Below are 144,179 nucleotides of genomic sequence, written 5' to 3' on the forward strand. Positions count from 1 at the left end.
TCTTCAAAAGAAATAAAAATAAATTAATCACAATAGTTTGTGTCCCAGTAGCACAATTTACAAGATCCTTGTGGATAGAAAATGAAATAAAGAAGGCACATCGTGCACCAAATCACATTATTGGGCTACTAATAGACAATATTTTAGAGTATTCAATTAGGACTAGTGTAGTCCCAAAACAAAAAATTTTAAAAAACTTTTGGCCGGGCGCGGTGGCTCAAGCCTGTAATCCCAGCACTTTGGGAGGCCGAGGCGGGTGGATCACGAAGTCAAGAGATCGAGACCATCCTGGTCAACATGGTGAAACCCCGTCTCTACTAAAAATACAAAAAATTAGCTGGGCATGGTGGTGCATGCCTGTAATCCTAGCTACTCAGGAGGCTGAGGCAGGAGAATTGCCTGAACCCAGGAGGCGGAGGTTGCGGTGAGCTGAGATCGCGCCATTGCACTCCAGCCTGGGTAACAAGAGCGAAACTCCGTCTCAAAAAAAAAAAAAAAAAAATTAGTAATAGACTAATATCAAGCATACGGAGACTATAGGCTTATATATAAAATACATATATACACACATATGTATATATAAAGCATACATTTACATGTATACATTAATACATATGCACATATCATCACCTTACCCCAATTTAAAATTGTGTACAATGCAAAATCTAATTACCCATAGCATATCAACATCAGGCAGTGAACACACATTTGTTTCCTGTTAAGTAAGACTACTCTCCCCAGTGCAAAGTGAGCATGAAAGCCTTTGATGTTCATTCCAGACTCAGATACTCTGTAACATCTACTCAGATAGCACTTCTAGAACTTTTCTGACTTGCCAGATTTTCAGGTGTCTAGACTGAATTTTGCTTTTCAATGTTCAAGTGCTTGAAGAGTATTTAAATCCCTATATGGTATATAAACACATCAAGCCAAGAAAAATATGAAAGAATATACAAGTCTTGTAAAGTCATTATTTTCACTTATTTAATCTATGCAGACTAAAAGGAATGCATATGCTCGTGTCTAGGCATTGCTGATTCATTTCTTCCTGAAGGTTCATGTGTTTATATTTCCATCTGTTTTTAACTCCTTTTAGCCTGAAAAACTTCATTAGCCTTTTTTCATATTTTATGTGTGCTGACAATGAAATCTCAGTTTTTTCTTAGTTCATTTCTCTACTTTTCTTTTTTTTCTGGACAGAGTCTTGCTCTGTTGTTCAGGCTAGATTGCAGTGGTACAATCTCGGCTCACTGCAACCTCCACCTCCCGGGTTCAAGCAATTGTCCCTGCCTCAGACTCCGGAGTGGTTGAGATTAAAGGTTCCCACCACCACTCCTGGCTGCTTTTTGTATTTTTAGTAGAGATGGGCTTTCACCATGTTGGCCAGGCTGGTCTCGAACTCCTGACCTCAAGGAATCCACCTGCCTCCTGAAGTGCTGGGATTATAGGTGTGAACCACCATGCCTGGCTTCTATTGTTCTTAAAATATATTTTCACTGAGTATAGACATCTGGGTTGACATGTTTTTTTTTCTATCAGCACATGAAAGTTATTTCACTTCTGATACCCATCATTTTTAGTGAGACGTTAGAAATAGTTGAGATAGATTCTTGAACAACATGTATTTGAACTTTGTCCACTTATATGTGGATTTTCTTCTGCCTCTGCCATCCCTGAAACTGCGAGACCAACCCTTCCTCTTCTCTTTCTCTTCGGCTTACTCAACATGAAGATGACAAGGATGCATAACTTTATGATAGTCCACTTCCACTTAATAGTAAATACACTTTATCTTCCTTGTGATTATCTCAATAACATTCTTTATTCCAGCCTACTTTATTGTGAGAATACATTTTACAATACAAATCATACACAAGATATTTGTTAATTGACCATTTGTTATCAGTCAACTATAGGCTATGAGTAGTTAATTTTTTGAGAAATCAAAAGTTACATATGCATTTAACTGCAGGGGCTGGGAGGAGTCAGTACTAGCCTCATGGGTTGTGCAAGGGTCAAATGTAATTGTTCTTCTGTAAGATGTATTTCTTTTGGCTGCTTTTAAGATTTTATCTTTGCTTTTTAGTAGTTTGGTTATAATGTGCTTAGGAATTTCTCATATTTTGTTTTCCTTTTTTTCCTGCTTGGAATTCAATGGCCTTTATTATATGTAAATTTATAACTTTCATCAACATAAAATATTTTCTGTAATTTGTTCTATTCTTCTGAGATTCTAATTACACAAAATTTAGACTTTTTAATGGCCCACAAGTTTCTGAGGGGCATTCATTTTATTATTCAATAGTTTTTTCTAGTTTTTATTATTTATTTATTGAGATGGAGTCTCACTCTGTTGCCCAGGATGGAGTGCAGTGGCACGATCTCAGCTCACTACAATCTCTGCCTCCGAGGTTCAAGTGATTCTCCTGCCTCAGCCTTCTGAGTAGCCGGGTTTATAGACATCTACCACCACACCTGGCTAATTTTTGTATTTTTAGTGGAGACAGGTTTCACCATGCTGGTCAGGCTGGTGGTCTCAACTTCTTGGCCTCAGGTGATCCGCCCGCCTCAACCTCCCAAAGTGCTGGGATTAAAGGGATGAGCCACCGTGCCTGGCCTCTAGTCTTTAAATGGCATACTTTTTATTTATCTGCACATTCATTGACTTTTCCTCTAGTATTTTTGCTATGCTAATAAGCATACCCCATAATATTTGTTGAGACTTTTTATAACAGTTTTTTACTTCTCTGAAAGTATTAAAAATTTTATTATAAACATATTACCCTTCTACATTTTGAGTGTAGTTATGATTTCTGTATCTGGATTATATCAGTGTTGGTCTCAGTGATTGTCTTTTGCTTGAGAATTGGGAACATTTTCCTAGTACTTTCCATGTCACATACTTTTGGACCATATCTTAGATATGCTGATTGCATTTTGTGAAGATTTTTCATTCAGATATATTTCTCTGGAAAATGTCAATTTTCATTTGCTTGGTTGGTTTTGGCAGGCAATTAACTTGCTTGGACATAAACTACAAAGTGTTTTAAGGTGAGCAAATCAAATATTGGTCAGCTAATTTGTTCATAGGTAGACTGATCTGAGAATCCTCTAAGCCAGTCCCATGCATGCATTTGTCTAGGGGTCAGCTATAAGTTTTTGATGAGTTTACAGACAAAATGTGATTATCTTCTCTCTGATGCTCCATCCCAGGGTTCCCTTTTACTTATGGTGGTTGCCACAAAACACTTTTATTGATCCTTGAATCCAGAAAGTCTGTGTGTATTCTTTTGGCATTTCTGCCTTGCATAAAGTTGAATGTGACCTGCATCAGACTTAAAGTTGTAAAAATGGTAACCCACCTATGATCATTTTTCATACTGCCAACTCTTCTCTAGAATTTTTCTTTTCATTTTGCAAGCCTTTTGTTTCATTGATATTTTTGTATTACTCCCAACTTTGTTGCCGATATCTGTGGGGGAGATCTAAAAGGAGGTTGTTGGTCCATTCTAGAATGAGAAATTCTATCAAATACCGCTAGTTATATTTTTTCTTTTATTTTCAGGTGATGTGAAATACTTGTACATATTTGTCATACAGAGTGAATTTATTTCTGAGTTCTTTATTTTGTCCAATTATCTATTTTTGTGGGTCTTTTTTTCTTTTTTAATATATATTTTATTGAGTTTTAGGTTTTGGGGTACATGTGAAGAACATGCAAGATTGTTGCATAGGTACATACATGGCAATGTGGTTTGCTGCCTTCCTCCCCATCACCTATATCTGGCATTTCTCCCCATGTTATCCCTCCTCAACTCCCCACCCCCCCACTGTCCCTCCCCTAGTTCCCCCCAACAGACCTCAGTGTGTGATGCTCCCTTCTGTGTCCATGTGTTCTCGTTGTTCAACACCCACCTATGAGTTGAGAACATGCGGTGTTTGATTTTCTGTTCTTTTGTCAGTTTGCTGAGAATGATGGTTTCCAGGTTCATCCATGTCCCTACAAAGCACACAAACTCACTGTTTTTTATGGCTGCATAGTATTCCATGGTGTATATGTGCCACATTTTCCCTGTCCAGTTTATAATCGATGGGTATTTGGGTTGGTTCCAAGTCTTTGCTATTGTAAACAGTACTGCAATGATCATTCGTGGGCATGTGTCCTTATAATAGAACGATTTACAATCCTTTGGATATATACCCAGTAAAGGGATTGCTGGGTCAAATGGAATTTCTATTTCTAGGCCCTTGAGGAATCACCACACTGTCTTCCACAATGGTTGAACTAATTTACACTCCCACCAACAGTGTAAAAGTGTTCCTATTTCTCTACATCCTCTCTAGCATCCATTGTCTCCAGATTTTTTAATGATCACCATTCTAACTGGCATGAGATGGTATCGCAATGTAGTTTTAATTTGCATTTCTCTAATGACCAGTGATGAGCATTTTTCATGTTTGTTGCCCTCATCAATGTCTTCTTTTGTAAAGTGTCTGTTCATATCCTTCACCCACTTTTGAATGGGCTTGTTTTTTTCTTGTAAGTCTGTTTTAGTTATTTGTAGATTCTGGATATTAGCCCTTTGTCAGATGGGTAGATTGCAAAAATTTTTTCCCATTCTTTTAGTTGCTGATTCACTCTAATGATTGCTTCTTTTGCTGTACAGAAGATCTGGAGTTTAATTAGGTCCCATTTGTCTATTTTGGCTTTTGTGGCTAATGCTTTTGGTGTTTTAGTCATAAAGTCCTTGCCTATGCCTATGTCCTGAATGGTTTTGCCTAGGGTTTCTATGGTGTTAGGTCTTATGTTGAAGTCTTTAATCCATCTGGAGTTAATTTTAGTGTAAGGTGTCAGAAAGGGGTCCAGTTTCTGCTTTCTGCACATGGCTAGCCAGTTTTCCCAACACCATTTATTAAACAAGGAATCCTTTCCCTATTGCTTATTTTTTTCAGGTTTGTCAAAGACCAGATGGTTGTAAATGTGTGGTGTTGCCTCCAAGGCCTCTGATTTGTTCCATTGGTCTATATCTCTATTTTGGTACAAGTACCAAGCTGTTTTGATTACTGTAGCCTTGTAGTATAGTTTGAAGTCAGGTAGTGTGATGCCCCCAGCTTTGTTCTTTTTGCTTAGAATTGACTTGGCTATGCAGGCTCTCTTTTGGTTCCATATTAAATTAAGGTGGTTCTTTCCAGTTCGGTGAAGGTCATTGGTAGCTTGACAGGGATAGCATTGAATGTTTCTCCATCTGTTTGTGTCCTCTCTTATTTCCTTGAGCAGTGATTTGTAGGTCTCCTTGAAGATGTCCTTTACATCCTTTGTTAGTTGTATTCCTAGGTATTTTATTCTCTTTGTAGCAATTGTGAGTGGCAGTTTGTTCTTGATTTGGCTCTCTTTAAATCTGTTATTGGTGTATAGGAATGCTTGTATTTTTGCACATTGATTTTGTATTTTGTATTTCGAGACTTTGATGAAGTTGATTATCAGTTTCAGGAGATTTTGGGCTGAGATAATGGATTCTTCTAAAATACACAATCACATTGCTTGCAAATAGAGACAATTTGACTTCCTCCTTTGCTAATTGAATACACTTTCTTTTTCTTCCTGATTGCTCTGTCTAGAACTTCCAATACTATATTGAATAGGAGTGGTGAGAGATGGCATCCTTGTCTAGTGCCAGATTTCAAAGGGAATGCTTCATTTTTGCCCATTCAGTATGATATTGGTTGTGGGTTTGTTGTAAATAGCTTTTAATATTGAGATACGTTCCGTCAATACCTAGTTTATTGAGAGTTTTTAGCATAAAGGGCTGTTGAATTTTGTCAAAGCCCTTCTCTGCATCTATTGAGATAATCATGTGGTTTTTGTCTTTGGTTCTGTTTATGTGGTAAATTATGTTTATAGGCTTGCGTATCTTGAACCAGCCTTGCATCCCTGGGATGAAGCCTACTTGATCATGGTGGATAAGCTTTTTGATGTGCTGGTGCAATTGCTTTGCCAGTATTTCATTGAAGATTTTTACATCTATGTTCATCATGGATATTGGCCTGAAGTTTTCTTTTCTTGTTCGGTCTCTGCGGGGTTTTGGTATCAGGATGATGTTGGTCTCATAAAATGATTTGGGAAGGATTCCCTTTTTTTTGGATTATTTGAAATAGTTTCAGAAGGAATGGTACCAACTCCTCTTTGTATGTCTGGTAGAATTCGGCTGTGAACCCATCTGGACCTGGGCTCTTTTTGGGTGGTAGGCTCTTAATTGCTGCCTTAACTTTAGCCCTTGTTATTGGTCTATTCAGGGTTTCAACTTCTTCCTGGTTTAGGCTTGGGAGGATGCAAGTATCCAGGAATTTATCCATTTCTTCCAGGTTTACTGGTTTATTTATGTGTATAGAGTTGTTTGTAGTAATCTGTGATGGTGGTTTGTATTTCTGTGGAAAATGTGGTGATATCCCCTTTATCATTTTTTATTGCATCTATTTGATTATTCTTGCTTTTCTTTTTTATTAATCTGACTAGTGGTCTATTTTGTTGATCTTTTCAAAAAACCAGCTCCTGGATTTATTGATTTTTTTTTGAAGGTTTTTTTTTTTTTTTTTATCTTGATCCTCTAGCTCTTTCAATTTTGATGATAGGGTGTCCATTTTAGAACTTTTCTTGCCTCTCATGTGGGCATTTATTGCTATATATTTTTCTCTAGACACCGCTTTAAATGTGTCCCAGATATTCTGGTATGTTGTGTCTTCGTTCTCGTTGGTTTCAAAGAACATCTTTATTTCTGCCATCATTTCATTGTTTATTCAGTCAACATTCAAGAGCCAGCTGTTCAGTTTCCATGAGGCTGTGCGGTTCTGAGTTAGTTTCTGAATTCTGAGTTCTAACTTGATTGCACTGTGGTCTGAGAGACTGTTTGTTATGATTTCCATTCTTTTGAATTTGCTGAGGAGTGATTTACTTCCAATTATGTGGTCAATGTTAGAGTAGGTGTGATGTGGTGCTGAGAAGAATGTATATTCTGTGGATTTGGGGTGGAGAGTTCTGTAAATGTCTATTAGGTTTGCTTGGTTCAGGTCTGAGTTCAAGTCCTGGATATCCTTGTTAATTTTCTGTCTCGTTGATCTGTCTTAATATTGACAGTGGTGTTAAATTCTCCCACAATTATTGTGTGAGAGTCTAAGTCTCTTTGTAGGTCATTAAGAACTTGCTTTATGTATCTGGGTGCTCCTGTATTGGATACATATATATTTAGGATCATTGGCTCTTCTTGTTGGATTGATCCTTTTACCATTATATGATGTCCTCCTTTGTCTCTTTTGATTTTTGTTGGTTTAAAGTCTGTTTTGTCAGAGACTAGGATTGCAACTCCTTTTTTTTTGCTCTCCATTTGCTTGGTAAATCTTCCTTCATCCCTTTATTTTGAGCCTTTGTGTATCCTTGCATGTGAGATGGGTTTCCTGGATACAGCACACTGATGGGTTTTGGCTTTTTATCCAATTTGCCAGTCTGTATCTTTTGATTGGGGCATTTAGCCCATTTATATTTAGGGTTAATATTCTTATGTGTGAATTTGATCCTGCCGTGTTGATGTTCTTTACCATTTGGTACGTTTTTGGAGTGGCTGGTACTGGTTGTTCCTATGTTTAGTGCTTCTTTCAGAAGCTCTTGTAAAGGAAGCCTGGTGGTGATGAAATCTGAGTAATTGCTTGTTCATAAAGGATTTTATTTCTCCTTCGCTTATGAAACTTAGTTTGGCTGGATATGAAATCCTAGGTTGAAAGTTCTTTTCTTTAAGGATGTTGAATATTGGCCCCCCACTCTCTTCTGGCTTGTAGGGTTTCTGCAGAGAGATCTGCTGTGAGTCTGATGAGCTTCCCTTTGTGGGTTACCCAACCTTTCTCTCTGGCTGCCCTTAGCATTTTATCCTTCATTTCAACCCTGGTGAATCTATTATGTGCCTTGGGGTTGCTCTTCTTGAGGAATATCTTGGTGGTGTTTTCTGTATTTCCTGGACTTGAATATTGGCCTGCCTTGCTAGTTTGGAGAAAGTTCTCCTGGATAATATCCTAAAGACTGTTTTCCAGCTTGGATTTATTCTCTCCATCACATTCAAGTACACCTATCAAACGTAGATTAGATCATTTCACATAATCCCATATTTCTTGGAGGCTTTGTTCATTTCTCTTTTTTTTAATCTTCCTTTCTCGTTTTATTTCATTGAGTTGATCTTTGACCTCTGATATCCTTTCTTCTGCTTGGTTGATTTGGGTATTGAAACTTGTATAAGCTTTGTGAAGTTCTTGTGTTGTAATTTTCAGCTCCATCAATTCATTTATGTTCCTCTCTAAGCTGTTTATTCTCGTTAGCATTTTGTCAAACATTTTCTCAAGGTTCTTATTTCTTTGCATTCGGTTAGAACATGTTCTTTTAGCTCAGAGAAGTTTCTTATTACTGACCTTCTGAAACCTGTTTCTGTCCATTCATCAGACTCATTCTCCATCCAGCCTTGTTCCCTTGCTGGTGAGGAGTTGTGATTCCCTGGGGGAGGAGAGGCATTCTGGTTTGGCGTGTTTTCATCCTTTTTGTGCTGGTTTCTTCCCATCTTTGTGGGTTTATTTACCTGTGGTCTTTGTAGTTGTTGACTTTCAGATGGGGTCTCTGAGTGGACGTCATGTTTGTTGATGATGAAGTTATTCCTGTTTCTTAGTTTTCCTTCTAACACTCAGGCCAGTCTGCTGTAGGACTGCTGGAGGTCCACTCCAGACCGTGCTTGCCTGGGGATCACCTGCAGTGGGTGCAGAACAGTGAGGGTTGTTGCCCAAGCTGGAGTACAGTGGCACAGTCTGGCTCACTGCAACCTCCACCACCTGGTTCAAGCGATTCTCCTGCTTCCCCAGTAGCTAGGATTTCACCATGTTAGCCAGGATAGTCTTGATCTCCTGACTTTGTGATCCGCCCACGTCGGCCTCCCAAAGTGCTAGGATTACAGGCATGAGCCACTGTACATGGCCTCATTTTAACCATTTTTAAGGATATAGTCCAGTGGCATTAAGTACATTTTCACACTGTTGTACAACCTATTACCATTACCATCCCAGAACTTTTCTTACCTTGCAAAATGAAACTTTGTACCCATTAAATAACAGCTTCCAATACTTCTCTCTCCCCCAGGCCGTGGTGAGCACTACTCTCCTTTCTGAATTAACTACTCTAGGCAGATCAGTAAGTGGCACCATATAATATTTCTCTTTTTGTGATTGTTTTGTTTCACTTAGAATAATGTGTTCAATGCTCATCCATTTTGCAGTGGATATCAGAATTTCACTCCTTTTTAAGGCTGAATAATATTCCATAGTATGGCTATACCATATTTTGTTTATCCATTCACCATCAGTCAATGGGCATTTAGGTTTTTTCCATCTTTTAGCTGTTATGAATGCTGTGAACATGGATACACATGTTTCGTTCTGTCTCTGCTTTTTTTTTTTTGAGACGGAGTTTTGCTCTTGTTACCCAGGCTGGAGTGCAATGGCGCGATCTCGGCTCACCGCAACCTCCGCCTCCTGGGTTCAGGCAATTCTCCTGCCTCAGCCTCCTGAGCAGCTGGGACTACAGGCACGCGCCACCATGCCCAGCTAATTTTTTGTATTTTTAGTAGAGACGGGGTTTCACCATGTTGACCAGGATGGTCTCGATCTCTTGACCTCGTGATCCACCCACCTCGGCCTCCCAAAGTGCTGGGATTACAGGCTTGAGCCACTGCGCCCGGCCTGTCTCTGCTTTTTAAAAATAAAAATACAGATGGTCTCCAACTTTATGACAGTATAAAAGTGATACACATTCAGTAGAAACTATACTTCAAATTTTGATTTTTTCCCAGGCTAGCGATATGTGGTATGATACTGTTTCATATCATAGGTCCTTGGACCTAACCAGGACACCAGGTTCAGCTCACTTGACACTGAGCAGTGGCAAGTGAGCTGGAGCTCCCAATCATCATGCCATCAGGAGGGTAAACAACCAACCAATACTCCACCATGATGATACCAAAAGTGCTGAAGCTTCTATGATGTATTAAATGCATTTGCAACTTACAATGGGTTTATCAGGATGGAACCCCATGGTAGGTAAGGGAGCATCTGTAGTTACGATGTTTTTGAAGGGAGACTTTGAAGTAAGTTTGTTAAAAATAAAATTTTTTGAAAATACATACCTTTTACATCAGCTGAAGGACTAACAACTCAGTTTAATTGAAAGCCACCCAACAAAGAACCCAAAAGAGCAATGGTACTATTTGCTTAAAAAAAAAACACACACACACACACACATACACACACAAAAGACATAAAAGTATCCACTGTAAATTTATTATGCATTAGGAAGCTTAACCTAAAAACCAATAGCATCATAAAAAGATGTTATCTCTGTTCATAATAGGTTTCAAAATATATTTTCTTTTAAATGTATTCAGTCAGTACAATCCTTTATAAAAGTTGTATATATATTTTTTCTGTCAATACCTTCATTACATTTATAAATACAAGATTTACACAGCACCCCATCAAAAAAAATTAAAACCCTTTACAAATATCTACATATATTTCATACCTATAAAACTTTCAAAGGAGTGCTGTTAAAGGTGGGCCCTAGTTAATGGTCCATTTACTGGTGCAGCAGAATACATATAAATCTGTAAAGTTTTCTTTATCCATAAAACATCTCAAAAATTAGCAAGACACTTATCGTGAAACTCAGCTTCATAAAACCATATTTTAGAAAGGAACTTAATGTGCGTATTCCCATGCGATTCAAAAGTCAGACAAATGGATTGAAATAAAGATGAATTGAAAACAAATACACACTACAGAGCAGTTAAGGCAGGAGTGTGATGGATGAGAAAAACTTTGGGAAGCAGGACTGGAAGACATGGGAAGAAGTAATAATGACTTATAATAATGCCCTAGTCTGAACCTGGATATAAACTTCACTTGTATCCAGTTACTCTCATCTTCATTTAGGAATTTCCAAATTGTTAAAAACTTTCTTAGAAGCAGCCTACAATTCCTATGTTGCCACCAGAATGCTTGAGTTTTTTTTTTTTTTTTTTCTCTGTAAAATCACCTTGGACCTAACCAGGACACCAGGTTCAGGAATCTTGAGTTGTGAGTTTTACATGATTTAAGTGTGTAACAAAAATTTCTTTCATCTAGTAAAGGTATTATTATTCAATATTATTCATGTCCAGAAGTATATATATATACTGAGTTTCATTCTAGACAAGAATAGGAAGTAGAATAAAAGGAGACTAGGTTTTTATTTGAACTTTGAACAAAGACAATAGATCCCTGATACTGAGTGACTCTTCAGATTGGCCACTCGTCAATACATATGGGCTTGATTCAGAGAAACAGATGATAGGTAGAAATTAAGAAGGAATTCTTTACCTGAAATCTTGCCAGAGATGGCAGACTCATTATAGTTCTGCACCTTCGGCTGAAAAGGGCATAGAAAGATTGCTGTCACTCTTACTCCACAGTCATTACAGGAAAGCCAGCCTTTCTACCAGAGAGATGACTTTTTCTATTTGAGGTTGCACATTATTTGCAGGGAAGTATTTCAAATCTTACCTTATTCTAATGTACAGACGGGGCGGGGGGGCGGTGCGGAAAAAGAATGTAAGAGGGAAAAACAAAGCAAAACAAACTGGAGGAAGAAGAGCAGAACATGGACATGGTATTTATCAAACTTGGCCCTGAAGGATGCCACTGGCATCTCCCATCCAGCACCATGAAGTCACCAGGTGGTGTGGCTCCCTCCATGGTTCTCAGAGATGGCATATGCAGAATCCCACTTTCTGCCGAGTTTATAGCTCGGTGCACTGATTCCCAGGCTCCTCAAATGAAGAGAGTTCCCAGATGCTGCTGTCTTGCAGCAGTGGCTCAATGTCCTCATCACTGACCCGTTCTGGGGTGTTGGTCAGGCTGCCGCCGTTACTGTGTTTTTGAACTCCACTGGCTTTACTGTATTCAGGAATGAATAAGGCAACCAGAAAAGACATAAGAACGATACATGCCCCAAATAAAAACGGCGGGCCTGGGATGACAGCTCCCTGATGGATGTGGAAAACAGGTGGAGACAAAGAATAGAGTTAGTCCTTTTAACTCAAATTTTTCCTAGATTACCCAAAAAACACACCACCAAAAAGTGAATCATATTCTCATAAGCAAATGTATCATTAAATGTCAAGGCAAATTCTAATAGAGCTTGGTGTTTGGAATATTAGAGGGCAACTAATTACAGCTCTTTGTACCACTTCTAAATAGCTTAAGGAAACCTGTAAGCTTGTAAGCAACATCTGTTTACCTATAATCCCATCCTATGACTTCAGATTATGCACCTTTGTATATAAACACTAATTCCAGCTTTGTATAGAGATCTATACTAAATACAGCTTAGAAGGAACAAGGAAGAAATTTCAAATAAATAGTACAGAAAGTACTCTAGCTCGATTTTTAGCTGGATTTTTAGGTCATTTCAAATTTTAATTAGCCTGGGCTTAGTCACAGAATAGCACAGTGGTTGTTTAGGTGAAAACAGGATCTGAACAAAATTAAGACATATCTTGTACATAAGATATTAAATCACTACAATGATCCCCCCGATTCCGAGAGGCAATGAACATAATACTTATTGCTGTCAAATAAAATACAGTAATATACAGGTAAGAATCCCCTCCCAATTTAAGGTCAAGATTTTGCTATAATCATACACAACTGTTGTTACAAAAATAGACTTATGACCAAATTACCTGCAGTGGAACATTGTTAGAATTCAATTTCGGGCCCAACTCAGTCAGTTCCACATGGAACATGTAGAATATGAAGCCATACAGTGCTGGCCCCAGGCCATTGCATAGTCCTCTTATTCCAGTTATGATCCCCTGGGCAACTCCTAAATTGGAACAAAGAGAAGAAAGCCAGTTTTCTCAGAAAGGCATCTCAAGATTTGGAGCTGAACAGCACTTTCTCACATTAATTCAGCAAGACTGAGGAGAAAGCATGCTAATGAAAGTAGATTAGGAAGACTTCATCTATTATTTTCATTCATTGTACAAATGTTTTCTTGGTTTTACCATGTCCATTTAATGTTGTCCTCTTTGTGCTGAGATCTATAAGGACAGGAAATGACAGTGATGTTTCCCAAATTTTGGGGGGAGTTAAATTCTCCATTTCAGCTAGATCTGTCTAAAAAGTGGGAAAAAAATAAAATCCAAAACTTTAGTATTGTCCCATTTGAGGCAATTTCCACTTTTCTGTCAACTGAGATTTCCCTGCTCCAGTCATTTATTGGTGCTTTGGCAACAAAAACCTGCCCTTCACCTCTGGCAACCCTGCTCTCAGGAATACAGAGCAGTTCCGATTAGGCAGACTCCATCTTCACAGGTGTATTCCAGCCCTTTCTCCCTATGGACCTATATTGAAAACCCAGAAGTGCCAAATTCCTAAATGTCTGCTTTCTAACATAGCAAGTAAAAAATTAGCTTGAACCATATGAAATGAAGTTTCTGTAAATCAAAAATGGTAGCATATACTTCAGCCTAATACAATGTGTTCCCAAACTTTTATATGCTGACATTTAGAAACATGTATATTGACATGAAGTATAAAAACAGTCAAAATCTATTCCCCAAATGACAGGACAGTGTCTGTCAGATCCCAAGGTAGTTACAGCCCTCCACGGATGGCTCACATCTTCACCTCAGAGGCAGCACCTCCCTGAGGATACAAGACAACTGAGCTCCTGTAGCCAGGAGTTACATACAGAATTTGTGGTATTCAAGGGACAATATTTAACAATGAATATGAGTAAGATACCTAACTTCTGATATGGAAAAAAAAAAAAAAAGTGCAATGAATAAACCATGCTTTCCAATATAGTTTTTTACTAAAACTTTTAAAAGGGCTCTTAGGGCCAGGCACATTGGCTGACGCCTATAATCCCAGCACTTTGGGAGGCTCAGGTGGGCAGATCACAAGGTCAAGAGATTGAGACTATCCTGGCCAACATGGTGAAACCCCACCTCTACTAAAGATACAAAAGTTAGCTGGGCATGGTGGTGCGTGCCTGTAGTCCCAGCTACTCGGGAGGCTGAGGCAGGGGAATGGCTTGAACCCGGGAGGCGGAAGTTGCAGTGAGCCAAGATCGTGCCACTGCACTCCAGCCTGGAGGCAGAGCGAGACTCCGTATCAAAAAAAAAAAGGGGGCTCTTAGGCATTAACAAACTTTTCTCCATCTAAAACTGCTACTTCTTCCTGAATACAATGAGGTGAGCCATTAGGAGACAGAGAAGGAAAGGGATTAAACTAGCCATGGGAACTGCTAGAAAGGAAAGCAGGCCAGGCACAGGGGCTCATGCCTATAATCCCAGCACTTTGAAAGGCCAAGGCAGGCAGATTGTTTGAGCCAAGGAGTTCGAGACCAGCCTGGGCAACATGGTGAAACCTTGTCTCTACTAAAAATACAAAAAATTACCTGGGCATGGTGGTACACGCCTCTAGTCCCAGATACTTGGGAGGATCACTTGAGCCCAGGAGGCTGAGGCTGCAGTGAGCCAAGATCACACCACTGCACTCCAGCCTGCATGACAGAGTGAGGCCCTGTGGTGGGGGATGAAGCGAGGCAGGGAGGAAGAGAGGACAGGACAGGAAGGGAAGCAAAGGAACGGGAAGGATGGGATAAGGATCTAGATGGTGGAATGCTATTTTCCACATGGCAGTCTTAATTTTAATTTCATCTTTCAACATCTAATTATCAACAACCACACAGATTTTTACTTTCTGCTCTCAAAGAACTATTTTTTAAATTAAACTCACAGACTTTTGGCTATTCCAAATAAAATAAATTTTAGTGAATAAAGTAATTAAATCAGTAACTTGTGATTAACTGGTATTTCATTATTTAATAGACATCTGTTAAAATGTGATTATAGCCTGGTTAATTGTGACACTAAAGGACAAAAGAGGTATCAACAGTGAAAAGGGAAAATATATTTCTAATTGTTAGTAATCTGAACTGCTAAGTGCAGCTTTAAAAAATATGAGTGTAAGATCAAAGAGAGGAAAATAGAATGTTCCTATCTGACAAAGTAAGTATAATCATTGAGAAGGGACCACATGGCTGTCAGCGCCTGCTGTCAGTGGGGAGAACTCAGGGCTTCTCCTGCTTCTAGCAAGGAGATCTCAGCTGAAGGAGAAAAACAGAGGGGGCAGTGATATTACCTTGCTGATCTGACTCTGCATTCCGAGAGACGAGGGCACTGATTGCCGGAAACGTGATGCTAGACATGGCAGCCACAGTCCCTGCTGCCCACATCATCCTGCAAAGACAGGACAAGCATGGTCAGGCAGCAGATCAGCCTCAAGGAGGTCACTATTCAGAATGCAATCAGTGGCAAAAGTACAAATGCCTTTTGTTTTCTCCTGTTATGTTTTACTATTTCCATCTTTTTAAAAAAATGCATTTTTTTTTTAACCTAAAAGGTTACACATCACATTGTAGAAAATTAATAACTTAACGGCCTGGGATGGGGACAGAAGGGCCAGGAAAACTCTGTTTCTTCATTTTACTTATTTCTTTTCTTCTCCCTGGTCTCCCTATTACCATCTTTAGACATAAGCTCAGTGAAGTTCGCAGGATTTGTTTCTATAAATACCACATTTTCTCCACTGACTTTTCATTTTTCCTTTAAAAGGCTCACTTCCACACTGCCCTCGAGCTACACAGTTTGCAACCCCTCAACAGAACATGGTGTGCTCCCAACTGGAAAAACAGACCCTGCCTCCCTCTTTAGACCTTTGTCCTTCCCTCAATGAAAGAGGCTTAACTATATCAGTATGAAGTGTGGTAAATTAAGGCCCCAACTTTGGGATGGTCATTACTGAAAGAAAAAAAAAAACCTTACATGATGATAAAGTCTTAACACTGCATGAATGTGACTAAATCAGTTACTGAACCAAAGTTCACAAAAGCAAAATCAAAAAGAACAAGGAGAATCAATAAGTTAATCTGGTAAAGAGTCACAGATGGCTAGGGGTGGTGGCTCATGACTGTAATCGCAGCACTTTGGGAGGCCAAGGCAGGAGGACTGCTTGAGCCCAGGAGCTCAAGATCAGCATGGGCCACATAATGAGACTTTGTCTCTAAAAACAAAAACAAAAAGCCTTTGGAGTGGTGGTACATGTACATAGTCCCAGCTACTCAGGAGGCTGAGGTAGGAGGATTGCTTGAGCCTGGAAGCTCAAGGCAAGCAGTAAGCCATAATTGTGCCACTGCACTCTGGCCTAAGCAACAGAGCCAGACCGTCTCTCTCAAAAGAGAGAGAGTGCGAGTGCAGTGGATCAAATGAAATTCTGAAATTCAGAATGGGCACATGTACTTGCTCCCCAAACTAAACACTGATCACTAAGGCAATTCTAGTTTCTCTAACTTATGTTGTCTGTTTATGTGTCCAAAGTGAGGACCAGCTCTACTGTCTAAAATGGAGATGACATTTCTGCATCTTCCCACCGGGCACATGGAGAAACCTGCCATATTAACAAAACAACTCATGATTCCTTCTATTTTTTCTTATTCCACTGAGCTTACTTTGACCTTCCTTCCCATTTATAGGAATCAATGTGGTAGCAGTAATTAATAACTGTGGCAGAATGTACATAGTTTTGGAAGAAATCTTAGTGTTCATCTAACTCAAATGACTTATAAAGATTATGTTATTGCCCCAAGGTCACTCAGTTAATGATAGCTAATGATAATTAATGATAGTGAAGCTTGCCATAATCAGTCATTTTTCTTGATCTTCTTGTTTTGCTTTTGACTGTATTCAATGTCTCTAAAAATTGGCATATGTGTTTAAAAAGTAGGCATAAAACTTTATTTGGTGGCTGGGGCAAAGAACAATCCCATGAAAGTCCAATGACATAAAGGCAGTCTTCATAAATAATTCTGTTACCTAGCTCCACATTTCCCCAAATTAAAGCCTAATGGTTTCTGCAACATTGAATACAACAAACCAGTAAAATAACCCTTTCTTCCTTCTCATCACACCCAACCAGCCCAAGCTCCTCTAAGAGGTGTCTGTCTTAGAGTTCATGAGAATCTAAGAGTGAGGCTTACCAGGCCTGTGATCCAAAACCGTACCAGGCTAACTGGAGCATCTGGAAGCCTAAGCCAAGGAGGACAGTATTCTTATTTCCTAATGATCTCATCAAGATGCTAAGAAAGACTGTCTGCAAAGTAAAGGAGACAACTCTGAAAAACCATATCAACACACAGAATCAAAATACAAGCTCTGTGTGTGAAGACCCTTCCCTGATGACCAGGGACCTCCTAAGGGTACACTGCCTGATCTGTGACCTCAGAGTTTGGACTGTACTGATGAATCTCTACAGGGGTGGAGTGTTGGAGGCTCCCAGCCTGACGTGGGGCTCATGCTTTCTGCCTCCTTCCTGAGAAGCCTGTCTACCTGGTGTTCTGCTGGCACTTCCCAAAAGGTTATTACAACTGTTCACCAGTTACCATGATTCAGAGGGACAGCCTCAGCCTCTTTGGAGAAATACTAATCACTTGTATATTGTGAAGAGCAAACTCCTGCTGAACATTTAAAGAATATGAGAGAATTCTGCTGTAAGTTTTACAAAGTTGGGATTGAAATAAGTTTGATTTTAACAAATATATACTCTGCTAAATATAACTAGTTGGGATAGTCTGAAAAGGAGCTGGATAAAAGATGACTGGGCTGGCTGGGTATAGTGGCTCACACCTGTAATCTCAGCACTTCGGGAGGCCAAGGTGGGCAGATCATGAGGTCAGGAGTTCGAGACCAGCCTGGCTAGCATGGTGAAACCCTGTCTCTACTAAAAATATAAAAATTAGCCAGGCATGGTGGCGCACACTTGTAGTCCCAGCTACTCAGGAGGCTGAGGCAGTAGAATCACTTGAACCCAGGAAGCAGAGGTTGCAGCGCACCAAGATTATACCACTGCACTCCAGCATGGGTGACAGAGCAAGACTCCGTCTCAAAAAGAAAAAAAAAAAAAAAAAACAAAAAAAATGACTGGGCTAACTAGAGTTAATGTTTGATTTTGTAAAAAACCAAAATCATGATCAACTTGAAAGGTTAACATAATTTACATATGCAACACATTTCAACAAAAACAAAAATATAAACGGCCTTTCCTTGATGCATTCCCATAAGCCTTGTCAAATCTAGTATTTGCATAAAGCAGTTTTGCAGCCTTCTCATTTCTCCTTGAGAGAGGGTTACCACAGAATGCTTTGCTTCACTGGTAGCCATTTCAGGGAAACAGCCCCTAAGCAGTACCATACAAAATAGTGAATATGTCTGGGCACAGTAAATTAATTTAAGGACAATATGCTTCACCTTTACTGGTACTGTTTATAATAGATGGGGAAATAGTTAATGCGCTCTCTCTCCCTCGTGTGTGTGTCTGTGTGTGTATGTGTTCTCTCTCTCAGACAGAGTCTCGCTCTGTCACCTGGGCTGGAGTGCAGTGACACGGTTTTGGCTACCTGCAACCTCCACTTCCTGGGTTCAAGTAATTCTGCCTCAGTCTCCTGAGTAGCTGGGATTACAGGTGTGTGCCACCACACCCAGCTGATTTTTGTATTTTTAGTAGAGACAGGGTTTCACCATGTTGGTCAGGCTGGAATTTCTGACCTAGGTGATCCACCTGCCTCGGCCTCCCAGAGTGCTGGGATTACAGGCATAAGCCACTGCACCCAGCCCTCACTGAATATATTTTAATGTTCTGATTCATATTTCTTCAGTCCTAGGGACAATAGGAGTTGAAGCAGTTACCGGTTTTCATTTCTGCTTTTCATTTCTACTTCCTTTTCAACATTGAAATAACACTGAAACATTTTCCTAGCTGATTGTGCAATCCACAGATAGATTATAATTATTCACTATTTTGGTTGGTCTAAAAGCAAATAAAAGAATTTGCCCAGCAGAGAGTACAACAAATATTCTAAAAAGCAGAGAAAGTTGTATTAAATTTCCCCTAAATCATCTTCTCTGAGAAAACACTAAATGGCAGATAATGCCAGTGCGGTGTTGGGGGAGGGTGCCAGAGGCCCCCAGGGCTCTGGGATGGGGAACCGCTGTGACTTCCAAGGAGCCTTAGGCAGTAGCATCAGGGGCCGGGATCCCCAGGGCTCAGGGAGGCAAGGCTGAAGACAAGGACTGGATGCCAGTCACCAAGCTGGGCCACCTGGTCTAGAACATAATTTTTAAAAATTGTTTGAAATATAATACAAAAAATTTCTCCTAAATTATAACCTCAACACATTATATAAGAAGAAATGGTTCTGTGGACGGACTACATCCACATCGGATTCTCAAATTGATATTACACTATAGCTGTACAAGACGTTACCATAGCAGGGGTGAGGGACTGAGGTAGCAGTTCAGGGAATATCACCCTGTACTTTTATATGTGGCTTCCTGTGAAACTATGGTTATCAGGATTTTCTAAATTTTTTAGTATGGATAAAATGATACTCACCTGAGCCACAATAGACAGAATTCCTACCATAGCTATGAATGCTGCAATTTTAACAGATCCAAAACCTATGACCTATGGAAATGGAATGAAAATAGTTTAGTAATATAGGTATTATAAAATAATAAGGAATATTATGTTCTATTACAATGATAGGATAGTTGAGGAAAATTCATAAAACCAGTGGCAAATTAAGAAAGACAGTGCTGAAAGCTGAACCCGTGTAACCAGTAATTTATATCTAAAACTGACATAAGAAATCATAAGTAGGCACAACTGAAATTGTGAAATTTTTTAGATTTTCTATTATATGTCTACCTGTTGCTTTATATGCCCTCTATCCCCCAACAAACTGATAAATAATATCAAGTAATAAAAAAAGAAAGAAAATGACTATCAATACAGCATTGCTCATTATCAAAGCCAGTGGCTCTCAACTTAGCCTACACATTAAAATCATGTGAGGAAAAGACAAGGGGTAAGGAGAGCAAGGGAAGGAGAGCAGTGAGATGCTGGAAGACCACTGGAGACCAATTAAATCAGGCTCTCCAGGGTTATGACCCAGGCACAGGTATGTTTTAAAAGCTCCCATGGTGATTCTAATAAGCACGCAAAGTAACCTGGCAATGATTTCTAAGCCTCTAACCTTACCAGTATCTCTGAAATGCCTACAGTTTTTAAGTCTCAAATATCAAGTTTTTTAAAAGTTATATTATTTTGCCCTATATTGAAATTCTATAAAATTCAGGAAAAGGACCTTAAAAATTGTGAAATTGAATTATATACATTATTCTCATTTCATAAATGAGTGTCTTGCTTCCAGGCATATAACTGGCTAATGAAAAGACCTAGGGCTAGAATCTCTGATGGCCAATCCAGTGCTGCTGACATTAACATTTTGTTACTATCTAATCAAATGCAGTTTTAAAAATTAGAACTGGAAAATGTAGATTTAGGGATTATTTCTCAGCCTTTATTTGTAAATATATATTTTTGTTAAAGACCTTTAAGATAGAATTTAAATACCATACAATTCATCCATTTTAAGTGTGTAAGTGCATCCAAAGAGTTGGGCAATCATCAACACAAAGTGATGTTCATCAGTCTTCAAAGAAACATAGCAGCCATTAGGAGTTCTACTCCACTAACCTACCCTTCCTCCAACCATTTAGTCCCTATGGACTTGCCTATTCTGGGCATTTCATATAAATGAAATCATATAATATGCAGTCTTTCATATCTGGCTTCTCTGAGCATGACTTCAAGGCTCACCCATGTTGTAGCATATCAGTACTTCATTGCTTTTCACTGCTGAATAGTTAACATTCTAATGTATATACGATATTTGTTAATCCATTCATTAGCTGATGGACATTTGGGCTGATTCTACTTTCTGGCCATTGTGAATAATAATCTGTATATAAGTTTCTGTGTACAAGTGTGTTTTCATGTCTCATGGTTATATATACCCAGAAGTAGATTTGCTGAGACATACGGTAACTCTATGTTGAACATTTTGAGGAACTGCCAGGCTCTTTTCTACAGCAGCTGCACCATTTTACATTTCCACCAGCATATATGAGGGTTCCAATTTCTCCACATCGTTGTCTTGTCTTTTTGATTATAGCTATCCTAGTACATGTGAAATGGTATCTCATTGTTGGCATGACTTGCATTTCCTTGACAGCTAATGTTATCTTTTCCTGTGCTTATTGGCCTTTTGTAGATCTTCTCTGCAAAATCCTTTGCCTATCTTGAAACTGAATTGTCTATTGTTGAGTTTTTGTAAAATGTTGTGTCTTTTATTATAAGAGTACTACATGTATTCTGGATACAAGTTATTTATCAAATCTAAGATTTTCAAATATCACATGCAAATTTAACTAAAATGTGAGTATGTTAATTGTTCTTGGCAACCAGCACCAATATAAAATAACATGGAATGATTCTGATTTGTCATAATTGATGGTGGTGGTGACATGAGTATACCTGTAGGAAAAGCTAGAATAACAGTCATAGTTGTTTATTACCTATATAAAGAGAGATCCTTTTTTTAGCTTTCTTCCTACATTATTTTTTGTGTTAAATGCATATTTAATGCAATGCACCAATTAATTGAAATGCAAGAATAATTTTCTATACTATCTCACCATTTTTCCCTCTACATCTCTAGCATCCAACTACTAAAAATGAGCAAAAGAGAAATGCCTGGAAAAGGTCAGGTGTGGTGGCTCACACCTGTAATTCCAGCACTTTGGGAAGCTGAGGCTGGCAGATCACTTGAGATCAGAAGTTCAAAACTAGGCCTGAACAACATGATGAAAGCCTGTCTCTACTAAAAATACAAAAATTAGTGAAGTATGGTGGTGCATGCCTATAATCCTAGCTACATGGGATGCTAGGGTATGAAAACTGCTTTAACCCGGGAGATGGAGGCTGCAGTGAGCCAAGATCACGCCACTGCACTCTAGCCTGGGCAACAGAGTGAGACTGTCTCAAAAAACAAACAAACAAACAAAAGCTTGGAAAAGGATTTATGTATATGCTACCAAATAAAACATTAATCCCATATGCTCAGGAAAACTTTCAGTATGAAGAATTTAACATACTTCATTTTGAAATATCACCAGAACAGGAGGAAATTATCTTAGGAGGAAGCTTGCTCTGTCAAAGTAAACTATTAGGAAAAGGCCTGCCTTCCAATGAAATCAGAAGACCACAGGATGCAATGGAAAGACAACTTAGGTCTGGGCAATCCCAAAGATCTGAAGAACAGATAAAAAGGGGAAGTTTTTTTTTTTTTTTTTTTTTTTTTAAATTGCCTTAAGTCAATTACCTGTTTTGGGGGACAAAATAGGGTATAAATTTTCAAAGTGTAAAAGACTCCAGAGAGGGAAGATTTTGATTATTGCTTGTGAGTCCCCGTGAAGTCTACAGCAGCAGTTGGGCTGTGACATACTGAAGACGCTTCAGCAAGCTGGCTTCAGTCAGACCTGGTCTAAAGGCACATGTGAAATAAGTTTTACCTCTCTGTGAAATTTAATGAATATTATTAAAGATTTAAAATATTACAGTACATGAATGTTACGGCAGCTTTATGAACAAGTGCCAAAACTTGGAAGCAAGCAAGGTGTCCCTCAGTGGGTGAATGGATAAACTGGTAAATCCAAATAAATGCCAAAAACAAAATGAGCTATCAAGCCATGAAAGACATGAAGAAACCTTAAATAAATGTATATTATTAAGTGAAAGAAACGAATCTGAAAAGGATACATATGGTATGAAAAAGACAAAACTATGGAGACAATAGAGATCAGTGGTTTCCAGCAGTTGGCAGTGGAGGGAGAGATGAACAGGCAAAACACAAGAGATTTTTGCAGTGAAAATTAACTGTGTGATACTGTAAGGGTGGATACATGTTATCCTGTCTTCATACATTTGTCCAAACCCATAGAATGTACAACACTAAGCATGAACCCTAATGTAAACCATGGACTTTATGTTAAGATAATTTGGCAATGTAGGTTCATCAGTTGTAAAAATGTACCACCCTGGTAGGAGATGCTCATACTGGAGAAGGCTATGCATGTGTGGGGGTAGGGGATATATGGGAAATTTCTGTATCTTACTCTCAATTTTGCTATGAACCTAAAACTGCTCTAGAAAAATAGTCAAACAAACAAACAAACAAACAAAAAACAGGCCAGGTGCGGTGGCTTACGCCGGTAACCCTAGCACTTTGGGAGTCCCAGGCGGGCAGATCACTTGAGGTCAGGAGTTCAAGACCAGACTGGCTGACATGGTGAAACCCCATCTCTACTAAAAATACAAAAATTAGATGGGTGTGGTGGTGCACACCTGTAATCCCAGCTACTCGTGAGGCTGAGGCAGGAGAATTGCTTGAACCCGGGAGGTGGAGGTTGCAGTGAGCTGAGATCGCGCCATTGCACTCCAGCCTGGGGGACAAGAGCGAAATTCCATCTCAAAAATAAATAAATAATGTTTATGCTAATTCTGATTCTCATTAAAAAACAAACAAACAAAAAAAAACAACCCACAATAATCATCTTACTATATTTTAAATCATCATCGCATTAAAGGTGCCCTGTTTACTAATTATATGTCAGCACCTACATTCATAACTACAAGCAAGTTCACATGTTTTTTTCTCTGAAGTGGTTTTCTCAAAATATCTTTAGACAAATCTGCATCTTTGATTTTCCTGGTATTGAAAGGTTACTAGCCACTCACTACTCACCTGCCTGAGATAGAGAAAAAAACTTGAATACTGTCCAGCTTCAGGAAGGTATGAAAGAAACACGGTGATGCATATTAGTAAGACAGTAGAATCTTTTCCAACTTTCTTCAACGACTGAGAATAAGCAGAAAGAACACACTTAAAATGCCAATATACATTAATGTTGCCAATGTTCTGGAACATTAGCTTCATTATTTTGATCTATTAAGATGAATAACAAAAGGCAAATCGTTAATAAAAGGTAAACCTTAAATGTATCACCATCTCTCTCAGGAAGTTACAAGTCTTAATTTCAGAGGCATGTATTTCAAATTGTATAACTAAAACAAAACAAAACAAAACACTCATCTTTGCTAACAAACTGATTCAAATCCCTGAACAGATCCTAAACTTCCTATAAACAGACTCTGGAAATATATTCCTACAGAGCCTTTTAAGAAAATCACTTCTCTCGATTCATAATGTAACTTCTTTAAAGCCATATTCAGTATAGAAGTTTCCTTATATGTAAATTGTCTCTATTCTTCAAAGTGTTCATGTTCATTTTACCTGTAAATCTGGCAGACAAATAAGTACGCTCCAGTCTTAGGGTCAAACTGCTAAGAACTTGTTGAATGTTACAACCTTGTTGAAAAATCCTTCTTACATATATAGGATTGTTGAATAGAACCAAAGGTATGTTGTTACCAAAGAAGTGGAAAGTGCTGCAGAGCTTCTAGGTCATCAAACCAAAGCTTTTATGTAATTAATAGCAAAAGCAGCTCATGTTTATTGAGACTTTGCTACCCAACAGGCACTAGGCTAGTTAATTTACACACATTAACAGTAATCCTCACAATGGTCCAGAAAAGTAAGCCACAGTAGCTCTACTTCACAGAGGAGCTTCCATGCATGGCTTGATCACTACAAAAGAAGGTGGGAACCCTAACCTGCTGGCTCCCAAGCCCAGTATTGGCTTCCTTCTCTAAATATTTATTTTGGTGCCTGACACTGTGACAGTGATAGAACAGGCAGAGTCCCTAGGTCATACCCTCAGGGGGTATTTTAGAAAAAATAATTTCTGATTAGTTTTCTTCTTATATGAATTTTTCTAAAAGGTAAACGTGAGTAACAAAGAGCAAAAACCAAACAAACCTCTGGTTCCTTTTTTGTCTACAAATATTTTTTTTTCAAAAAAAGAACAATTTCAAACCAGGTAAGGCAGATAGAAAGTGAGAGGTAAGATACTTTTTCCAGTTGTGTGACACATCACCTTCCCATGCCAACAAAAAAAAAAGGGGGGGGGGTGGAGGATAGGAGAAGTGAGAGAGAGGGAAAGAGGGAGGGAAGGAGGAAGGGAAGAAAAGAGAAAGCGAGGGACATATTATAGAAAACAGTATTCAGGCTGGGTGTCCACCACTTTGGAAGGGCGAGGTGGGCGGATCACTAAGTCAGGAGTTCAAGACCAGCCTGACCAATATGGTGAAACCCTGTCTCTACTAAAAATAGAAAAATTAGCTGGGCGTGGTGGTGCATGCCTGTAGTCCCAGCTACTTGGGAGGCTGAGGCAGAAGAATCACTTGAACCCGAGAGGCTGAGGCTGCAGTGAGCCAAGCTCACGCCACTGCACTCCAGTCTAGGTGACAGAGAGAGACTCTGTCTCAAAAAAAACCAAAAAACAACAAAAAAACCACAATATTCAATCTGTAACATACAAATTCAATGTCTTTGGTCAAAATTAAAATAACTCATTCAAACTAAAGGCATTTATCCTTTTTGAGTGAAAATGACCACTTTCACTTAATTTTGTTTAAAAAGGATGAAAATGGCCATGCAAAAAGAAATTTTCTTCCCAAACTTTCAAGAATTAGCTAGACATTTTCTCTCTTTCCTAATGACATGCTTAAGTACCAATTCTATATATTTCTTAATACAAACACTAAATCCCTTACTTGTAATTAATTTTTTTTTCTATTTTTACTAGATAAAGAAATGAGTCAACAACTGCTAGGACCCTTGGGGCTATATATATATATATATATATATATATATATATATATATATATATATAATTTGCTTGGCTTAAAAAGACATTTAGGAAAGTAAATATTTCAATATTTTTATTTACCGCAAAAGGATCTGCTTGTTTCCAAGAAATCTGAGCTCCCCAGGAAACTGGTCTCATTTTCTCAGGCAGAGATTCTGGAACAGCCACTAAGATGAAGCAGATGTCCAGAAGAGCCACCACTGTGGCCACCAGCACAACGAGGCTGTCTCCATAACTGGCAGAAAGATATGCTCCAATGGCTGGGCTGCTGACAAGACTAGCCGCAAAGGTGGCTGAGACCTGTGGGAAAGTACACTCTCATCCAGGGTCCCACAGGTGAACGCCCGTGGGGAAAGCATATCCTTACCCAGATCCCGCCTACTGCAGGTGCACACCTTCAGGAAAGCACATTCAACCAGGATCCCACAGGTGCATACCTGCAGCCATGCTTTCCTGGCTTTAAGTAAGACAAAAGAAATGTGCTGCATATAAATTTTAAGAATGAAAGAGAATTTTCATTTAAGAATGTGTTCTTAAATGATTTTCTTTTAAGAATGTGTTCACAAACTATTAACTAACTGAAGATACCCTGCAGAGCTACAAGAGTAAAAAATGATTATCTTATTAAAAATAAAAACTGTAAAAACCTTCCCCACAAATAAAACATCAGCTCTTTGGTCTTAACTGGGGGCTGGGGATGTAAGAAAGTATGAAAAAAATTCCTGCAGGACTGATAAAATCCACAAATTAGTCAGGGACTGTGCTTGATTTCATCTTCTAAAAATACTGCACTGTTTAAACATTTTATCATTTGGTGGTCATTTCATTAGCATTGAGAAGGGAAGAAAACCCCCCGTTATTCTTAGTGAAAAAACTCTAACAACAAAAAAGAATTTGTTGAGATGGAAGTTAAAGCTTTTTGACTAGGCAGATGTAGATTTCTGTCTCTCTTGCCACCACCTGACCCTGTCCAGATAAAGACCACAGAGTCAGCTGAGGACACCCACAACCTGAAGCCACAGTGAGCCCCTGCACATTGCACTCGTATAAGCATGTGAAATGTCCACTTTATTTTAGAACACAGCCTGAATGTTCAGATGCTTACTGGGCAAACTCCAAATTGTAATTCCACACTAAATGTCAAAAGCATATCTTTAAGTTAGCTTTTTAAACTTCTAATGGATTTTATTAGAAATCAGAAGAATTCTGGCAAGCCAATGACATTCTTTCTTTATCCATCATCTCCCAACTGAATATAAAAACACAATATATCTGAAATTAGTATTATACTAAAAGTACTACAGAAGCTAAAAATCAAACATTTTTGGAGGGATAAAAGAATGTGGAGAATTCCAACTTGGGGAACAGAAATCATTCAATATTTACTATGTACCAGATGAAGAAGACAAAGCTCTTGTTCTCAGGTCTTCCTGCTTCAACAATCCTATATATGTAAGAACATCAGGGCAACCAAATAACTGCATTATAAACTGCAACAACATGCAAACAGTTATGGGAACACTCCTACACTCTTCTCAGGTGTTAAGGAGGCACTGCTGAAGCATCCTTGGGCGCTATGGGAGCACTGCTGCAGCATCTTTCAGGTATGAAAGAGTTTATGGCCTCATGAAATTCTATGCAAAATGTGTCTATCTTAAAGCCTAAAGCAGCCTACTTGCTTAGTTTGTGTTTTTATCTAAACTCCTCTTTCACTTAACATTCAATACAACTCTGATGAATATATCTAAAGAATGACTTCACCACAACAAACTCTTAGTGTTAACTCACTTATTAATATGACTAATCATTGCTGCAGTCCTGAAATAATTACCATTTTCTTAGTTTACTGAAGACGTTTCAGTAAGGAAGGTGCACATATTTTATATTGTTCTTTAATGGATTTCGAAATGCTCCTTAGAACTTGACTGACACATCCGGTAATTAATTGGCAACAAATTCTCCTATATCTGGAAGATAAGTAGACTGCAATCCAGGCAGCCTTGCATGCCGAGTTGCTTAGTTGGCTGGGAGCACACTTCAACTGAGTGTTGTCTCAGTCTGGATATGCACGTTCACTGATTTCTCTCAATGCCCCTATGAGCAGACATGAATCCTAACTGCCATTATACAACGAGGAGCTGAGCTGGAGAGGATAATTAAGTCACAGGCACTACTGGTTAGAACTCTCTCTGAAATCTTTCCTGAAACTACTACTCCTCAGCACAACAGCTATGGGAATGGTTTTCCAGCTGAAAGTGAGGAACAAAAATCCAATAAAATTGCAGAAAAATGAATATCTCAACAGGTAGTTCCCATGCTGTAGAAGAAAGCCATCCCTCACTACTCTGTTGGCCAAGCCTTATGGGCACACCTTGAACATGAACAACCTCCCTTCTTTTTTTGTTTTTGGGGGGGCTGTCTGTTAATTTTTGGGGTTTCGGGGGAAATTTTGTTTTTCTTTTTGGTGTTCATGAGTGAGCCCCAAATCCTGCCTTCTTTGAAGACTTCCAATCAGCTTCTATCTCTGTCCTGCAACACGGCTCTAGAGATGCCCCTGTTTTAGGGCATGGCATGAAGGGGACATTCAGGAGTGGAGAGAAGAAGCAAACAGAGAGAGAAGGCAGAAGAGTCACAAGTGGGGATGAAAGAGTAGGTTTCAAACTACTGATGTCTGAAGTCAACAAAGTAAAAATTGTTGTGTTTTGTGGCACAGTAACTCATTTATATGCCCATCATTGATTCAGGAAGTTATTCATTCAGTCAGCAATGAATGAGAACTTAATCTACTCCATGAAGTAGATTTAAAAGAAAAAGACTCAGGAAAAGGAGATTAAATAACCTGAGTTTCTGGCATTCAATCTCCCTACTATTCAATCTCCCACGTAATTCCCCACAACTTAGTGAGATCATCTTTCTTCTTCCATCTTCTTATTCTGAATATTTTCAAACACAGAGCAAGATGGGAGAATACAAAGCATACTTCATGTCTCACAGGTTCAGGTATATGCCCATACATGTGCATCCATATCCACATCAACATGCTATGCTATCTTCCCTGCTGAACCATCCGAAAGTAACCTGCAGAGTCCTGACACTGATGTAAAATGCTTGGGCCATCTTCTAACAAGTCTTTCTTCTGCATAACCATAACACCATTAGCATGCCTGAGAAAATTAGAAACACTGGTGTGAAATTATCAGAAAAAAGGTCGTCTATAACTTTTGTTATTGAGCAACTATTTGATGAATGAGTGAATGTAGTCCTTTTCTACCTATCATGTTCCAAATGTACGTCCAAAACGCACAACCACCAATAGAGTCAATAGAGTAACAATGGATTAACATTGCTGAGGTTCAGCACGTCTCCAATTCAAATTAGGTGCACAAAGACTTGTGTACCTTGACTGCTTAACGTTTAACGTTCCTCAGGGGATCTGATAACAACAAACAAATTAGACTAATTTTTTTTTTTTTAAATTCAAATGTTCAACTGTAATCCCCAATGTTGAAGGTGGAGCCTTGTACAGGGTGACTGGATCATGGGGGCAGTTTCTCATGGATGGTTTAGCCCCACCTCTCTTGGTTGTAATAGTGAGTTCTTGTGAGATCTGGTCCGTTTAAGTGTATAGCACCTCCCCCTTCGCCCTCTCTTCCTCCTACTCTGATCATGTGAAGATGCCTGCTCCAGCTCTGCCTTCCATCATGAGTAAAAGCTCCCTGAGGCCTCTCCAGAAGCCGATGGCTCTATGCTTCCTGTATAGCCTGCAGAACCGTGAGACAATTCAACCTCTTTTCTTTATAAATTACCCAGTCTCAGATTATAGCAGTGCAAGAAAGGACTAATACACTCACTTTCCAGTGAATTTCTAATACATTCTTAATTACTACTCTGGGGAAAAAAAATATAGTCTATTATCTTACCCATCCATAAGCTGTACTTCGCTCGTGCTCCTGAGTGACATCAGCTACATAGGCAAATATAACAGAGAACGTGACCGAGAAGACTCCAGACACAGAAATCATTGCAAAATACCACCTATAAAAAGATTATTTTAATGACCCAAGAGAAAGGGAGTGTATGTACACTTTTATTACCTGAGCCAAAGACATCATGTAAAGATTACACACCAAGAAATAAGAATACTTGTATATATATTTATACTTAAATATACCCAAAAAAATTTAAGATAGGAAGAAGTAGAAACATACTAATTTCAACATTGTTCAAAGGGGGTCAGTACATGCAGCCTAAAAAAAAAAAAAAAAGAATCAGAAGAAAAAACAAGTAAGGGGATTAGGTAAAAGTTATATTTTTAAAAGTAGCCAACAGGAAAAAAAAAAACTTCTCAAATATCCTAGCTTTAAGTAAGAAAAAGACATACAACAAATGATTTGAAGAGATCTATATAAAAGCAGAGATCATAACAAAAAATATTAGTGTAATTAAGACCAAAAATTTCTATCATATGATAGATGCTTTTAAAAAACCTAGTTAAAAATTAACAAAGAAAATCTTATAGATCAAAAAGTGGGGTTTACTCCAGAATATATAAAAATTTTAACATTTACAAATCCATTAATATATTCATTTTAATAGCTCTAAAGAGAAGATCTAGCATATAATCTTAATGCTTTTTTAAAAATCTGTGGATACAACAGGAATATTTTTTAGTTTACAAACTAGCCTAACACCTAATGACAAAACATTACAATACACCCTTTATATACAAGAAGAAGATAAGTCCCAAATCATCCCTTAGATTTACTAATATTCATTAGTCAAAGCATAGCCGAAAAGGATAAAATTTATAGAAACAAAATTTAAGAAATGTACAAGATCCAAAGAAAAAATCTTAAAAAAAGGACATAAAAAAGTCCCAACTCATTGGAAAAGCATGCCATCTTCTTAGACATAATGACTCAATACCAAAAAAATGCATCAACTGGTAGAAAATAAAATGACTATGAGTACCCAATAAATTTAGAATGTGATGTTAACATAAAATTCCTATCAAATAATGAAATGAAAATATTTTAACATGAGCCAAAAAAGAAAATTAATAGTATTAAAAACCAAAATGAAACTTCCATACTTTCTTATGTAAGTATTTTCTTCACATAAGAAAGAACATTTCTGCAATAGGAATACACACCAAAATACAACTGTTATCCAGAAACAACTAAGTTACTGCTCACAGGCAAATTCCAACCCACCTTTGGTAACTAAATGGGCTTTGGTCACATGCTAAATACTCTCCCGATTTATACAGAAGGAAAAAAAAAATGAGTCAGGCCAGATGCCTGTAATCCCAACTTTGGGAGGCTGAGGCAGGTGGATCACCTGAAGTCAGGAGTTGAAAGTAAGCCTGACCAATATGGTGAAACCCCATCTTTACTAGAAATACAAAAATTAGCCAGGCATGGTGATGGGCACCTGTAGTCCCAGCTACTCAGGAGACTGAGGCAGAAGAATTGCTTGAAACTGGGAGGCAAAAGTTGCAATGAGCCACTGAGATGGTGCCACCACACTCCAGACTGGTCAACAGAGCATAAATTGGTAAAAAAAAAAAAAAAAAAAAAAAAGGAAAAAAAATGAACTCAAATTCAAAATCATGATTTAAAACAGGCTATCAGCCTTACTATATTTTAAAGTGACCTCCACCTATTATGATATAAACTATGTTCATGTCAGTGCCCCATAGCAATTGGCTGGCAAAAGTAATATATTTAAAAAGTCAACTAAGAGCCACAGTGATGAAGACAGGGGACTGTTAGCCCACTCTCAGGGTTAAGCTCCCATACCTGACATCATGGCAACATCAGCTGCCTGAAGAGGCATCTTTTATTTCTATTTCTTCACCTGAGTAACTTATCTCAGACATTGTCTTCCCCTCCCCATTTATAAAATGGATATAATGACAAATGTCCAAACTGGCTTTCAATGTTACAAGAGAGATCAAAGGAAAACACAATTACAACTGTTTTTGTAATAGTTAAGAAGTGCTGTGCAAATATAATTTACATGTGACTCAAAACAGGCAATCAGGATACTGAAGGGCCAAGTCACTCACCATGGGCTGATCCTCATCAGTGGGATTGGGAAGCAGGTAAAGAATACAGTGCCGAGGAGAAAGGGCTTCCTCCCCCACACATCAGACAGGGCACCTATGAGTGGGGCACTCAAAAAAGAGAGCAGGCCCTGGAGGAGAAACAGAAGCAAAGGTTAGTTTTATAATTTGATCCCTCATATTTTCTAAATGCATTAGCTCTAATTCACTGTACTGGCCCCAAAACAGAATAATGATTTGAAACATTAAATACAAGCTATTTAAAAAATTAAAATTTGGCCTGGCATGGTGGCTTACACCTGTAATCCTAGCACACTGGAAGGCCGAGGTGGGGGGATCACCTGAGGTCAGGAGTTCAAGACCAGTCTGGCCAACATGGTGAAACCCTGTCTCTACTAAAAATACAAAATTACAAAAATTTAGCTAGGTGTGGTGGCAGGTGTGTCTGTAATTCCAGCTACTTAGGAGGCTGAGGCAGAAGAATTACTTGAACCTGGGAGGCAGAGGTTGCAGTGAGCCAAGATTGTGCTATTGCACTCTAGGCTGGGCAACAAGAAGAAAGCTCCATCTAACTAAAATAAAATAAAATATAATATAAAATTCTAACCAAAAATGTAAATGTTCTATCAGAAAGGGAAGGAAGAAGTAAAAAAGCTTATTTTCCAGAAGAAATTAGAAAAGAGAGATAACTATATATATATATTCTTTACTTTTGTGTGTATATATATATATATATCCACATTTGGACCTTAAGATGAACACACACCAAGTATATGAGAAGCAGCTAGAAATTTAAGTCACTTTAATAAATACATGGCATATCAATTCTGCACAAAACTCTGCATTAACTGGTGCCATGACATTCAAATCAATGTACACCATATACTATCCCCAGGGCCTGATAGGGATAAAGAAAGTAAGTGCACATATGCTAATGCTCAAAAGAAAAGTAGATTCTTTGTCAAAGTAAAGTTCTCTCTGCTTGATGAGTTCAGGAAGAAGATAATCCAACTTGAACTAGAGTTGAAACTAAGGGGAAGAGAATCGGACATAGATTACACCATGCAGAAGCAGAGGAAGCCAAGGAACTCACATATACTGCTTGCCCACTAATTTGCCAGTCACTCTGTTGGCTGGCCACCTTCATTTCAATGGTAGAGATAAGCAGCAGGGTGGAGACAGCAGGTGGACAACAGCAGAAAAATGTTGGTGAATAATGAAATAGGTGATGAGTACACAGGTATTCATTATATTATTCTTTACTTTTGTGATCTGAATTTTCATAATATGTTTAAAAAATTGCTCAGCACATCACATAAGTAGGACACTCCAAAACCTGGCTCCTGACACATATCCTATGCTGTGGGTGCATGCAATACTACTGGACATACAATGTTCCTGTGTGCCAATGGGCCTTTGCATGCATGTCCATCCCATACTTGGAGCCTGGAAACTGCTAGTGATTCTTCCCAACCTTGGGAGAGAAGCACCTCCTCCTCTATCTAGTCTTTTAACTCTTCTGTTATGATTTCAGCACTCCATTACAAATCACTTGTTATTTGTCTGTCTTCTCTACTGGATTCAGAATTGAGATTAAGGACAGAAAGATGAGGTTTCTTATCTCTGTACCCTTGGTGCCTATCACAAGGCCTGGTAAACACTGGTTTTCAAATACATTTGGTGAACTGAATAGAACTTTTCAGAGAAAATCAACGTACAGAAGTCTCCAAGTTCACATACCTGGAAAGGAAAAGGAAGAGATTCCAATCCCCTATCAGCCACCAACTGATTAACCCAGGAGAGCAGACACAGGTAAAGTGATACAGGGAGGGACTCAAAGTGAAGTGGCTTTGTTGTCTGGGGAGATGGTGCACCCAGAAGATTAAGGACATGGACACACATGGGTGGGTGAAGGAGGAGAAAGTTTAATAGGAAAATAAAAGAGAGCCAGAGCTTCCTCGTGCAGAGAAAGCGAGGCGCCCAAACGGGTTTGATTTGGGGCGTGATGTGGTCAATTTTATAGAGGGGCTTGAGGAGGCAGTGTTTGATTTACATAGGGCCCAGGGGATTGGTTTGACCAGATGTGCATTTACACAGCCTAAGAAAAGACTGGCCCTCCCATCCTAACCTTTTATTATACAAATGTGGCCTCCAACTGGTGGGGCCATGACACCTGCACACTGGCAACAAGGAAGGGAGTGGAAAATAGCCATGTTGGATGTACCTGGCTTCCAGGTACAGCTGCCAGCATTTACCTAAGCAAGCTTCCTGTTTGCTTATTTATGCTTGTAGCTTGATTTTTCAGGTTGCTTTTTAGTAGAAAAGAAATAATTTGGGGCTGATTTTTATGAAAGGAAAATTCCACTGAGAAATCTTTTACCCTCGCTAACTCCCTAAATAATTTCTTTTTAACTCCTATATCAAAAGGAGGGCAGGGCAAGCTGAAGTGAAAAGATTTATGACTCCTCTGACATTAAAAATGTATCTACGACTCATGAAGCAAATCTTGTAAATACTGAGTAGACTTCATTTTGTCTGCTCTCGTATCAAGAGAGAAAAAGATGGAGGATTAAATGATTTTCCTTTAAGAACTAAAAAACTGCAGAAGCAGGGCTCAAATTTAGGACATGTGACAATCAGCTTCATACATACTTTAGAAAAGAGAACTTTTCATGTTGCTTCGAAATTAAGGCCAGGTATGGTGGATCACACCTGTAATGCCAGCACTTTGGGAAGCAAAGGTGGGCAAATCACTTGATGTCAGGAGTTCGAGACCAGCCTGTACAACATGGTGAAACCCTGTCTCTACCAAAAAATGCAAAAATTAGCCAGGCATGGTGGTGAGCGCTTATAGTCCCAGGTACCCAGGAGGCTGAGGCACAAGAAACGCTTGAAACCCAGAGGAGGAGATTACAGTGAGTTGAGATGTGTCACTGCACTCCAGCCCGGGCAACAGAATGAGACCCTGTCTCATAAAATAAAACAAAACAAAACAAAATAAGAAAAACCTGAGTACCTAGGAGGGATAAAATTAGTGAAGAAAATAATGTAACGAAATTAAAGCAGTCAAGGCAGTAGAAATGACAACCACTACCAAAACAGCAATAAAAATACTTTTAAGCATAAAGAACCCAGGAAAAGTTTTTGGACAGTTCTGATTTCAGATTTCATACAGTGCTTAAAATATGGAATGTACTCCCTTTTTAAATCAAGGATATGAAAAGGCCAAGTATTAAAGTTACATTTTAAATAATGCAGTTTTACAGAAAAAATATATTATCTTCTAGATTATGAATTTAAATTGTATTTCAATCCATTCTTTAAATAATATTTTAATCAAATTCTTACTGACAACCACAGGTATTAAAAATGTCTTCTGGGAGAAGCTACTGTTTTACTAAGATGCTAAGATACAATAAAATACTTGCTTCTTTGGAAAAACGTATGTTTCCTAAAAATCAAACATTTTTTTCTATCCAGTTGTTAAATATAGTAAGTTCCAAATTTCTCTTCAAAGAATCAGTATGCCAGTATGTTCAGTTTCTGTGTTCTTTGTTGTGCATTTTAAAGTTTAACTTTCTCATTCCCTTCCTCTCCTTGCCTCCAGTTTCAGCAGACCTTAACGCCAGCTCTAATCAGCAGTTCATATATGTACCCCTGGTCACCTGCTCTGTCCTGAGCCACCTCTGGTAACCTGCTCTGACCTCAATCACCTTTAGTCACTAGTTCTGTAACCATCTTTCCTGCAGAAACTGCTTACCCTGCTACTCTGGCTCGTACCCCTGCTCTCTTTAAAACAGTCAATCAGAATTAGCCTAGACTGTGTGGTCCAATCCTAGCCAATAAGGGAATGACACAACAATAGGGGTGACCTGTGACAAGGATAAAAACTCCTTCCCCTCCCCTGTTCAGGTGTGATCTCACCATTGCACCATCCACGAGATGTACCCTTCTATAGAAGTAAAGACTGCCTTGCTGAGAAAATTTATGTTTGAGTGCTATTTCTTTTGCAGCACTGAAAATTTGCTTCTAACAATTTGGTGGCTCATATGAAAACCCCATTCTCCTCCAGGGAACGGATCTCCAGTCACCTCTCATGGGGAGATGTGTCCCACTGCCTCGTGGTGGTCTCAGGGTGAGAGACTGGTGACCCACCCAGTGTGACGAATAAACCCAGACTCTGAGCAATGTGGAAAGAAACCAGCCGGCGACCTGGGGGAAAGGATCCTTGCATACCGTAGCAACTAGGTAACTGTGCACAGACCAAGGTAAGAAATGTCATAAAGGTGACAAAGTATTTCCTTGGTGGTCAGGATATTCTGGAGGTTGAATGTGCACGTGAATGATCACAAGCACTCCTGCTTGTGGTGCTGCCTGGGTGAATGGTACTAAGCACTACTGCTGCACAGAGTGAGTGGGTCCTATCTGCGGTTCTTTGGCCACTTCATACAGCTTAGGGTGGATCCTGCCATGGGGTTTATACCAGCATGCTGATGCCAAGAGGGACCTGGATCTCCTGCAGGGGAATGGCCAGAGTGGATGAAGCACAAGAAAGGTGCAAGGAGTCTCCAGCAGGTGGAGGCTAAAGGATAGGTGAGACATTTCTAATATGAGAAATTGAGTCATAGCCCTAGCAAACCTCTAGGGAAGGAAAGGCAAGACATTTCTGATTCGAGAAACTGAGTCTTATAGCCCTAGCAAGCCTCTAGAGAAGGGCAGGCAGGACATTTCTGATACGAGAGACTAAGCCTAACCAGGACCCAATATGGAAAATACTCCAAGCAAGATGGATAAAGATGGTAACAAAGATATTCCCCTTGATAACCCTCTATGTCTCAGGTTAAAAAACTGGAAGAATAATGAAAGGACCAAACATAAGAAAAAACAACAAATGATACAATATTCCTGTTTTATTTGTACTCATGGACCCATCCTCAAACCCTCAAACTTCTGGCCAAAGTTTTGTTCGAATGAAGATATGTTGTGTTGGCTTCTAATTCAAAATGTTAACGATAAAAGTCCAGTTTCTCAAGAAGAACTGGACTATGCTCTATGCTGGAGGCAGGGACCTATCCTCCTTCTTCCCTTAAAAACAATCAGGGATTGTTGTTTTTAATCCCTAGGTGGGATTAGAAACACCTCAAAATGAAAAGGCAGAGAAGCCAGTTCCCAGGCCTGAAGACTCTAGCACATGGGATTCCCTAGACCATCTCCCCCCGCTCAGTGTCCCCAATCCTTCTCCCCAGGTAGCACTGCTGCCTCAGCTCCCGTTCCAGATCCTTTGCCAGCCCATGTTATTCCTCCTCCTTACAATCCTGACATTTGAGAATTATGATCCCAGGAGTCTGCCCCCTACCAGTCTAGGGATACCTGCCCAAGGGGAGTCCAATGTGAAATACAGCAATGTAAAAAGGATATCCAAAACGTCCCTTTTCCCTCTACAGCTAAAGAGTCAGCCCCTGCTCTTTTCCGATTAAGAGAGGTACCACAAGGAGGGGGAGCCACTGGCTTCGTGAATGCTCCCTTAACCAGTTGAGAAGTCCGGAATTTAAAGAAGGAGCTTAAGCCACTACTAGATAGAGATGACCCTTTCGGAGTGGCAGACAAATTGATTGACTCTTAGGACCTTAGTTATACACTTAGGTCAATTTAATGTCTATCTTGGGCATCCTCTTTTCAGGGGAAGAAAGGAGTATGATTCATAGGGCTGCTATGGTAGTTTGGGAATATGGGCACCCTCCCAGTCAAAACGTTCCTACTGTGGACCAAAAATTTCCTGCCCGAGATCCCCGGTAGGACAATAACAACCCAGCTCGCCGGGAAAACGTGCAGGACCTGAGGGAAATGATAGTAAAAGAAATTCAGGGATTAGTACCCTGAACCCAAAATATCTCTAAGGCATTTGATATAACAGGAAAAGATGAAGGACCCATGAGATTTCTAGACAGGCTGAAGGAGCAAATGAGGCAATATATAGGCCTCAATTTAGAAGACCCCCTTGGGCAAGGAATGTTAAAACTCCAATTTGTCACTAAACATTGGCCAGATAGTTCAAAGAAATTATAAAAAAAAAATAGAGAATTGGGAAGACTGTCCCCTAAGTGAACTTCTCAGAGAAGCTCAGAAGTTATATGAGGAGGGACAAAGAAAAACAGAAACAAAAGACAGAACTTATGTTATCTGCCTTCCACAGATGGCTCCATACCCATGTACTTCTAAGCAGAGCTTCCAGGGGGTCAGAGACTATAAAGGGTCCAAACCCTCCCTTAGAGGACATAAGCCTCCGTCTAGAGGACCAAGACCCTCATTTACCAGGCACTCCAAAGGGTATGGGGGAGCATATTTAAATAATCTCAGAACTAAGAGGGAGAAAGGGCAAGATAGGTGCTATAAATGTGGAAGAACAGGTCCCTTCAAGAGAAAATGTCCCAAATTAAAAAAGGAGAAAAAAGCTCTTCCACTAATGACTTTCGAGGAAGAATGGGGAGTGGGAGGTCAGGAGCTCTGTCTCTTTAATCCTGAGTCTCACCAGGAACCCTTGATAAATTTTGAGGTGGGACCTAAACATGAGCTTATTACCTTTTCAATCAACTCCAGAGCGGCCCATTCCTCTGTTTGCTTACCCCACCCCCAATTCTGCCTGTTCTTCAGAAGAGCTTTTCTTCTCTAGGGAAAAAGAAGAAAGGTTTAAAGCAAAAAATTTAGAGAACACGGAAGTTAGATACCAGGATTGATCAGCTCATATTCAATTTTTGTTAATCCCTGAAGCAGGGACTAACTCATTAGGAGGGATTTAATGTTAAAGTTAGGCATAGGCCTACAAGTCTGCCTAAGAGGATTCCTCATCTCATTAAACCTACTCACCACTGCAGACAGAAAATACATTAATCCTGATGTCTGGCCCAAAGAGGGAAACCAAGGGAAACTCAGAGTCCCTCCAATTCAAATTAAGCTAAAAACCCCTGGAGTAGTACGGAGGAAGCAATACTCCATTCCCCTAGAGAGCAGGATAGGGTTGAAACCTATAATTGAAGGCCTTATGGAAGATGGGCTTCTCAAGCCCTGTGTGTCCCCTTGTAAAACCCCAATACTGCAAGTCAAGAAATCAGATAGGTCATACCGGCTGGTACAGGACCTTTAGAGTTATCAACCAAATAGTCCAGACTACCCACCCCATTGTCCCCAGTCCTTACACTATTCTCAGTAAGATTCCATATAACCATCAATGGTTTATTGTAATAGATTTAAAGTATGCTTTTGGGGCATGTCCCCTGGCTGAAGACAGCTGAGATATATTTGCTTTTGAGTGGGAGGATTCCCATTCGGGGCAGAAACAGCAATATCAATGGACAGTCTTGCCCCAGGGGTTCACAGACTCCCCTAATCTTTTTGGTCAGATTTTAGAACAAGTATTAGAAAAAGTTGTCATCCCAAAACAAATATGCTTGCTTCAGTAGGTGGATGATATTCTTCTATCTGGTGAAGATATAGAGAAGGTAACTAACTGACTTCTCTACAAATATTCTTAACCATCTGCAGTTTGAGAGGCTATCAGTCTCAAAATGAAAGCTTCAGTATGTAGAACCCGAAGTTAAATATTTAGGTCACTTAATAAGTGCAGATGAGTGAAGAATAGGGCCTGAACAAGTTGAGGAAATTGTGTGCCTACCCTTGCCTCAAGCTAAACAAGAACTCAGGAAATTTTGAGAGTTAGCTGGATACTGCCACTTATGGACTGACTCATATGCACTATACAGTAAACTTTTATATCAAAAACTTCCCCAGAAGAAGCCTGACCATCTCCTGCAGACTTCTGAGGAAGCAGATCAAGTCGAGGAGCTGAAAGGCTCATAACCACCCCTGTTTTAGCCTTATCCTCCCTAGAAAAGCTATTCTACCTTTTTTTTTTTTTTTTTAAACAAACACAGTTGAAATCTTTATGCTTTCTATTACTAATTATAATACAATTAGCAACAATTTCAGGTTCACCAATCTGCAGAAACATTGTGTATCTTTAGGGATGTGCTTTTCTTCATATATATATATATATATATATATATATATATAATATTGCATTTTAGGTTTTGGGGTACATGTGAAGAACATGCAGGCAATGTGGTTTGCTGCCTTCTTCCCATGTTATCCCTCCTCAACTCCCCATCCCCCGTTGTCCCTCCCCTTGTTCCCCCCAACAGACCTCAGTGTATGATGCTCCCCTCCCTGTGTCCATGTGTTCTCATTGTTCAGAGATGCTATTAAAGGAATAGCTGAGCAATTATGGGCTACTAGCCAGACGGCTTGGGAAAACAGAATAGGCTTAGACATGATATCAGCAGAAAGAGGAGGAGTAGTGTCATGATTAATACTCTACATTGTACCTTCATCCCAAACAATACCGCCCCTGATGGAAGTATAACAAAGGCACTGCAAGGTCTAACCGCTCTTTCCAATGAGTTAGCCAGTAATTCGGGGTAAATGACCCCTTCACGGGGTGGCTAGAAAAATGGTTTGGTAAATGGAAAGGAATCACAGCCTCAATTCTTACTTCTCTTGCAGACATAGTGGGTGAACTCATTCTTGTCAGGTGTTGTGTCATATCATGCATCAATGGGCTGGTGCAAAGACTCATAGAAGCAGCACTTACTAAAACCTCCCTTAACTCTCTTCCACCTTATTCAGGGAAGCTTCTTCTTTTAGACAATCAAGCAGAACAACTAAGCCAAGACATGTCAAGAAAGTTTGAAGAAAAAGAACTGTAAAAATTCAAGAGGAGGGAATTGTTGAATACCCTGAGTTTCAAATTTCTCTTCAAACAATCAGTATGCCAGTATGTTCGGTTTCTGTGTTCTTTGTTCTCCATTTTAAAGTTTAACTTCCTCGTTCCCTTCCTCTCCTTGCCTCTAGTTTCAGTAAACAACCTTCTCACCAGCTCTAATCAGTAGTTCATATCTGTATCCCTGGTCACCTGCTCTGTCCTGAGTCACCTCTGGTCACCTGCTCTGGCCTGAGTCACCTTTAGTCACCTGTTCCATAACTGTCTTTCCTGCCGAAACTGCTTACCCCATCACTCTGGCTCGTACCCCTGCTCTCTTTAAAATAGCCAATTGGAATTAGCTTAGACTGTGCAGTCCAACCCTAGCCAATATGACACAGCAGTAGGGGTGACCTTGTTTAGGTGTGCTCTCACTATTGCACCATCTGCAAGACGCACCCTTCTATAAGGTAAAGATTGCCTTGCTGAGAAAATTTATGTTCGAATGCTATTTCTTTTACAGCACCAAAAATTTGCTTCTAACACAGTTATTTTTTACTACCCAAACTGGCCCTAGATCCCATAGGGCCACACTGTGAGAACTGAAGACAAAGCCAGGCATTTTATACCTTGATTGACTAGGCAAGTGTTTGGTAAGTAACTAAAGGTAAAGGGTAAAATTTATAAGTAAGAACATGTGAAAGGAAAATAAAATGAAACTCACTATTCCAGAAGGAAAAGTTAAAGTAAGAACCCGAGTCAAGCAAAAAAATCTGCCTTTCCTTTTGTTTTTAAACAAATAGCTGCAAGTCAGAAGGCCACATATCTCCCCAGGTGGCCTCTCTCACCCAGACAATGTAAATCAACTGCCTATCTTATGAAACAAAGAGAAGACTAGAAATCACCCCTCCTCCCACCCCAAGACAAATGCATATTTGACTTCTACTCTATGTTTACTTTAACTTATATAAAATGCAGATTTACTGACCACTACAGGAATGCATAACTTTCCTCTACTCCCTCCTTTCACATGCAAGATGTGGATTCCATGAGCACTGATCAATGCCTTACAAAAATGTGACCCAGTCACCTCGCTAGATATCTTCCTCCTTTTCTTTCCTCCTTCCTATCCTGCCTGCTTTTTCCCTTTAAATAAATATTAAAGCTCTCAAAATCCTCATGAAAAAAGTGTGGGCCAAAGATTCTACTGTGAGTTGTGTGTCTTTTTCCTGGGCACATCCTTAACCTTGGTGAAATAAATCTCTAAATTGTCTGAGAACTGTCTCAGACACTTTTTCTGGTTTATAAACAAACTGTTTAAAAACTAAAACCAAAAAAAAAAAAAAAAAAGAAAAAAGAAAAAAAATTAAAACCAAACTGGCATCAAAGCCCTAGTCTTTATATGAAATATAGTCAATTCTCATTACTCACAGTAGTTACGTTCAATTAAGTCACCACAAACAGTGAAGCAGCAAATATAAAATCACTGCTCCTAAAGAAACAAGAGCAGAGTGTGGACTTGTTAAACCTCAGCTGTAACATGTACAATAGGAAACAGAAATTTTCTCTCTGCTCTGAGCGTGTCTACGAGTGACTCAAAAAGCACTGAGTATTGACTGTGGGGTCAGAAATAAATTTATGAAGTAACTGAATTCACAAACATGGAATCTCGAAATAATGAGGATTGACTACACTCATATTATGCAACCAAAGCCCAAGTACTAGATAAAACATGACAAGGATGGCAAAATTAACAAATAGTTAATCAGTTATTTTGGTATACTTAGCTTCCAAAAAGGTGTTTAAGGTGGCATAATTACTTGCCTAATAATTCTATCATGACCGTATAGGTTTTAATTTGCCAAGATAGCAATTAAAGCTTATTGCTCAATTAAATATAATTATCCAATAAGCTTTTTAAAGCATTCGAAGAGTTGCAAATACAACTTACCTAAAGCAAACACATGTAAACTTTACAATTTACATAGTCATCATAAATGTTTCAAGCATATATTTTCCTTAACATATATAGGTGGCAAACTATTTGACTAAAATAGTTTTTCATTTTCCTTCAAATATTATAATTAACTTTGCAACTGAGTTTGAGGAAACAATTGCACCAATGAAGAATAAAATACAAAGTCAGGCATAACTACTTCTAAATATTTTCACTTTTCCATGAAAAAGTTAACATTTTACAAAGTTTCTTTTCTTTAATAAGCCAAGAGGAATTTGCAATATGTCAACATATGTTATCCCCAAATTAGATTTAGTTATTCTGAGTTTTCATAAAATATTTTACTAATAATGACTTTTATCCCTTTTATTACTTAACAGTGAATAAAAGAGAAAATGTCACACCAGTGGAATTGTAGTTCTTATTTATATAACTGCCAAATACAAATCTTTTCACACAAAGACAATATTGAAACAAAATATGTCTGATCCAGGACATATTAAGACCCTGCACAGTACAAACTTACCTTCCCTAAGTGCACATAAAAAGTTTGGGCCAGTGTGGTGGCTCACACCTGTAATCCCTGCACGTTGGGAGGCCAAGGCAGGTGGATCACCTGAGGTCAGGAGTTTGAGACCAGCCTGGCCAACATGATAAAACCCAGTCTCTACTGAAAATACACAAACTTAGCCAGGTGTGGTAGTGGGTGCCTGTAATCCCAGCTACTCAGGAGGCTGAGGCAGGAGAATCACTTGAACCTAGGAGGCGGAGGTTGCAGTGACCCGAGATTGTGCCACTGCACTCCAGCCTGGGCAACAAGAGCAAAACTCCATCTCAAAAAAAAAATCAGTTCAACAGGGCAAATGAAAAGTAACACATAAAGTGAATTTAATTCAATTAAGTGGTTCCTAAGTATGGGATTTGTAAAGCTATGTATCAGAGACTCCAGGGAAAGGGCAATATGGGAAGGTGGGCTGGGGTATTTTGGGGACAAGGGAAGCAAGGAGAGAAAAGCAAGGAAGATTGAAAAAAAGCAGAAATAAATAAAAGCAGAATGAAAATTAATAGGCCAGACATGGTTCACACCTGCAATCCCAGCGCGTTAGGAGGCTGAACCATGCTGACTGCTTGAGCCCAGTTTGAGACCAGCCTGGGCAATACAGTGGTAAAACCCTGTCAATATTGAAATAAAAAAAATTTTTTTTTTAAACACCTTAGCCCAACATGGCGTTGTACACTTGTAGTTGCAGGTACCTGGGAGGGTGAGGTGGGACGATTGATTGAGCCCAGGAGTTTGAGGCTGCAGTGAGCCATGATTGCACGACTACACTCCAGCTGGGGCAACAGAGTAAGACACTCATCTCAAAAAAAAAACAAAAAAAAAAAAAAAAAGAGAGAGACAGAGAGAGAGAGAGAGAGAGAGAGAGAGAGAGAGAGGTAGGAAGTCATTAACTGTAAGTTACAGGGGAAAGTTAACTGTAGAAATCTATAAAAATTAATGAAAGATATAAAGAATAAAATTAAAAATCATCCATATATCATCACACTTAAAGTGTGCGTGTATATGCTTTAAATCAAAATAAAACTGGAATTCTATCGTATATTTATATTCTATTTGTTTCACACATTACATATCTGGTGTTGTTCAAAATATTTATATTTACTATTGCAAATAAAACTAACAGTTTTTACCTGAATCTTTGAATAGCTCCATCTGATTAGAACTTTCAGGAAATAAAATGACTTTGTTAAAAGTATAGATATTTTTAAATACTGCCAGCCAGGCACAGTGGCTCAGCCCTGTATTCCCAGCACTGTGGGAGTCTGAAGTGGGTGGGTCACTTGAGGTCAGGAGTTCAAGACCAGCCTGGCCAACATGGTGAAACCCTGTCTCTACTAAAAATTCAAAAATTAGCTGGGCATTCTGGCGCACGCCTGTAATTACAGCTACTCGGGAGGCTGAGGCACAAGAATCACTTGAACCTGCTGAAGCTGGGAGGTGGAGGTTGCAGTGAGCCAGGATGGTGCCACTGCACTCCAGCCTGGGCAACAGAGCAAGACTCTGTCTCAAAAACAAACAAAAATTTATTCAGATAGTTTGTTATTTACGTATTTTTCTGTGTAACATTCATTTAAGTATTTAGCACATGAATGCACTATGCTAATACCTTTACATATACTATCTCATTTGGTCCTTACAGTCATCCTATTAAAAAGTACTTTTACCTTTTCCATTTTACAATGAAACTAAAGTTTAGCGAGGTTAAATTGTTTGACTACTGTAACATAGTAAAATGAAGAGAAATGATTTAGAGCTAAAGCACTCTGAGGCTATATTCCATATCCACATATTAATGTGCTCAGATGCATATTAAATCATAATACAGCTATGGTTTGCTGTATAAGGAGTTTCTGGTTTTTTGAGACTGAGTCTTACTCTGTCACTCAGGCTGGAGTGTGGTGGTGTGATCTGAGCTCACAGTCATCTCCACCTTCCAGGTCCAAGCAATTCTCCTGCCCCAGCCTCCTGAGTAGCTTGGATTACAGGTACCACCATGCCCAGCTACACTGTACATGGAGTTCTATCTTTTTTTTTTTTTTTTTTTTTTTTAGAAAGAATCTCGCTCTGTTGCCCAGGCTGAAGTGTACCGGCCCAATCTTCCCTCACTGCAACCTCCACCTCCCAGGTTCAAGTGATTCTCCTGCCTGTGCTTCCTGGGTAGCTAGGATTACGGGCATGCGCCATTGCTGGTCTCAAACTCTTGACCGCAGGTGATCTGCCCACCTCGGTCTCCCAAGGTGCTGGGATTACAGGCGTGAGCCACTGTGCCTGGCCACAGAGTTCTATCTTTATACTCTCACCCCTGAAAACAATAACGAATTATTAAAGAATTTAAGTCCTTACTTAAGTTCAAGCCCTTGTATAAACGGAAATACCTTTTCTTTTGTTTTCTAGAATAACTCTGTCATATCCCTTGTGAAAGCATAACATGCTGCTCATCTCTGGGGTGTAGACTTAGGTGGTTTTATTTTGCAAAAACAGACCAAAACACATTTTATCAGCTTTTTCACAAGACAAGATCTGTGAAGAACTTCACCAAGAATTTACTATAAGAATAAACTTAAATGCTATACCTTTATCAATGCTCTCTCTCATAATTTTAGTTTTTCTTTTTATCCACACTGCTTACAAAGAAGTGTTCAAACCACCTCACACCAAACTCATAATATTTCTCTTCCTCTAAATGAGTATTAAAAAGTGCTTGTTCCACCCTTTATTTAAATTGTCTGGTCAGAAGTGTCACCAGCTAAGGGGACATCTCAGGTGAGAGCAAGGGAGGAGTCTGTCTAGCACAGGTGTACAGGCCAGAGGCTACACTTGATGAGTAAGTCGGGAAGTGTCTAAATATGGTGCCCTCTGGAAGAAAGCACTCTGAGAAATCTGGGAAGCCATCAATGGAGGATCAGGTTATAAAACCTATGACTTTGAGACTGAAGATAAAAAAAAGATCTGAGTTGTTCAGAGGAAGATATTACTGAAGAAATGACTCCAGTCATTGAGAAAGATGGGAAGCCTTCTTACAGGAATCGTTGAAGATATCGGGGGTGAGCAGCAAAGTACGGAATATGTTGTAAAGATTTGGAGCTGACATTATTATTAAGGCTCTTCTTGTCAAGAGAAAAATGTTAGCAATGTATACCAAAGCTTCTCTCAAAACCAGTAACCAGAAAATCAGACATGTTTAGAAAACACGAGAGCAAAGGCAGAAGCTTAACCAATAATATTCTCAGCAGTTTTCGACTTTATTTCAGCAGTGGGACATAGATGTGCAGAAAGCTGAGAAACAAGAAGAAAAACTAATTGGTGGTATTGTGGTTAGGTTTATAATTAATCTATTATAGCCAGGTCTCAAGTAGGAATGGAGAATCTAGCCTTTTACTATGACAAATGGAACAGAGCCAGGTTCCATTAACTATTGCTGACTATGTGTTTTAGTCCTGCTGAACTGCAAACCACAGAACTATAGGCACATACAATATTCATAAAAGGCACTGGTCTTTTTGCCCAGTGGTTTGAATTCTTGCATTTCCAAGTGGCAGAAATTTGGTAAAGTACAAAAGAAGGATTATTATCAATACTTTATATGAAGGAAGCTGTGGGTAGTTTAGCTTCAGCCATAGCTGGATGGAAACGGGCAAGGAGTTGTTCATGTAGTGTTATCTGGGTATCTTACCAAATCTTAGTAAGGCGTCTCAATGTAGTAAGCAAGACAGTTTTTGCAATACTAGGCTTTCTACAAGTAAAGCAACCCCAGTGGACTAAGAAAATCTCAATAGCTCTAGCAGAAAATTCCTCTGGAGAAATATCACTAATCTAGTTTGGATCATTTGCTCATTGTCCATGCATCTAGTTTAAATCACTACACAGTCAACCCTCTGAATGTGCAGGCTCCGTATCTGCAGATTCATCCAATCATGGATGAAAAATATTTGGAAGAAAACAAAAACAATACAAAAACAACAACAACAAAAAAATGCAGTATAACTATTTACATAGTATTAGGTATTATAAGTGATCTAGATATGATTTAGAGTATAAGAAGACTGAGAATAAGTGGACTAACAGGTAGAAAGAAAACCATGGTAGGCCAATTGAACAAAGCAAGTAAAGAAAGCCTTTGAAGAAGGAAAATGGATCAGAATAATTCTGGTGAAAAAGTGAGTTTGGAATTCTACTTGTAATGAATGTAAAATAGCATGGGAAAGAAAGAAATGGGGTAGTAGCCTGTGGAGAAAAGGAAAAGAGGTTTTGTTCAAAAGATTAGAGAAATAGAATGCTAGGAAGAATAATTTAGAGGAAAAATTTTAAATACTGGGGGAAAAAAACCGCATTATTGCTGAATCCTTGAGAATGGATGAGATATGTGAAACTGGCTTTAGCAAGGACAAAGGACAGTTTATCCTTAGAAACAGTAGAGGTGGTAGAGTAAATAAGAACAGAAACATGCAGGTGGATAGAGGATGTGGTGATGGGAGACTGAAATTTCTCTTTGGATTGCTTCTATTTATCTAGTGACATAGTTAAGGCCATCAGATGGTGGAAAAGGCATTGCCTCCAGATAGAGTAGCTAGAAAATTAAATTTTCAAGGGTTGGGGTTTGGCCAACCAAGTGTGACAGAGTAACAACAGGGCAAGCTCTATATGCAAAGCAATAATTATAATGATTGACCACAGAATTTAAGCCCAGAAAGATGAAAGTGAGGATACAGGGGTAGGGATGAAAGTGAAAGGCAGGTAAGATTGGTTTTCAGTGCTGACATATTGAGCTTTAGTACAAAAGAGAGTAAGCTAGAATGGTAAGGAGGTAGAGGTTGAATACTAGGATATATAGAGAAACAGTATGTATAATGGTTAGAACTTGGATGCTGGAAACAATACTGTTTGGGGTAACATTCTGGTTTGAGCAATTGTAGCTATAAATCAATGGGCAAATTATTTACCTTTCTGTCTCAATTTACTCAACTATGAAAGTGAATAATGAGGACCTATCTCTTAGAATGTTTGCTATTATTAATACTACGTAATGGTTACAGTTACTGTTAAGTGAATGGCTAACTTAGGGTGGAGGACAAAAATCACTGGGAAATACATCAAAGAACTGAAAGACCACATTATCGGAAGGATAATCTGTGTGGATACTGAAATCACGAAGAAATAAGACAGGTCTTGAATACTGCTAAAATTTCGTATTCAGCCCATGGTAGGATTATTATATTGTTGCACGTTAGTGATAAACACAAATTACCTAAATTTGGTCATTTGTTATTGTTTTTAAAACTATTTAAGTTTAATGTAGAATATGTTTTTTGCTAAATTTAAAATTTTACCCAAATGGTCATTTCAAAATTTTTTTTTATGTTTGTAGAATATATTTCAACAACAGCAACAAAAGGTTTCTCAACAATCTAGACGTGTTCAGAGTGAGACACTGAAACAGTTAGCAGTTCATAAAGTCTATTGTACAGTATGTGGCAACAATGCATTGTTATAAAGCATAATGTATTTATGGAAGTAGAAGGTGGTTCTTTCTAAGTTTATGGGAAAAAACATTTCAGACTTTTAGCTACTTTCCATTTTGAATTCATTGTTTCTGATTTAACTTAAGTGATAAGTGGATTTTTACTTTAGGATTCTAATGGTTTTGTTAGGATTATTCCAAATAAAAAAATGGTAAATTGGGAATCTTATTTAGAAATGTACTTATCATGCATATAATCTGTATGTTATTAACACTTTAGTCATAGTTCTCTGTTTAACTAGAAAGTCTGTAAATAATTTCTAGGTTGTGTATCTCTTGTTTACGTATTCCCAGTGTTTGTTAAATAATAAAAAGCACCCAAATGGGAGGGTGTCTCTGGCATGTCAGTCCAGAGGCATGAGGGCCACAGTGGTTGCCAGTGTGGAACCGAGCGAGGGAGCAAGCCCAGAGTGTTCAGCCATGGCTGAGCTGTACACCAACACCATGATAGCCACCCACACCGATATACCATATGCTGTGGCCTGTGCAGCAAGCTGCTCAGTGGCCCTGTGTACTGTGTACTGCCTCAAGCGCTGCAGGAAGGCCAAGCCAGTGACTGTATGAGAGTACCCCAGGAACTCCTGAAAGACCTATTATCAGGACCAGTACCCCTGAATGTTCAGGGGAGGTCAACAAGGACCTAAACCCCTTTACTCCTCTTATAAGACATCCAGATTCCTAATTATGCCTTTATGCAAAACTTGGCCAACATGTATGACGGTCCTCTTGCTCTCACTATTGCCAACCTCAGCTCCCAGGACAGTTCTCTGAATGTCAAGGAGTTGTAAGACCTCTGACCTCACTTGTTCTTGGTCATTGATGGGGGAGACAAACTGGGGATGGCCAGAGCCCTGAGTGTTGCCTCGGCTCAACTATGGTTGACTTACCTGTGCATAGAAAGTTTGGCATCATTCGTCCAGGCTGTGCCCTGGAAAGTACTACAGCCTTCCTTCAACAGAGGTATGGGCTGCTCCCCTAATATGCATCCTACTTGTGAAACTCAGGAAGCAGGAAGGCCCATGGTCTGGTGCTGAATACTATGTGTTGGTCCACTGATAACTGCCAAGCCCTCATTTGCAGAAGCCACTGGAACTACAGCACTAATGTGTCTTTCTGAACACTGTAGACCAAGCCCCAGAAGCTGCATCTGGGGGAAAAGCAAGATTTATTATTTGTAGTCTCATATATCAGCCAAAGGCTGAATGGAGATGTTAATTAACATTCCTAGGTGGCCTTATTCTAATGAGTTTCTCCTTTTTTCTTTCTTTTTTAATTTAAATAGCAGATTTAGAATCTAATGAGAGCCTCCTGTCTGCTGGGTGGTGGCATTTAAAATAGTTCAGACCAGCTAAATGTGCCAATGCTGTTTGAAAAGTCTCAGCTGACCAAAGGCATCGACTGGGCTCCTGAAACTGGAAAACCAGGTAGAGCCATGGAGCCACTCTCTCCTCTGGGCTAGCAGGGCTAATGGTGTCAAAACTGCTGGCGGGGAGAGCAGTCATTTTGGTCTACTACTGGGATGTCTGCTCAGTTGATGGGGGTTGTCCAAATTAAAGAAGACTGGGAAATAAATCTCCTTATCCTCTTCAGCCAGGAACTTTTTTTCTTATTTATACATAAATTAAATTGTAGTTAGTTATGCCTATAACACTTTTATCTAAATCCAGTGTTCTCAGTAGCCTTTTGTCTGTTTAATGTGGACTAAGTGTTAAACATAATTACTGTTGGGCATTTGAACTTTGTTTTCCTTTAGTATAAAGAAATACAGCTGTAAAAAAAAAGTACCCAAATGATAAAAAATAAAAATAAAATGATGTTTTACATGTAAGTATCCTCAAATTCTTTTTGAAAACAGGCAAAGAATAAACAATATTCATTACAATTAATGCTGTGTAGGAGCTGTGAATATAACAAATTACAAAAGCTAAATTCAACACATTAGTAAGGCATAATTTTAAGTATGTTGTTCAGTACAAAGTATAATTATGCATAGATTGATAGTATTTAAACTGGGAAGCACAAATCAGATCCTACACGCATACACTTTACTGTAAGAGACTAAAAAATACTGTTATATTGTAACCCTCTATTTAACCCTTTTCCTATTTAGAAAAAACAAGTGCAGCTCAGTGCCAATGTTCATTTAATTTTACAAAAATACACTCTTTGAGGCTGAAGCAAATCTGACTGATTACAAAATATAAAAAGTGTTCTTTGAGTTATTTCTAAACAGAGGTAAACATCAGAATCACCTGAATCATCAGAATCTCTATTTCAGAAAAACTGGATTCATCAAATGAATCTTCAGGCATTAAGTTCAAGAACAAGGTTAACATCATAGGTAGAAATGCTACATTTTCTAGGATTTGATATTTTCAGTGACAGAATGTTACTATATTTTGTAACTAGAAATATCACTGTTAAAAACAGAATGCTGGTCGAGTGCAGTGGCTCATGCCTGTAATTATAGCACTTTGGGAGGCCACGGCAGGCAGATCACTTGAGGTCAGTGGTTTGAGACCAGCCTGGCCAACATGGTGAAACCCCGTTTATTAAAAATACAAAATTAGCTGAGCGTAGTGGCGGACACCTGAAATCCCAGCTACTCAGAAGGCTGAGGCAGGAGAATCACCTGAACCTAGGAGGTGGAAGTTGCTGTGAGCCAAGATCATATCACTGCACTCCAGCCTAGGCAAGAGACCAAGACTCCATTTCAAAAAAAAATTTATTTAAAAGAATGAGGAAAAAGAATGCTATCAGTAAAATGATGTCTTTTGTTTCCAAAGTCAATATACTAAAGCAATGCAAAAATACTAATAAAAGCAATACGTTTTGTGGCAAAGTTATCTTGGAGTAATGCTGCAGCCACAAGCACCACTGGTGAGTATTTTCAGCACAAACAGAAAAACAGTTAAAAGCAGTTTTGATATATATCATATTAAAATTGACATAATGAATTAAGGCTAATTAAATCAAGTGGTTGAGTTATCACAAAGTCATGGCCAGTTTGTCAGCTTGGCTTCCTTCATCCTCAGATACCTAAAAAGAAGACAGTAGCAATTGCCCACTTTACTCTGTTGATAAGCAGAGCAGTTAAAAGTTACATAATAATTAAACCCTTCATAACCTGTTGTGTACACAATAAAAAAAAAATAAAGTTAGGCCTACAGAGTATTCACACTGCTTTTGCCAGTATTCTATGCCTTATGTATTTGTACTGTATTTTACAGTGACTTTGGTAATAACCCTGCTAAAAATTTAGATTTCAGTCTCCAGAACAAATAGTATGTTTCCCAAAGTCCCACTAAAATTTCAGAGTTAAACTACCAAGGATCCTGGCTTTGGTTCATTACAAACCTAAAAAGTTTTTCTTACCTTTACACCTTGAATGAGACCATTCATGAGGAATGTATGTTGAAGAAATGTTTCATGTAGAACCTACAAAAAGCAAACAAACATCAAGACAAATTCAAATTTAAGTTAAAGGGAATATTTTCTGCCTCTCTTAACGGCATGCTACATAAATGAGCCCTACAATGAAAAATTATTAAATATCAATGAAATAAAAAATAAATAAATAAATAAATTGTGGTACATCCACACTATCACTAAAAAATGAGCTACCAAGACATTAAAAAACACTGAGGAAACTTAAATGCACACAGCTAAGTGAAACAAGCCAATCTGGAAAGGCTACATATTGTATTGTATAATTACAAGTATACGACATTCTGAAAAAAGTAAAACTATGGAAACAATAAAAAGATCAGTGGTAGCCAGGGACTGTGAAGGAGGGAGGGATGAATAGACAGAGCACGGGGGATTTTTAGGGCAATGAAAATGCTTTGTATGATACCATGATGATGGATATATGCATTATACATATATCAAAACTCAGAGTATAGAATACCAAGAATGAACTCTAAACTATAGAATTTGGGTGATAACAATATGTCAACATAAGTTCATCAAATAAAACAAATGTACCCCTCTAGAAAGGAATGTCCATAGTAAAAGAGGCTAAGCATACATAGGGGAAAGGGATAGGGAAATCTTTATACTTTCTTCTCAATTTTGCTGTAAACCTTAAATGACTCTCTAAAAAAATTAAGCCTTTAAAAAAAGGAAATTATAATCCACTCACAAATTATTTCCCATCTTTCCTCTAACAACATTATTTTTAAGGTTTAGAAAAAGTTTGTCATCTCAGCTACTGACATTTGAACTCTACTTGCCTGTACTGAAGAAAAGGAAAGGCAAATGAAGGACACCAAATATTTCAAGTGAAATATCAAAGTTCTCAGAAAAATCTTCCAAAAATAATAAAGTCAGAGATATAGAAATTGTCTTGAAAAAATATAAAGATTAGAACTCGAGTAACTTGATTTGTCAAACGCATCACAAAAATATAACAAAATACAAAACAAAAAAGCATATTTTAAAAAAATGCTTATCTTATCATGTCAATTATTAATCCATTGTCTCTCAGCCCCACATTCTCCCTTCTATACTCTGTCAGATCAGAGCTAAGAGACTATGGACATTTCTCTGACTCCCTTTGCCCACAGGCTTCCTCCTACTTTCTGTCAGTGGGAAGAGGGTGGAGTGAGTGCTGGTGAACACCACACCAACAACGCCAGGGTTCTCTCATGCTGTCAAAGGAGCAGCAGTGCTGGTCCTTCCCTGCCCTCACCTCAAATCTCACCCTCTTGACCTCAGACCACCCCTTCAACAATTCTACATGGAAAATGATCCAAACTTGCATTCCTTTTGTACAGGTGATGCAGTTTAGGAATAAGAGACCATCACTTTAATTTGGCAAAACCATATCCATGGATGAATGACAGTATGGGCCCATTCTGAGCAATCAAGCCACCATGCAGGCAATTCCTCTAAAAATTTTCAATCCATGTTTTTAAAGACCTTTCTACTGTTTCCTACCCACCCTCCTCACAAAAAGGAAACAGTGAAATCCTACTAGAGAAAAAAGTAAAACAAGTCAGTAATTTTTTAAAAAACGCTAACCTTCATAAAATAAAGCAGTTGTAAACAAAACAGCAATATTCTACTCAGACTTTTGATAAACTATAAAAACAAAAATAAAATATGTAAATAATATAGCTACAAAAGGTAACAACTGTTATCAGAATAAAGTAAACCTAGTAATAAAAGGTATATTAAATAACTCAGCTAAGATCAAAGCTTTCATTTTTAACATCTCTATATTAAAAAGAAAACTCAAGTTTAGCCAGGCACAGTGGCGTGCACCTGTAGTCCTAGCTACTGAGGAAGCTGAAGTGGGAGGACTGGCTTGAGTCTGGAAGGTCAAGTATGCAATGAGCTATGATTGAGCCACTGCACTCCAGCCTGGGTAACAGAACAAGACCTTATATCAAAATAATAAAATAAATAAATAAATAACACTCAAGGAAAATATCCCCTTTAAATATTCTTGAGAAGGATTACACTAAACATAAAATAAAATGGCATTTGCTTGAAAAAAAAGGGAAGCATTTTAAAACAATTTTAATTTTTAAAAATGACATTTGCTTCTTACTTTTAAAACAGTAACTATAAAACTTTGAGAAATGAACTCTCTTCCAGTAACAATAAAGCTCAGAAATACCTACAGGTATTAAATAAACATATACCTACACTCATACAGAGCTGCGTTTCTCTACTTCCACAGATATAATAGAAAAAATATGAAATTAAATTTACAGCATCCCTGGAAAGCCAAGAATCATTAGGCGCTTCTGGATGACACAGAACAGATGAGAAAAGGCCGACAACAAAACCTGAAAGAGCTGAAGAAAAGTGGCACTGGAAGGTGAAAGAGAAGTCCTTGAAGAAGTTAATTTGCTAGAATCCAGAAAGAAACCTCCCAAATCAGAGAAGTAGGAAAAAACAGTCATAAATGAAAGGGTTATTAAAAGGGACCTACATATTTGGCCCCAAGATAACGATCACAAGCATAGTTCTCTGAAAACTGTGGGACTTCTAAGTGGGATACTTGCAGAATTGAATGGGTTGAGATTCAAAACGGATGGTGCCCTGCCCTAGATCTCTTATGGCTGCCAAAGTGGACAAAGCCCTACAACCACATGGTAACCCCACAGAGTACTTCAGTACTCTATGGTACCCACACTTTCACAGAGCAAGAGTACCTATAACCAGACCCTGCATTAAATTTTACGGAATAGGCTTTCTACCTGGGCTAGAGAACTACACTCTAGTAACCACAGGTGTCTAGACTACAGGTGGAAAATTGGCTACAGCCTGACTGTAAACCTGGAACTGCCTCGGCAAAATTATGACTGAGACAGTGAGACACATCTAACTTAACTGACTCAATCTTACTTCTAACCTCCAACCTGTCCTTGTTCATTCCTGGGCATAGGCTGAAATAACTTTGGGAGAAACTTAGTTTATAATTTTAAAAACAAAGATAATCATAGCCATTTCCCGAAGCAGACCTCCTTCTTGCCTGGGGATTATATTGCCTTTGTAGGACTAACATTAGCCACACGATTAGAAATTATGGTTTAAAAGTCATGTGGCTGGAGGCTACAAGATTCTGGCCCTCCCTAAACTGCTCCTCATATCACTTCTTGAGATATTTTGCAGACCCTGCACTTGATGGATTCAGCTGGCACCACCCAGGTTGATAAACTGGCTCATCTAATCTTGTGACCCCCACTTAGGAAGTGACTCAACTCAAGAAGACAGTTCTGACTCCCTATGATTTCATCCCTGACTAATTCTGTAGTGTGGTTCATTTTCCTCAAGATTGCCTCGGTCTAAGCCTTGTTTATGTCTCTCTATATTTTACAATCGCCTCTTCAATATCCACAAAATAATTTGCTAAGAATTTTGATTATGATTGCATTGACCACAGATTAATTGGGGAAGAACAGACATATTATCTTTTTTTGTTGTTGTTTGATTCAAAGTCTCGCTGTTTCATCCAGGCTGGGGTGCAGGGGCATGATCTCAGCTCACTGTAACCTCCACCTCCTGGGTTCAAGCAATTCTCCCACCTCAGCCTCCTGAGTAGCTGGGATTACAGGTGTGTGCCACCAAACCTGGCTAATTTAGTACAGATGGGGTTTTGCTGAAGGTGGTCTTGAACAAAATAGTGAAACAGATGTCATTAGACAAAAACCACAGTAAAAACTGTTGCAGACAAGCACTGATGGATGCTAAAGTAGGCCAACAGAACAGGAACAAGTCATCTGGATAGTCTCAAAGTATTTCTCCACAAGATACTCACTTGAGGCCAGGAGTTCAAGACCAGCCTCAGCAAAACCCCACATCTATTAAAAAAAAAAAAAAAAAATTAGCCAGTTAGCCAGGTGTGGTTGAGGCAGGAGAATCACTTGAACCCAGGAGGTGGAGGTTGCAGTGAGCCAAGATCGGGCCACTGTACCCCAGCCTGGGTGACAGAGTGAGGCACTCAATCAAACGATTAAAAAACAAACAAACAAAAACAACAACGACATGTCCGTTCTTCCACAATCAATCTAGTCAATGCAATCATAACCAAATGGGTATTGAAGAGTTGATAATAAAATACACACACACACACACACACACACACACACACACACACACACACACACACACACACGTTTAGACCAAGGCAATCGTGAGGAAAATGAACCACACTACAGAATTTATACAGGATATTAAAGATATTACAGCCAGGCATGGTGGCTCATACCTGTAATCCCAGCACTTAGGGAGGCTGAAGCAGGCAGATCACCGAAGGTCAGGAGTTCAAGACCAGCCTGGCCAACATGGTGAGACTCCGTATAAAAATTAGCTGGGTGTGGTGGTGCACGCCCGTAATTCCAGCTACTCAGGAGGCTGAGACAGGAGAATCACTTGAACCCGGGAGGCAGAGGTTGCAATGAGCTGAGACCACACTACTGCACTCCAGCCTGAGTGATTGAGTGAGACTCCATCACCCAAAAATAAATAAATAAATAATATACATATATATATTACTATAGAAGTTAACACAGGATGGTGTTAGCACAAGAAAATATAGCTCAATAGAATACTAAAACATTTAGAAACAAACCCATACATAGACGGTTGTCTTATTTATGACAAAGGTGACATAGTACAGTGGGGAAAAATAATTTTTTCAATAAATGATGCTGGTTCAACTATGCATTCTTTTGCAACCAAAGTGAATATTGACCCCCCCCCCCACCAACCAAACACAATGATCTTTTTAGATGATAGGTCTACTACAGGAGAACAACAAACCAATAAAACTTTGTAGTAAAAAAAGTTTTCTTAAACAGGATTTTTTAAAAAGGACTAACCATAATAATAATAATAAAAAAATTGAACTACATAAAAATGTAAATTCAATTAAAATTAGTGTAATCCAAAGGCATTAAGAGAGGAGAAAGGCATACATAATATTAAATACACATACACAAAGGCCAAACTGTCATATTAGAATTGTGACAAGGACAAAAATTACTTAGGATTGTTTCTGGGAGGGTGGTATAGTGCTGGATATATAAGCTGGGTGCTCTGGCTCACATCTGTAATCCCAGCACTTTGGGAGGCCTGGGCAGGCAGATAACTTGAGGTCAGGAGTTTAAAATCAGCCTGGCCAACATGGAGAAACCCCGTCTCTACTAAAAATACAAAAATTAGCTGGGCGTGGTGGGACACGCCTACATTCAGAGCTACTTGGGAGGCTGAGGCAAGAGAATTGCTTGAACCCAGGAGGCAGAGGTTGCAGTGAGCCAATATCGTCCAACAGCACTCCAGCCTGGGTGACAGAGCAAGACTCCATTCCAAGGGGAAAAAAAAAAGGCAATCTAAGAATAAGGAAAAGATATCAGCAATAAGTACGTGTAGGTATATAGACACACACATACACATGAAAAAAAAATTATACCCAGAATATATAAAGAACTGCTACAAATAAGAAAAAGGAACACAACTCAATTTTTAAAAAATTGATGAAACATTTCAACTGACACTTAACAAAAATATATTCATATGGCCAATAAATATGTTATACGCAAAGAGGTTAACTTCACTGGTCATTAGGGATATGTAAATTAAGACCATAATATACCCACCAGAATGAAATTCAAATTGCTGGTTAAGATATGAAGCCTGCCTGGGTGAAGAATAAATTGTTCATCCACTCTGAAAAACTTTTAGCACTACATACCGACATTGAACACAACCCTGCAATTTTACTCCCAGATATATAGTCCAAGAAACATAGACACATGTTCACCAAAAGATATATACAAGAAATATTACAACAGCAATATTTTTAATAGGCAAAAACTGGAAACCCAAATGTCCAATACCAGAATGGATTTGTGTCAATAGATTCCAAGATCATCTCTAAGTTCAGCAATTTGCTAAGAGGATTCAAGGACTCTGAAACTGTCATATTTATAGTTCATTACAGAAAAAGGACACAAAGCAAAATCAGCCAAGGGAAAAGGGACATCAGGAAAAGTCGGGAGGAAGCCAGGTGCATGCTTTTAAGAGTCCTCTCCCAGTGGAGTCACAAATAAAGCATTTTAATTCCTCCAGCAATAAACTAGAACAATGGTCAGGCATCGTGGCTCAACCCTATAATCCCAGCACTTTCAGTCTTAAGCGGGTGAATCACTTGAGGCCAGGAGTTTGAGACCAGACTGGCCAACACGGCAAGACCCCATCTCTACTAAAAATACAAAAACTAGCCAGGAATGGTGGTGCCCTACTCAAGAGGCTGAGGCAGGAGAATCACTTGAACCCAAGAGGCAGAGGCTGCAGTAAGCCCAGATAGTGCAACTGCACTCCAGCCTGGGCAAGAGCCAGGCTGTCTCGGAAATTAAAAAAAAAAAAAAAAAAAAAAAAAGAAAAAGAGAAACTGTGACAACATCATGCAAAGTGTTGTCTACTATGGAAGCTCACAAAAGTCTGGGCATCCATGGTTTTTAGTGGCCAGTGATCTTGAAGGGCACTAATGAATGACCAGTTACCAGAGCTCTAGTTCATGAGAAGGAAAGGAGGTGTTCACCATAAATAACGTTTGCACAAACTAGAACAGCGAAGTTCAAATATTCAATCACACAAAATGCAGAATGTTCCAAGAGCTCAATTCTGGCCTGTTGAGGACCAGTCACAGAAAACGGTCCTCTCGGGAAAATGAAAGATTTGAGCAACTCGGCCCTGCTGAGTTAATCTTTTCCTGCTCAAGATAACAGAAAATCATACGTGGTTATGTTACAACCACTATACAACAAAGAAATGTTGCTACGTACAACCTGGATTAATCTTATAAACCTAAAAAGCCAGACAACAAAAAGTATGTATGATTAGTATTGTATGATTCCATTTACATACATAATATTAAATACACATACACAAAGGCCAAACTGTCATATTAGAATTGTGACAAGGACAAAAATTACTTAGGATTGTTTCTGGGAGGGTGGTATAGTGCTGGATATATAAGTGTACTTACTGTATAAAAATTCACCACCAAAACCTAAAATGCAATAAAATAAATAAATGGGGAAAAAAAAAAATAATAATAATTCCTAGAAGTAAAATTGCTGGGCCTAAAAGTATTTATATTTTTAGTTTTGGTAACTAATTTCCCTCTAAAAAGGCTCTATCATTTTTTCGTACTTCCAACAGATGTGAGAATGGTAGTTTTCCCATACTGTCACCAACTTGTGAATTCATTAAGAAAAAATATTAACTTGTTTAGATGCACATTTATATTATTTATTATGGCATTACTTATATGATTTGTCAATTACTTATTACAAGTGAGATTGGGCAGTTTTTAAAATACTCATTGGCTTACTTTTATTTTTTTCCATATTGTATTTGTCCATTTTGTTTTGCTATAATGGTATACCTGAGGCTGGCTAATTTATAAGAAAAGAGGTTTATATTAGTTTATGATTCTACAGGCTATACAAGGAAGCATGACACCACACCTGCTTCTGGTGTGGGCCTCAGGCAGCTTCCAGTCATGGCAGAAGGGGAAGTAAGAGCAAGCGTGTCACATGGTGAGAGAGGGAGCAAGAGAGAGAGGGAGGAAAGCCATGCTCTTTAAACAAGCAGATCTCACGGTAACTCATTGCCATGGGAGGGCACTAATCCATTCATGAGGGATCCGCATTCATGACCTAGACACCTCCCAGTATGCCCACCTCCAACACTGGGGATCAAATTTTAGCATAAGATTTGGAGGGGACAAAATATCTAAACCATATCAAGTATAATATTCTGATTTTACATTTCTGTAAAAGTCTGTAGTAATTCTGTAAAATTAATCTTCTAATATTGTCCAAATCACTATATATAGGTTGTGTGCTTTTTTATGAAACCTGATAAAGAGACTAATAATAAAATCACATAGTTCGTGTATTTAGTTTATTATTGGTTTTTTGACCATGTGTGCTTTCAAGGAACTAGGCTAGGCACCGAGGACACAAAGAAATATGTCTTTTATCCATTTCCCATTTATCTTTTTCCATTGATTTTATAAGCTAGTCATAAAATAAAAACCTCTGTCTGTTAAAAAAAAAAATCATCAAGCTGTGTATTTATAATTTATACACCTTTCTGTACACATTATACTTAAATTAAAAGCTTACACAAAAAGGTCTCTGGTTCCTATTTTATTTTAGCCATGAGGAAACTTCAGGAAAATATATCATTCTATAGAATCATATTTTCCTCAGATCAAACTCCTAACACAACTGAAAATCCTATAATTTTATACTGCAAGGGTAGGAGAACAGCTTCCCTGTTTTCCGTTTTTTAGAAGAGTCAGGGAAATACAGAAATGGAAAAGTTCAAAAAGTATTGAGATATCCACTAATCCAGTGGTTTTTCTAACTATATTCCTCAGAAATGTTTTAGGGACTCTATATGATTTGAATTTCTTTCTTTTTTTTTTTTTTTTTTGAGATGGAGTCTCGCCACGTTGGCCAGGCTGGTCACAGACTCCTGGCCTCAAGTAGTCTGCCCTCCTTGGCTTCAAAGTGCTGGGATTACAGGTGTGAGCCACTGCGCCTGGCCAAATATTTACTATTTGTCCCCTTACAGAGCAGCAGGTTGCTCCCTGCTGTACATGATGATTCATTTTTTCTGTTGCTGCTTTAAAGATTTTCCTTTGTCTTTCTACAGTTTGACTATGCTATAATGTATATAGGTGTAAATGCCATTTTTATTTTACTTGGGGTTTGTTGAATTTGTTGCTTCTGTAGATTAATGCTTTTCATCAGATTTGGGAAGTTTTTGGCCATGATTTCTTCAGCCTGTTGCCCAGGCTGGAGTGCAATGGTGTAATCTTGGCTCACCACAACCTCTGCTTCCTGGGTTCAAGGGATTCTCCCACCTCAGCCTCCCAAGTAGCTGGGACTACAGGTATGCACAACCATGCCCAGCTAATTTTTGTAACTTTAGTAGAGACGGGGTTTTGCTTTGTTGGCCAGGCTGATCTCGAACTCCTGACCTCGTGATCCGCCCACCTCGGCCTCCCAAAGTGCTGGGATTACAGGCATGAGCCACCACACCCAGCCTTCAATTTCTTTTTAAAAAATGAATTATAAACACTATATTAAAAAAATTGTCGCCGGGCGCGGTGGCTCACGCCTGTAATCCCAGCACTTTGGGAGGCCGAGGCGGGTGGATCACGAGGTCAAGAGATCGAGACCATCCTGGTCAACATGGTGAAACCCCGTCTCTACTAAAAATACAAAAAATCAGCTGGGCCTGGTGGCGCGTGCCTGTAATCCCAACTACTCAGGAGGCTGAGGCAGGAGAATTGCCTGAACCCAGGAGGCGGAGGTTGCGGTGAGCTGAGATCGCGCCATTGCACTCCAGCCTGGGTAACAAGAGCGAAACTCCGTCTCAAAAAAAAAAAAAAAAATTGTCAGACTTCTCACATTTAACATGGCATTATAAAAAGGTTAACAAATTATCTTTCAATACAGCCAGATGAGCCCATTTCATTGCTCTGAAATTCAACCAAAGGTATAAAACAAACTGAGAGCATTTATTTATTAAGTTACTGAAGTTCAGTTAGAAACGGTGGTTTTCAGTTTTGAGCTGCTATCAGCCTCTTGCCCCTCCCAATAACCTCAGCTCTGTGGGTAGGTTGGTTTAAACAGGCCACTGCTGCTGCTTGAGAGGACTCATTGGATTTGAAGTGGTGTCAGTTAACGAGTCAAAGAGGGAAGGCTAGCGGCAGACTGGTGGACTAGATCAGGAATATAACAGGGAGTTGTTGAAGGTGAGACAGCCATAAGAAGCTTGAAAAGCTCTCCCCAAATCCCAGGTTGACTCTAGACTACACACATGCATATGAGATGGGAACATGCTCAAGCCATCCATATATCCCTGGCCATCAGAAACTGTACATACTCAGAGATTTCAAGATAATCTCGAAGAGAGCAAAAGCCAAGGAAGAACTGAAAATAGCCTGAAGTATGAATGCAGTTCCAGCTCACATACAGATCCAGTAGAAGAGAGCAGAAAGTTTACTATCTTGACCTATTTAACTATAATCTCTTACTAATCTGGCTGATCCCTAAATTATGGAGGCAGAGATCCCAAGGCAGCCAAGCTTAAAAATAAAAACAAAAACTGAAAAGAGGCATCAGCAACTGCATATTATAGAGGAGACTTCACAGATTTAGTTCAAGCAAGTTACTAAACAAGCAAAACAAAAACAGCCTTCAAGGTAAGAAAAAAAAATCAAAATCCATGGCCAGGTGCAGTGGTTCACGCCTGTAAACCCAATGCTTTGGGAAGCTGAGGTGGGAGATTGCTTGAGGCCAGGAGTTCAAGACTAGCCTGGTCAACATAGCAAGACCCCATCTTTAAAATAAAAACAAAAAAAAATTAAAGCCTTAGCCAAGTGTTGTGGTATACAACTGTAGTCTTAGCTACTCAGGAGATTGAGGTAGGAGAACTGCTTGAGCCCGGAAGTTCGAGGTTGCAGTGAGCTATTACTGTGCCACTGTATTTCAGCCTAGGCAACAGGGCAAGACCCTGTCTCTTTAAAAAAAAATCAAAAATTGCAAAAATGTATTATCTAAATATACCACTTTTAACAAAAAATGATCGAGATATGCAAAGAAACAAGAACATATAACTCAATCAGGAAAAAGGGCAATCAAAAGAGTCTCTGAGTGTTCCCAGATGTTAAATATAGCAGACGAAAACTTCAAAGCAGCCATTACAAATATGTTCAAAGAACTAAAGGAATCCATGTTTAAAGAATTAAAGGAGGCCAGGTGTGGTGGCTCACACCTATAACCCCAGCATTTCTGGAGACTGAGGCAGAAGGACTGCCTGAGCCCAGGAGTTCAAGACCAGCCTAGGCAACATGGTAAGACCCCGTCTCTTAAAAAAATTAGTAAAAAAGAATTAAAGGAAAGTATGGACCAGGCACAGTGGCTCACGCCTGTAATTTCAGCACTTTGGGAGGCCAAGGCAGGCAGATCACTTGAAGTCAGGAGTTCGAGACCAGCCTGGCCAACACGTTGAAACCCTGTCTCTACTAAAAATACAAAAATTAGTTGGGTGTGGTGGCACACACTTATAGTCCTAGCTACTTGGGAGGCTGAGGCAGGAGAATCACTTGAACCCAGGAGGTGGAGGCTGCAGTGAGCCAAGATCATGCCACTGCACTCCAGCCTGGGCAACAGGGTAAGACTCCATCTCAAAAAAACACAAAAATTTAAAGAGCATTCTTACCACACAGCTAGTATGGCAGTAAGAAAGCTGGCAGTATGCCAAATGTGGCCCATGGGCCATGGTATATAGTATATAGACTCCTGACGTAAGGAGATTAATAACACTTCTTGTCATGGGCTGTCTTCCCATCAGATATAATGCATGCCAGAGGCAACATAATAATATATTTAAAATATACCATTGCTGGAAAAATCTGTCACAAAATCAGAATGCACACCAAATGTTTTGCAAGCCAAATTTTAAGACAAAGACACCCATGAACGGTTATCTTAAATTGTCATGTTAACTCTTTAGAATTATATTGTTGATTAGAAAAGCTAGAAATCAGCATTGCTCTTTTTTTAAACATTGACTTGTTTAGTAAAATAAAAGTTTGCTATAGGTTACAACACACAATACCAGAACAGAAGTAAATGCCAAACAAAGCTCATTTCATTTGTTTGGTTAATGCTCATTACAGCCTAATTGTCAACTATGCAAGAAAAAGCAAAAATTTAACAAATAGTGATGATACAGATACTTTGGTGAATGATACTTATCTGATTTTAGTAATTATAAGGCACATAAGCAGGCCAAGTTCTGGGTAGTTGGTCATCACACCATTAGAAAACTATCAACACCATAAAGGTGACCTTAGAACACCTTGCCATTAAAGAAAGCATGATCATCTCCACGCAACTATAGTCAGAATACTTCCTTTTCATGTGAACAGCAAATTATCCAACAAAGTCCTTGTGTATTGTGACAAAAATGCCTCACAAACAGTCCTATCCCAGCCCAGCCCAGCCACTCCAGTCCCTGAAAGAAAAACAATGATTAAGTGAAGGACATAGGAGCACTAGACAGCAAAGCAAATTAAGGAACTAACAAGAGAGACATCATGGTGGATGGATGGATGGATGGACAAACAGGCACATATGTTGAGAGTCAGGAAGAAGGGACAGAAAAATTGAATGTGGCAGGGAAGTATTTAAAGAGCATTCATGAATTATCAGATCACCACATGAAAAGGACAGCACAGTAGAGAATACTGAGTCCTTGAATTTCCAGCAGGATTTCAGAAAAATCAACTTGAAAAAGAAAATTGTAAGAAATAAAATTCTTTACTTACAGGAATATTAACGAACGTATATTCATTCAACTGACATTCAATGAACATTTATGCTCACTGAAATAAGTGATCAATTTAAATATATCTGAAGACATTTAAATTAGTTTAATCAGATCATGATAAAAAGAGGTCAGGTCCTCTAAGAGGATGTTTTGACTATAGGGTAGAATGTCAGGCAGGGATATAAGACAAGAGAGGAATCTTATGTACAAACAACAACAACAATAACTGCTACTACTACTAGAAAGTAAGGCCACTGTGTGAAGCCCATTTTATAAATTTGCTGCAATGTATTAGGAGTGGAGACCTTTCTGATAGTATTTAGTAGACAAACTAAAGTTATAATCTAGGCCTTGGCTACTTAAGAAAGATAACAAATCTCAAGGAGAAAATGACTTTGTTAACTAAGAAGTAATTGCTCTACACTGCTCATACCGATCATATAAGATCTATATGATCCTAGTTGGTTTCAGAATGCAGAGTTAGTCCAATGAGACAATATATTGAGAAACATAAGTACTATCCTGTCTTTTCAAATCACAATCTCAAGACCGACTTTTGCCTTGATGGAAACAAGAGAGAAGACTGTGCATTGGTTACAGTAAGGGAAAAAAACACATGAACCATCAGCTTAATATGCAGCTCTAGCTGCAAAGAAATAAACCCTAATTTTGTCCCTTCTTTATCAAACAACCCAACATTATCATCCCTGTCCAACCAGAAAAGGCACAATGTGGAAGGGATGTACCAGAGAAAATCCTTTCCCCAAACCCCAATAAGAATGAGAAAGTCTCCTCAGTCAAAAACAGGTAGAGTTAGCACACTGTGATGTGAAGACTGGAGGAGAGACAGCAAAGTATAAGAGAAAACATTTAGCTTAATTTAACAACATCAGGAACCAGAAAAAGAAAATGAGCACATCTGCTAACTCAGTAACATTCCTTCCATGGCATTACAGAATGATACTAGCAAGTCTATATTCCTCATGCTTAAAGTTCGTATTAACAAGTCTCTGCAAGCAGCACAACTGCTCAGAAAGTGCGGAGAGGCGGCAGAGCAGCATTTCAGTTGCTTCTAAGACTATATAGTCCAGCGACACAAAAACCCTAGAAAGAGTATTTGCTTTAGACAGCTGGAAAGAAGGTGTATCAGTCTGTAGGGTGTATTAAAATTAATTCACTAGTTAAATAATGCAAAAAGACATCTGACCATCTGATCAAGGATAAAAAAAAGGCCAAAGGTTTTAACCATCTGGAAGAAGGTTTTGGAATTTCTGACAGGGCAGCAAATATACTAAGGTATCCTTTCTTTGCTTTAATTTGAATTCTTACCAAAGAATGACCACAGGATTATTTCTATGTTGAGAAAACAGCTGAACCATTACAGACAACTGACTGCATCAGAAAAAATATTATTTTGAAATCTTAATCCTGCAACATAAAGAAGTTAGGGGAGAAAATAAAAGGGAAAGGAAAGGGTCAAGGGAAAAAGGAAGAGGGAAAGAAAGGAGAAAGCAAAACAGTTCCTTAAAATGAGTGGCCAAGTCTACCTTATACCCATTAGATTGGCTACTACAAAAATTAGAAATAAAGAAATAATTTTGAAAAAAACAAACCAAAACAAAAAAAACAGAAAATAACAAGTGTTGGCAAGCAAGAGGAAAAACGAAAAACTGGAATCCTTGTGCACTATTGGTAGGAATGCAAAATGGGACAAGGTCTATGGAAAAGAGTTTGGCAGTTCCTCAAAAAGTCAAAAATATATTTACTCTGTGATCTAGCAATTCCACTGCTGCATATATATACCTGAAAGAATTGAGAGGAGGACTTAAACAGATTTTTATACATCCATGTTCTTAGCAGCATTTTTCACAATAGCCAGAAGGTAGAAGCAATCCAGTGTCCACTGATTAACGAACACATAAACAAAATGTGGTATATACATACAATCGAGTATTATTCCCCCCTTTAAAAAAAGGAAATTCTGACACATGCTATTGTACAACATGACGAGCCCTGAGGACATTGTGCTAAGTGAAATAAGTCAGTCACAAAAGACAAATACTACATGAGTTCCACTTATATGTCATAGTCAAAATCATAGAAACAAACAGGAAATTGGTGGTTGCCAGGGGCTGAGGGAAGTAGGAAACAGGGAGTTATTGTTTAATGGCTAGAGAGTTTCTTTCTTTCTTTTTTTTTTTTTTTTTTTTTTTACATTTTTAAGGTTTATTTTTTATTTTAAGATGGGGTTTCACTATGTTGGCCAGGCTGGTCTTAAACTCCTGATCTCGTGATTCCTTTCTTTTCTTTTCTTTATTTGAGATGGAGTTTCACTCTTGTTGCCCAGGCTGGAGTGCAATGGCATGATCCCGGCTCACTGCAACCTCCGCTTTCTGGGTTCAAGCAATTCTCCTGCCTCAGCCTCCCAAGTAGCTGGGATTATGGGCGTGGGCCACCAGGCCAAGCTAATTTTGTGTTTTCCGTAGAGATGGGGTTTCGGTGAGGAAGGAGACCCAGGCATCTGGGATTCCCTCCCGTCTCTGTCATCCACCATGCATCTCAATAGAATAGACAGCAGGCCAGATGGCGCCTGCTGCAACTCCTTCCAGTAAGTGGCACTCTTTGTCTTAGGGAAACTCTCAGGAAGATGCTGTTTTTACTCAAAACAAGATCAAACCCGAAACCTTTTCACACGTGAGTCCTAAAACTGTAAACCAGAAAGAACTCTTTCATATGTGATTCCTGAAACTGTAAACCAGAACATTTTCACATGTGAGTCCTAAAACTGTAAACCGGAACCCTTTCATATGTGATTCCTGAAGCTGTAAACTGAAACCCTTTTCATATGTGACTTCTAAGACTGTAAACCCAAGATTCTTCCAAGTGTAATATCTAAAGTATAAGCCTATATAAAGGTGGAACCTTCCTTTGTTAGACGAGCTGGGCTTTGGACACATTATCGCTCAGGCTCCCGGGCCAAATAAACTTTTTCCTTCTTAATTCGGTGTTTGAGAGATGTTTCCTGCGGCCGCTCCTGCTACATCACCACGTTGGTCAGGGTGGTCTCGAATCCGCCTGCCTTGGCCTCCCAAAGTGTTGGGATTACAGGCATGAGCCACTGTGCCTGGCCTAAAGTTTTCATTTTTAAAAGATGAAATGAGTTTGGAGATGGATGGTGGTGACAGATACACAACATTATGAATGTATCTAATACCACTGAACTATATACTTCAAAATGGTGAAAATGTTAAGTTTGCTATGTGTATTTTACCATAATTTTTTAAAATAATAAAAAAGAGTAGTCTAGTTTGTCTATAATTCACACTAAAATATGTCCTGAACAAACACATGTATTTGTTCAAAGAAAATAGTTATTAAGCACCAACTATATCCCAGGTAGTACTATGCACACAGTCAGAAAAATAAGAATCTCATGAAACTCAAAATGGGACCAATTATCCTCATTAACTAATAACTAATAACCTACTATAGGTTTCCTACTATGAAGGAAAAACTACTGCAAAAGAAAAAAAAAGGATTAAGGATGTAGGCAATTTTTAAGTCCTCTGTTCCACTCACATTATAATTTTAATTAATCAAACTGTATTTTAAATGTGCCAGAGGAATTAAAAGCCCAACCACCCTCTAAAGTTCTCTGTTGTCTAACCTTATTTAAGAATAAAGATTATCTATACCCATCTGTACCCAGAGGAATTCTTTTTTTGGGGGGTGGAAGAACGAAGTCTCACTGTGTCACCCAGGTGGGAGGGAGTGCAGTGGCACGATCTCGGCTCACTGCAACCTCTGCCTCCCAGGTTCACCAAGTAGCTGGGATTACAGGTGCCTGCAACCACACCCGGCTAATTTTTGTATTTTTAGTAGAAACAGAGTTTCACTGTTTTGGCCAGGCTGCTCTCAAACTCCTGACCTCAGGTGATCCACCTATGTCAACCTCCCAAAGTGATGGGATTATAGGCGTGAGCCACTGTGCCCAGCCAATGGATTCTTTAGTAAGGCAAAATGATGGCTGGGAAGAATTAAAGCTCCAATGATTTTTTTTTTTTTTTTTTAATTTTGGGTTTCTTTTTTTTTTATAGATGGGATCTTGCTATGTCGCCCAGGCTAGACTAGAACTCCTGAGCTCAAGCAATCTTCCTGCCTCAGCCTGCTGAGTAGCTAGGCCTAAAGGCATACGCTACTGTGCCTGGTTCATCAATAATTTTTAAAGAATAACTGCTGGGCGCGGTGGCTCACCCCTGTAATCCTAGCACTTTGGGAGGCTGAGGCGGGTGGATCACCTGAGGTCACGAGTTCAAGACCAGCCTGACCAATATGGTGAAACCCCGTCTTAAAAAAAAAAAAAAAGAAGAATTTAGACAACTGAAACTTAACACCAATTTAAAATATTTTATTTAAATTAAGCATTAAACAGCTGTAAGCTACCTAAGATCTGCCCCCTTAATCTTTTCTTTGGCATCTCTCTTCCCTCTAACCACATCATAGATTAAATATACAAGTTCTTGCTACGATATTCAATATCACCTCTCAAGAAATGGCTGTAGATAAGCTACAAAAAACTGAAATTTAGACATTCTTACAATTATTACTCATTGTTACAAAGTACTCACCAATCTGCTATTTACTATGTTCTTAAGTCAAAGACTATTAACGTCCCCATAAAGTTACAAACTTCAACAATGCTCTACAGCTTCCTGTAGGACAGGACTCTCTGAGTCGGTGGCCTGTCCTGAGCTGGCATTACCACCTGAGCTCTGCCTCCTGTCAGATCAAAAGCAGCATTAGAGTCTCATAGGAGCGGGAACCCTATTCTTAACTCTGTGTGTGAGGGATCTAGACTGCACTCATTATGAGAATCTAACTAATGCCTGATGACCTGAAGTGGAACAATTTCATCCTGAAACCATTCCCTCACCAACCAAATTCCATGGAAAAATTGTCTTCCATGAAACTGGTCCCTGGTACTAAAAAGGTTAGGTATTGCTACAACAGAGTATCTTAAAGATGTTCCTAAACATATACAGTTCATCTGTATAGCTGCACCCCCAAGTCTAGTTCAATAGCAGTGCATTGCTACCCAAGAATATTTAAAGAGGTGTTTTGTTACAGTCTGAACCACAGCAGGAAAAAAATAAAAGAGAAACAATTAAAAAAAAAAAAAGAAAAGAAAACAGTATTTTAAATCACTATCAAGAGCTACTCACAAACATGAATCTAGACATACACAGTGATACATGCCTAAGAACTTAACTCTCTCTCTTACAAAACAAAAACCCAGTTCAGCAATACTTACAGTCAACATTGGAGTTGTCAACAGGCCCCACGCAAAGAATTCAAGGAAGATGACAATAGCAGCATGGTACACACTCGGTCGGCCAAAGCCTTGTAGCTAAAAAAGAAAGTTATTATGAAAATCAGCAATGAAAGATAAGAAATTCATTATTTTAAAATGGTATTAAAAAAATATGTAAAATAAATTTAGAGTCTATCTGTTATTTAAGATAAAACTTCATTCCGTGTTATCCCTGATGCCTTCACTTCCCCTAATAATGGAAGGTGCTAAGATTATACACTTTTGATCTGTCCCATCAATGCAAATCACTGGAGCTTTGGTCGAAAACCATCGCGTCTTCAAGAGACTGAGCTTCCAGAATCTGACTGCTCTGTCCCTTATGAATTATGTGTTCCTTAGACACTTAACCTCTCTAGGACTGAAGTTTCCTTACCTATACAATAAGAGAGAAGGGTTATGGGTGTCATATGCTCAAAAGCCTGAGGGACAGCTCAGATAATTCTAAGTCAGTATGGAATATCTTGAGATATCCCAATTCCAGAGATGTTTGGAAGCAGAGGATGAAAAGTGTACAATAATGTCTCTGCACGCTCTTATTTACCATCTTTCTCATAGATTACTGCAATGACCTGTTAACCCTGCCTTAACTCATTTTTCCCTGCCCCCTCCAAATCTGTGGTGACACTAGACTCAGTGAACTTTCTAAAACTACACACCTTATCCTATCACTCCTGTGGAAAACTGCAAAAACAAAGAGCTACTAATTCCTCGCATCCCTGTACACACACATTTTCACAATATGACTTTGCTTCCAATTCCATTTCTCCACATTCCTACATCAAAGCTGGCTTAACAACTTCCTCTAACCAGGTGAGGTGAAAACATGGACTTTTGAACCTAGATTGCCAAATATCTTCAAGACCACCACAAGGAGAAATCTCTTCTAGACACAGAAGTATGAGAGCATAAGAAATTCTCCTTATTAAGACCTCACAGACAAACCAGTTAACAGCCATGACCACCAACTACAATCAAGCCTGCAGGTGACAACAGAAGCATGAGACAAACCAAGAGAAATCAGTGAAGAATTCTTGCTGAGTTCCACTTAAACCACTAGCCCAAAGTATTATAATAAATGGTTGTTGCTTTAAGCCACTAAGTGTTAGGGTTGCTTCTTATTTAGCTTTTTTTTTTTTTTTTTAAGAGACCAAGTCTCACTTTGTTGCCTAGGCTGGAGTACAGTGGCGTGATCTCAGCTCAATGCAAAGTGCTGAGATTACAGGCATGAGCCCCTACACGTGGCCCACATTCTTTTTAATAGCTAACTACTCAGTATCTCATTGTATGCATGTGCCATAATTTTAGTCATTCCAATAATGATAAGAGTACGTGGGATTTTCACTTATTTAAAATTGCCGCAATTAACTTTTTAAATTTTGAAATAATATTAAACCTACAGAGAAGCTGCAAAAAACAAGAATTCCTACATAATCCTTTATCCTGCTTCCCCTAAAGTTAACATCTTCTATAACCATGACATAATTATCTAAACCAGGAAATTAGCATTGCTATAAAACTTTACATACCTTATTTGAAATTTGCCATTTTCCCATTATTTTTTTTTTCTGGTTCAGAATCTAATAAAAGATTTAACACTGTGTTTAGTTCTCACATTTCTTTAGGCTCTTCCAACCTAAGTCAGATCCCAAGACTTTTATTTTTTACTTTCATGATCCTGACACTTTTAAGGAAAATTAGTATATACGCTTCACCAGTAATTTTATAGAGTGTCCCTCAATTTGAATTCATACAGTATTATCTCATGACTGGACTGAGGTTATACATTTTGTTATTTTTTAAAAATATGTCACATCTCATAAAATTCACCACATTCAAGTGCACAAGTCAGTGGTTTTTAGAATATTCACAAGGTTATACAACCATTACCACTATCTAACTCCAAAACATGTTTATCACCCCCCAAAAGAAACCATATATCCATTAGGAGACATTCCTCATTTTCTTCTCCCATATTCCCCCCTCACAATCACTAATCTACTTTCTGTTTCTATGGATTTGCCTATTCTGGGATCATACATAAATAGAATTCATAAATGGAATCACACAACATGTGGCCTTTTGTGTCTAGCTTCTTCCAATCAGCATTATTTTCAAGGTTCATCCATGTTGTACCATGTATCAGTATTTCATTCATTTTTATAGCTAAATAATATTCCACTGCACCAGTACACTACATTTTGTTTATCCATTCATCAGCTCACAGACACTCAGATTGTTTCCACCATCTTTGACCATTATGAATAATGCTGCCATAAACATTGGTGTACAAGTTTTTATATTGTTTCCATCTTTGACCATTATGAATAATGCTGCCATAAACATTGATGTACAAGTTTTTATATAAACATGTTTCCAATTCCCTTAGCTATGCACATAAGGGTGAAAATGCTGGGACTATTAATATCCTTTTATTAGCATTCTAGGATAAATTTCTAGAAGTGAAGTTTCAGGGCCAAATAATATACACATTTTAATTCAGAATCCAATTATAAAAGTTTCACTAATTATGAGTCAAAAAAATACTTCATCTTATGTCACCTAATCAACTAATATCTCTAACATATAAACAGCTTCTAAAAATGTTAGGAAAACTAACAGCCCAATAAAAAGATGGGCAAGAAATAGGAACCAGTTCACTGAAGAAATCAAATGTCCCTTCAGTAGCCTCACTTGTAGTAAGAAAAATACAAAACTAAACTAAATTCAAATACAATTTCTCAGTATCAGACATTAAAAATTCAAACATTTGACAATAAGCTTCTGTCAATGCAACTGAAAAGAAACACTTCAACACCATAAATAGGAACAAAAAATGGTGTACCACTATGGAAGACAATGCAGCAACATCTATACAAATTACATACTTGTGAAGCAACAATCCTACTTTAGAGATTTGTCCCAAAGACAAAATGGCAAAACTATGAGGTGCCATATGCGCAAAGCTAAAGTACCAGCAAAAATTAACTCTGGGCTGGGGGCAGTGACTCGTGCCTGTAATCACAGCACTTTGGGAGGCTGAAGCAGGCGGAACACTTGAGGTCAGGAGTTCATGACAAGCCTAGGCGTCATGGTGAAACCCTGTCTCTACTAAAAATACAAAAATTAGCTGGGTGTGGTGGCAGGTACCTGTAATCCAGCTGCTAGGGAGGCTGAGTCTGGAGAATCCCTTGAACCCAGGAGGCAGAGACTGCAGTAAGCTGAGATTGCACCACTGCACTCCAGCCTGAGCGACAGAGCAAGACTCTGTCTCAAAAAAAAAAAAAAAAAAAAAGAGAGAGAGATCCAAGATGGCTGATCACTAGCAGCTCGGGATTGTAGCTCCCAATGAAAGCGCAGAGAACGAGAGGATGCCACACTTTCAGATGACTTTTTGTTGCTCACGCACCAGGAGATTCCCAGTGGAGGAGCCCCACGGGTTGCCAGTGAGAGACTCTTGTGGCCGGCGAGGCGGTTTTGCCGCTGCCTTGGTGCAGCGGTTCTTGGTGCAGTCAGAAAAGCACTATCAATCTTAACGCCGCTGTTTTGGCCGGCGCAGTGGGTTGTTCAGATTTTAGCGCTGGGAATCAACAAGTTGGACATCCACTCAGAAACCCAATTATAAAGACGGTAATTACAAAGACCACAGATGGATAAATCTATAAAGAAGGGAAGAAAACAGCCTAAAAAGGCTGAGAATACCCAAAATCAGAATGCCTCTCCCTCTACAGGGGATCACAGTTCCTCATCAGCAACTGAACAAGGCCTGATGGAGAAAGACTGTTCCATTAACAGAAGCCGGCTTCAAAAAGTGGATAAGAAACTTCTGTGAATTAAAAGAACTTGTTCTAACCCAAAGCAAAGAACTAAGAACTTTGAAAAAAGGTTTGACGACATGTTAACAAGAATACACAATTTAGAGAGGAATATAAATGAATTAATGGAGCTGAAAAACACAACACGAGAACTTCGCGAAGTATGCACAAGTTTTAACAGCCGAATCGATCAAGCAGAAGAAAAGATATCAGAAGTCGAAGACCAACTTAATGAAACAAAACGAGAAGACAAGATTAGAGAAAAAAGGATAAAAAGGAACGAGCAAAGTCTCCAAGAAATATGGGACTATGTGAAAAGACCTAATCTACGCTTGATAGGTGTACCTGAATGTGACCAAGAGAATCAATCCAAGCTGGAAAATATGCTTCAGGATATTATTCAGGAAAACTTTCCCAACCTAGCAAGGCAGGACAATATTCAACTCCAGGTAATACAGAGAACACCACAAAGATATTCCTCAAGAAGACCAACCTCAAGGCACATAATCGCCAGATTCACCAGGGTTGAAATGAAGGAGAAAATACTGAGGGCAGCCAGAGAGAAAGGTCAGGTTACCCATAAAGGGAAGCCTATCAGACTCACAGCAGATCTCTCAGCAGAAACCCTACAAGACAGAAGAGAGTGGGGGCCAATATGCAACATCCTTAAAGAAAAGAACTTTCAACCCAGAATTTTACATCCAGCCAAACTAAGCTTCATAAGCAAAGGAAAAATAAAATCTTTTGTGAACAAGCAAGCACTCAGAGATTTCATCACCACCAGGCCTGCTTTACAAGAGCTTCTGAAAGAACCACTACACATAGAAAGGAACAACCAGTATCAGCCTTTCTAAAAAATATCAAAAAGTAAAGAGCATCAACGTAATCAAGAATTTACATCAAGCAACAGGCAAAATAGCCAGCTAACATTAAATGGCAGTATTAAACTCACATATATTATTATTAATTCTAAATTTAAATCGACTAAATCCCCCAATCCAAAGACACAGACAGGCAAAAAAAAAAAAGCCAAAACCCATCGGTATGCTACATTCAGACCCATCTCACATGCAAGGATACACAAAGACTCAAAACAAAGGGATGGAGAAAGATTTACCAACCAAATGGAGAGCAAAAATAAATAAATAAATAAAAAGCAGGAGTTGCTTTAAAGCAACAAAGATCAAAAGAAGCAAAGAAGGATATTACGTAATGATAAAAGGATCAATGCAACAAGAAGAGCTAAAAAATCCTAAATATATACACACCCAATACAGGAATACCCAGATATATAAGACTTATAAGGAAACTTAGACTCCCACACAATAATAGTGGGAGATTTCAACATCAATATTAGACAGATCAATGAGACAGAAAATTAACAACGATATCCAGGATTTGAACTCAGATCCGGAACAAGTAAACTTAATTAACATTTATAGAACTCTCCACTTTAAATACACAAAATATACACTCTTATCAGTACCACATCACATCTATTCACAGGTTTCAATGAAATATTGGTTGGCTGCTTGTTTGTTATTTTCTTCCCTCATTTTTTTTTCATGTCTCTATTATTAAGGACAATTATAGGCATACCCATTTTTAGACTGCATTCTAGTTCGGGTAATAAAGCAACACCCCTGTTCTCTCTCCCTCTTTCTCTTTATCTTTCTTCCTCTCCTTCATTCTTTTTTTTTTTTTTCTTTAAAAAAAAAATTAACTCTGTTCATTCAGTAGAGTAGGGACAAGATAAACTACAGTGAATCTACATACTGTTATGTTACACGGTAGTAAAATATTAAAATTATATTTGTACATAGTGCTTTAGAATAATGTACAAATGTAATTTTAATATTTTACTACTGTTAAGTAGTAAAGTGTTTAAAAAAAAAAAACACAGCAAGATACAGAATACTGTGCAATGTATAGTACTATTTATCTAAGAGAGGGCCAAAGAATATGAATACCTATGCACACACATATATGTGGCTTATATTTTTAAATAAAACAGAAGATGGAAGGAAAAAAAAATCTAATGAAAAGTAGTTCCATACAGGAGGAAGAAACATAGAGAGTGGAGGTATCAGAGATGCAAGCTAGATTTCTCTGATTATACCTGGTTCTGCGTATTTGACTTTGGAACTACATAAATGTTTTAGCTAGTTCTATAACAAAACAAAATCAAATGAAAAAAATCAACCTAACTATGTACCAAATTGTGGCTTAGTTACTTTAGAACACAGGATTTGAATGTAAATTCTTAGAGGCTATATTCTAGGACAAAAAGAAAATCTTCAACTGTTTTAAGTGATCATGATGGAAGTAACAGCACTGGTAATAGTTTCTGAAACTTTCATATATAAGTAATATGATATAGCAAATAAGTTACTATGTTATTGTTACTGGGAACCAAGATTTCCAGGGTAACAGAAAAAGATACAGAATCAAAGAAGTAAAAACTCTGAAATCCTAAATTTGAATTTAAAATATCAATTTAAAGTATACTATGTATTACCTGGAAGAAAACTAATTAGGATTTCCAAGTTCTGTCCATCAAAAAGACCTGGAAAAAATGAGCCACCCAATAGGAGTGGGCACCCCTTAAGGCCGAGACTGTGGTTCTGAAATATTTTCCACTAAAAGAAAATGGGACTCTATGGACAAAGAGCTGATTCCAGGTCTGGGGCAAAAAATGTACATGATCCTGGAGCATCATATCTTGCCAAAAGCAAAGTGATACTCAAGACTACAGTCATATCAAAAGAATTCAGGAGCCAGAATGAAGGAATTCCCTCTGGGCAAAGACTGAAGAAAAAGAGCAATATGTGCCATGGATTAAAACACATTCATATATGTTCAAAATTTTAAGTTCATCCACTTCTGGAAGAATCCAGGAAACCAAGTCATTACTCTGAAAACTGGTAAATGAGAGAAATAAAAGGAAGCATTTATTCTGCCTTTTTATATCTCAAAGTAACCAAATACCTGCTTAGGGAAAGTTCATCTCTTTAAGAATTTCGGCTAATGAATGAAGAAAGGAATAATTAACTTAGAATCCTGCCACTAACGGTCCAGGTCATGACCATTAATGGCCACTAAAATCACTAGGTAAAAGCTGATGAGGCACAAGGTAATCATCAGACTGTTAACACCTGAAATCTGATCAACCATAACATCACAATCAGAGATCCTTTGCCACATAATATAATACAACAAAAACTCCCACCACTTAAGAAATATTTTTTGGCACAACAAAAAACCTGGATTCAATGCAGGCAAGACACAAACCAGTTTACAGAAAATGCAGGTAAACAAGATTGGTCTTGTTGCAATACAGTGATGAATATGGGGAAGTATTCATAATAATATGTAAAGATAGCCACAAAAAAAAGCTTTAAAAAGATTGCTTAAAAAAAAAACTTAGTTTCATCAACAATTTTGGGGAACATCTGTCCCCCCATATCTTAAGACTGCATAATAACTTTCAAACTTTTGCCAGGCACAGTGGCTTGTGCCAGTAATCCCAGCACTGTGGGAGGCCAAGGCAGGCAGATCACCTGAGGTCAAGAGTTTGAGACCAGCTTGGCCAACATGCCAAAACTCCGTCTCTACTAAAAATGCAAAAATTAGCCTGGTGTGATGGTGGGCACTGTTATCCTAGCTACTTGGGATGCTGAGGCAGAAGAATTGCTGGAACTTAGGAGGCGGAGGCTGTAGCGAGCGGAGATAATGCCATTGCACTCCAGCCTGGGCAACAGAGCGAGACTGCATCTCAAAAAAAAACAACAAAAAAAGGAATTTAAAAATTTTTTCTAATTTGATATTTTAAATGGTTATCTAATTTTATTTTGTATTTCCCTTATCCCCAATGAAGCTGAGCTTCTTTCCTATGATTAGGAATTTACATTTCTTTTTCTATGAATTGCCTATTCATCTTTTGTCAATTTTTTATTGGTGACTTTAATCTTTCATACTGATTTATAGAACCTCTTTAGAATCAATATTTAAAATAGGTATACAATGCAACATCAAATTATCATTCTCAGCCAGGAGTGGTGGTTTGCACCTGTAGTCCCAGCTACTTGGAAGGATCACCTGAGCCTACAAGTTCAAGTCCAGCCTGGCAACATAGCAAAACCCCCATCTCTTAGGGAAAAAAAAAAATAGGCCCAGTGCAGTAGCTCATGCCACAGGTTTACTTGCGGCTAGGAGTTCAAGACCAGTATAGACAATATAGTGAGACCCCATCTCCACAAAAAATTTCAACATTAACCAGGCATGTGGCATGTGTCTGCAGTATTACCTCCTGAGGAGGCTGGGGCAGGAGGATCGCTGGAGCTCAGGAGTTTAAGGCTGCAATGAGCTATGATTGCGCCACTGCACTCTAGCCTAGGCCATAAAGTCAGACTCCAGCCTCACTAAAATAAAAAAAAGTCATCATCCCCACCCACTGGCATCAATACTCTCTAAAAATAAAAGGCACAAATAGACAAATCAACAATAGCTGGAGACTTCAATACCAATTTTCAATAACAGAACAATTAGAAGATCAGCAAGAAACAGAACATTTCAGTAACGCTGTACACTAACTAAACCTAACAGACATTTATTGAACACTCTTCCCAACAAGACATAAATTCTCATGTGTACATGAGAAGACTGTACAACAAATCTGAATAAACTCAAAAGTAGTTAATTTATACAAATTATGTTTTTGACAACACAGAATAAAATTAGACATCATTAACATAAGAAAATTTGGAAAATTCGTAAATATGTGAATATTAAAACACACACCTAAATAACAGAAATAACAGATAAAAGAAATCACAAGACAATAACAAAACTTTCATTTGAACAAAAATGAAAATGCAACACACCAGTTGAATGCAGCTCAAAGCAGTGCTTCACAAAAGTTGTAGATATGTGGTTACAAAAGATCTTAAATCAATAATTTAACTTTCCACTGTAAGAAACTAGAAAAAAGCAAACTAAACTCAAAGCAAGTAAAGAAAGTAAGATCAAAGCAATACAAATGTGATATAGAATAGAAAAGCAATACAGAAACATCAACAAAATCAGGTCGGGTACAGTGGCTCACATCTGTAATCCTAGCCTTTTGGAGGTAGAGGCGGATGGATCCTTGAGCCCGGGACTTAAAGACAGCTTGGGCAACATGGTGAAACCCCATCTCTACTAAAAATACAAAAAAAAAAAAAAAAAAAAAGTTTAGCCAGGCATGGTGGCACACACACCTGGAGTCCCACCTATTCGGAGGCTGCAGTGGGAGAATCACCTCAGTCCAAGAAGTTGAGGCTGCAGTAAGCCATGATCATACCACTTTACTGGGGTATGGGAGAAGGGAGAATCCTTGCCTTAAAAAAAAAAAAAAAAAAAAAAAAAGGAAAGGAAAAAGGAAAGGGAAAAGAAAATCGACAAAATCAAAAATTAATTTAATGAAAATATCAAACTAATGGACAAACTAAGAAAACAGAAGACCTGAATTACTAATACCAGAAATGAAAGAAGATAATCATTGTCAACCTTATAGAAATAGAAAGGAGTCTAAGGGAGTTCTAGAGACAATTAGCCAACAAACTGGATAAATGAAATGAAATGGACAAACTCCTAGAAATACATAACCTACTAAGCATGAATCATGAATAAACAGAAAACATAAATAGACCTATAACTAGTAAGGAGATTGAATTAGTAATCAAAAATCTGTCAGAATTCCAGCAAACACTTAAACAATCAAATCTCTTCCCAAGATATGAAGAGGAAAGAACACCTTCTAACTCACTCTCTGAAGCCAGCATTATAGTAGGTGCCCCCTTATACGAGGGGGAAACATTCCAAGACCCCCAGTGGATGCCTCGAATAGTACCAAACCCTATACAGATGTTCCTCAACTTACAAAGGGGTTATGTTTTAATAAACTGACCATTAAGTTGAAAGTCACTTTAGACTTTTGATATGTTCAACCTAAGATGGGCTTATCCAGACAGTCCTATCATAAGTAGGGGTGCATAGTGAATACATTATTGTTTTTGTATCAAGGTAAAGTTGAAAACTCTAAGTCCAACCATCAAATTTGGGACTGTCTATATATAATGCTTTTTCCTACATACACCTATAATTGAGTTTAATTTTTAATTAGGCATAGTCCTCTTGTGCTTTTGGTCATTATTAAATAAAATAAGGGCTACCTAAACACAAGCACTGTGATACTACAATCCATCCAATAACTGATGGTTAAGTGACTAACAGATGGGCAGCATATACAGTGTAAATGATAGATGAAGGGATGAAGCAAGATGGCACAACATTTCATCATACTACCCAGAATGGTGTGCAGCTTAAAACTTTCTGAATGTTTATTTCTGGAATTTTCCATTTAGGATTTTCAAACCACAGCTGACCTCTGGTAACTGAAATCACAGGAAGTGAAACCACAGAAAGCAAAACCACAGATCAGGGAGTACTACCATACTCTGTAAAAAAAGCCAGACAATTCAGGTAATAACCTTAAGACTAAAAGAAAAAAGCCAGACGAAGACACTACAAGAAAACTACATGGCCGGTCGTGGTGGCTCAGGCCTGTAATCCCAGCACTTTGGGAGGCTGGGGGGTGGGTGGTGAGTGGATCACTGGGTTAGGAGTTCGAGATCAGCCTGACCAACATGGTGAAACCCTGGTATCTACTAAAAATACAAAAATTAGCCGGGTGCGGTCGTGCTCAACTGTAATTGCAGCTACTCAGGAGGCTGAGGCAGGAGAATAGCTTGCACCCAGAGGGCCGAGGTTGCTGGTGCCACTGCATTCCAGCCTGGGCAACAGAGTGAGACTCCATTTCAAAAAAAAAAAAAAAAAGGAAAGAAAATTACAGACCAATTTTCCTTATGCACATTGATGCAAAAACCCTCAACAAAATATTAGCAAACCAAATTCAACAGTTTATTAAATAGTTTAGTATGGTTACACACCATAACCAAGAAAATTTATTCCAAGAATGTAAGAACAGTTTACCCATAAAAACCAATCAATGGTTAGAGGCCCTGTCCTGTGTCACATGCAGGTAAGCGCAGCAGCCGCAAATGGTAGCCACCATGGGAGGGAGCCATGAAACGCTATGAGGTGGAGATTCTGAATGCAATGACAGGGAGAAACTGTGTTTCCTGGACAAGATGGAGCCCCACGCCACCATCATGGAGATCAAGAATCCCTTCACCAAGACCCACACAGTCCCTCTGCCTGGACCCCAAGGGCAAGTCCCTGAAGGATGAGAATGTTCTGCAGAAGCTGCCCACAGGCACCACAGCCACACTCTACTTCTGGGACCTGGGGCCAGAAGTAGAGGCTGATCTGTTGGGTGACGGTCTTCCTAACACAGTACGCGGAGCCCTTTTTCATCTACCTGCTCGTCTACTTCCGAGTGACCTTCATCTATGGCCACAGATATGACTTCGCATCCAGTTGGCACACTGTGGTGCACCTCGCTTGCATCTGTCACTCATTCCACTACGTCAAGTGCCTGCTGGAGAGCTCTTCGTGCACCGCTTCTCCCATGGCAAGATGCCTTTGTGCAACACCTTCAAGAACTGCACCTGCTACTGGGGCTTTGCGGCGTGGATGGCCTATTACATCAACCACCCTCTCTATGCCCCCTATCTATGGAGCTCAGCAGGTGAAACTAGTGCTTGCCATCTTTGTGATTTGCAAGCTCGGCAACTTCTCAATCCACATGGCCCAGTGGGACCTGTGGCTTGCGAGTCCAAGACCTGGAAGATCCACACCCCACCAAGAACCCCACCACGTTGCTCTTCCTGCTGGTGTTCTGTTCCAACTACACCTATGAGGTGGAGTCCTGGATTGGCTTCACCATAATGAGTGTCTCCCAGTGGCCCTGTTCTCCCTGGTGGGCTTCAGCCAGATGACCTCTGGACCAAGGGCAGGCACCCGCAGCTAACTGAAGGAGTTCTGGGACTACCTGCCCCTGTGCATGCCCATCATCCCTTTCCTGTTCTAAGCACTGACCCCTGCCAGGGCTCATCCCCCAACCCTGGCAGCATTCTAGGGGAGGAGTAGGGCCCACAGCTCTCCAGTACCTGAAATAAAACCTATCTCCCTCCGCCCCCTCCAAAAGGAAGGAAGGAGGGAGGGAGGGAGGGAGGGAGGGAAAGAGAAGAGAAAGAAGAGAAGAGAAGGAATGAAAAAGAAAGAGAAAAGAAAAAAGAAAAGAGAAAAGAAAAGAAAGCCAAAATTCAAGTTAGGCTGAGTGCAGTGGTTCACACACCTCCTAGTGTTTGGAGAGGCCAAGGCAGGAAAGACAGCTTGAGCTTAGAAATAAATTTAACCAAGATGGTGAACAATTTGTATGCTTAAAACTATAAGACACTGCTGAAAGAAACTAAAGAAGGTATAAATAAACATAAAGACATCCCAAGTTCATGGATTTAAAGACTTAATATAGTTAAGATATTATTGTTACCAAAACTGATCTGCAGATTCAATGCCAGCCACATCAAAATCCCAATGATGCTTTTTGCAAAAGTAGAAAACTCTATCCTAAAATTTAAATAGAATCTTAAGGGACTCCAAGTAACCAAAACAATATTGAAAATGAAAAAAAGTTAAAGACATCACACTTTCTGAATTCAGAACTTACTATAAACATAAGGTAATAAAAACAGTGTGGTTCTGGCATAAAAACAGACATATAAACCAATGGAATAAAAAGCCCAAGCAGGTATGGTGGTGTGTGGCTGTATTTTTACCTACTGAGGAAGCTGTGACAGGAGAATCACTTGAGCCCAGGAGTTCAAGTCCAGCCGGGTAAACATGGCAAAGCCCAGTCTTTTTAGAAAATAAAGGCCAGGCACAGTGGCCCACACCTGTAATCCCAGCACTTTTGGGAGGCCGAGGCAGGTAGGATCACCTGAGGTCAGGAGTTTGAGATCAGCCTGACCAACATGGAGAAACCCTGTCTCTACCCAAAAATAAATAAATTAATTAATTAACCGGGCACAGTGGCACATGCCTGTAATCCCAGCTCCTCAGAAGGCTGAGGCAGGAGAATCACTTGAACCCAGGAGGCAGATGTTGTGGTGAGCCAAGATGGTGCCATTGCACTCCAGCCTGGGCAACAAGAGTGAAACTCCATCTCAAATAAATAAATAGCCTAGAAGTAAAAAGCCCAGAAGTAAATACTCACATATGTATCACAAATAATATGCAACAAGGGTACCAAGACCATTTAATGAGTAAGGAAGAAAGGACAGTCTTTCAGCAAATGGTGATGGAAAAACTGGACATCCACATTAAAAAGAACGAAGTTGGATCCCTACCCTAAACCATATATAAAAATTAACTCAAAATGGACCAAAAATCTAAACATAAAAGCAAAAACTATGAAACTCTTAGAAGAAAATATGGAGGAAAACCTTCATGGTATTGGATGTGGCACTGAATTCTTGGATATGGCACCAAAATACCAGACAACAAAGGAAAAAATACATAAATCAAACCATTAAAATGAAAAACCTTAGTATATCAAAGGACACTATCAACAGAGTGAAAAGGCAACCTACAGAATGGCAGAAAATATATGCAAATCACATATCTGATAAGAGATTAATATCTAGAATATATAATAAACTTTTACAACTCACAGACGAAATAACAACCCAATTAAAAATGAGCAAGGAAACTGAATAGACCTCTGTAAAAGAGATACACAAATGGCCAAGAAGCACATTAAAAGATAACACATCAGCTGGGCACGGTGGCTCGTGTATGTAATCCCAGCACTTTGAGAGGCCGAGGCAGGCAAATCACTTGAGATCAGGAATTCGAGACCAGTCTGGCCAACATGATCAAACTCTGTCTCTAGCAAAAATGCAAACATTAGCCAGGCATGGTGGGGCATGCCTGTGTTCTCAGCTACTCCGGAGGCTGAAGCAGGAGAACTGCTTGAACCTGGGAGGCGGAGGCTGCAGTGAGCCAAGATTGCACCACTGTACTCCAGCCTGAGAGACAGAGCAAAACTCTGTCAAAGAAAAAAAGAAAAAGGAAGGAAGTCAGGAAGTCAGGAAGGGAGGAAGGAAGGAAGGAAAGAAGCAGAGAGGAGAAAAGATATACATCATGAATCATTGGGAAAAAGGAAGGAAGGGAGGAAGGGAGGGAGGGAGGGAAAGGGGGAGGGGGGAAAGAAAAGATACACATCATGAATCATTAGGAAAATACAAATTAAAACCATAATGAGATATCATCGCATACCCATTAGGATGGCTACTGTCTTAAACTGTTTTGTGTGGCTATAACAGGATACTTGAGACTGGGTAGTTAACAGAAGCTTATTTCTTCATAGTTTTGGAGGCTGGGAAGTCCAAACCAACGTGTTAGCATCACGGGTGGACATTCTTACAGTATCCTCACAAGGCATAAGATGGAAGGGCAAAAGAGGGTGAGCCCTCTCCCATAAGCCCTTTTTATAGCCGCATTAATCCACTGCTAATGGTGTAGCCCTCGTGACATAAACCCCTCTCCAAAGGTCCACCTCCCAATACTGCTGCATTGGGAATTAAGTTCCCAACACATGAATTTTGGGAGACACATTCAGACTACAGCAGCTGTGATTGTTTTCTTAAATGAGAAAGTGAGTAATGGCAAGGACGTGAAAAAATTAGAAGTTACACATTCTTGGTAAGAAGGCAAAATGGTGCAGCCCCTATGGAAAACAGTTTGGCAGGTGCTCAAAAAATTAAAAATAGAATTACTCCATGACCCAGCAATTCCACCTCTGGGTATATAGTCAAAAGAAACAACAGCAGGGACTTGAACAGATTTTTATATACCCAAACTCACAGCGGCATTCTTCACAATTGCCAAACAGTAGAAGCAACCCAAGTGTTCATCAACTTATGAATGTTTAAACAAAATATGGTACATGTATACAATGGAATACCATTCGACCTTGAAAAAGAAGGAAACTGACTCTCACAATATGGATAAACCTTAAAGACATTGCGGTAAGTGAAACAAGCCAGTCACGGCTGGGCACGGTGGCTCACACCTGTAATCTCAGCACTTTGGGAGGCTGAGATGGGTGGATCACCTGAGGTCAGGAGTTTGAGACAAGCCTGGCCACCAACATAGTGAAACTCAGTCTCTACTAAAATACAAAAAAATTAGCCAGGCATGGTGGCAGGCACCTGTAATCCCAGCTTCTCAGGTGGCTGAGGCAGGAGAATCGCTTGAACCAGAAGGCAGGAAGCAGAGGTTGCAATAAGCTGAGATGGTGCCATCGCACTCCAGCCTGGGCAACAAGGGCGAAACTCCATCTCAAAAAAAAAAAAAAAAAAAGAAAGAAAGAAAGTCACAAAAAATCAAATTACTGCATAATTTCACTTATATGAGGTACCTAGAGTAATTAACTTCATAAACAGAAAGTAGAATAGTGACTACCAGGGGCTACGGAGTTATTGCTTAATGGGCAGAGTTCAGTTTGGGATGATGACAAAGTTCTAGAGACGGACAGTTATAATGAGTACACAACAATGAAAATGTACTTAATGCTACTGAACTGAAACTTTAAAAACCATGTTATGTATATACACTAAAATAAGTAACTCAAAACATATCATGGATCTAAAAATAAAATGGAAAACTATTAGCTTCTAGAGGATTATCAGGAGAAAATATAAGTGACCTTGGTCACGTGGTTTCAAGATGAGTCTGTAGATACAAGACTAAAGTCACGGCACATGCAAGAAATGGTTGATATACTGGACTTCACTAAAATTAAAATCCTCTACTCTGCAAAGGCACTGTTAAGAGAATGAAAAGATAAGCCACATATTGGAAGAAAATACTTGCAAAAACCTTATCTGATAAGGAACTTGAATCAAGAACATAGAAAGAGCTCTTACAAGTCACTAATATGACAACAACCCAATTTAAAAATGAGCAAATGTTCAGGCCAAGTACTATCATTTAAAAAAAGGGTGGGGGGGGGGCAATGATCTGAGAAAACAGCAAGACAGATAGTGACAATGAATATAGGGACTCTTTTTGGGAAGGTGAAAATGTTCTGGAAGTAGTGATAGTTCTACAACATTGTGAATATACAAAAAAAAACCCTGGAATTGTACACTTTTAAATGATCAACTCTATGGTACATAAATATACCTCAATCTTTCAAATGCAATAGAGAAAAAAAAGAGCAGAGATTCTTCTTCTGCCTCTGGACATACTTTACTGTATGTGAAGCCTACAACTGTCAGAGGCATGTGAACCAGAGCAACTCCATCTTAAATAGGAGCTGGGTAAATGAGGCTGAAACCTACTGGGCTGTACTCCCAGACGGTTAAGGAATTCTAGGTCACAGGATGAAGACAGGAGGTGGGCACAAGATACAGGTCATAAAGACCTTGCTGACAGAACAGGTCTTTGCAGTAAAGAAGCCAGCTAAAACCTACCAAAAATAAGACAGGGTGACCTCTGGTCATCCTCACTGCTATACTCCCATCAGCATCATGACAGTTTACAAATGCCATGGCAATGTCAGGAACTTACCCTATAAGGTCTAAAAAGGGGAGGCATGAATAATCCACCCTTTGTTTAGCATATAATGAAGAAATAACCATAAAAATGGGCAACCAGCAGCCCTAGGGACTGCTCGGTCTACGGAGTAGCCATTCTTTTATTCCTCTACTTTCCTAATAAAACTTGCTTTCACTTTACTCTATGGACTCCCTGAATTCTTTCTTGCTCAAGGTCCATCCAGGAATTGAGGTCTGGATCAGGACCCCTTTCCTGTAACAGAACTATGGCAGCCATCTTGAGACTATGAGAGCCAAACAAATCAACACACCGAAGATGGAAAGAACCTGGTCCTTGATGCAAAAGTCCAGGACCATCAGATTTCTTTCCATCAGATTTCTTGTTAAATGAGGTAATAAATCCCCTGACTGTAAATAAGAAAAGGAGGGAGAGGTGACAGGATCACAACAGTCTACTCAAAATGATATACAGATGGCAAATATGCGTATGAAAAGATGTTCATTGTGTGTTACTATCATTTTAAAATGCAAATTAAAACAATGAGATTGTTAGAAGGATGGATCTGAAATGCATATTGCTAATTTAAAAGAAGCAAGTCTGAAAGGCTACAAAGTGTAAGATACCATTTAATGGACATTCTGGAAAAAGCAAAACTATAGATAGTACCAGATCAGTAGCTGGAGTTGGGAGGGTAGGGTTAAATGGATGAAGCACAGGAGACTTTCAGGCAATAAAACTGTTCTGTATGATATTTTAATGGTAGGTAAATGACACCATACATTTTTCAAAACCAGCAGAACTTCAGAAAACAAGAGTGATCTTCAGTACATGCTAATTTCTAGAAAACATTTCAGAGTTGAGGAGTCCTAGGATGGAATGCAGAATATAGCAAAACGATCTAATTGTAGTGAAAACACATGAAATGACCTCACTAAAGCGGTAAGGGGAAAAGTAGTGATCCAAGTAACTTTGGGAAATAGCAGAGTCTATTAAGACTGAAGGCAAAAAAGCTATGCATAAATGAAACTGGCCCAATTTCCCCCACAGAAATTATATTAACAGGTATTTGAATAAACACAGAAACTGACCCTTCCAGTTTTAAAACCTAAAACTTATTATTTATCTCCAGCGAGTTCATTCTTCAGGAAATGGACCATCAAGTAAGGGACTGAAATTCACCAAATCATCATTCTGACAATGAGATCTTATACACCTCTTTCCAACCTCATTGGTCAGGACTGCTTCCTTATCCCTTCCCTAATTGCTGTTTTCCTTACACATAGTTACATTCCTGTTTTCATACATAAATTCCCCCATTTTAGTTGGTAGAGAAGAATGACCTCAAAACTGATCTCCCATTCTCTTCAGTGGATAACACCCAAATAAAAAGGCTTTTTCTCCGGCTGGGTGCAGTGGCCCATGCCTGTAATCCCAGCACTTTGGGAGGCTGAGGCGGAGGATCACCTGAGGTCAGGAGTTTGAGACCAGCCTGATCAACATGGAGAAGTCACGTCTCTACTAAAAATACAAAAAGATTAGCTGAAAGAGCCTATAAGAAACGACACCCTAGAAACTCAACAGCAGTAAGCACGTCTAGTGTGATATCTTGGTTTCAAATGCCATTCTCAAATTAAAAAAAAAAAAAAAAATGGGGCTCCTTGGAGAAACAGCTAATTTTGGAAATATGTAAGAGGAGCATGGAGTATCTTGTAATCCCAGAATATAAGAGTGGCAGGCCAGGTCTCACTAATTCAGGCCTCCAAAACAGCTGTTTTCTGTACACACTGAGTAGTTAGGTTAAATATTAAAAGCTGAAAGAGCTGGCCAGGTACAATGGCTCATACCTGTAATCCTAGTACTCTGGGAGGCCGAGGTGGGAGGATCACCTGAGGTCAGGAGTTCGAGACCAGCCTGGCCAAAATAGTGAAACCCTGTCTCTACTAAAAATACCAAAAAATTAGCCTGGCATGGTGGCAGGCACCTGTAATTCCAGCTACTCTGGAGGCTGAGGCAGGAGAATCGCTTGGACTCAGGAGGCAGAGAGGTTGCAGTGAGCCGAGATTGCGCCATTGCACTTCAGCCTGGGAGACAGAGCAAGACTCTGTCTCAAAGAAAAAACAAAAACAAAAAAAGAGCCAGTGCCCTTATGCTAAGGCTGGAACGTAACAAAAGTCCATCAAGAGTTTTGCTAGGCCTTTGCTGGGCCTTAAAGCATGACAAAATAATGCAGGAATTCTTAATAGGACCCACTTAGGATTAAAGAGGTTTTACTGTGGGTCTTGAAGAAACTCATCAGGCCTCCTCAAACAAGTTTATTAGGGTAGGGAAGGCACTCCTCAAACCTCCGTGTTTTAGCAGGAGACAACATAAGGGTAATCACCCCAGCACTTGGACCCATTTATATTAAGTAAGTTTACTAAGGCTCCATAGGAAGGTCTTCAAGACTCAGACCTTAGTTATGAACTAAAAGAAGTTAATCACTTATGTCTTTAGATGAATGAACACTTACAGGTAGACATATAACTTAGAAGGTATATAAGCTCTAGAAAACTTTGTAATATAGAGTTGGTCGGGCAATAACTTCCAGGCATTCATTCTCCCTGTAACCCACTGCAAAAATAAAAACTCTCTTCCTCCCCAGTTCATCCGCATCTCATTATTGGGCCATGAAAAACAGCAGCCCGACCCTCAGTTTGGTCTGGAAATATAAGGGTTAAAAAAAAAAAAAAAAAAAAAGGGAGTATATACATCAAAGCACTCCCAATGGCCAAAGCTAGAACAATCTGAACAAGAAAATAAAGCAATATTGGATTTGGGGATAATCCAAAGTACAAAATAAGTATCTATGAGTTCATATTGATAAAATGATTAAATAAACAAATGGGAAAAAATAGCCAGATCTCCCATGCAGAAGAATTCCAGTAATTTATGCAGATACTTTGCCCCCAAGAAGGTGGAGTATAACTACTCATTCGGAAAGTATGGACTGCACAAAGTGACTTCCTTCCAAAGCGTACAGCATAGAAACGGGGGTAGAAGAGCAACTTTACAGTGGAGAACTCTGATAAACAGCACCTCAGCAGGTGATCAAGGTTATCAACAGTAACATAGTGTTGACACGACATAAAGAAAATGGTACTTCACCTCTATGGGCTTCTTCTCAAACACCCATAATTCCATTCTAATCATGAGAAAAACATCAAGATTAATCTCAAGTGAGAGACATTATACAAAACACCTGATGAGTTCTCCTTAAGACTGTCCAGGACATCAGAAACAAGAAGAACCCAGGAAACTGTCACAGTGCAGAGAAGCCCAAGAAGACACAACAACTAAATGTAATGTAGTAGCCTGCATGAAATACTGGAACAGAAGATGAGCATTTGATAAAATACAAGAAATCTCAATAAAGTATGTATGGACTTTAGGGTTTTTTTTTTTTTCTTTTTTTTTTTTGGTGGTGGATTTGTTTTTTTGTTTGTTTGGTTTTTTTCTGTAGCTGGGACTACAGGCACACACCACCATGCCTGGTCATTTTTGTTTGTTTTAAGAGCTACACCCAAGCTGCTCTTGAACTACTGGCTTCAAGTGATCCTCTGGCCTCAGCCTCCCAAAGTGCTGGGATTACAGGTGTGAGCCACTGAGCCCGGCTGGTTTTAGCTAATAATAATGTATGGACATAGGTTCGTTAATTTGACAAATGTACCATACCAATATAAGATGTCAGTAATGGGGAATATGGGTATGGAGCATAGAAAAACTCTATGCTATCTGCAATTTTTCTGTGGATATAAAGCTATTCCTTAAAAAAAGTCTTATTTTAAAAAGTAAATGGACGAGAATATAAAAATATCCTGAAGGAGAAAAAGAAAGGGACAGAGGAAAAAGTAGTACTATTAAATATAAGAGGAGGGGTTAGCTAACTATAGCCCACAGTCCAAATCTAGTCCACTGCCTATTTTTATAAAGTTTCACTGATATTTAGCAATGCTCATTTATTTACATATTGTCTATGGCTGCTTTTGTGCTATACTGGCATAGCTGATTAATATATGAACAAAAAACCCTGTAACATTTATTATCAGGTCCCTTACAAAAAAAGTTTACCAACCCCACTTTGTTTTTATTTTATTTATTTATTTTTTTGAAGACAGTCTCCCTCTGTTACTCTGGCTAGAGTGCAATGGTGTGGTCCTGCCTCACTGCAACCTCCGCCTCCCGGGTTCAAGCAGTTTTCATGCCTCAGCTTTCCCAGCAGCTGAAACTAAAGGCACACACCACCACACCTGGCTAATTTTTATATTTTAGTAGAGATGGGGTTTCAGCATGTTGCCTAGGCTGGACTCAAACTCCTGAGCTCAGGCAATCCATATGCCTCGGCCTTCCAAAGCGGTAGGATTACAGGTATGGGCCACTGCACCTGGCACCAACCCCACTTTGAATAAATAGAATACAATGGGGAGTTCACAAATACCAATTACATGGGCATATCACAAATATACCCACATAACGTATTATCTGAGAAGCTGCTAACATCCCATGACTTTCCTAAGCAGGGGCCAAGGTGGGCGGATCACTTGAGGTCAGGAGTTCAAGACTAGCCTGGCCAACATGGTGAAACTCCATCTCTACTAAAAGTATAAAAATTAGCCGAGTGTGGTGGCACACGCCTGTAGTCCCAGCTACTGGGGAGGCTGAGGCAGGAAAATCACTTGAACCTAGGAGGCAGAGGTTGCAGTGAGCTGAGAAAGCACCACTGTACTCCAGCCTGGGTGACACAGCAAGACTCTGTCTCAAAAAATAAAAATAAAAAATAAAAAAAGTACTACCACGAGACTCAGTTATTTCTGGATTACTAGTGAAGACATATATAAAACATGTTTCATCATCAGCTGCCAATATCTTAGTAAGTCACACATTTGCTACTTTTTCCTATATCATTTATATCTAGCTGGCTAGTAAATGTTCCATCCAAAAAATTCTTTATCTGGGCAGTGGCTCACACCTGTAATCCCAGCACTATGGGAGGCAAAGGGAGGCAGATTGCTTGAGCTTAGGAGTTCAAGACCGGCCTGGGCAATCTAGTGAAACCCCATCTCTACTAAATACACAAAAATTAGCTGGGCCTGGTGACAAGTGCCTGTGGTTCCAGCTACTCAGGAGGCTGAGGTGAGAGGATTGCTTGAGCCTGGGAGGTGGAGATTGCAGTGAGTGAAATCCTGCTGCCACACTCCAACCTGGGTGACAGAGTGAGACCCCATCTTGAATGAAAACACAAACAAACAAAAAGTTTTAACTGAAAGTTTTTATATAAACATAAGGATAACTAAGATGAACCATTTTAAAAACCAAACAAATGACTATACCTGAAGACTCTGCAATTTCTCCCCGCTACCTAATAATAATACTATTGGAATACAAGCAGAAAAAAAGAATTTTACTGGTTATCCCTACAGATAAAATGACTTTTCTACAAAATTTATAAAAATTTTCTCAGCAGTATGTTAAACAGTTGAATAAACGACATGCGTATCTCATTGGATAGACTAAGCTGCATTCATTAAATATTTACAAAATAGGGCCGGGTGAGGTGGCCCACACCTGTAACCCCAGCATTTGGGGAGGTTAAAGCAGGTGGATCACGAGGTCAAGAGATCGAGACCATCCTGGCCAACATGATGAAACCCCATCTCTACTAAAAATACAAAAATTAGCCAGGTGTGGTGGCAGATGCCTGTAGTCCTAGCTACTTGGGAGGCTGAGGCAGGAGAATTGCTTGAACCCCAGAGGTGGAGAGGTTGCAGTGAGCCAAGATTGTGCCATTGCACTCCAGCCCGGGGATAGAGCGAGACTTCATCTCAAAAAAAAAATAAAAAAATAAAAAAAAGATTTACAAAATAACTGCTTTTCACAACTTTTCAAAAATTTACTACCACCCAAATAAATGCAAACTAAGATGCCAAGAACTGTTTTTGTAAATATTCCTATCTCTACTAAGATGCTTTATTTTTCATTTTTGTGGGTACACAGTAGGTGTATACATCCAACATTCTTTAAGACTGAGAATACTCAACTCCAAACGATTCATTCAACTAACACACATTTGTTGATCTCAACTATACCAGCTAGGTGTTGGGGACAATGGTGAGCAACAGGATTCGATCCTCACTCTCATTACATGGACTGTAAAATTATAAATGGAAATACACACTCTGAAGGAAAAGGACAAAGGTTATTGAGTATATTACAAAGATCCTTAAGCAATATCTGGGCAAAAATTATAATTATCCTGTAACAGCAGCAATAGTAGCAGCAACAGATATTATGCCAGGCCCTAATCAAAGCACATTATATACTCATACCTTCATTTTATCCTCACTACAACCTTTTGAGATAGGAACTATTATTATCCCAATTTCATAGATGACAAAACTCAGATGCAGTGAATTTAAGTAACTTTCCCAACTCACATAGTAAGTGCATGAGCTGGTATTCCACCAAGATAGTCACACACATCCAGAGAACGTGCTACTAATCACTGTATTACATTACTTTAATTATGCAGTCCAAATTTTTCCACAAACAGAATCAGCACAAACATATGGCAGGCAGCCTGCATTGCAGCAACCTGAGTAAGTGACAGGCGTCAGATGCAGCTAGTTCCTCAGGCAAAGCAAACTGCAGACCTTCACTTGACCACTAACCCTGTTCTCCACACTAAGGAGTTCTAGCCTGCTACTGTGTACTTGGGCAAAAGTGTACTCTACACCAACCCCTCCACCTACTTTCTCAATATGACCTGAAAAGTTCAGATGAACTAGGGCACATGGCTTTTCTCAATCAATCAGGTCATCCAGTAACCACCAAAAAAAGATAAGGTTGGAACTTGTTCCCACACATGATTGCCAACTCAAAGATCACAATACACAGTATATATCAGCAACTTGGAAGCAACATGGAAGCAAAAGGAGATAGAGTGTCATTTCCCTGGACATGCAGTATCATGGCTGTTCCTCCTCCTTGGCTCAGCCTGCTTTCTAATTCCACATGGATGGCCAAGGAAGAGCTCAGCGGCTAACAGACAGACAACATAACCACTTCAGTAAGAGAATTAATCACTGGCTTTTCATGAACTAATTTTAATGTTATTTTATTAGTTCATGTTATTAGTCCCAGACACAAAATATGACCTTTCCTATAAAGCAAAATCTAGTAAGATGGGAGGAAATACCAAAGCTGATCACTGTGAAATCTTAACTTAAAATTGCTTTTAAATACAAAGGAAATACTCCTGCTATACTGCAATCTTACAGTTCAATTGAAGATCTTGAGACAGATATCACCCATTTAGCAATAGCTATAATCTTCCCCTAAGGCAGTCTAAGGAGTCTTGAGGAGGTGGGGTGGAGCTACAGTTAAGAGAATGTTCAAGGCATGTATAGCCTGAATGCTGAAAATAGCCCACCACTGGGAAGGATCAAGAACAAGTATCAACAACAAGGATTGCCAGTGAGTATCAGGAGAGCAAAATATCAGAAATGTCAGCATTCCCAAGAGTTTCTTTAGAGTACCGTTCTCTCACCCCTCAATCTCCTGCTCTTTCAATCTTATCCGCTCAGTTGACACTACAACTTTGATGCAAATAACCAGTGTCTCTACCCCCAACATCTCTCCCTGATTCCTGTCTCTGATTTCCTCAACATCCAGCCTCAAAAATACATGCATGGAAAAAAGAAAAGGGGGGGGGGAGGAGCAATGGCTCATGCCTATAATCCCAACACGTTGAGAAACCAAAGCAGGAGGATCACTGGAGCCCAGGGGTTCAAAACCAGCCTGGGCAATTTAGGGAGTTGTCTCTAGTTTTTTTTTTTTGAAACGGAGTCTCGCTCTGTTGCCCAGACTGGAGTGCAGTGGCATGATCTTGGCTCTCTGCAACCTCCACCACCCAGGTTCAAGGAACTCTCCTGCCTCAGCCTCCCGAGTAGCTGGGACTACAGGTGCCCGCCAGCATGCCTGGCTAATTTTTTTTGTATATTTAGTAGACATGGAGTTTCACCATGTTGGCCAGGCTGGTCTCAAACACCTGATCTCAGGTGATCTGCTGTGTCCAGCCAAAGTATTTTTTAGAGCTCACATCCAGGGTCAGTTAGCACTCTTAAAGTCAGCAAAATAAAACTTAATCATAGTAATCAATTTCTCCTCCTGACTTCTCTAGTGATAGTACTGTACTCATTTTTCACCTTATTACTTTTTCTCATTCCCCAAAATTCAATATGCTTCTAGCTCCTCTATTAGTTCCTTAACACCTCTCACATTAATCGCTTTTCTTTTTCCTCTTTTTCAAACAGGGTCTCACTCTGTTGCACAGGCTGGAGAGCAGTGGCCTAATCACAGCTCACTGCAGCCTCATCCTCCCAGGCTCGCGTGATCCTTCTACCTCCCGAACAGCTAGGACTACAGACACACACCACCAAAGCTCAGCTTTGGTTTTTTTTTTTTGTTTATTTTTATTTTGTTTTGTTTTTGGTAGAGACAAGAGTTTATGTTGCCTAAGCTGGGGCTCAAGCAATCTTCCTGTATCTGCCTCCCAAAGTACTGGGATTACAGGTGTGAGCCCCCACACCCAGCCAATCTTTATCTACTAGGTCAAGACCCTGGTCCAGAAGCTCCTTTCTCCTAAGGTTTTGCCTCCTTATCAATCACTTAACTCATATCTCTCCACACTCAGGCACTGCATCAGATAAATCCTCCTGAAGAACAATCATGAGCATAGTTTCTCACTGTTCCCAGGATCAAACTTGTCTAAACTTGGGAAGAAAAAAGTGATAAGCTATGCATAGTTACACAGGCAGCATTTGAATTGAGGTGCTCCTAATTCCTAGAGACTGGTCTCTTCATCAACCAGCCTTGCATGTATCAGTACCACTCAATGCTTTCCAGCCACTATAAAAAAACATTGCTTCATGATCTGTGACATAAAGGAGAAGAAAAAAAAAAATAATGTAACAAAGTACTACACTTTTTTTTTTTTTTTTTTTTTTTGAGACGGAGTCTCACTCTGTCACCCAGGTTGGAGTGCAGTGGCATGATCTCGGCTCACTGCAACCTCTGCCTCCCAGGTTCCAGCAGTTCTCCTGCCTCAGCCTCCGCTGGGACTACAGGTGCACGCCACCACACTCAGCTATTTTTTTTTAGTAGAGAGGGGGTTTCACCATGTTGGTCAGACTGGTCTCAAACTCCTGACCTTGTGATCTGCCAGCCTCAGGCTCTCAAAGTGCTGGGGTTATAGGCGTGAGCAACAGCGCCCAGTATTATTACATATTTCAAAACATAAATGTTCAAGCATGTCTACACTAGACAAAAATCAAAGCAGTCATATGTGCACACCCATATATGGGATCAACACGTGTCCTCAGGCATGCATATCATACCAGGTAACACATTTTCTCAATCTTCATAAACTGAGCTCACTAATCCTCCCCCAAAAGATTAAAAATGAATGGAATGTCTTAATGCAGCTTCAACTACCATCTCCAAACAAAGAAAGCTCACAAACATATCTCTCTCAACATGTCTCAGCTACTTTTACTGATTAGAAAATAATGACTTAGATGTCCTGGCAAACACCTTCAATTCAACATATGAAAAGCATCTTACTCTACAACCTGCCTTTCCTTCTAACTATTCCAATTTCTATCAATGGATCCCAGTTACAGGGTTAGTCTGTAAGACACTTTCCATTATGCCTGTTTCCCTTAACCTGGTAAACATTTATCACACAAATGAGACACTTTTAAGAGAAAAAGAGATGTCAGGCATGGTGGTTCATGCCTGTAATCCCAGCACTTTGGGAGGCTGAGGTGGTAGTACTGCCTAAGGCCAAGAGTTCAAGACTAGCCTGGGCAACACAGTGAGACACCTGTCTCTAGAAAAAAATTAATAAATTAGCCAGGCATAGTGGTGCACACCTATAGTCCTAGCTACTCCAGAGGGTGAGGTGAGAGCATCACTTGAGCCCAGGAGTTTGAGGCTAAAGAGAGCCATTATCATACCACTGCACTCCAGCCTCGGTAACAGGGCAAGATCTTGTCTCAAATAAGTAAGGAATAAAAGGGGGTCCTTATTAAGAATTAAGCATAGGCTGGGCGCAGTGGCTCACACTTGTGATACCAGTAATTTAGGAGGCCGAGGCGGGCAGATTGCTTGAGGTCAGGAGTTTGAGACCAGCCTGGCCAACATGGGGAAGTCTTGTCTCTACTGAAAAAAAAATTACAAAAATTAGCTGGTCATGGTGGCATACACTTGTAGTCTCAGCTACTCGGGAGACTGAGGCAAGAGAATTACTTGAATGCGGGAGGTGGAGGTTGCAGTGAGCCAAGATTCCACCACCGCACTCCAGCCTGAGCGACAGAGTAAGACTCTGTCTCAAAAAAAAAAAAAAACAAAAAAAAACTAAGTGTAGACAAAAGGCAAACTGAGATGTCTGATCACCATACTTATGAAGAGCTCACATAATAGGGAAAAAATTCTCAAGTAGAAGTAAGGAAATTTGAGTTCTATTCCTGGTTCTGCTGCTATTAACAGCTTCCTGTCTTTAACCAATTTTCTGGCCTTTAGTGCTTTCATACATAAACTGAGAAAACTAGGACTGGTGTCTACGGCCCCTTACAGCCTCTAGTGCATATGTATCTGTGAGCAGGATCAACTCACACAAAAGGGAGATCCTTAGACAGGCAATGAGGAAGGAGGAAAGATAGGTCAGAAAACAGGAAGGAACTTGAGGCAACCCAAACGCTTCGAACCAGAAGTCTGTGAGGCAATGGTGTGTATGACTTCCAGTATTCATGTATCCTTTCCATTGATCTTTTAATTTTTTACTTTTGGCTTTGTAACTCATACATGGTTAGTAGAAAATGTATAAGTGAAAATAAAGAAACAGGCAGCCGGGCGCGGTGGCTCAAGCCTGTAATCCCAGCACTTTGGGAGGCCGAGGCGGGTGGATCACGAGGTCAAGAGATCGAGACCATCCTGGTCAACATGGTGAAACCCCGTCTCTACTAAAAATACAAAAAATTAGCTGGGCATGGTGGTGCGTGCCTGTAATCCCAGCTACTCGGGAGGCTGAGGCAGGAGAATTGCCTGAACCCAGGAGGCGGAGGTTGCGGTGAGCCAAGATCGCGCCATTGCACTCCAGCCTGGGTAACAAGAGTGAAACTCCGTCTCAAAAAAAAAAATAAAATAAAATAAAAATAAAAATAAAGCTCTTTCCTTGCCTAACGCAGCCATGGCTCGTGGTCCCAAGAAGCATCTGAAGCGGGTGGCAGCTCCAAAGCATTGGATGCTGGATAAATTGACCGGTGTGTTTGCTCCTCGTCCATCCACCGGTCCTCACAAGTTGAGAGAGTGTCTCCCCCTCATCATTTTCCTAAGGAACAGACTTAAGTATGCCCTGACAGGAGATGAAGTAAAGAAGATTTGCATGCAGCGGTTCATTAAGATCGATGGCAAAGTCCGAACTGATATAACCTACCCTGCTGGTTTCATGGATGTCATCAGCATTGACAAGACGGGAGAGAATTTCCGTCTGATCTATGACACCAAGGGTCGCTTTGCTGTACATCGTTATTACACCTGAGGAGGCCAAGTACAAATTGTGCAAAGTACGAAAAATCTTTGTGGGCACAAAAGGAATCCCTCATCTGGTGACTCATGATGCTCGCACCATCCGCTACCCTGATCCCCTCATCAAGGTGAATGATACCATTCAGATTGATTTGGAAACTGGCAAGATTACTGATTTCATCAAGTTTGACACTGGTAACCTGTGTATGGTGACTGGGGGTGCTAACCTGGGAAGAACTGGTGTGATTACCAACAGAGAGAGGCACCCTGGATCTTTCGATGTGGTTCATGTGAAAGATGCCAATGGCAACAGCTTTGCCACTCGACTTTCCAATATTTTTGTTATTGGCAAGGGCAACAAACCATGGATTTCTCTTCCCCGAGGAAAGGGTATCCGCCTCACCATTGCTGAAGAGAGAGACAAAAGACTGGCAGCCAAACAGAGCAGTGGGTGAAATGGTCCCTGGGTGATATGATAGATCTTTATGCGTAATTAAAAATCATGTGGCATGATTAATAGCAAAAAAAAAATAAAAAAAAAATAAAAAATAAAAATAAAAATAAAAATAAAATCAACAAAAATCTCAATACCAGCAATGATCACTAGTGTTTTTAAGTTTGGTATAAACGCTTCCAAACATTTTTCCATGCAAATATATAAATGTACTTTTAATGTGATAAAACAGTTGTGTAGCCAATTTACATAAGAACATATTCACCATATTCATATCAATAGGCATAGTCATTTCATCACTTTTAATGGCAGCTTAGTACTCCATATCATGGATGTGCCACAATTGTTTCACTAAGTCCTTTTCAAATTACAATCTTTCATGAATATATATATACAATAAATACATACATATCTTACAAATATACCTCGTGGTCTTGTCCCAATAGTGCCTTACAGTAAGTTCCTTGAAGAATGACTGCCAGGTCAAGGGTAGGGGCTTTTTTTCAGTGTATATTAACTGTCTGGCCTCCATAAGTTATCCGCCCAAGGAGTATATTACAAAAGAATGGTAATTTAAGAACTGAATATTTCTCTAAAGCAGTATTCAAGATACCTAATGCTAAAAATAATCTCCACATTTCACTACATACCATCTTATGACTCTTTTTTCATGACCCATGATACTCACATGTCAGAAGCTAAGAATTTAAAATATAAAGCCACTATTTTTCTTCAGGGAACTTATTACCATGCTACAGATCTTAAATGAAGTTTCTGTACTTCTACTGCATCACAGTACTAAGAGATGCTCTTCTACAGTATGTACAAAAGAGAAGATACTTTCACTTATTTAAGTACTTTTAAGATCTATGCACAAAGTACTACTATCATGTAAAATTCAAAATCTTTTGCTATTTTCAAATAGGAACAATTAGTCGGATGTATAGTAATTATCAAGAAGCAGATTACCCACAGAATTTTCAGGTTTTCTTCAGATCTCCTCGTGGCTTGACCTAATTTAACAATAGACAATGTAGAGCAGTAGAGCTATTTAGGCATGGAGTAACTACATGACAATGCCTAACTCTGTGACAGCACACAAATGACAACAAAAAACAATGCTCAGATAACTCAGGAGTCTTTTTCCTTCCTCTGCTGTTGAATGCAAAAAACAAAACTGACTATATAGGCAACAGAAGGAATTGAGCTGTCATCAAATAAAAATTAGGTTTGAGAACAGAGCTGAGGAAAGTCCCAGCTCTATTGTTCAGTCAGCCTGGTCACTTTCAGCAAATCAATTTAACTCCATGCACTCATGTTTCTCACCATTAAATCATGCACTGCTCTATCACCTACTTCAAAGCTATCATGAGAATTAATTAGTCATAGTCAATAAAAGCATATCACATTCCTTAGAACATTATAATAATATTCATGAATTCTAAAAAAATTTCTAGAAAGACCGGGTGAGTGAAATAAGATACACTTGCTTAATTTAAGAAGATTAAATTTAAAAGGCAGGAAAACATCTAGGTTTTTAGATGCTTAGTTACTCTGCCTCACTGAAAAGGTCTAATACTGTATATAAATAATATTAATATGATTTCTAGAACAGATTTCAAAAGAAGAAAGTGCAGAAAGGGGTGTAGGAAGCATAGGAAAATGAAGACAGTGAGGGAGAAAACTTTTTTTTACAACATACATAGTGCCTTTCCTAGGAAGTGCCCCTTCCCTCCCACCTTAATGAATGTCACAGTAGACATGATAGTGTTCTCCATAAAAATATTGAGAGGATGGCCCAGGGCCAATGTGGGAAAAAAAAGAAAAGGTAGAAAACCACTGGGGCAAAATAGTAACATTCATATTGAAATACTGATTTTATAAGAGGAAGAAACTTTTAAGCAAGAGAGAAGATAATTATTCACTTAAAATTAATGTAAGTGGATAGTAGAAAAAGAGTCTGAAAAGCCGAGTTTTTCATCCATCTCAATAAAGAGCTACAAAATCAATCTTTAACAGAATGGAAAAAAACAGCTAAACAATAGACATTAAAGAAACAAAAAATTTAAAAATAGGGTTTTTGTAAATGCCAAAAGTTGGTTTATTTGAAAAGACTACTAAAAGTTCTATGTCCCAAGTAGGACATATTAACAAATAAAGAGAGGCATTTCTCCTTCAGGCCAAAATACAGCAATAAAAATTACCCCCCTGCTTTAGACAAGCAAGACACACTGGATGCCAGGCGATGAAGGACAGAGATCCCTGAAAATCAGGAGAGAGAGGCTCAGTTGTACTATTATCCAAGTTTACTGCGTGATACAGATTCCAGGCTTCTCCACTGGTAGGAAGAATCCAGGCAAAACCTGGAGGACAACTTCCTGAACTGACATGAAAGTGAGAGCCAATGGAGACCAAGGCAGAACAGAGAAATGGAGAGAGAAGAGATAAGGAGTCCAGAGATCTGCAGAAGACCCACTTCAAGAATTCAGCAGGGTACTGATAAGCACATGAATGTGAGGTAATTATCGAAAACCAGGGGAAAAACATCCCAACAGTATGCACATCTGGCCAGATGTCACTCTAAGCCTATACAGGTTTCCACCATCCATGCTTAAAAAACTTATTTCACTCGCATGGTGCTGAGTACAAATCAGGAAAACCGTGCCTGAATAGTGGAGAATAATTAGTCCTACAATGAGTACTGCTTCAAATGTGCCTAATAAGCTAACTGCAGATCAGACAATGCAGAAAAATGATACAAAAACATAATGATATGTTCTATACATACATGAAATTGAGTAATTTCATTTTCAATAGCATCTAAAAGAAAAAAATACCTAAAAATAAACTTAACCAAGGAAGTGAAAGACTTATACACTGAAAACTACAAATCATTACCAAAAACAAATTTCACCTAAATAAAGAGACATTTATGTCCACAGGAAGGAAGACTTACTATCACTAAGCTATCAATACTATTCGATGTCTTTTATAGATTCAATGCAATCCCTATCAAACTCTCAATGATTTTTCTGCAGAAACAGAAAAGCCCAGGAGTTTGAGATTACAGTGAGCTGCGATCATACCACTGCACTACAGCCTGGGCAACAGACCAAGACCTTCTAAAAAAAAATAAGCAAAGAATAAAAGGGAGGTCCTCATGAAGAATTAAGGATCAGCTGGGTGCAGTGGCTCGCGCCTGTAATCCCAGCACTTTGGGAGGCCGAGGCGGGGGAATCTTGACTCCTGAGGTCGGGAGTTCAAGACCAGCCTGGCCAACACGGCAAAACCCCACCGCTACTAAAAATACAAAAATTAGTTGGGGCCGGGTGCAGTGCCTCACGCCTGTAATCCCAGCACTTTGGGAGGCCGAGGCGGGTGGATTACGAGTCAGGAGATCAAGACCATCCTGGCCAACATGGTGAAACCCCATCTCTATTACAAATACAAAGATTAGCTGGGCATGGTGGCACACGCCTGTAGTCCCAGCTACTCGAGAGGCTGAGGCAGCAGAATCACCTAAACCCAGGAGGTGGAGGTTGCAGTCAGCTGAGACTGTACCACTACACTCCAGCCTGGTGACAGAGCGAGACAGCGGAGGCTGCAGTGAGCTGAGATCCCGCCACTACACTGCAGCCTGGGTGACAGAGTGAGCTCCATCTCAAAAGAAAAAAAGAATTAAGGATCACTTCAAATTCTCGTGGAATTGCAAAGGACACCAAACAGCCAAAACAATCTTGAAAAATCACAAAATTGGAAAATGCACACTTCCTGATTTCAAAACTGCAAAGCTACAGTGATCAAAACAGTGTGGTACTGGCATAAGGATAGACATATACCAATTGAATAGAAAAGAAAATTTCAGGAATAAGCCATGTATGGCCAACTTAAGAGTGCCAGAAAAGAATGGTCTCTTGAACAAATGGTGTTGCAGCAACTAATTTTTCACATGAAAAGAATAAAGCTGGAACCCTACTTCACACCATATATGAAAATTAACTCAAAGGGATTAATGGCTTACATATAAGAGCTAAAAAACATAAAACAGAGATAAATCTTGGATTTAGTAATAGATTCTTGCATATGACACTAAAACTACAAGAAAAGAGAGAGAGAAGTTGGGCTTCCTCAAACTACAAACTTTTAAAATGAACCAAAGACCCATCATTAAACTTAAAACTATAAAACTCTTAAAAGAAAACATAGGGCAAAAGCTTCATGGTATGAATTTGGCAGTGATTTCTAGGATACGACATTAAAAACCCAAGCAACAAAGTAAAAATAGACACACTGGACTTTATGAGAATTTAAAACTTCTGTGCATCAAAGGACACAATCAGTGGAATTAAAAGGGAGGGTGGCAGCGGCCACAGCTCGGGTCCCCCTTGGGTGCCCCCGTCACCATCCGTGAAAAAAAAAAATTAAAAAAAATAAATAAATGGTAACCTACAGAATGGGAGAAAATTTGCAAATCATCTATCTGATAATGGAGTGTCTCAGTCCATTTTGTGCTGCTACAATAGAATACCACAGACTGAGTAATTTATAATGAAAAGAAATTTATTGGCTCACTGTTCTGGGGGATGAGAAGTTCAAGACAGAGAAAACGGCATCTGGCCAGTGCCTTCTAGTTGTGTTATCCCATGGGAGAAGGCAGAAAGACAAAAAAGAGACAAAAGGGAGACAAACTCATTATTTTACAAGGAATCTATGCCCAGGATAACAAAACTCACTGCATTAATCCATTAATTAAGGGCAGGGTTCTCATAGCCTAATCATTTCTTAAAGTTCCCATTTTTATTTTTACTATTATCTTTGAATAACCCTGGCAGTCCCACCTCTTAATACTATTACAATGGCGATTAAGTTGCAACGTGAGACACTGACACCACAGCAGGGAGTTAATATCCAGAATATATGCATAAAGAACTTTTACAACTTAACAATAAACACAAAAAGCAAATAACCCACTTTAAAAATGGGCAAAGAGGCTGGCTTATGCCTATAATCCCAGCACTTTGGGAGGCCAACACGAGTGGATCACTTGAGCCCAGAAGTTTGAGATCACCCTGGATAATATGGCAAAACCATGACTCCACAAAAAATACAAAAATTAGCTGGGCGTGCTTGGTATGCCTATAGTCCCAGCTACTTGGGAGGCTGAGGTGGGAGGATCACCTGAGCCTGGAGAGGTTGAGGCTCCAGTGAGCCATGATCATGCCACTGCACTCCAGCCTGGGCAAACCTTGAGGACATTATGCTAGGTGAAATAAGTCAACTACAAAAAGATAAAATACCATATGATTCCATGTATATGAGGTGTCTAACATAGTCAAACTCACAGGAACAGAAAGGGGGCGGTGGTTGTCAGGGAATGGGGGGGTGGCAAAAAATGGAAAGTTGTTTCACGGGTATAGAATTTGTTTGGAAAAAAAAGTTCTGGAAATCAACTGCACAACAACGTAAATATATTAACACTACTAAAGTCTACACTAAGAATGGTTATAATGGTAACTTTTTTGCTATGTGTATGTTACCACAATTAAACAATTTTTTTAAAAAAATCAACGTTTTTCTATATACTGGCAACAAACAATTTTGAATTTAAATTAAAAAAATTTATTTATGTAGTGATACCATTTACAATAACGTCAAGAAATATGAAATGGAATCATCTGACAAAAGATGGGAAAGACGTGTCAACTGAAAACTACAAAACTCAGCTGAAAAGAAATTGCAGATCTAAAATAAATGGAGAGATACTACATTCATGCATCAGAAGACTTGATCAATTTTTCCCAAACAGATCTTCGGGGCAATGGAATACCAATGAAAGTCCCAAAAAGCTTTTTTGTGAAAACTACCAGGCTAATTCTAAAATGCAAAGACCCAGAATCACTAAAACAACTTTCAAAAATAACAAGATTAGGAGACTAACTCTGCTAGTTTTGAAGTCTTATAAACCTCCAGTAATCAAGACTGCATGGTACTTACGTAAAGACAAATACATCGAAGAAACAGAATAGAGTTCAGAGACTGATTGATATATGGACAACTGATTTTGTCATACAAAAGCAACTCAGTGAAGAAAAAGGTATTTTCATATTTTCAGCAAATGAACAACTGATTATCCATAAGCAAATAATTTCCGTCCATATCTTACACCATCTAAAAAATTTAACCAAAATGGAACAGAAACCCAATTGTAAAACCTAAAACTGTAAAACTTCCAAAAATATAGAAAGAAGTTCCTATGATTTGGGATTAGGCAACAATTTCTTAAATATGAAACCAAAATCCTGATCTATAAAAGAAACTGATAAATTTCATCAAAATTTAAAACTCCTGTTCTTCAATACACTGCTGAGAGAATGAAAAGATGAACCACAGACTAGAGAGAATGGATTTGCAAACCATTTGACAAGGGACTTGCATCCCAAATGTATAAAGAACAGTCAAAACTCAAATACAAGAAAACAACCAACCAATAACAACAACAACAACAACAAAAATAGCCGAAAGACAAGAACAGATATTTTGCCAAAAGGGATATACAGATGGCATATAAGCTTAGGGAGGATGGGCATGGTGGCTCACAGCTGTAATCCCAGCACTTTGGGAGGTTGAGGCGGGAGGACTACTTGAATCTTGGAGCTTGAGACTAGTCTGGGCAACACAGCAAGACCCCATCTCTACAAAAAATTTAAAAGATTAGCTGGGCATGGTGGCATAAGCCTGTAGTCCCAGGCTACTCGAGAGGCTGAGGTGGGAGAATTACCTGTGCCCAGGAGGTCTGGGCTGTAATCCCAGGTACTCAATCAGTGAGACAAGATGGTCCCACTGCACTCCAGCCTGGGCAACCAAAGTGAGACCATGCTTTAAAAAAAAAAAAAAAAAAAAAAAATACTGAATACCACTAGCCATAGAGAAGCACAAATTAAAAGAACAATGAGACATCACTAAAGACCGATTAGAAGGGCTAAAATTGGCCAGGTGTTGGTAAGGACATGGATGAACTTGAATTATCAAACAGTGCTTGTTGCAATGTAAAACTGTATAATTACTTTTAAAATAATTAGTTTGGCAACTTATTTTATTTTTTTTAAAGACATGGTGTCACTATGTTTCCCAGGCTGGTCTCAAACTCCTGGGCTCTGGCAATCCTGCTGCCTCAGCCTCCCAAAGTGCTAGGATTACAGGTGTGAGCCACCACGCCCAGCCTAAGAATCTCTTTTCTCGATAAATTCCCCAGCTTCAGGTATTCCTTTACAGCAATGCCAACAGCTAACACATACCTCCCTTTTCTAGAATAAAATGACCTCTTGGAGTAAATACTGGATTCTTCCTTATTTTTCATATTATTACATCTCTTTGCCAGTATCTTTTTTCTAGTCAATATACGTCTTTGCCAAACAAGGTGGAAAAAAGTTGTCAGGCCAGGAACAGTGGCTCAAACCTGTAATCCCAACACTCTGGGAGGCTGAGACAGGAAGATCACTTGAGCCCAGAAGTTTGAGACCAGCCTGAGAAACAAAGCAAGACTCCATCTCTATATAAAAAAAATTAAAAACAAACAAACAAAAAAAGCGAGGCATGGTGGCACACATCTGTAGTTCCAGCTACTCAGGAGGCTGAGGTTGAGAGAACTGCTTGAGCCCAAGAATTTAAGGTGGCAGTGACCCATGATCGGTCACTGCATCCCAGGCTGGATGACAGAGCAAGACCCTATCTCAAAAACAAAAAACAGAAAACAACAACAACAAAAAGTTGTCAGAGGGACAGACTTGCCTGTGATTACTAGCAGTATCTAAGAACCTGAAATCATAAGTGTCACTGGAACCAAGCTGTAAGGAAATTCCAACAAATTAAAATAAAATCAAGTCATAGGGGACTATAGGACACAGCACCTGGAGGTGACATTAGAAACTGCAAACAGAAAAAATGCATAATTTGGGAGTAAAAGCATATGACACAAACATATGTGATTAAAAGCATTCACTGTTCTCCCAATGTCTACACACTCAGAAAAACACTGCTACCTGCTCATGCTAGTCTTCTCACTTCAGCAAACACCAAGAAAACTCAGTATTCATCACAGTTTATTAACATTAACTCCATTTGTTCTCAAAGAGGAAAGACCAGGAAGAAACCTACCTGCGCCCAAAAGTAGGCTACCATCAGGACCCAATGGAGAAAGAATTGGGGAATAAACTGAGTCTAGGTTTCCTTGAGTAAACAACCCTCAAAAGTTTCTGCTCTTAAGCACACAAATTTAGCAAATTTAATTTGGGGTGTAGTTCCTGTCTACACTAGGAAATGGGAGACAACTACTCCTTTAATCACAGTCAGAAGATCACCTATAGATTTCGATCAATCATATATGCAAAGAATATTGAAAAATAATAACATTAATATGTATTAAGGGCTTACTAGTTACCAAGTTGCAGCAACCCTCACAACCCTATGGGGTAAATATTATTATTAATCAGGAGGCGTTACATTAACTTACCTAAAGGTGGAAACTGGAATTCCAAGCATGCTCATCTAATCACTATGCTAATAATGCTTCAACCTGCCAATTTACTTTTTATTCTGTAAGCCATAAGGAGCCAATGAAAAAAATTAAGGACAACAGTAATGATCATCTATACATGCTAGAACACACTACTCAGCCATGTGGAAGGTGGACTGGTGCTGGGGTGAGCAAGGGTCTTGAAAAAGACAGTCAAAGTCTGGGTCAAAAATGCTAAGAAATGAGCTTAAGAATGCATAGGAGAGAATAAAAGCCTAAAATCTATATCTAGTTACCTTAGGTAGACTTTCTGGTTGTTGTATGTATGGGAAGAGATGAAGGAAGCTACCTCGCAGGTTACTAGCTGGGCCACCGGTTAGTAATTACTGTCCATCAATTTATGGAAGACAGAAGGAGGAACTGGTACTTTAGTTTTGTGTAGGAAACAGGAAGAGGACAAGTCTACTTAACGCAAATCAAAATGTGAGAAAGCAATCCTGCAAAATTTCTCTACCCCGACAAGATAAGCTTCTCATATTACAGAGATCTTAACTTTGAAATGCTTTTCAAAAATAGTCACTTGGGCTGGGAGTCCTCATTTTACAGATTAGGCATTGAAGGTTTCAATACCCTATCCAGAGTGCGCATTGTTCAGGCAAAACCAGGACTAGAAACCAGCTTTGCCGGCTCCGTTCTATTTACTATTCCTTCTGCTTTACCTGCCCTCCCAACCTACTAATAGAGATTTACATCCCCAAATACGTTCATGTAACCACTTAGCATTCTTCAACTAAAAACAAAATTAGATATGTAAGCTAAAAATCTAAAGCCGAGAGCATGTATTTAATTTTCATAAAATTTCTATTTTTCTTTGGAAAAACTTTCCCATTGCGTTTCTAGTCACTGTCCTAAGACCAAAAAAAAAAAAAAAAAAAAAAAAAAAATCCTTTTTAAACTTAGGCTTTCAACCAACCACAGATCCTCTAGGCTTAATATTCCACCATATGAAACCACTGACACTGCCAAGGCCTGTTCTGCCAAAACCAGGCCAATTAAGTCAGGGCTCAGTTGCTTCTGTACTACTGTCAGAAGCAATCTCGATCTCAAGTAAAAGTAAAGCTGGAGAAAGAGGCCAGCCTAACTTGCTCCTCAGCCGCTCCCCAGCAACGTCCCTGAAACTCTGCTCCTCATCGCTGCGACCGCCCCTCCGACGCCCGAAGGACACGGAAGGAGCCGCGGGCGCTGCCCGGAATCTGCCGCCAACTTCCCGGCCGATGGTCTGATTCAAAACGCTCCCTACCGTTGTCCAAGTAGACCTGGGCAGAAACTGTGCCAGGAAAACTGTTATCAACTGTTACAGGGATGGAGAACTCTGAAACAACCAAATTACTTCTTATATTCTCTGTCCTGTGTCTGGCGCCTTTTGAAACAATAACCAAACCCCGTAAAGTTTTGTCTAGGATGAACAGTCACTAGGAAAACCTGTACTCGTGATGAATTCGGCTCCTCCAGAAAATGACCGGCTTTCCCAGAGCCCGAAGCCCCCGCCCGGAGCCCTGGGCTCGCGGGCCCCAGGTGCGACCCCACCCAGCCTCCCCGGGCCTCCACTCACCCAGCTGCTGCCAGCGGCCTGCGCGCCCGCGCGCTTCTCCGACATGGCTCCCGCTTCGGGCTCCGACGCCGCCTTCTTCTCCGGTTCCGGCGGCGGCTCCACGCTCATGCCGCGGCCATGCCGGCGCCAGCTCGGGGCGCTCTGGGACGACGGCGACGCCGCAGAGGCGGCGGCGGTGCCCGCGCCCTCATGGGCTCTGTGGCCCGCGGCGGCCTGTGGGTCGGGCGGCGGCGCCAGCGGCGGCGCCGAGGGCTGTGGAGGCGGTGGAGGCTGAAGCTGCGGATCAGGCTAGCTGAGGACCGCAGCTCCAGGGACCGACAGCCTCGCAGACCGCACGGACCCCGTCTCTCGCAGTTGCCGGTGGCGTCAGGGGTGGGCTGGTTGGTCAAGAGACTGTGCCCCGCCCCGCCTCCCCACAGGCCGGCGGTGGGCAGGAGGCCCCGCCCCGCGTCTCAGCTCCCGCCTCAAGAGCGAGTCCTGGGCCTGAGCAGCCTCCTGCGATGCCACGCCCACATCAAGCCCCGCCTCCACCTCAGGACTGGAGCTGTGGCGTCAGGACTTTTTGGCGCCCGGGAAATACGTCATCTCCGAGAGCCCCTACGTCCGAATTCTTTTTCCGGGGAATGTGGGCTCAGTCGGTCAAGTGGTGAGGGGCAAAGGCGTGGGGGTTTTGTAGTGACTGCAGTTCAATTCTAGTCTGGTTTGCGCCAACCCACCAATCTCTCAAGTTTTTCTATGATTCTCCAAGAAGAAAAGAATATAATAACAATGTTTCCCAAATGTACTTACAGCACTTTTTATTCTTGAAACATGATTAATATCTTGCAGAATGTGTAGGACACAGTTGGAAAAGCCTGGCTTTTTGTGTTTATTTTGAAAGATGTGCATCTAATACTGATTTAAAAAGTCTAGAGGCCGGGCGCAGTGGCTCATGCCTGTAATCTCAACACTTTGGGAGACCAAGTGAGGTGGATCACCTGAGGCCAGGAGTTCGAGACCAGCCTGGCCAACGTGGTGAAACCCTGTCTCTACTTAAAAAAACAACTAAAAAATTATCAGTCGTGGTGGTCCACACCTATAATCCCAGCTACTCGGGAGGCTGAGGCAGGAAAATATCTTGAACCTGGGAGCCAGGGGTTCCCGTGAGCCAAGATAGCTTCACTGCACTCCAGCCTGGGCGACAGAGTGAGACTTCATCTCTACAACAACAACAAAACAGACTAGAAAACAATAATATACTTTATCTTTTTACAGACATTAATAGTAGAAAAAAGAATAAAATTATTTCTATTAACAGGATTAATTATTTTAATTAAAGTTACTTCATTAAAGAATGTTTTTCAGGCTGGGCAAGGTGGCTCATGCCTGTATTGCCAACACTTTGGGAGGCCAAGGTGGGTGTATCACCTGAGATCGGGAGTTCAAGACCAGCCTGGCCAACATGGTGAAACACTGTCTCTACTAAAAATACAAAAATTATCTGGGTGTGGTATACACCTGTTACTAGCTACTTGGGAGGCTGAAGCAGGAGAATCGCTTGAACCTGGGAGGCACAGCTGGCAGTGGTCAGAGATCACACCACTGCACTCCAGCCTGGGAAACAGAGGGAGACCTCATCTCCAAAAAAAAAAAAAGGGGTGGGGGCCTGAACATGGTGACTAATCCCATCACTTTGGGAGGCCGAGGCAGGTGGATCCCTTGAGATCAGGAGTTAGAGACTGGTTTTGGCAACACAGTGAGATTCCTGTCTCTACAAAAAAATAAAGAAAATTAGCCTGGCGTGGTGGCACAAACCTATGGTACCAGCTATTCAGAGGGCTGAGGTGGGAGATTCCTTGAGCCAGAGAGATACACGCTGCAGTGAGCTTGAAACTGCCTTGCCAAAATCATTACTAAGACAGTGAAAGAGAGCTAACTTAATCAACTCTATCTTGCTTCTAACTGCCAAGCTGTCCTTGTTCATTCCCGGGCATAGGCTGAACTAACTTTGGGAGAAACTTAGTTTATAATAGCCCTTTCCCAAAGCAGACCTCCTTCTTGCCTGGGGACTAGATTGCCTTTGTAGGACTAACATTAGCCACACAATTAGAAATTATGGTTTAGGAGTCAGGCAGCTGGAGGCTACATGATTCTCACCTTCCCTGAACTGCTTCTACAATCAGTGCTTGAGATGTTTTGCAGACTCGGCACTTGATGGATTAGCTGGCACCACCCAGATCAATAAACTGGCTCCTCTGATTTTGTGGCCCCTACCCAGGAACTGATTCAGTGCAAGAAAACAGCTCTGATTCCCTATAATTTCATCTCTGACCAATCAGCACTCCTAGCTCACTGGCTTCCACCCACCCACCAAGTTGTCCTTAAAAACTGCTGGCCAAATGCTCAGGGATTGAGCAAATTACTCACTAATTTGAGTAATAATAAAATTCTGGTCTCCTGCACAGCTGACTCTGCATGAATTACCCTTACTCTATTGCAATTCCCCTGTCTTGATAAAATCAGTTCTGTCTAGGCAGCAGGTCAGGTGAACCCACCAGACGGTTACAAGCCCATATCACACCACTACACTCCATCTTGGGTGACAGAGAGGGACTCTGTCTCAAAAAAAATTTTTTTGGCCTGGGGCTGTGGCTCATGCCTGTAATACCAGCACTTCGGGAGACCAAGGTGGGTGGATCACTTGAGGTCAGGAGTTTGAGACCAACCTAGCCAATGTGGTGAAACCCCATCTCTACTAAAAATACGAAAATTAGCCAAGCATGGTGGTGTACACCTGTGGTCACAGCTTGTTGGGAAGATGAGGCACGAAAATCGCGTGAACCTGGGAGGCAGAGGCTGCAGTGAGCTGAGATCGTACCACTGTGTTCCAGCCCTGGTGACTCTGTCTCAAAAAATATAGAGATATAGATATAGATTTCTGATATTTTGCTATAAATATGTAATGGTACTTTTTATCAGTAAAACAATTTTCCAATTTACAAAAAAATGTTTAAAATGAATTACGTATTTTTGTTTCCTATTGTCACAAGGCAAATTACCACAAACTTAGTGACTTAAATTAATGAAAATATATTCGGTGTTCATGGGTCAGGAGTCTTTCATGTTTTATTGCATCCTCTGCTCACAGCTTTGTGAACTCAAGGTGTCTGCTGACTGCATACTCATCTAGAGATTTGACTAAAGATTCACTTCCAAGCTCCCTGAAGGTATTGCTAGATTTCATTTCCTATGAGTCAGGGCCCCATATTCTTAATAGCTGTCAGCCAGCTACTATTCTCAGTTCCTACAAGCCACATTCAGGTCCTTGTTTCATGGATCTCTCTAGAGCATGGCAGTTTGCTCCTTCAGACATCTGTCCAACACTTGACCTTTTTTTTTCTTTTGAGATAGAGTCTCGCCCTTTCTCCCAAGCTGGAGTGCAGTGGTGCGATCACAGCTCACTGCAGCCTTGACCTTCTGGACTCAAGTGATCCTCTCACCTCAGCCTCCTGGGTAGCTGGGATCACAGGTGCATAACACCATGTCTGGCTAACTTTTTTATTTTTGATAGAGACAGCGTCTGTGTTGCCCAAGCTGGTATCCAACTCCTGGGCTCAAATGATCTTCCTACTTTAGCCTCCCAAAGTACTGGGATTATAGGTGTGAGCCACTGTGCCTAGGCTTGATTTCTATTTAACATTTTTGTTGAGATTTTTTTCCCTTTAAATAAATTAATCATGTGGTCTTACAGCTGGATTTTAAGATTGGGGTAAATTTAATGCTAAAATCAGGTATTTAATAATTGAGAGTCTTTAATCCCCAAGCTTATCCTCTGGTTTAATGATTCACTAGAAGAACTCCTGAAAGCTATTATACTCATAGTTGCAGTTTATTACAATGAAAGGATACAGTGAAAATCAGCAAAGGTAAGAGGCAGCAGAGTCCATGAGACACCACGCACAAGGTTCCAGTTGTCATTCCTAAGTAGTCTATTGACAGCACCTAATTCTCCCAGCAATTATATGGATCTGGGTGCTGTGCTCTCTGTGTGTGTGTGTGTGTGTGTGTGTGTGTGTGTGTGTGTAACAATATACGTAGTTTCAGAATTTCTAACTGTGGAAGCAAATTTTCCAACTGTAGTGTTTACGCATGGTTCTTTTTGTTTTTATTCTTATAGTAGCCAGTCAAAACGGTTTTCCAAAGTTACTCAAATCAATTTTCTTTTTTCCTCACGCACTTTGATGAGGTTATACCATACCTTTGTAATATATATATATTTTTAGATGGAGTCTCACTCTGTTGCCCAGGCTGGAGTGCAATGATGCGATCTTGGCTCATTGCAACCTCCATCTCCCGGGTTCAAGCAATTCTCCTGCCTCAGCTTCCTGAGTAGATGGGATTATAAGCACATGCCACTATCACCGGCTAACTTTTGTATTTTTAGCAGAGATGGGGTTTCACCAGGTTGGTCAGGCTGCCCTTGAACTGCTGACCTTGTCATTGCCCCCCTCGGCCTCCCAAAGTGCTGGGATTACAGGCTTGAGCCACTGCACCTGGCCTGTAACATAATTTAGTTCATTTGTCACACAGGGCATTCTATCCTAAGGTCCCTCTTTAATTTGCACACAGTAAAGCCAACTCTTTGCAGTGTATTGTTTTGTGGGTTTTGACAAACGGATAGGCCAGGTGCAGTGGCTCAGGCTGGTACTCCCAGCACGTTGGGAGGCCAAGGTGGGAGGATTACTTGAGGCCAGGAGTTCAAGAGAAATGGATAGAGTTATGCATCTACCACTACAAGACCCTAAATATTCCCTTGTGTGGTCACTTTGTAATCAACAGAAAGGGGTAAATTGTATTGAATTCATCACTTTTTTTTTTTTTTTTTTTTTTTTTTTTGGAGACAAAGTCTTGTTCTGTCACCCAGGCTGGAGTACGGTGTCACAATCTTGGCTCACTGCAACCTCTGCCTCCTAGGTTCAAGCAATTCTCCTCCCTCAGCCTCCTGAGTAGCCAGGATTACAGGCGCTTGCCACCATGCCCAGCTAATTTTTTTATATTTAGTAGAGACAGGGTTTCACCATGTTGGCCAGGCTGGTCTGGAACTCCTGACCTTGTGATCCACCCACCTTGGCCTCCCAAAGTCCTGGGATTTCAGGCATGAGCCATCACGCCCGGCCTAAAGTCATCACTTTCTATATATAACTTGAATCTTTTCAAATTATGATGCAATTGCATTGTTCAATAATGTCTGTGAGTCTCCTCATGCTAGCAGTTGCCTGCTGGGAAGGAAATCCAGAGCTGGCACCTACAAGGCCCAGATCCAAGCTAAGGTGTGTAAAGCAACACCTCAGCATGGTATCTTTGTTGCTCTGTTTCTCCACCCATCTGTTCCCTAGGTGAAAGGACATCAAACTATCTTACAATAATTGGCTAAATGTCTCAAACACATTTCACTTAATTTTGTTTGTTCCAAGCACTACTTTGTAATTGCAATTATGATCTAGTGTGTTAAGATAAACTTATTTTCACAGATTTTTCTTTTTTTCTTTTTTCCTGAGATGGAGTATCGCTCTCTCACCCAGACTGGGGTATAGTAATGTGATTTCAACTCACTGCAACCTCCGCTTACCAGGCTCAAGTGATTCTCCTGCCTCAGCCTCCCAAGTAGCTGGCATTACAAGTGCATACCACCAGATAATTTTTGTATTTTTAGTAGAGACAGGGTTTCATCACCTTGGCCAGGATGGTCTCAAACTCCTGAACTCAAGTGATCCATCTGCCTTCGCCTTCCAAAGTGCTGGGATTACAGGGGTAAGCAACTGCACCTGGCAACAGATTTTAGTTTAAGATAAAGTTCTTTTTATTTTTTTGAGACAGAGTCTCACTCTGTCACCAGGCTGGACTGCAGTGGCGCGATCTCGGCTCACTGCAACCGCCACCTCCCAGGTTCAAGTCATTCTCCAGCCTCAGCCTCCCAAGTAGCTGGGACTACAGGCACATGCCACCACGCCTGGCTAATTTTTTATATTTTTAGTAGAGACAGGGTTTCACCGTGTTAGCCAGGATGGTCTTGATCTTCTGAGGTTAGGAGTTTGAGACCAGCCTGACCAACAAGGGAAAACCCTGTCTCTACTAAAAAATAATACAAAAATTAGCCAGGCATGGTGGTGCACATCTGTAATCCCAGCTACTCAGGAGTCTGAGGCAGGATAATCGCTTGAACCCAGAGAGCGGAGGTTGCAGTGAGCCGACATTGCACCACTGCACTCTAGCCTGCATGACAGAGCAAAACTCCATCTTAAAAAAAAAAAAAAAATGCTGGGTCCAGTGGCTCACGCCTATAATCCCAGCACTTTGGGAGGCTGAGGCGAGTGGATCACGAGGTCAGGAGTTCAAGAACAGCCTGTCCAACATGGTGAAACCCCATGTCTACTAAAAATACAAAAATTAGCTGGGCATGGTGGCATGTGCCTGTAGTACCAGCTGTTAGGGAGGCTGACTCAGGAGAATCACTTGAAGCTGTGAGGCAGAGGTTGCAGTGAGTCGGGATCGGGCCACTACACTCCAGCCTGGGGACAGGGCAAGACTTCTTCTCAAACAACAAAACAAAACAAACAAACAAAAAAAACCATGCCAGGCGTGGTGGCTCATGCCTGTAATCCCAGCACTTTGGGAGGCCATGGTGGGTGGATCACCTGAGGTCCAGAGTTTGAGACCAGCCTAACGAACATCGAGAAACCTCGTACAAAATTAGCTGGGTGTGCTGGCCATGCCTGTAATCCCAGCTACTCAGGAGGCTGAGGCAGGAGAATCACTTGAACCCAGGAGGCAGAGGTTGTGGTGAGCTGAGATCATGCTCTTGCACTCCAGCCTGGGCAACAAGAGCGAAACTCCATCTTAAAAAAAAAAAAAAAAAAAGTGGAATTTTGAGTGACCCAGGCAAAGAGTTTATTTATTCTACAATGTGTGTGAACCATATAAAAAGTTGTACTTTTTCCTTGCCCTATTTCTGTTTCACCTGCTAGTATATGTGGCATGCTACCTGCTCTCCCTGTAGTCTCCACAACAGAAGTGATACAATCTCTGTGCCCTACGCAGGAATTGCTGATGTAGGTCAACTCCTCTTTTTCCTTGCCACCCTTGCATAGTCAATAATCAAATCTTGCTTATGCCCTTTCCCACCTCCTATCTCTTTCACCACTCCTACATTGTGCCCTATTTATTTTATATGTCAGATTGTTCTGTACCTGCTTGCTGCCTTAGTTCATACCCCTCCCATTTTTTCTCAGTAGTTTGCTGTATATCTTTGGGTTCACTTCCACTTATGCATGTACTCTTCACACAAAATTAGTCTTTCTTGCCAAAAGCAATTGTAACAAAAGCAAAAATTGACAAACGGGATCTAATTAAATGTGAGAGCTTCTATATAGGTAAGAAACTCTCAACAGAGTAAACGGACAACCTGCAGAATGAGAGAAAATTTTGCAAACTATGCATCTGATAAAAGTCTAATGTCCAGGCTCTGTTAATGTGAGGAACTTAAACAAAGCAACAAGAAAAAAAACCAACCCCATTAAAAAGTAGGCAAAGGACATGAAAAGACACTTTTCAAAAGAAAACATACATGCGGCCAACAAGCATATGAAATAAAGCTCAATATCACTTATCATTAGAGAAATGCAAATCAAATCCACAATGTGATACCATCTCACACCAGTCAGGATGGCCGTTATTAAAAAGTCAAAAAATAACAGATTCTGACAAGGTTGCAGAGAGAGGGGAATGCTTTAACACTGTTGGCAGGAGTGTAAATTAGTCCAACTATTGTGGAAAGCACTGTGACAATTCCTCGAAGAACTAAAAACAGAACTATCATTCAACCTAGTAGTCCCATCATTGGGTATATTACCCAGAAGAATATAAATCATTCTATCATAAAGGCACATGCATGTGAACGTTCACTGCAGCACTATTCACAATAGCAAAGACATACAATCAACCTAAATGCCCATGCTAAATGTCCAACCTAACTGCCCAGGAATCAACCTAAATGCCTATCAATGACAATGGATAAAGAAAATGTGGTACATATATGCCATGGAATAGTATGCAGCCATAAAAAAGAATGAGATCACGTGTTTTGCTGGACCATTCATGGAACTGAAGGCTATTATCCTTATCAAACTAGCACAGGAACAGAAAGCCAAATACCACATATTCCCACTTATAGGTGAGAGCTAATTGATGCCAAATCAAGGACACAAAGAGGGGAACAACAGACAGTGAGGCCAATTTGAGAGTGGAGGGTGGGAGGAAGGGAGGATTATAAAAAGAATAACGATTGTGTACTAGGTTTAGTACCTGGGTGACAAAATAATCCGTACAACAATCCCCATGACACTAGGTTACCTATATAACAAACCTGCGCATGTACCCTTGAACCTAAAAGTTTGGAAAAAAAAAAATTGGTCTTTTTAAAACACAGATCTATCTTACTACATCACTTGCTAGCTAAAAATTCTTCAAGATATTCTGTTTTCTTTTAAAAAAATTTTTTTTTCTTTTTTAAGACAGAGTATCACTTTGCTGCCCAAGCTAGAGTGCAATGGCACAGTCTTGGCTCACTGCAATCTCCGCCTCCCAGGTTCAAGTGATTCTCCTGCCTCAGCCTCCCAAGTAGCTGGGATTACAGGCATGCACCACCATGACCAGATAGTTTTTGTATTTTTAGTAGAGATGGGGTTTCACCATGTTGGCCAGGCTGGTCTCAAACTCCTGACCTCGTGATCTGCCCACCTCTGCCTTCCAAAGTGCTAGGATTACAGGTGTGAACCACCATGCTCAGCCTTTTTTTTCTTTTTTGAGACAGAGTCTCGCTCTGTCTCCCCGACTAAAGATATCCTATTTTCATGAAGGAAAAGGCTTTGACATGAATGCCTCAGGCTCTGGCCTCTGCCCACCTCTCAGCCTCATCTCCTGGCATTCTTCTATGCCCATGTCATTGTGCTCCCATCACCTGTGAGGCTCCCATCACCTGTGAGGCTCCCATCACCTGTGAGGCTCCCATCACCTGTGAGGCTCCCATCACCTGTGAGCCTCCTTCTGTCTGAAATAGCCTGTTTCTCCTTCTCTTCCAGCTATTTATCTAATTCCTGTTAAGACTCAGCTCAGGTATGGTCTCCACCAGGTCTTCCCCAAGTTTCCCCTTCTGTATTGCATAACCTTTCCTGGCACCTTCTATCCACTTTGTTTAGATTTCTGTAAACATATAGTTCTCTGAATGTTAAAAAACATAATCTTGCCAGGCGTGGTAGCTTACACCTGTAATCCCAGCACTTTGGGAGGCTGAGGCGGGCAGATCACTTGAGTTCAGGAGTTCAAGACTGGCCACCATGGAGAAACCTTGTCTCTACTAAAATACAAAAATTAGTTGGGCGTGGTGGCAGGTGCCTGTAATCCCAGCTACTCAGGAGGCTGAGGCAGGAGAATCGCTTGAACCTGGGAGGCAGAGATTGCAGTGAGCCGAGATATCACGCCATTTCACTCCAGCCTGGGTGACAGAGCGAGACTCCCTCTCAAAACAAATTAAAAAAACCCATAATCTTACCCGAAAAGATAGTGTGCACATGCCCACATTTTATTTATCTCAGTAATAAGGGAACCCATAAAGTGAGTTCAAAAGGGAATTTGAAAAATTAGAATTATTACAGTCAATGTGAACAAAATGGAAGTATGAATTAATATTGCTACATTAGATGCAGCCCTAGTTAATGTCTTATGGGCAATTAAACTATAGCAGTTGGGGTTATCTCATTTTTCCACCATGGAAAAGAAAACAAGTCATCAGTTTCTTAGGAGATAATTTCTAACTTTACACGGCTGTAAAATATCTGAGCCTAATCAGTAATAACGTCAAAAATAAATAGTCAAAACTCTTTTTCCTAGAGAGTCAGAAGACCCTTGGGTGGGTTTGTCAGACAATCATCCTATAGCATGACATTGATATAAGTGGAATATCTTTATTCTGTTTCCAAGTTTTGAATAATTTTGCCTAGCACCATCGTTGTCTACCCTGATGCTATACTCATTTTTTTAAGTTGGAGTCTCTCCCTGTTGCCTCGGCTCACTGCAACCTCCGCCTCCCAGGTTCAGCAGATTCTTGTGCCTCAGCTTCCTGAGTAACTGAGACTACAGGCATGTGCCACCATGCCCAGCTAATTTTTGCATTATTAGTAGGGATGGGGTTTCACCATATTGATCAGGCTGGTCTCGAACTCCTGACCTCGTCATCTGACTGCCTCAGCCTCCCAAAGTGCTGGGATTACAGGTTTGAGCCACCGTGCCCAGCCACATTTTTTTTTTGTTGTACTTATCACAATTATTTCTGTACCAGATGGATTCTTTCTGGACGTTCATCTTTTTGACAATACATCCTATCGTTCATTTGTTAAGCAATAGTTGAACTGAAATAGCGCAGAGAAGGAGAGGACACCACATTTTCGGAAGAATTTTTTTTGCTCACGGACCAGGAGATTCCCAGCGGAGTAGCCCCACCGGTTGCCAGCGTGACTCTTGTGGCCGGCCCGGCGGTTCTTGGTGCAGAGTAATCAGGACTGGTTCCCCTTTTGGTCGATGTTTGGAGCTCCGGGAAGGCAGAGTCACCCATTCAGCTGATTGAAAGGGGGACCCAGGAGGGAAGCCAGACCGGAGATTCCTGGGCAGAAAAGCACCAGGAGTCTTGGCACCGCTGTTTTGGCTGGCGCAGTAGGTTGCTTGGATTCCGGCGCTGGGAATCAACAAGTTGGATGTCCACTCAGAGACCTAATTTGAAAGTCGGTAATTACGATAACAGGTGGATAAATTTTAAATGACGGGAGGAAAACAGTGTAAAAAGGCTGAGAATACTCAAAATCAGAATGCTTCTCCCTCCACAGGGGATCACAGTTCCTCATCAACAAGGGAACAAGGCTTGATGGAGAATGAGTGCGTTCCAATAACAGAATTGGGCTTCAGAAATTGGATAATAAGAAACTTCTGTGAGTTAAAGGAACGTGTTCTAGCCCAATGTAAGGAAACTAAGAACATTGAAAAAAGGTTTGACGAAATCCTAATGAGAATGGACAATTTAGAGAGGAATATAAGTGAATTAATGGAACTGAAGAATACAAGACGAGAACTTCAAGAAGTATGCACAGGTTTTAACACTCGAATTGATCAAGCAGAAGAAAGGATATCAGAGGTCGAAGACCAATTTAATGAAATGAAACTAGAAGGCAAGATTGGAGAAGAAAAAGTAAAAAGGAATGAGCAAAGTGTACAGGAAATATGGGACTATGTGAAAAGACCTAATTTATGTTCGATAGGTGTACCTGAATGTCATGAAGAGAATGAATCCAAGCTGGAAAATATTTTTCAAGATATTATTCAGGAAAACTTTCCTAATCTAGTAAGGCAGGACAATACTCAACTCCAGGCAATACAGAGAACACCACAAAGATATTCCTCAAGAAGACCAACCTCAAGGCACATAATCGTTAGATTCACCAGGGTTGAAATAATGGAGAAAATTTTAAGGGCAGCTAGAGAGAAAGGTCAGGTTACCCATAAAGGGAAACCTATCAGACTCACAGCAGATCTCTCAGCAGGGACCCTACAAGCCAGAAGAGAGTGGGGATTAATATTCAATATCCTCAAAGAAAAGAATTTTCAACCCAGAATCTCATATCCAGCCAAACTAAGTTTCATAAATGAAGGAAAATAAAATTTTTCGTGAACAAGCAAGCACTCAGAGATTTCATTACCACCAGGCCTGCTTTACAAGAGCTTCTGAAAGAAGCACTATACACAGAAAGGAACAACCAGTATCAGTCATCCCAAAAACTTACCAAAAGATAAAGAGTATCTTTATAATGAAGAATCTATATCAACTGATGGGCAAAATAGCCAGCTAGCATTAAATGACAATATTAAACTCACAAATGTCAATATTAATCCTACATTTAAATGGATTAAACGCCCCAATCAAAGACACAGACGCGAAAGTTGAATAAAAAGTCAAAACCCATCAGCATGCTGTGTCCAGATCCATCTCATAAACAAGGACACACAAAGATTCTAAACAAAAGGTTGGAGGAAGACTCACCAATCAAATAGAGAAAAAAAAAACCAAAAAAACAAAACAGGAGTTGTAACTTTCATCTCTGACAAAATAGACTTTAATAGTAACAAAGACTAAAAGAAACAAAGAAGGACATTACATAATGGTAAAAGGATCAAAGTAACAACAGGACTTGATGATCATAAATATATATGCACCTAATATAGGAGCATCCAGATACATAAGACAAGCTCTTAATGACTTACAAAGAGACTTAGACTCCCACACAACAATAATGGGAGACTTCAACATTAATATTAGACAGATCAACGAGACAGAAAATTAACAAGGATATCCAGGACTTGAACTCAGATCCGGAACAAGTAAACTTAAATTAACATTTATAGAACTCTCCACTTTAAATACACAAAATACACACTCTTATCAGTACCACATCACACCTACTCACAGGTTTAAATGAAATATTGGTTGGCTGCTTGTTTGTTATTTTCTTCCCTCATTTTTTATTTTTTTTCCTGTTTCCATTATTAAGAATAAAAGAGATTTTCAATACTCATTTTTAGACTGCATTCTACCCCGGGCAATAAAGCAACACTTCCGTTCTCTCTCCCTCTTCCTCTTCCTCTTTCTTCCTCTCCTTCATTTTTTTTTATTATTCTTTTTTCTTTCTTTCTTTCTCTCTTTCTTTTTTTAAGAAATAAATAAATAAGACAAGAACTGAAATAAATCCAACTGGCCCACTAGACTGCAAGCATCCTGAAGACAAATGTGTCTTATTTGCAATTGTACCTCCAGTGTCAACACAGAGAAAGAATGGTAGCACATTTATTGAGACATGAGGGGCCAATAGTAAACCCTTTAATACACAGACATTGTATCATTAGGACAAACCCATGGGCATTGTCTGCATTTTAAATTCGGGGAAACAGAATCAGAGAGGTTAGTTATGGCATCTATGACCACACAGCAGTAAGTGGTGCAAGGATTCAAGCTAGGGCAGAATGACCCTGGAGTTTCTGGCCACAAGTCAATACTATCTCACAAATTGGGTTTGTTGAATTATATGGGTAATGAACAAAACAGCCTCATGTTACTGACTTGTATTCAGTAGGCTTTCAGAGGACCAGGGCCCTGGTGACCTATTTTGACCCAGAGTGTGGAGGAGCATACTTCCCATCTGGAAGGTGGGGCAGCTTGGCCGGCCTTGCCCTTGGGCTCAAAGGGCATGGGAACATCATAGTGAAAGGCACCATCATGAAGGAGAGGCCCAAGAATACAGGTGGACTTGCACTTGAGTCCACTGGGCATGGCCTCGAGGACAAGTCCAGGGTGACACTTGGGTAGGGATTAAACACCAGCATGAGCAGATGTGGATGGTGAGGAGGTGCGCAGAGCTGTGAGGCTACAGCTTCGTGTTCATGTTGTAGACTGTTACAGGCTGGGGACGCTTCGGATGCTCTGCTTTACTACAGTTGTTCAAGAAACTATGGAAGTATTCCACTGTTCTCTTAGTACATAAACTTTATTTTGTTTATTCTTATTTTAAATATTTTGCCAAAAAAAGATAATGCTAATTAAAATTGTCTCCTCTCTGTCTCTCTCTCTCTCTCTCTCTCGACGGAGTTTTGCTTTGTTGATGTGGTTTCACCATGTTGGCCAGGCCGGTCTCAAACTCCTAACCTTAGGTGATCCACCTGCCTTGGCTTCCCAAAGTGCTGGGATTACAGGAGTGAGCCACTGTGCCCAGCCAAACTAAACTTTCCTAAATGTCATGTGGAGGATGCAATTATTTATACAAATGTTTTCATATTATAAAGCATTTCAACACCTAGTAATCCAGTACTAAAGACACGATTTTTAAAAATGATTGTGATATTTTGTGCCATTATATAATGGAAAATAAGGTAAACATGCAGACTGTATATAGTCCAATTCAAATACCAAACATGAGCAAAACCTATTAGCACAATTTCTGGCTTTTTTAAGAAATTGAATCAAGTTTATTCAATAGCACCCCATGTCTCAATATAACAGGAAAGGGAAAAGGATGTTAAAACCTACCTCCTTTGATAACCTCGAATTAGACAACCAACTGGCCTGATTTGCCTGGGACTAAGGGTTATTAGGATGTGGGACATTTAGTGCTAAAACCAGGGCAGTCCCGGGCCTCCTGGGACAGCTTGTCTTTTTTACCCCTCCAGCTCTTTTTCAAATGTGTGGAATATCCACATTTCTTTATCCTGAGACTTTTGTGCTTGCATGTAGGCTCTCCAAGATGTCACAAAGCTGCACCATGGCAGGGCTGAGGAATCAGCCACAGAATCAGCCAGTCTCCGGGGCATCCGCCTCTTGCATTAGAGGTGTTTTCAACTCCGTCTTTGGGTGTCCAGGCTGCCACCAGGTAGCGAACACAGAACTGTCCTGGGCAACTTTGTCTTTGGTACTCTGTGCTTTCTCTGTTGACATCCTCAGTTGCTACCCACACAGACCTCTCGCTGTAATCCCTGAGGCTCATGCCTGTGGACACTCTCTCCAGGGACTTGCCTTCAGCATACTATTAACGAATTGACAAAAATGCCAGCTGTTGAAGCTCAAAGTGTGATCTCTTCCAGAAGTGCTGAGGTTTTAAAAGGCATTCTCAGAGCTCAAAAATCTTTCAAAGACACAAAGCTACAGTAAAAATTGTTAGCTGTGTGAAAACCAAAGTGCACGGCCCTTAACAGCAATAGTTGTTTCTGAGAACCATGTGTCGGTCATGATGCTAAATATTTCACAAACATTAATTCACTTAATACTACAGTAGTCCTGTGTGGTAGATACTGAATCAAGCCCATTTCACAGGTAGAGATGCTGAGGCTGAGCTTGGTAACATGTCCTGCCCCTTATCACAGAGCCAGAGGGATCAGAGCCTAATGTGACCTCCAAAGTCAGGCTCTTTTCTCCCCCACAATGAACAGGTTATTTTCTTCTGATATCATACACACACATACACTATATGTATATATGGTTTTTGTAGAGAGACAGGGTCTCGCTCTATTGCTGGAGTGCAGTGGCACAATCATAGCTCACTGTAACCTCAAACTCTTGGGCTCCAGCAATCCTCCTGCCTCAGCCTTCCAAGTAGCTAGGACTATATGCCCAGGTAATTTCTTTTTTTCAGAGACAGGGTTTCACTATATTGCCCAGGCTGGTCTTGAACTCCTGGGCTCAAGCAATCTTCCAGCCTCAGCCTCCCAAAGTACTGGGATTACAGGTCTAAGCCACCGTGCTGGGCCTCATGTGTTAGGTTATAATGAGGTCTCTTAGTCTGCAGCCAGGATCAAGTCCCCTCTCTTACCGCTCACTGATTCAGCCACATACAATTATTCTGATCATCTGCTATGCACGCATGGTATTCTTGGCACTAGGAATCCTGCTGTGAGTGAGGCTGAGCTCCTGCCTGTGTGGAGCCTGGGCCAACTGGGTCTCCAAGATGTGCTTTGAAGTCACTGTCAAAAGTCATGGGCACTGGAGAGTTTTTGTGCCTGATGCCGGGGAGGATGCCAAATTCCACATTTGCCTCCAATGACACAAATGTCAGTTTCCACCAAGCTCCACCCTGTCCAGGTGACTCCTGTTGTGGCTCTTTTCAAACCATCTCTGCTTCTCCCACCAGTGCCACCAACAGGCAGACGTGGGGAGCTTGGTTTGGAGACGCTGGTCTGACCCTTAGGTGAACTCTCTCCTGAAGCTGCAGGAGAATGGGTGCTCAGATGGAGAATCAGCACTCTTCTCAGGATTGGAGGGTGCTGTGTTTGGAGGAGTCTGCATTATGTTCTGGGTTGTGAGCTTTTCCAGAATTCCACTCCACAGGCACACGTCTGCTGTGCATGCATTTCTTGGTATAAATCACATGCCCCTGAGTTGTCTAGTCTTGAATGTCTACATAACATGTCTAGCCCCATCTGCGGATACTGGAAGTCTAGTCTGTTAGAAGGCCCCTGAATATGTGCTTGATCCGTTGGTGCTTCCAGGAGGCTGCTTAAAGCCTCAGTTTTCTTTTGTTCTGTGTTTCTTGCTCTAGGCTATTGCTCCATTTTCTGCAGGTCACCTCCTGCCACCTCTTCTCCAGGGTGATGCTGTTTGCAACACACAGTTCCTTGTCTTGGTTTCCCAAGCATCTTACTTCTGAGATATTGGCTGTAACAACAAAGAAAATATTATTACAAGCTTGGGGGTAACACTAGGTACTTAAGAGCAAATCGAACCTGAGCTTCAAATAAGGATCACAGGATTAATGCCTGCCTTGTATGGGACATCAGGGACAAAGACCAGGTGCCTCCACAAGTGACTCTCCTCAGGTCCCAGCAGCCAGCTGACAACTGCATGCACTGAAGGTCTCTTTCTTTCCTTTTCTTTATCTGCATGCTGGTTTCCAGCCCAGGCCTTGGCTCACCCTGAAGGAGTCTCTGTTGCAAAAAATTGAGGTGAAATTCACATAGTATAAAATTAGTCAATTTAAAACCCACATTTAGTATATTCATAAGGCTGTGGCAAACATCACCTCTAGGTCTAAAATATTTTCATCACACCAGCCCCTGTACCCATCAGTCACCCACTGTTCCCTCCTTCCCCAGCCCCTGGCACCCACCAATCTGCTTCTATGAATTTATCTATCCAGGATGTTTCATATAATTGAAATCATACAACATATGACCTTCGGTTTCTGCCTTCTTTCACTTGTCATAATGTTTTCTGGGTTCATCCACATTGCTAATGAAGTATCAACACCTCATTTCTTTTCAAAAGTTGTGGTAAAATATATATAGCAAAAATCTATCATTTAAACAATTTTCTTTTTTTTTTTTTTTTTTTTTTAAGAGAGTCTCTCTCTGTCGCCCAGGCTGAAGTTCAGGGACACAGTTTCAGCTCACTGCAACCTCTGCCTCCCGGGCTCAAGTAATTCTTGTGCCTCAGCCTCCTGAGTAGCTGGGATTACAGGCATGCACTACCATGCCCATATAATTTTTGTATTTTTAGTAAAGATGGGGTTTTACCATGTTGACCAGGCTGGTCTCAAACTCCTGACCTCAGGTGATCCACCCACCTGGGCCTCCAAAAGTGCCGGGATTACTGGCATGAGGCACCGCACCCGGCCCATTTTAATCATGTTTAAGTGGACAGTTCTGTAAACTTTTGGTACAGCCATCCCCATTGTCCATCTCCAGAACTCTTTTGCCTTCCCAAACTGAAACTCCAAGTCCATTATAGACTCTCCACTCCTGTCCCCCAAATCCCTGGCAACCGCCATTCTACTTTCTGTCTTCCCAATTGTAAGTATTCTAGGTACCTCATATAAGTGGAATCACATGGTGTTTTTCCTTTCGTGACTGAGTTATTTAACTTAGTATAATGTCTTCAAGGCTCATCCATGTGTCAAAATTTCCTTCTTTTTAAAGCAGAGATTCTACTGAATGTATCTATCACATTTGTTTAACCACACATCGTTTGATGGACGTTTGGATTATTTCTGCCTTTTGACTATTTTGAATTGTGCTGCTGTGAACGTTTATGTACATGTTTTTGTTTGAATACTGTTTTCAACTCTTTGAGGTATATACCTGGGCGCAGCATTGCTGGATCACACAATAATTCTTGTTTAACTTTAGGAGGATCTGCCAAACTGTTTTCCATTTTACATTTTCACGAGCAGTGTAAGGTTCCAATTTCTCCGCATCCTCACCAACACTTGACTTCCATTAAAATATATATTAATTTATGTTTTTGAGACACAGTCTCGCTATGTTGCCAGGCTGGAGTACAGTGGCGCCATCATGGCTCACTGCAACCTCCGCACTCCAGGTTCAAGCAATTCTCCTGCCTCAGCCTCCCAAGTAGCTGGGACTACAGGTGTGCTCCACCACACCCAGCTAATTTTTGTATTATTAGTAGATACAGGGTTTCACCATGTTGGCCAGGATGGTCTCGATCTCTTGACCTCGTGATCCACCATCTTCAGCCTACCAAAAGCCTGGGATTGTAGGCATGAGCCACCGTGCCAGGTCTAAAAAAGTTATTATAAGCCAGGTGTGGTGGCTCGCGCCTGTAATTCCAGCACTTTGAGAGGCCAAGGTGTGTGGATCACCTGAGGTCAGGAGTTCAAGACCAGCCTGACCAACATGGTGAAACCCTATCTCTACTAAATACAAAAAACTAGCCAGGCATGGTGGCCCATGCCTGTAATCCCAGCTACTCGGGAGGCTGAGGCAGGAGAATCACTTTAGCCAAGGAGGTAGAGGTTGCAGTGAACTAAGATCATGGCACTGCACTCCAGCCTGGGCAACAAGAGGGAAACTCTGACTCAAAATAAAAATAAAACTGTTATATTTATCTTTGCAGGTATGATGTAGTACCTCACTGTGGTTTTGATTTGCGTTTCCCTAATAAGTAATGATGCTGAATATCTTTTCATGTGCTTATTGACTGTTTATATAGCTTCAGAGAAATCTCTAAGTCCTTTACCCATATTTTAATCTTTCTGCTGTTTGGTTGTAACATTTCTTCCAGATATTGGACCTAGGTTCCCCCTTTAAAGATCTTGGACCACAGGTACTATATTGCTTCATTTTCTGTTACCTATATCAGAATACCTGAAACTTGGTAATTTATAAATAAAAGTAATTTACTTCTTTTTTTTTGGGGGGGGGACGGAGTTTTGCTCTTGTTACCCAGGCTGGAGTTCAATGGCGCGATCTCGGCTCACCGCAACCTCCGCCTCCTGGGTTCAGGCAATTCTCCTGCCTCAGCCTCCTGAGTAGCTGGGATTACAGGCACGCACCACCATGCCCAGCTAATTTTTTTGTATTTTTAGTAGAGACGGGGTTTCACCATGTTGACCAGGATGGTCTTGATCTCTTGACCTCGTGATCCACCCGCCTCGGCCTCCCAAAGTGCTGGGATTACAGGCTTGAGCCACCGCGCCTGGCCGTAATTTACTTCTTACAGTTATGGAGGCTGAGAACTCCAAGACTGAGGGACTGCATCTGGTATTCCTGCCTGCTCTCCTTTTTCCAGCAAAGGCCTAGTTGCCTTGACTGCTTCCAACAGGCTGGCAGGATAAAGCGGTCTAACCATCCACAGTGTTAGCTGGATGGTAAGCCTCCAACTCTCAATAATGAGCCTGCCTACTGGGGAAACACAGCCAACTCCAATTATAATGGGATTTTGTTGTTTTCTGTTTGAGACAGGGTTTTCCTCTGTCTCGCAGGCTGGGGTGCAGTAGCACCATCTTGGTTCACTGTAACTTCAACCTCCTGGGCTGATGTGATCCTCCTACCTCAGCCTCCTGAGTAGCTGGGACTATAGGTATGTGCCACCACATCTGGCTAATTCTTTATTTTTAGTAGTGACGAGGTTTTGCCATGTTGCCCAGGCTGGTCTCAAACTCCTGGGCTCACGCAATCCTTTGGCCTTTACCTCCCAAAGTGCTGGGATTTCAGGCGTGAGCCAGTGCACCAGGCCAAAATATAGTTTAGACCAGATCAGATTGTCCTCTGTAATAGCCTTTACCCCGAGATATTGGTTAAGCTCACAGAGCTGGGTCCCAGGCAAACCCACTGAGTCTGAGCCCCAGGGTGGTGGCACCTGCCCCAACCTCCGCATTGCCCAACCCTCGCAGAGGCAGGAAATTCCTCCTTCCTGATGCTGCAATCAGTCCTAGTCAGTTTCAGAATTTTGGGGTCATACGCAGATTACAAAAGGCCATCCTCAAAGAAGCTGCTTATAGATTTCAGTAAGTTTCTGAGGAAGTAACTTTCTGACTTATAGACTGTAAATGGTTTCCAAGAATAGTACTGCTCACATAACAGTGCAATATGAGCTGAAATGGGATATACAAGTGTCTTTTCAAGCCATGATGGGCCACTCCTTAAAAGGAATCCCATTACTCACTTTAAAAAAGAAATGGCAGCCAATTGCAATGGCTCATGCCTGTGTAATCCCACCACTTTGGGAGGCCGAGGCAGGTGGATCACCAGAGGTCAGGAGTTTGAGACCAGCCTGCCACATGATGAAACCCTGTCTCTACTAAAAATACAAAAATTAGCTGGGTGTGGTGGCATGTGCCTGTAATCCCAGCTACTTGGGAGGCTGAGGCAGGAAAATTGCTTGAACCCAGGAGGCAGAGGTTGCAGTGACCTGAGATCGTGCTACTGCACTCCAGTCTGGACAAGAGTGAAACTCCATCTCAAAAAATAATAATAATACTTGCACACATTGAGTGTATTTAAAAAATAATAATACTGGGAACGACTTGTCTAATTTACTTTCATGGTCTCATGAGTGTACAGTAGAACTTTCCTGAGCCTGTAAGATATATAGAATTGTATATATACAACTGAATCTAATGTCTTCTATTAAGGCAGAAAAAAAAATTGCAAAATTGTAAAACAATGCCCTTCTTCTCATTATAACTTTTTTCTTTTGGAAATTCTTTTGTGAAGTTACTTTTCACATAACTATGTAATTTACGTTAACATTTTATTGTATTCATGTAAACATTATTTTATTTTAATATTATTTTTAATATTATTTTTAAGTTAGCCTGCAGTAAAATCGACTATTCTTGTGTACACTTCTATCAGTTTAATTTTTTTTTTTGAGACAGAGTCTCACTGCCACCCAGGCTGGAGTACATTGGCATGATCACAGTTCACTGCAGCCTCCACCTCCCAGGCTCCAGCGATCCTCCCACCTCAGCCTCCCAAGTAGCTGGGACTACAAGCATGCACCATCACACCAGGCTCATTTTTAAATTTTTTGTAGAGATGGCGTTTTGTCCTGTTGCCCAGGCTGGTCTTTTTTTTTTTTTTTTTTTTTAGACGGAGTTTCGCTCTTGTTACCCAGGCTGGAGTGCAATGGCGTGATCTCGGCTCACCGCAACCTCCGCCTCCTGGGTTCAGGCAATTCTCCTGCCTCAGCCTCCTGAATAGCTGGGATTACAGGCACGCATCACCATGCCCAGCTCATTTTTTGTATTTTTAGTAGAGACGGGGTTTCACCATGTTGACCAGGATGGTCTCGATCTCTTGACCTCGTGATCCACCCGCCTCGGCCTCCCAAAGTGCTGGGATTACAGGCTTGAGGCACCGCGCCCGGCCCCAGGCTGGTCTTAAACTCCTTGGCTCAAGTGATCCTCCAGCCTTGGCCTCCTAAACTCCTGGGATTACAGGCGTGAGTCACCATGCCTGGCCAGTTCCAGAAGTTTTAAAAAATATAAATTGATACAGCCACTGCTTCAATTCACATACAAAACAGCTCCATCACCATAAGAAGCTCCCTCGTGCTCCTCCATTAAGGCCACATTCTCCGACTAACTCCTGGGAACCACTGATCTGTTCTCTAACATTATAGTTGCATCTTTTTGAGGTTGTCATATAAATAAAATAATGCAATATGTAAGCCTTTGAGACAGGCTTCTTTCACTCAGAATGTTACCTCTGAGATCCAAACAAGTTGCTGGATCCTTTTTTTTTGCTGGGTAATATTCCATTCACTATAGGTGTACCAAAGATTGCTTACCCATTTACCAGGGGAAGGAGTTTTCAGTTGTTTCCCACTTGGGGGTATTACAAAGAAAGTTTTATGAAACACAGCTATACAAGTTTTCATGTGACCACAACTTTTCATTTGCTAAGGTAAATACCTAGGACTGGGACTGGTGGGTGATACAGTAAGCACATGTTTAACTTCATAAAAGGCTGCCAAACGTTCTTCCAGAGTGACTGCATCATTCTGCATTCCCACCAGCAAGGTGTGCAAGTTCCGGTTACTCTACATTCTTGACATCACTTGGACATGTCAGTTTTTCTATTGTAGCTACTGTTATGGTGTCTCACAATGGTTTTTTGTTTTGATTTGTTGGAGGCAAGGTCTCACTCTGTCGCCCAGGCAGGGGTGCAGTGGTACTATCATAGCTCACTGCAACTTCAATCTCCAGGGCTCAAGTAACCCTCTGGCTTCAGCCTCCCGAGTAGCTGAGGCTACAGGAGTGTGCCACCATACCCAGACATGTTTTTATTTTTCGTAGAGACAGGATCTCACTATGTTGTCCAGGCTGGTCTGGAACTCCTGAGCTCAAGCAATCCTCCAGCCTTGGCTTCCCAAAGTGCTCGAATTACAGGCATGAGCCACTGCCCCCAGCCTTACTATGGTTTTAATTTGCGCTTCCTGATGGCTAATTAGGTTGAAAATATTTTCTTGTGCTTATTTTCCATCCATATAACTTCTTTGATGAAGTATCTGCTCAACTCTTTTACCCATTTTTTACTAAACTCTGTTTTTGTTCTGTTGAGTTTTGAGAGGTCTTTATATACACTGAATACTAGTCTTTGTCAGATAAGTGATTTCTCAACATTTTTCCAAGTCTGTGGTGTGTATTTTTATTCTCTTAACAGTGTATTTTGCAGAGCAGGGGTTTTGAATTTTTACATTTACATATATAATCAATTTTAGTTAGTCTGTGTTTAAGGTGAGATTTAGGTCAAGGTTCATTTTTTTTTTCAGGATGACTAATAGTTCCAACACTGGTTTTGGAAACACTGTCCTTTCTCCTTTGAATTACTTTTTCACCTTCATCAAAAATCAACTGGTCATCACCTCATATCCATCAGAGTGACTACTGTAAAACAAAACAAAAAACAGAAAATAATGAGTGTTGGTGTCACAGGCATTTGAGCCAGAGCAACTCCATCTTGAACGGAGCTGGGTAAAATAAGGCTGAGACCTGCTAGGCTGCATTCCCAGGAGGTTAGGCATTCTAAGTCACAGGGTAACATAGGAGGTTGGCACACGATGCAGGTCACAAAGAGCTTGCTGATAAAACAGGTTGCAGTTTAGCCGGCCAAAGCCCAGCAAAACCAAGATGGCGATGACAGTGACCTCTGGTGGTCCTCACTGCTCATTATACACTAACTATAATGCATTAGCATCCTAAGAGATGCTTCCACCAGCACCGTGACCATTTACAAATGCCGTGGCAATGTCAAGAAGTTACCCTGTATCCTCTAAAAAGGGGAGGAACCCTCAGTTCTGGGACTTGCCCACCCCTTGCCCAGAAAACTTATCAATATTCCACCCCTTGTTTAGCATATTATCAAGAAATAACTCTATACCCTTAGTCAAGCAGCCCATGCCACTGCTCTGCCTGTGGAGTAGCCACTCTTTATTCCTTTACTTTCTTAATAAACTTGCTTTCACTTTATGGACTTGCTCAAATTCTTTCCTGGGAGGAGTCCAAGAACTCTCCCTTGGGGTCTGGGTCAGGACTCCTTTCTAGTAACATTGGTGAGAATATGGAGAAACTGAAACTCTTGAGCACATGGTCATGAGAATGTAAATGGTGTAGCCACTAAGGTGAACAGTATGGTGGCTCCTCAAAAAATTAACGATGGAATTACACTATGATCTAGCAATTCTACTTCTGGGTATACATTAATAATAATATATACTAAATAATAGAAACTACTACTAATAACCAAACTTGATGTATCCTACTATACTCTCCCAGCACAGAGTACTTCAGACACAGGCTATGTGTGGCATTCTCCCCACACACCAAGTAAGTAACCAACTCTGCAGCATGGACACCAACTGGGTGTCCTCTAATTCAATTCTATTCTGACACTATCTACCTGCAGATAGCATCAGATCCCACAGGTCGAGGGCTCAGTCCGCAAGACTGCCCCCCACATCCTATGCCAACTGCAAGCCTCAGCAAGGTGCTTTACCTGCACTTCTGACTGACTGGCTATAAACGAGGGAACCCCACCTCTAGTCCGATTAATTTGCTAGAAAGACTCACAGAACTCAGGAAGACACTTAACTTACATTTACCAGTTTATGGTAAATAATATTACAACAGATATTGATGAAGAGATGCCTAGGGTAAAAGACGAAAAGGGGCGTGGGGGTTTCATAACCTGCCGGGCATGCCACCCTCTGGAACTTTCATGAGTCCACTATTTAGAAACTGCCCACACCCTGTCCTTTGCAGTTTTTAGAGAAGCTTTCTGAGGTCGGCATAATTGATTAAACAATTGACCACTGGTGATTAACTTAACCTTTAGCCCCCTTTTCCTCCCTAAAGGATGGGGCTATGGCCAAAAGTCCCAACCTTCTAATCACTTCTGGTGACCGGCCCCTTTCCTGGAGCTACCTAGGAGCTGCCAGCCATCTATCAACTTATTAACATAAAAAAAGACATCACTTTGGAGATTCCCAGGATCTTAGGAGTTGTATGCCAGGAAATTGGAACAAAGACCAAATATATATTTCACAGTACAATAATACCAAAAAGAATTGAAAGCAGGGAGTTGAACAGATATTTGAATACACATGTTCATAGCAGCATTATTCACAATACCCAAAAGGTAGAAGGAACCCAAGTGTCCATCCATGAAAGAATGGATAAACAAAATGCAGTATACACATCCAAGAGAATATTATTCAGTGTTAAAAAGAAATTCTGACATATGCTACAACATGGATGAACCTTGAGGACATTACATTAAGTGAAATAAGCCGGTCATAAAGACTACATGATTACTTATATGAGGTACCTAAAATAGTCAAGCTTATAGAAAGAGAAAGTAGAATGGGGGCTGCCAGGAGCTGGGGAAAGGAGAAAGGGGGAGTGGTTGTTTAACGGAAATGGAGTTTGTTTTGCAAGATGAGAAAGTTCTGCAAATTAGTTGCACAACATATAAATATATTTAACCACACTGAACTGTGTACCTAAAAATGGTGGCAATGATAAATTTATGTTACGTGTATTTTACCACAATTTAAAACAATCAATTGGCCGTATTTTTGTGAGGATCTAAGTCTGGGTTCCATTCTGTTCCATTGATCTACATGTCTAAATCTTCTCCAATACCACACTGCCTAGTGCGTTTTTTTGTTTGTTTGTTTTTGAAATAGAGTTTCAATCTTGTCACCCAGGCTCGAGTGCAATGGCATGATCTCAGCTACCAGCAACCACCACCTCCCAGATTGAAGCGATTCTCCTGTCTCAACCTCTCCACTAGCTGAGATTACAGGAGCCTGCCACCATGCCTGGCTGATTTTTGTTTTTTTGGTAGAAATGGCGTTTCACTATACTGGCCAGGCTGGTCTCAAACTCCTGACCTCAGGTGATCTGCCTGCCACAGCCTCCCAAAGTGCGGGGATTAGAGGCATGAGCCACTGCACCCGGACCTGATAGTGTCTTAAAACTGAACATTACTGGCCAGGAACTATGGCTCATGCCTATAATCCCAACACACTGGGAGTCCGAGGCGGGCAGATCATGAAGTCAGGAGATCAAGACAATTCTGGCCACCATGGTGAAATCCCGTCTCTACTAAAACACAAAAAATTAGCCGGACATGGTGGCAATGTCAGCTACTCAGGAGGCTGAGGCAGGAGAATCGCTTGTACCTGGGAGTGGAGGTTGCAGTGAGCCAAGATTGCGCCACTGCACTCCAGTGTGGCGGCAGAGCCAGACTCTGTCTCAAAAAATAAATAAATAAATTGAACATTGCTTATTTTTTATTTGGGGGAAAGGTTGAGGTAAGATGCATAGCTATAAAAAGAACCACTAGTGATTATTTCCCGTTTCCTGGAACTAGCTGCTGATCGTTTTGTACCTTGGTTCGCTTTCGACATGCCTGAGACAGCGAAGTCCGCTCCCGCCCCAAAGAAGGGCTCCAAGAAGGTGGTGACCAAGGCACAGAAGAAGGACGGCAAGAAGCGCAAGCGCAGCCGCAAGGAGAGCTACTCCATGTACGTGTACAAGGTGCTCAAGCAGGTGCACCCCGACACCAGCATCTCCTAGAAGGCCATGGGCATCATGAACTCCTCCGTCAACGACATCTTTGAGCGCATCGTGGGCGAGGCTTCCCGCCTGGTGCATTGCAACAAGCGCTTGACCATCACCTCCAAGGAGATCCAGACGGCCGTGCTCCTGCTGCTGGCTGGGGAACTGGCCAAGCAAGCCGTGTCGGAGGGCACCAAGGCCGTAAGTAAACTTGCCAAGGAGGGACCTTTTCTGGAATTTCCTGATCTGATCAAGAAAACTTCTTACCAAAAAAAAAAGCACAAATGCTTTCTGTTACCTCATTATCTACTGCAGAAAAGACGACTGAGGAATGCAACCACACCTGAATGGACTTTTCCACAAGATAAAGCTGGCTTCTTGGTCTCATTCAGATTTCAAAGAGAATCATTTACAAGTTAATTTCTGTCTCCCTGGTTCATTCCTTCTTGCTTATAATCATTCACTGTTCCTCAAATAATTGTATACGTTACCCATCTCCTCTTTTGCCTCTGAGAAAGGATATATAAGCTTCTGTACCACACCGAGGGGTTGGAGTAATCATTCTGTGGCCCCCAGCCCTGTACATTAATAAATTTGTATGCCTTTAAAAAAAAAAAAAAGAACCACTAGTATTGTAAATATATTGTTAAATAAACACAATGGACACAGTCTGATAAGTTTTATGCTGAGAAAGATGGGGCCATATTATATTCCTCTGTTTTCCAGGGCCCCACCCAGTGGCTGACTCCCACGGAGTAAGCACTCAAGACATTTTTTGTGAGACAGGGTACTGCTGGGTTGCGCATGTGGAGTGCAGTGGTGTCATCACGGCTCACTGCAGCCTCCAACTCCTGGGCTCAAGTGATCCTCCTGTCCGGGCTGGTCTTTAACTCCTGGGCCGAAACTATCCTGCTTGAGCCTCCCAAAGTGCTGGAATTACACCATTTGACTGCCGGGCACTCAATTAATTTCCGACAAAGGAATGAAGATATAACTTCCTTTACCCACTGCAGCTTAAAATACAAGAGAAGCTCTGGGATATTAAAATAAGAAACAGTCTTGGAAAAAATTAATTTGAGCACACAGAATATTTGCCAGTATGTGCTACAAAAAATATGTAGTCAAAAATATCCATAGAAGTGTTGCTTAGAATGGGGCAAAAGCCCAAGAGAAAAAAAACCTCTCACAGGGTTAATGAGAACTACAAGCCAGGCTTTAGGCAGAATTGTAGTCAGGCATCAACCAGGGTGCACTGGTGTGCCCTGACTCACTTCCCTGCAGCTGCTAACTAACCGAGGGGCTCGCAGCACACTGACCACCTGCTCCCCCATTGCTCCCATTGATAGAAACCGACACTGGACCTTTTTACCCAAGAATTGCTTAAGGTGTTTTACGGATCCTGAATTCCAGCAGAATCCCTGATGCCAACAGGTCTGAAGGTCCATACCAGGAAACTGACTCAGCATCTCCTGGTCCAATGACTTCACCCCCCACTTCTCGACCAATCAGCAGTCCTCATACCTTAGCCCATCACCTGTTCAGACCCCTTAGAATCCCCATCCCCAAACCTCCCAGGGAGGCAGATTTGAGGTTTCCTCTCATCTTTTCGTTCAGTTGCCCTACAATTATTCATCTCCTTTGGTGCAACAGGCAATCCAACCTGGTGGTCTTATAACCATATTAAAGTGAAACAGAGAAATAAATGTGAAGCAGAGAGGTGTGACTTGGAAATTGTATACACTGAGTGTGGCAACTCCCCATACCTTGTGTTTTCATACTAACTTTGTTAACATTAATAAAGTGCTACCTTTGACTGACTGTGATTCTGATGAGGAGGAGGAGGAGGAGGAGAACAGGGGTGGTAAGGTTTTAAACTATTCTCTTTCCTCATTTTCCAAGCATTTACAAGTAGCTAAATTTTTCCACATATTCATTTCTTTCTACAGAACTTCCATCAAAATAAAAAGCAATTCTGAATCAAGCCTTATGCATAAGAATTAATGGTTCCACCTTATAGATCCCAAATCAGTGTGTCATTTGGGCAAGTCACCTCTCTCCCAGATTCCTATCTGTCCTACATGTAACTGGAATTTTGCAACAGATGTTACACTCTTCCTTCTCCTTAGCAGCTCTGTTAGAAACTTTAAGAAAGCCTGAGAGTAAAATCTGTACCGTATAAATCCAGAGGAATGTTTATACGGACTAATTTCCTCCAATCTGGTCACCTTTCTATGCGAAAATTCCTCATCTTACAATGTCTCATGCATAAAATCATTTGGCCTCTTAACTGCACTGTTGAATATTTTTAAGACCAAAAAGCTTGCTAAACTCAAAACAGTGAAAGCATTCAGTTCAAAATAGAGTGAAAAGCCACATATGGCTTAGAGGGAGAAAGCAGCGCTAATGATTTTAGGCCTTAACAGTTTGAGATCCAGACTGGCTGCTCTGAAGCCATCTTTGCATTGTTCCTCGCCCAGCTCCTTGCTCACCGCAGCCACCTCCACTGCGTGCCTCGACTCTTCCGCTGAGGACTCTGGCAGCTTTATCACCAGAGTCCCTGAACTCTCGCTTTCTTTTTAATCCCCTGCATCGGATCACCAGCGTGCCCCACCATGTCAGATGCAACCAGAGACACCAGCTCCGAAATCACACCGAGTTAAAGGAGAAGGAAGATGTGGAAGATGCAGAAAACGGAAGAGATGCCCCTGCTAACGGGAATGAGGAAAATGGGGAGCAGAAGGCTAACACTGACACAATGAAGAGGAGGAGGAAGGTGGGGAGGAAGAGGAGGAAGAAGGTGATGGTGAGGAGGAAGAGGATGGAGATGAAGGTGAGGAAGCTGAGTCGGCTATGGGCAAGCGGACAGTAGAAGATGCCGAGGATGACGATGTCGATACCAAGCAGAAGACCGATGAGGATGACTAGATAGCAATAAAGGAAAACTTAACCAAAAAAAAAAAAAAGGCCGCTGTGACCTATTCCCCTTGCACTTCCCATCTCAGAATCTAAACGTGGTCACCACCTTTGAGTAGAGAGGCCCGCCTGCCCGCCCACCATGGGCAGGGCCACCTGCAGATGACACATGTGCTCCACCACCCAACCCAAACTGTGAGAATTTGCAGCAGGGGAGGAAAACAGAGCCAAAACTTCCAAGGCCCTGCTTTTTCTTAAAAGTACTTTAAAAAGGAATTTGTTTGGGCCGGGCGCGGTGGCTCAAGCCTGTAATCCCAGCACTTTGGGAGGCCGAGGCGGGTGGATCACGAGGTCAAGAGATCGAGACCATCCTGGTCAACATGGTGAAACCCCGTCTCTACTAAAAATACAAAAAATTAGCTGGGCATGGTGGCGCGTGCCTGTAATCCCAGCTACTCAGGAGGCTGAGGCAGGAGAATTGCCTGAACCCAGGAGGCGGAGGTTGCGGTGAGCCGAGATCACGCCATTGCCCTCCAGCCTGGGTAACAAGAGCGAAACTCCGTCTCAAAAAAAAAAAAAAAAAAAAAAAAAAAAAGGAATTTGTTTGTATTTTTATGTACATTTTATATTTTTGTACATATTGTAAGGGTCAGCCATTTTTAATGATCTCCAATGACCAAACCAGCCTTCGGAGTGTTCTCTGTCCTACTTCTGACTTTACTTGTGGTGTGACCATGTTCATTATAATCTCAAAGGAGAAAAAAGAGCTCGTTCAAAAAAAGCAAAAACAACAGAAAAACAATCTTATCTGAGCATTCCAGTAACTTTTCCGTGTATGTACTTAGCTGTACTATAAGCAGTTGGTTTGCATGAGATGGTTAAAAAGGCCAGCTGGGCCTTGTGGCTCATGCCTGTAATCTCAGCACTTTGGGAGGCTGAGGCAGGCAGATCACACGAGGACACAAGTTTGAGATCACCTTGACCAACATGGAGAAACACCGTCTCTACTAAAAATACAAAAAATTAGCTGGGTGTGGTGGTGCATGCCTGTAATCCCACCTGAGGGTGGCTGAGGCAGGAAAATCACTTGATCCCAGGAGGTAGAGGTTGCAGTGAGGCGAGATCACACCATTGTACTCCAGCCTGGGCAACAAGAATGAAATTCCATCTCAAGAAAAAAAAAAAAAAAAGGCCAAATACAAAAGGTTTCTTTTTTTCCCTTGTTATCTATGAAATTGCAGTGGGTTTTCTTTTTCTTTTCTTTTTTCTTTTGGCCCGCTTGATGTATGTGTGAAACACTGTCGTCCAACAATAAAAAGGAAATTTATTTTGTTGAGGTGTTCTTAAAAAAAAAAAAAGTTTCAAATCCCAGAGAGAAACGTAATAAATGAATAGGCCTGCAAAAATATCAAGGTTATTGGTATTTAAAATCAAACTGTGGCTGGGCATGGCTCACGCCTGTAATCCCAGTACTTTGGGACACTGTGGGCAAATCACATGAGGCCAGAAGTTCGAGACCAGCCTGGCTAACATGGTGAAATCCCATCTCTACTAAAAATACAAAAATTATCCAGGTCTGGTGGTACATGCCTGTAACTCAGTTACTTGGGAGGCTGAGGCAGGAGAACCACTTAAACCTGGGAGGCAGCGGTTGCAGCGAGCCAAGCCTGCGCCATTGCACTCCAGTCTAGGCAACAGAGTGAGACTCCATTTCAAAAAATTTTTAAACTAAAATCAAACCATCAGAGTAGTTCAGACCTTCTCCTAACACTTGCAGGGCCCAGACTAAGAATGCAAAAGACGGCCCAAATATCCTATCTCCAGGTGTATTTAAGTTGCAAATCAGATTAACAAACTGTCAGATAAAACATGCTCTATCTTCCTAGCTTGACAAATGCACCCATCTAAAACATTAAATTTTTGTTGTTGTTGGGTTCGGGGATGGAGTCTTGCTCTGTTGCCCAGGCTGGCGTGCAGTGGTGCAATCTTGGCTTGCTGCAATCTACACCTCCCGGGTTCAAGCAATTCTCCTGCCTCAGCCTCCCAAGTAGCAGGATTACAAGCGTGTGCCACCACACCTGGCTAATTTTTGTAGTTTTTTAGTAGAGACAGGGTTTCACCATGTTGGCCAGACTGGTCTCAAACTCCTGACCTCGTGAACTGTCTGCCCCGGCCTCTGAAAGTGCTGTGATTACAGGAATAAGCCACTGCGCCTGGCCCATTCATGTTATTATAATTAAAACTTGCATGTAACTTATGCTCTACTGACAGTATGGATGCTTGTTCCATCTAGCCCTACATACATACAAATGAAAGAATAGCATGCATCGTTCAGTATTACAAAATATTTCTCGGGTGTTATGTGCAACTGTGGTGAATACCAGAGTAATATTAAGTACCTTGGCAATCAGAGCTGGAATGTGAAAAGAACATGAATGCTCAGCATATCAATATTTCAGTTAGGCAAGAGCTAATTGCTTTCATGCTATCCACGTGTAAGGATTTGGCAGGCAACTGTGTTTTCTTCTTTCCTAAGTACTTCTTGCTCTCAAATCCATCCTCTAATTGGAACAGGATCTGCTTTGACATCAGTGGCATACAACCCACAAACTCCCATGACCATTGTATGCAGGTGCCTTGTGTTTTGAGAGCATAGGTCAAGAGACATCCCTTGGTGAGCAGCGTTGCACATAAGCATGGGCGTTTAGGGCTTTGGGTCATGCTGTGCCAGCACAGAGCATGGGGTCCTGAGAGACAAAAGTACCATGTGCCTGTAACAAAGCAACGTAGGTATTGGGGTGTATAAAATGTGTTGGGGTTCCAGGTTTCAAAGCATAGTCCCTTTTGCCTGCCTCTAAAGGAGATATTGGTGCAGTTCATAAACAAATAAAACATTTGTACTAATTACGCCAAGAAAATCATTTGTTCAACCTGATTCTATCCCTTTTAGGTACCCAACATAATAAATTACAACTCCATATTAATGTCTTCTTAAAGTAGAATCATAAGAACAATAGAGAAATATCATAATAAGGGAAACAATAAATTGGGGTCCTGTTCACTAGCAAATTGTGTCTGTTCATTGTTGAAAATGTGAAAATTCAGGAAAACAGCATATTTCCTAAAGCATGTACACAGGGTAGGGCTGTGGTCATTGTGGTTTTGTTTTTTGCTTTTCAAAAGGATTCCCAGGCTAGGCGCCGGGTCTCACACCTGTAATCCTCTGGGAGGCCAAGGCGGGTGGATCACCTGAGGTCAGGAGTTCGAGACAAGCCTGGCCAACATGGCAAAACCCCAACTCTACTAAAAATTATCCGTTTTCCCTAGTTCATTCAATGGTGGGATTCCTGAGGACTTATATTTTCTGGTTTTATGGGGGAAAATCAGAACTAGTTTCCCAGAGGAAGTGAAAGTTAAGCTGAGACTTAAGAGGTGACATTCAGCCAGGTGAAGCGCAGTAATCCTGGTAAAGTGTCGACCTATATATCCCCCAGTTTTCAGTAGTGCTCAGGGGACTTTCCCATTTGTGATGACCCACATGGCAGTGAGCAGGAGAGGCAGCCGACTGCCATGCAGGACAACTGTTGTTTTATTTCAAACTACCTCTCTTGCCCAAGCAGTAGTACACAAGTTGGCAAGTCGTATATTAAAAAATATGTATTAAGTGTACACAAATATGTATCATATATTATTTATGTAAGGCCCGTTGCCTCGCCAGGAGTCCAAACACACCCACCTCTGCACTCAGTACCTGGCTCTGCACTCGGCACCTGGCTCTGCACTGGGCACCTAGCTCTGCCGCATGGCTCCCCTGGAAGGCTCCAGCTAATGCAACCCTGGCCGGCCCTCGTACTAGAAAAACCTGCCCAACAACCCGCCAACCAATAGCGGCCCACCCCGTCCCAATCTTGCTCCCCTGGAGCCAATCAGAGTACCCAGCTGTTGCTCGTTACCCATAGCCACAAAAACCCCACGCCCTAGGAATTCGGCGTGACTTCTCTGGCCCCCTTTTCCCCGGACCACAGAACCTCGCCGGGAGCTGAATAAACTGGCATTTAATTTTCTTATACTGGCCTCAGTTTCCTCATTTTAAACTCGGCAATAACAGTTACAAGTTATATTATGTATATCTATAGGTATCCATCTATCTCTCTAGGAAACAACATTAGAAATGTAAGAGCTGGTCCCTTGCATTGGAGAGGTTTATACAGCAGTGAAAGACGTATACAGGAGAATCAGACTTAGGGAAAGTGAATAATGAAAAAAACATCACGAAATGCCATGTGAGTGGCCTGCATCATACTTGCACTTAAAGCTTCATCTCTTCGCTCCCTGAACAACTAGTGAAACAAAGCAAGAATACGGGAACTGGCTGCCAGCTGGTTTTGATGTCTTGTCCCACCAAGAACTTCTTTCTGGCCTGGCGCAATGACTCACGCCTGTAATCCCAGCACTTTGGAGCCTCAGGCGGGCGGATCACTTGAGGCCAGAAGTTTGAGACCAGCCTGGCCAAGATGGCGAAACCCTGTCTCGACAAAAATACAAAACTTAGCTGGGCATAATGGCGTGAACCTGTAGTCCCAGCTACTCAGGAGGCTGAGACATAAGAATCGCTTGAACCCAGAAGGCGGAGTTGCAGCGAGCTGAGATCACGCCACTGCACTCAAGCATGGGTGACAAAGCAAGACTCTGTCTCAGGGGGAAAAAATAAACAAAAAACAACAAAAAAAAAACCCTTCTTTTTGACATCCGGGACCCCTTCTGTCTAAAAGAAAACCACCACCAAAAGAAATCAGCCATCCCCATTACAGTGTGCAGGTTAAGAGCACTGAGTTACACCTTTTCCTCCAAGGGCTGGTCCCCAGATGCAACCTGGGCACTCCTATAGACAGATGCCTACGGTCTGCTGCGGCTCCCCCACCCGAGGCCTTTGCGCAGGCTGGGCTCAACCCACTCACCTGGACCTGATGAAGGGGAAAGGGAGGAAGGCTAAAGGTGTGGGGCAAGGGAGGGCGAGAAGAAAGAAGGAAGACAGACACTACAGCACTCCATGGTCAGTGGCATAGAGGAGGCCAGCCACCTGCTGTCAGGGTCACTGTCATGGACTCCTGCCACTTGCATGCATGGGAGGGGCAGGGCCGGGCCTGGTGCTACCTGGGAGGAGCATGCATCCGTAACCTGGCTCCGGGCCCCACCCGTGCCCCTTCCCCTCTGGAACTCCCACCCTCACCCTCATTGCCGGGTTTCTCTGCTGGGTCAGTCTTTCCTTCAGGTGAAACCTCTGGCACTGTTTGTAGGTAAAATCAGGGCCCCGGCTTTATTCTGGGAAGTTCTGAATAATAATTACTGGGGGAAGGGGGAGGAAGCAACCAGGTAAATCAAGAAAGTAGGGAGTAGCCGCTGCTGAGGTCTCCGCCACTGTGCTGTCACTGTGCTGTCACGGTGCTGCTGTCAGCACACCCGGGCCCACCCAAGCCTTTCCATTTCTTACCTACGTTTGGTCTCATTAATTCACGTCTAGAAATACATTTGAATGAAAACCAATCCAGGATATATGCATACATTAATTTTCAGGAGATGTTTAGCAAGGCTATTTGTGTAGAAAAATTGGAGCTAGGTAAATGACTAACAATACACGACTGATTCTAAATCATGGAAATTCGTTAAGCAGACTTTTTGTTTTTAGACAGGGCCTCACTCTTTGCCCAGAAGCAGTGCAGTGGCATGATCATGGCTCAGTGCAGTCTCCAACTCCTGGGATCAAGTGAACCTCCTGCCTCAGCCTCCTGAGTAGCTGGGATTACAGATTCACACCACCACCCCTGGCTAATTTTTAAATTTTTTTGTGGAGATGGGAGCCTTTCTGTGTTGCCAGGCTGGTCTTGAACTCCCAGGCTCAAGCCATCCTTGAGCCTTGATCTCCTGAAGTCCTGGGATTGTAGGTGTGGCCCACCACACCAGCCTTTTAGTAGAATTTATTGCTCACATTTAAAGTCATTTTACGAGAGAATATTTATGATCGACAGAAAATGCTCACTATAGACCAGGCAGGAGGGCTCACGCTTATGATCCTAGCACTTTGGGAGGCCGAGGCAGGCAGATCACTAAAAGTCAGGAGTTTGACACCAGCTGGGACAACATGGTGAAACCCTGTCTGTACTAAAGATACAAATATTAGCTGGGCATGGAGGTGTGTGCCTACAGTCCCAGCTACTTGGGAAGCTGAGGTAGGAGAATTGCTTGATCCCTGGAGGTAGAGGTTGCAGTGAGCTGAGATCGTGCCACTGCACTCCATCTTGGGCAACAGAGTGAGGCTCCAGCTCAAAAAAAAAAAAAAGAAAAAAGAAAACACCTCACTATATATTGAGTTGAGGAAAGCAGTTTACAAAACAGGTCTTGGGAATGGGTGTGGTGACTCATGCCTGTAATCCCAGCACTTTGGGAGGCCAAGGCAGGTGGATCACGAGGTCAGGAGTTCAAGACCATCCTGGCCAACATGGTGAAACCCCGTCTTGACTAAAAATACAAAAGTTAGACTAAATCCCATCTCGACTAATGCAACAAAAAAACAGGTTTTGGCTCAAAAAGACAACAGGTAGATATAATATGGATAGACAAAGACAGGAAAGTGACATCTCTGGTGACTGGATGCTACACATAAATTTTCTGCCACATTATTTTTGTTTGTTTCTTTGCTTGTTTGTTTTGAAATTGAAGTCTCACACTTCTCCCAGGCTTGAGTGCAATGGTGCGATCTTGGCTCACTGCAACCTCTGCCTCCTGGGCTCAAGCAGTTC

The 144,179-nt window shown here is 40.5% G+C and overlaps 2 protein-coding genes and 4 pseudogenes across 11 annotated transcripts in view; 5 read left to right on the top strand and 1 right to left on the bottom strand.

Annotated features, from left to right (window-relative positions):
* Positions 1-10,337: 10,337 nt before the first annotated feature.
* On the bottom strand, positions 10,338-108,918 carry MFSD14B (major facilitator superfamily domain containing 14B). Of its 9 annotated transcripts, XM_032260513.1 has the most exons (14): positions 100,559-101,235; positions 100,252-100,253; positions 99,388-99,899; positions 69,900-69,995; positions 52,088-52,150; positions 31,927-32,054; positions 29,777-29,891; positions 25,938-26,156; positions 23,831-23,944; positions 19,576-19,647; positions 17,165-17,277; positions 15,271-15,368; positions 12,801-12,943; positions 10,338-12,101 (listed from the first exon to the last, which is right to left on the bottom strand). In XM_032260513.1, exons 4-14 carry the CDS (start codon positions 69,906-69,908, stop codon positions 11,856-11,858), a joined length of 1,320 nt encoding a protein of 439 aa, XP_032116404.1. In that variant the 5' UTR covers positions 69,909-69,995; positions 99,388-99,899; positions 100,252-100,253; positions 100,559-101,235; the 3' UTR covers positions 10,338-11,855. The 9 variants fall into 9 exon arrangements, with proteins under 9 accessions (XP_032116404.1, XP_032116402.1, XP_032116403.1 ...); XM_032260511.1 differs by lacking the exons at positions 99,388-99,899; positions 100,252-100,253; positions 100,559-101,235 and adding an exon at positions 108,539-108,918; XM_032260512.1 differs by lacking the exon at positions 100,559-101,235 and having other exon boundaries at positions 99,388-100,305.
* Positions 49,070-49,709, top strand: LOC116538170 (annotated as a pseudogene).
* LOC116538260 lies at positions 80,911-81,803 on the top strand (annotated as a pseudogene).
* On the top strand, positions 97,583-98,479 carry LOC116538240 (annotated as a pseudogene). The gene has a single exon (XR_004263570.1). The product of XR_004263570.1 is annotated as a 40S ribosomal protein S4, X isoform-like (transcript).
* A 25,315-nt stretch (positions 108,919-134,233) lies between the features above and the next one.
* On the top strand, positions 134,234-135,089 carry LOC116538241 (annotated as a pseudogene).
* A 1,481-nt stretch (positions 135,090-136,570) lies between these two features.
* The window catches only part of LOC116538278 (NUT family member 2G-like), a 20,504-nt gene continuing 12,895 nt past the window's right edge, over positions 136,571-144,179 (top strand). Inside the window, 2 exon segments of the mRNA XM_032260555.1 lie at positions 136,571-136,637; positions 136,947-137,299. Of these exon segments, the coding sequence (XP_032116446.1) occupies positions 136,571-136,637; positions 136,947-137,299 (420 nt within the window).

Source organism: Sapajus apella, unplaced genomic scaffold, assembly GCF_009761245.1.
Source record: "Sapajus apella isolate SASKATOON/1434 unplaced genomic scaffold, GSC_monkey_1.0 scaffold118, whole genome shotgun sequence".
Taxonomy (NCBI): domain Eukaryota; kingdom Metazoa; phylum Chordata; class Mammalia; order Primates; family Cebidae; genus Sapajus; species Sapajus apella.

Bases quoted from the DNA above. Each gene is read 5' to 3' on its own strand.
- MFSD14B (XM_032260511.1), bottom strand. From the start codon at position 108,646: ATGAGCGTGGAGCCGCCGCCGGAACCGGAGAAGAAGGCGGCGTCGGAG. The intron at 69,996-108,538 runs GTGAGTGGAGGC...TTTCTTTTTTAG, and splicing joins AGGCCGCTGGCAGCAGCTGG to CTACAAGGCTTTGGCCGACC. The intron at 52,151-69,899 runs GTAAGTATTGCT...TGCTTTTTGTAG, and splicing joins TGACAACTCCAATGTTGACT to GTTCTACATGAAACATTTCT.